General features: G+C 39.7%; 18 protein-coding genes and 1 pseudogene across 27 annotated transcripts in view; 12 read left to right on the top strand and 7 right to left on the bottom strand.

Moving 5' to 3' along the window:
* LOC122025082 (probable methyltransferase PMT26) overlaps positions 1 to 690 on the bottom strand; it is a 3,263-nt gene extending 2,573 nt beyond the window's left edge. The window contains exon 1 of the mRNA XM_042583842.1: positions 1 to 690. This exon is cut by the window's left edge and continues 546 nt beyond it. Coding sequence (XP_042439776.1) covers positions 1 to 690 — 690 coding nt within the window.
* A 3,293-nt stretch (positions 691 to 3,983) lies between these two features.
* On the top strand, positions 3,984 to 9,954 carry LOC122024487 (signal peptidase complex catalytic subunit SEC11A-like). Its single transcript, XM_042583126.1, has 8 exons — positions 3,984 to 4,165; positions 4,350 to 4,462; positions 6,214 to 6,285; positions 6,705 to 6,740; positions 8,108 to 8,153; positions 8,459 to 8,546; positions 8,652 to 8,709; positions 9,720 to 9,954. Exons 1-8 carry the CDS (start codon positions 4,087 to 4,089, stop codon positions 9,768 to 9,770), a joined length of 543 nt encoding a protein of 180 aa, XP_042439060.1. The 5' UTR covers positions 3,984 to 4,086; the 3' UTR covers positions 9,771 to 9,954.
* Positions 9,955 to 10,928: 974 nt separating this feature from the next.
* LOC122024637 (dynein light chain 1, cytoplasmic-like) lies at positions 10,929 to 12,989 on the bottom strand. Of its 3 annotated transcripts, none has more exons than XR_006123485.1 (3): positions 12,861 to 12,989; positions 12,582 to 12,688; positions 10,929 to 11,230 (listed from the first exon to the last, which is right to left on the bottom strand). XR_006123485.1 is itself a non-coding variant. In XM_042583291.1 (2 exons), the coding sequence occupies exons 1-2, from the start codon at positions 12,943 to 12,945 to the stop codon at positions 12,587 to 12,589; spliced, it is 261 nt and encodes an 86-aa protein (XP_042439225.1). In that variant the 5' UTR covers positions 12,946 to 12,980; the 3' UTR covers positions 12,373 to 12,586. The 3 variants fall into 3 exon arrangements, 1 of the variants encoding a protein (XP_042439225.1); XR_006123484.1 differs by having other exon boundaries at positions 12,787 to 12,980; XM_042583291.1 differs by lacking the exon at positions 10,929 to 11,230 and having other exon boundaries at positions 12,373 to 12,688; positions 12,787 to 12,980.
* A 424-nt stretch (positions 12,990 to 13,413) lies between these two features.
* LOC122025345 (caffeoylshikimate esterase-like) lies at positions 13,414 to 17,463 on the top strand. Its single transcript, XM_042584151.1, has 8 exons — positions 13,414 to 13,699; positions 13,804 to 13,897; positions 13,973 to 14,005; positions 14,884 to 15,030; positions 15,579 to 15,709; positions 15,801 to 15,938; positions 16,044 to 16,142; positions 16,941 to 17,463. Exons 1-8 carry the CDS (start codon positions 13,679 to 13,681, stop codon positions 17,286 to 17,288), a joined length of 1,011 nt encoding a protein of 336 aa, XP_042440085.1. The 5' UTR covers positions 13,414 to 13,678; the 3' UTR covers positions 17,289 to 17,463.
* Positions 17,464 to 17,919: 456 nt separating this feature from the next.
* Positions 17,920 to 18,521, top strand: LOC122023971. The gene has a single exon (XM_042582437.1). The coding sequence runs from the start codon at positions 17,979 to 17,981 to the stop codon at positions 18,354 to 18,356; it is 378 nt and encodes a 125-aa protein (XP_042438371.1). The 5' UTR covers positions 17,920 to 17,978; the 3' UTR covers positions 18,357 to 18,521.
* A 191-nt stretch (positions 18,522 to 18,712) lies between these two features.
* LOC122023970 (F-actin-capping protein subunit alpha) lies at positions 18,713 to 23,529 on the bottom strand. Its single transcript, XM_042582436.1, has 10 exons — positions 23,355 to 23,529; positions 23,152 to 23,267; positions 21,902 to 21,991; positions 21,716 to 21,780; positions 20,587 to 20,748; positions 20,215 to 20,293; positions 19,997 to 20,074; positions 19,658 to 19,732; positions 19,546 to 19,581; positions 18,713 to 19,077 (listed from the first exon to the last, which is right to left on the bottom strand). The coding sequence occupies exons 1-10, from the start codon at positions 23,467 to 23,469 to the stop codon at positions 18,970 to 18,972; spliced, it is 924 nt and encodes a 307-aa protein (XP_042438370.1). The 5' UTR covers positions 23,470 to 23,529; the 3' UTR covers positions 18,713 to 18,969.
* Positions 23,530 to 24,439: 910 nt separating this feature from the next.
* LOC122025297 (flowering-promoting factor 1-like protein 1) lies at positions 24,440 to 25,078 on the bottom strand. The gene has a single exon (XM_042584080.1). The coding sequence runs from the start codon at positions 25,021 to 25,023 to the stop codon at positions 24,697 to 24,699; it is 327 nt and encodes a 108-aa protein (XP_042440014.1). The 5' UTR covers positions 25,024 to 25,078; the 3' UTR covers positions 24,440 to 24,696.
* A 4,992-nt stretch (positions 25,079 to 30,070) lies between these two features.
* LOC122025158 (40S ribosomal protein S9-2-like) lies at positions 30,071 to 32,543 on the top strand. The gene is made up of 3 exons (XM_042583926.1): positions 30,071 to 30,210; positions 30,361 to 30,742; positions 32,189 to 32,543. Exons 1-3 carry the CDS (start codon positions 30,183 to 30,185, stop codon positions 32,370 to 32,372), a joined length of 594 nt encoding a protein of 197 aa, XP_042439860.1. The 5' UTR covers positions 30,071 to 30,182; the 3' UTR covers positions 32,373 to 32,543.
* Positions 32,544 to 33,895: 1,352 nt separating this feature from the next.
* On the top strand, positions 33,896 to 36,009 carry LOC122025664 (serine/threonine-protein kinase SAPK7-like). The gene is made up of 9 exons (XM_042584500.1): positions 33,896 to 34,142; positions 34,247 to 34,321; positions 34,397 to 34,498; positions 34,595 to 34,648; positions 34,715 to 34,807; positions 34,893 to 34,985; positions 35,109 to 35,213; positions 35,294 to 35,392; positions 35,504 to 36,009. The coding sequence occupies exons 1-9, from the start codon at positions 34,023 to 34,025 to the stop codon at positions 35,810 to 35,812; spliced, it is 1,050 nt and encodes a 349-aa protein (XP_042440434.1). The 5' UTR covers positions 33,896 to 34,022; the 3' UTR covers positions 35,813 to 36,009.
* Positions 36,010 to 57,074: 21,065 nt separating this feature from the next.
* Positions 57,075 to 69,341, top strand: LOC122025210 (homeobox protein LUMINIDEPENDENS). Its single transcript, XM_042583981.1, has 13 exons — positions 57,075 to 57,467; positions 58,211 to 58,238; positions 59,714 to 59,844; positions 61,127 to 61,575; positions 61,652 to 61,745; positions 61,815 to 61,908; positions 62,533 to 62,659; positions 62,860 to 62,911; positions 62,990 to 63,030; positions 63,154 to 63,239; positions 65,826 to 66,257; positions 67,476 to 68,074; positions 68,176 to 69,341. Exons 1-13 carry the CDS (start codon positions 57,282 to 57,284, stop codon positions 69,136 to 69,138), a joined length of 3,282 nt encoding a protein of 1,093 aa, XP_042439915.1. The 5' UTR covers positions 57,075 to 57,281; the 3' UTR covers positions 69,139 to 69,341.
* A 720-nt stretch (positions 69,342 to 70,061) lies between these two features.
* LOC122025281 (probable acyl-CoA dehydrogenase IBR3) lies at positions 70,062 to 90,620 on the top strand. Of its 2 annotated transcripts, none has more exons than XM_042584060.1 (16): positions 70,062 to 70,448; positions 71,401 to 71,541; positions 71,786 to 71,917; positions 72,849 to 73,037; positions 74,019 to 74,096; positions 75,528 to 75,650; positions 75,759 to 75,857; positions 75,924 to 76,041; positions 86,440 to 86,699; positions 86,856 to 87,047; positions 88,107 to 88,249; positions 88,770 to 88,854; positions 88,948 to 89,157; positions 89,232 to 89,384; positions 89,827 to 89,931; positions 90,206 to 90,620. In XM_042584060.1, exons 1-16 carry the CDS (start codon positions 70,176 to 70,178, stop codon positions 90,395 to 90,397), a joined length of 2,493 nt encoding a protein of 830 aa, XP_042439994.1. In that variant the 5' UTR covers positions 70,062 to 70,175; the 3' UTR covers positions 90,398 to 90,620. The 2 variants fall into 2 exon arrangements, with proteins under 2 accessions (XP_042439994.1, XP_042439995.1); XM_042584061.1 differs by lacking the exon at positions 70,062 to 70,448 and adding an exon at positions 70,653 to 70,922.
* Positions 90,621 to 91,605: 985 nt separating this feature from the next.
* On the top strand, positions 91,606 to 93,902 carry LOC122023657 (fibrous sheath CABYR-binding protein-like). Of its 3 annotated transcripts, XM_042581901.1 has the most exons (3): positions 91,606 to 91,817; positions 92,143 to 92,865; positions 92,965 to 93,902. In XM_042581901.1, exons 2-3 carry the CDS (start codon positions 92,158 to 92,160, stop codon positions 93,565 to 93,567), a joined length of 1,311 nt encoding a protein of 436 aa, XP_042437835.1. In that variant the 5' UTR covers positions 91,606 to 91,817; positions 92,143 to 92,157; the 3' UTR covers positions 93,568 to 93,902. The 3 variants fall into 3 exon arrangements, with proteins under 3 accessions (XP_042437835.1, XP_042437833.1, XP_042437832.1); XM_042581899.1 differs by having other exon boundaries at positions 91,607 to 91,817; positions 92,122 to 93,902; XM_042581898.1 differs by having other exon boundaries at positions 91,608 to 91,817; positions 92,143 to 93,902.
* A 2,435-nt stretch (positions 93,903 to 96,337) lies between these two features.
* On the top strand, positions 96,338 to 97,589 carry LOC122024941 (auxin-responsive protein IAA4-like). Its single transcript, XM_042583681.1, has 4 exons — positions 96,338 to 96,683; positions 96,856 to 97,061; positions 97,145 to 97,241; positions 97,347 to 97,589. The coding sequence occupies exons 1-4, from the start codon at positions 96,520 to 96,522 to the stop codon at positions 97,399 to 97,401; spliced, it is 522 nt and encodes a 173-aa protein (XP_042439615.1). The 5' UTR covers positions 96,338 to 96,519; the 3' UTR covers positions 97,402 to 97,589.
* A 3,356-nt stretch (positions 97,590 to 100,945) lies between these two features.
* On the top strand, positions 100,946 to 105,437 carry LOC122024034 (derlin-2.2-like). Of its 2 annotated transcripts, XR_006123289.1 has the most exons (7): positions 100,946 to 101,236; positions 101,459 to 101,558; positions 102,944 to 103,158; positions 103,256 to 103,339; positions 104,491 to 104,544; positions 104,907 to 105,168; positions 105,250 to 105,437. XR_006123289.1 is itself a non-coding variant. In XM_042582538.1 (6 exons), exons 1-6 carry the CDS (start codon positions 101,138 to 101,140, stop codon positions 105,075 to 105,077), a joined length of 723 nt encoding a protein of 240 aa, XP_042438472.1. In that variant the 5' UTR covers positions 100,946 to 101,137; the 3' UTR covers positions 105,078 to 105,437. The 2 variants fall into 2 exon arrangements, 1 of the variants encoding a protein (XP_042438472.1); XM_042582538.1 differs by having other exon boundaries at positions 104,907 to 105,437.
* Positions 105,438 to 105,943: 506 nt separating this feature from the next.
* On the top strand, positions 105,944 to 107,411 carry LOC122023934 (outer envelope pore protein 16-2, chloroplastic). The gene is made up of 7 exons (XM_042582377.1): positions 105,944 to 106,233; positions 106,298 to 106,349; positions 106,474 to 106,536; positions 106,610 to 106,641; positions 106,747 to 106,780; positions 106,883 to 106,950; positions 107,074 to 107,411. The coding sequence occupies exons 1-7, from the start codon at positions 106,105 to 106,107 to the stop codon at positions 107,215 to 107,217; spliced, it is 522 nt and encodes a 173-aa protein (XP_042438311.1). The 5' UTR covers positions 105,944 to 106,104; the 3' UTR covers positions 107,218 to 107,411.
* A 102-nt stretch (positions 107,412 to 107,513) lies between these two features.
* LOC122023933 lies at positions 107,514 to 111,291 on the top strand (annotated as a pseudogene).
* A 3-nt stretch (positions 111,292 to 111,294) lies between these two features.
* Positions 111,295 to 114,838, bottom strand: LOC122023932 (acyl-CoA-binding domain-containing protein 4-like). Of its 4 annotated transcripts, none has more exons than XM_042582375.1 (9): positions 114,234 to 114,838; positions 113,314 to 113,841; positions 113,145 to 113,192; positions 112,867 to 113,033; positions 112,611 to 112,761; positions 112,443 to 112,530; positions 111,982 to 112,367; positions 111,793 to 111,906; positions 111,295 to 111,722 (listed from the first exon to the last, which is right to left on the bottom strand). In XM_042582375.1, exons 1-9 carry the CDS (start codon positions 114,510 to 114,512, stop codon positions 111,450 to 111,452), a joined length of 2,034 nt encoding a protein of 677 aa, XP_042438309.1. In that variant the 5' UTR covers positions 114,513 to 114,838; the 3' UTR covers positions 111,295 to 111,449. The 4 variants fall into 4 exon arrangements, with proteins under 4 accessions (XP_042438309.1, XP_042438310.1, XP_042438306.1 ...); XM_042582376.1 differs by having other exon boundaries at positions 111,793 to 111,897; XM_042582372.1 differs by having other exon boundaries at positions 113,127 to 113,192; positions 114,234 to 114,837.
* Positions 114,839 to 130,535: 15,697 nt separating this feature from the next.
* On the bottom strand, positions 130,536 to 132,145 carry LOC122025422 (ACT domain-containing protein ACR8-like). Its single transcript, XM_042584227.1, has 4 exons — positions 132,093 to 132,145; positions 131,090 to 131,891; positions 130,884 to 130,988; positions 130,536 to 130,804 (listed from the first exon to the last, which is right to left on the bottom strand). The coding sequence occupies exons 1-4, from the start codon at positions 132,143 to 132,145 to the stop codon at positions 130,556 to 130,558; spliced, it is 1,209 nt and encodes a 402-aa protein (XP_042440161.1). The 3' UTR covers positions 130,536 to 130,555.
* A 2,356-nt stretch (positions 132,146 to 134,501) lies between these two features.
* The window catches only part of LOC122024579 (paired amphipathic helix protein Sin3-like 4), a 6,894-nt gene continuing 3,024 nt past the window's right edge, over positions 134,502 to 138,371 (bottom strand). Inside the window, exons 10-15 of the mRNA XM_042583234.1 lie at positions 137,098 to 137,519; positions 135,712 to 136,329; positions 135,538 to 135,638; positions 135,307 to 135,448; positions 135,078 to 135,227; positions 134,502 to 134,853 (exon numbers count right to left, since the gene is read on the bottom strand). Coding sequence (XP_042439168.1) covers positions 134,755 to 134,853; positions 135,078 to 135,227; positions 135,307 to 135,448; positions 135,538 to 135,638; positions 135,712 to 136,329; positions 137,098 to 137,519 — 1,532 coding nt within the window. The 3' untranslated portion in view covers positions 134,502 to 134,754. The remainder of the gene's footprint in view (positions 134,854 to 135,077; positions 135,228 to 135,306; positions 135,449 to 135,537; positions 135,639 to 135,711; positions 136,330 to 137,097; positions 137,520 to 138,371) is intronic.

Here is a 138,371-nt window from a genome sequence, read left to right as displayed (position 1 = left end):
ATTGCTTGCAAAATCTGAACTATTCTCTGAGTTTCTATCTTGGTCCATGGGATCCTGTTCTGCAATTTTTCCCTGTTCACTCACCGTGGTCGATTGAAAACTCTGTTCCTTGCTCTCGCTTTCTTTAACCATTTCTCCACCCTCCGTTTTTCCATTCTCATCACTGTACGTCTGCTGGGCTGCGTTCTTCTCACGATCACTACCTGTAGCTTCCTGCGCAGCCTCTTCTGCGTTCACGTCTCCTTCTTTAATGGTTTCTCCACCCTCCGATGTCTGGTTTGAATCTCCATCCTTCTTGCCCTCATTATCCTTGTCGAAATCATCATTCTTAGTTGTTTCCTCTGGGTTTTCGTCCGCCTTGTCAATCATATTCTGCTCCTCCGATGACTCAGATTTTGGTTCAACCGTCAAATCCTTCATGTTAGCGTCAGCATCTCTTCTCGCTGCTTCATCAGGAACATCTCCTGAACTGTCTTGGTATGTCTTAGGATCAGTATCGGTAACCAGTTGCTTCATCTCTAATTTGTCTTCCAAGGACTCATCGACGGGGACTATAGTCGTTGAAGACATCATCCAAACACCGATCAAGCAAAGAGCAATGAAAAAGACAGGGGCCATTGTCGACCAATGCGATAACCATGATGACGATGGCCTCCTAGAATCCATTAAGGGGTTCTTCCCGAATGCCATAGTTGCTCGCACACAAATAATGCTCAAGCAACGTATCCGAAAAACTAAAGGGGAAAAATGGATATTGGAAACCAATAAATTACCTAAACATATATCAATGGCCAGAGGATAAATGATGGAGCATGATTCTCGCCTCCAATGTCTTCATGGAAGTATGAAACATTAGATAAACTAGTCTGAGGAGGAAATGGAAGAAGGCGAGGAAAGATTATATACAGAAAAGAGAAAAGGGAGAGGAGTTAGGATGCCAAAAATCACTCCTTTCCTCTCGTGGCCGATCAAATTTGGAATTTTGATGGCGGACGGAAGTGGAAGAGAGAAGGAGAGAGGAGCGAGAAGGGAGTCCGGCCACAGGAAGGCGAGTGGCATCGCCTCGGCGACACATACGACGCCCATCGCCCGCTCCATTTGCAAAGAGGAAAAAACATTTAAACCAAATATTAGAATATTTTTTTATTTGTGTAAGGGAAATAATTTAATGTATTTGATGGTATCCGGGTTATTTACCCAGCACCGGAGTTGAGTAACCGGTGTAACCAGAATAGGAAAGATAGTACAAAGATAAATCAGTATAAATCCTCTTAAATTGAGTATATTAACTTAGAATCTAGTATATTTTTTATCAAATTGAGTACGATTCTAAACCCTAAACCCTAAACCCTAAATCTAAACCCTAAACCCTAAACCCTAACCCTAAACCCTAAACCCTAAACCCTAAAAAATAAGAGGAACAATTTTGATAGAAAATATACTCGATTTTTAATATAAAGTACTGACTTTAAGAAAAATTATACTCATTTTTGGACTTTTTGTACTCAATTTTGAAATTTTTGTACTAAAAAATCTGAGGGACAATTTAGGTATCAATATTTGCATGAGGGAGTTGAAACAAGTAATACTTTGCATACAGGGAGTGGAAATAAAGTTTTTTGGACATGAGGATTGCATGCAAAGTTAATATTATGATTGGAGATTTTTCTCTAATTTACCGATAATTTAATGTATTTGATGGTACCCGGGTTATTTACCCAGCATCGGAGTTGAGTAACCGGTGCAACCAAAGTGGGAAGAATAGTACAAAGATAGGGAAAATAATTGTTGTGTGGTCTGATTAATACATCAATTTCAAAATTTTAAAAAAAATAGCTTTAAAATTTAACTTCTGCTCTTGAAATACAAAGTTTAAATCTTACATCGATTAAAATTTTTTATTCAGTTTTTTATTTTATAAATCTCTTTAAAAATTTTGTATTAGAGATGCGCTCAGTATCAGTGGCTAGATTCCCAGGTTCATTGGGTACCCAACCTAGGTGCTCGATTTCAGGTTACATAGACCACGTAACCTTGGTGCCTAGATTTTCGGTTCCACCGAGCATCTAGTTTTGATGCTCAATTTCAGGATTCACCTAGCATCCCGCATGCTCGGATTATAGGTTTCCTTGAACTTCCATTGTTAATGCTCAAATGTCAGCTTCCCTTGAGTACAAGACTTTGAATTATCTGTCGAGAGGTACGTTGCACATTCTAAATTAGGGATGTTAACGAAGTGTGGAGAGATACGTGGCACATTCTAAATTAGGGATGCTAACAAAGTGTGTTTGAACCGAATTTATCTCAGAACATGTCAAGAAAAAATAGGTCCGAATCTAGATTCGTTAGTCTAATTTTTCAACCTACCCACCCGACCCTCACAAAATCTGATGGGTCCATAACGGATGAGACCCGCAAAACCGTTAAGTTTAAAAAAATACAATTCAATAATAAATTATATATATATACTGGGTGGGTTCAGAATTGATTCATTGAAACTTATAACCTACTCTGAATCTATTTCTAAACTCGGTCAACGAGTTTAGACTCACCCTATAATCCGTTTGATCATGTTTAAATCCGTTCAGAACGGGACGAGTTTAAAATCGGGCCGGATTGAAATCCACCCTATTATCATCCCTAATCTAAATGGAGGGATTAGAGCCGGCCTAGGAGCTGTCAAGGTAGGGTCAGTGCTGGTCCCACCTCTGGCGGTTTTTTTTTTTTTTTTTTTTTTTTTAAATATATATATATATATATATATATATAGTAAAAACTAATAAAATATATTCATTAGGAAAAAAAAAATTAGAGTTGTAATTATAAATTTTGAAATATTATGGATTTTTTTTTTCAAGGTGCCCCTTAAAAATAGAAAAATTCGTACGAGAGTGGATGAATCATTTCCTATTTCTATTTCTCTAAACTAATCTTTTAGAATCCATTTTTATTCATCCTCAGATTCTTCGCCCACATCGATAGTCATCATCTAACGTCACCATTGTCACATTGTCGTGTAGCTGCCCTCGTCCATCGATACTATACAATAATACACATATAAACTAATATTTTTACTTGAATTAAAGAATTTTTTTTATACAGATCTTTTAAAGTCTAGCACCGGTCCTAGGAGGGATATATAAGACATGGCGAATGATGAATGAAGGGATAGCTAATAGTTATCTGCTATGATTCTTTCACTGACTTGTACGAGGAGAACAAAGAAGTATCTGACATTAGCTCTTCTAACAACTATATGTACAAGTATGATGGTTTCCTTCATACATTTTACAACTGTTTTTTTCATTAAACTCTCTTCTCCACCTGTCACTAGTTCCATATCCCTACAAACCTCAACTCTCTTTTATAAGTCAACTAACCTTTATTCTGTGTTACCTTTTACATCGCATCTCACGAGTTTAGAGGACTATCCAACTTTTTGAAGAGGAGGAATTCGAGTAACCAGAAAAAGATTCCATCGCTATTGTTAACATACTTTTTAAGGCCTTGCTATATTTTATTTTACTGGAAAAGTAAAAAAAACAAAAAATAAATAAAACGGTAAAAATAAAAAGGAGTGTACCAAAAATATCAAATGTGAGTTTGTTTTAAAAATAAATAAATAAATAAATTGATATTCTATCAATATTCTGAAAATAATTTTGATCTAGTGATATTGTAGCTATTACGTATATCAAGTAGTTGTTAGTAGCTTGATCCGATAATCTTTATTTGAAATATAATAGATATTATAAAATCTTTTTTATTTATTGAAATATTATTTTAGTTATGCCTCTTTAATAAATAAAATCACAGCAAAATTTTACCATAAAATTTTTATAATTTTTAATGTTACGATGCTCGCCCTGAAAAGAATAGTGGAAGAAGCCAATTGGAGGCCAGATATATAAAAAATGGATCAGGATATGGACGTGGGCCTACTGCAGGCTCCAGCTTTCCACCTATTCGGCAAGGAGAGTTAAATAAATACCGGAAGAGGCGAATTGGGGTTGACGGATTGACGCCGCAGACAAAGGGAGAGAGCGCGCAGGAGCAGCGATCGAACGAGAGAGAGAGAGAGAAGAAATGGGTTGGATTGCAGACAGCGTGGAATCCATCAGATCTTTGCAGATCAGGCAGGTCCTCAACCAGATCGTGAGCCTTGGTACGTTCGCCTTCTCTCTCTCTCCCTACTTCCTTTGTTTTCCTCGAGATGACGCCGTTTACTAGGGTTTCGCACTTTCTTCGATTTTTGCCCTTCGGAATTTGAAGTGTGGAAGTTTTGCGCCGGCTTGAAATTGATTCGCCTCTCGATCGATAATGCGTCGTTATATGGTTGTTTGTTCCAGGTATGATTGTGACGTCGGCCCTCATCATATGGAAAGGACTGATGTGTGTCACCGGAAGTGAATCGCCCGTTGTGGTCGTTCTCTCCGGAAGCATGGAACCTGGATTCAAGAGGGTGAGTCCCTTTGCTTATTCTATCAATTTTATTTTTCAATCGTTTTTTCTTCTTTTCCATGTAACAGTTGTAAGCTCTTGATGCGGAACGGTTATTAGAGGATTTCCAATTAATCTCTTTGTTTATTTGTTTTGTTCCATTTTACATGAGTATTCCATCACCATCAATGCATAGTGGTGACTGTGATACTATAACTAAAATAGTTTATATAGCTCCAGAAATAAAACACAAAAAAGGCTATGAAATCATCTTTGATGTTGAATTAGGCGGCAGAAAGTAGAAAACAGAAGCAACAGATGTAATTCTGTTCTTATTTTGTGAAAGAGAGAACAATAACTATAGATGCATTGCCATAAATTGCTATGAAGTTGGGCTTTTGTATAACTATACAATGTGGATATGGATCTAGGTACTCAACATGTTATTTTCTCAAAATTTTCACATGTTCGACAGGGGTAATAGGTAGGGTTGTAAATGAACCAAGTGTTCATGAACAAGTTTGATGTTCGGCTTGGTAAGAGCTTGTTTATGTTCGTTCAATATACATAAGATTAATTAAACAAACAAGCTTGAACATCTCGTTAAGCTAAACAAACAAGCTTGAACACATATATGTTCAGCTCGTTAACGTTCGTGAACAATGTTCACGAACCATATGCATTAATAAAATTCTTTTCAATATGCTAAATAAACAATAAAATAAAATAAAATAAATAAATAAATTTAAATTATCAAGCTCACTAATCAATCAAACAACTAAAAATTTCAAATAATCAAACAAGCTTGAATTGAGAGCTTGATAACATCTAAATGAACCAAGCTTGAACCAAGCTCAAACCAAGCTTCAAATAAGCTCAAGCTCATAAAAAATAAACCAAGCCAAGCTTGAACACTCATTTCAAAAGCTTGGTTCATTTTAAGCTCGGCTCGGCTTGGTTACCTTATCAAACAAGCTTGAACAACCCAAAGCTCGGTTCGGCTCTGCTCGGCTCGGCTCGGCTCTGCTTGTTTACGACCCTAGTAACAGGGGTGTCCTACACAGAATGTCCAAGGTAGGCCGACTGGTAGATGAAGAGGCCTAGTGCTAGAGATAACTACTTAAGGTCTATAGTTAAATAAGTCATACAATCTTGGCCCTTGATCTTCATCACAACAGTCAGCAATGGTAGTCCCGACTACACAGGCTCAACTACACCGATCTTATTTCTCATTGAACTCCATGCAATTGGATGCTGTAGTATAGAAATCTTTTAAATCAGTATTAATTACACTAATGGATTTTTTTTGTATTTTTATCTACCCCTTGCACCTTCAACACTAATTACGGCTTTGATTTTCACTTGATCCCTATTGGTTTCCACTGTCCAATTTGGTGTCCCACATTCTAGCCATATGACTACTCATAAAAAGAAAATTGCTTAACCCAAGATGCTTTCTTCTGATCCATCTCAGTCAACCATTTTGTTAACCTCACAAAGTAGGCATGTGACTGCTATTAAAAGGAAAAAAGATCCTAATGGAAAAATAAGCTGAGTATGAGATTAAATAAATAAGCCAAAAGTAAATAGTATTAGCTTTGAGATGCTCATGCATTAGCATTTATTGTTTCCTTTATGAGCCGACCAGCTCAATTCAAAAAATCCCGTCTGTGTTGAATTTAATTTATTTCATTTGTTTGCTGGCATCTCTGTGCACATGTATACTTTTTGAACTTTCATAGGTTCATTATGTTATTTCGTTTATTGTGGCAGGGTGACATTCTATTCCTCCACATGAGTAAGGATCCCATTCGAACTGGGGAAATTGTTGTATTCAATGTTGATGTAAGTGCTTCAATTGTGAATGTTGACCGCTATCTTTCTGTGTTCATTCATGCTAATTCTTGATATATGATATGCTGTAAAAGTAGGAACATGCGCATTGACTTAGATATAGGTAATCAAAACAAATCCTTGATAGAATTTCTGTTCTGTTGTGAAGATACAAGTTGGCTTCTTGATATGTAGCATTCTGCATATATATTTGTAACTTTTTTCACTTTTTTTTTAATATCCTAAATTATTGCAACTAACTAAATGTGTTTCAGAAGATTGTTTCTGCCCCATAACATGTTCTAATTCTTAGTTGGCTTAATTTGTCATTAGTTATAGTATTCGTGCCTCTAATTTTCAACCTCCATTTATGTTTGTTAATTTTGCTTACTGGGATTTGTGAATGTATCAATGTTATATATGCTTTTCAGGGTCGGGAAATTCCAATTGTTCATCGTGTAATTAAGGTTAGCTTTGTTTCTATCTATGTTTCATGTTTTTTTTTTGCCTTCTATTTGTCATGTTAATATTGAGTTCTGGAAAATGCATTTGATTCCTCAATTTGGTAAGGATGGAATTGTAGCTATTTATCTTGTCAGCTATGTGTGTGACATTATTTATATTTTGAATATTTCCTTAATTGTTATATTTTCAACATTTTTACTATTTGTTGTTTTTTTATGTTTGATCATGGAATTTATTTGAGTAATATATTGAAGCTGACATGTAGCAACTATTTTTCCAATTCAGCAACTACGATCTTAAGTATAAAGGTATAAATTGGGTTTTGTGAAAATGATGTATCAATAAAATTTAGCATGATGTTGGAATTTGAATCCTGCCAGTAACTGGGAAAATGTTTAATTATGAAGTATCCTACATGTTCCAGATTTTGAGAAATGTTTCATAGCTTTTAAAGTTGAAACATCAATCCTCCCATATTGTATTCTTTAATATATTTATCCTCTTACTTACGCTGAATCCCATATCAATTGCATGACATAACTTTCCAAGTAATATAACTCCATGGCATATGCTATGTCGTCAGAACTTTGGATTCTCCCCCTATTTATCTTATGTCATCCTTTGTTTTTTGTTTTTAAATCTTGATGTTTTAGCATGCAATTATGATTCATATTTCGTTATTTGTGTCGCTATGGCACGTGCATTTTACATCAAAGAAATTGAAAGTTTATATTTGTTATGAATTCAAGTAGCATAGCATACATTTGTTATCAAAATTTCATGTAGTTCCGTTATTTGAAAATATATTGTCATTTTAATAAATAATCGATATCAACATAGCCCGAACAAACTATAAGTTCTTTCACATTTTTGTATATGGGAGGTATATTAATAATAAAATCTATATATGGGTATCAAACCTTTATGTAATAGCTTAAACATTTAATATAAATGGCCATAAAGTTTAATTAATCAATCAGATGAAATATAGGGGGTGGATATAGTTACTGTGAGAAGAAAGGAGAAGAATGGATAGAAAGACACCTGTTGTAGGCTAAGATTTGCCTGTGCTCCATTTTAGTGCTAGTTATTGCTGATCCAATCGCGTTAATGGTGGATCAAATCCAATCTGACCAAACAATTCAGAATCCATTTGTATCTGTTATTGCATTTATTTAACAAATCATGGTCAAGAAATTCGTTGCCTGTCAGCATGGTTGCAAGACAACCTGTCTAGTGAAATATTTAATATCATCCTGAAGTTTTCATGTGCTTAAACCCTTGTTATTACTTTCTTCAGTAGTGGTATGGATCATTCTTGATGTACAAATTACTGAATCTTTTGATCTTTTGTTTTGCCCATATTCAGGTTCATGAGAGACAGGACAGTGAAGAAATTGAGATTCTGACAAAAGGTATCAACTCTTCAAATTTAATAGCAGTGAATAATTTAAATCTACAAGTTGGTAGGACACCCTTGTTCACCTTTTCTTATATTTGAAGTAGGAAAGTGGATTTAGTCTTCCAGTTTCAACTGCCTGTTACTTGAGCTAAACATATTATTTTGCATCCTCTTTTTTTTTTTTAATTTGATTTTTTAAAGACCTGTCGACTCCAAGAAGCAACAATTTAAGATACATGCATAGTATTTGAACTGGACCTTGTTTGTTTTCTTCACTTCTACTTCTCGTAATTCAACAAATCTTGTTCCAACTTTCAGGAGATAATAACTTTGGTGATGATAGACTGCTCTATGCTCATGGACAGCTCTGGCTTCAGAAACATCACATCATGGGTCGAGCTGTAGGGTAAGACTTATTTACTAGGGTTTCTTGTCACAATTGTGATACATCTACCCTTGCAACATTTTACTTGCTGGTAAGTATGCTCATTGATTTTCCCATTCTTGACAGGTTTTTACCTTATGTTGGTTGGGTGACAATCATCATGACTGAAAAACCAATAATTAAGGTACAAATTTTAGTGGATAACTTATTGTTTATTTACAGTATTTTGAAACCCCTGCACTTACGGTGGATCTCAAGATGACCAATGTTATTAGCATGTTGGCTTCATCCTTAGTATACATTTTGCATTTCCAATTAATCATCCTCAAATCGTCTTCATGGATCTTATCCCTCCATTTACTATGTTCAAAGCTATCTCACTAGTAATGTTTAAATGAATTAAATTATTTTTCATTAAGTATTATTATTTTTGGTCTTATTTTGCATCTAACATTTTCTGCTCCAATCAATCCAACTCTTCTATTCTGTTTGAGTTTCATTGCAAAATTCTAGCTCATGTCCTCTCAGGGGATGCTCTAGTAATATTTAAATGAATCAGATTACTTTATTGACTATTATTTCCTTTTTTGTTTTCCCACTTTTTTACTTTTCCACTTTTTGCTCCAATCAATCCAACTCTCTATTCTGTTGGGAGTTTTATTGGAAATTCTAGCTCTTGTGATCTCAGGGGATACTCTAGTAATATTCAAATAAATTAAAGTATTTTTTTTTTATCTTAACTCTTATTTTCTTTGCTTCTTACACCTTTTGCGCCGACCAATCCAACTCTTCTATTCTGTTTGTGAGTATTATTGCAAATTGTAGCTCACTCTCAGGGGGTTCTTGGGGAAGGCCCCTTCACCTATGATCTGATGAAGGATGGCTTCATCATATGACACTTAAGTATCCTTGTAAGTGCATCATTTAGCAAATGTAAGCTCACAAATTTGTAAGCAGACTAGTTTTGTAGGGATAAATACATCAGTTTTACACTGTCCAAGAATGATATAAAAATATGGGTATTTGATTAACTCGTAGGCGCACCGGTTTAGTCTAGTATACTTAGATGTATTAATTTTAATGTGAAAAAAAATTAAAATAATTTACTTTAAAATTGATGCGGGACTAGTGTAAAAGAAAACAAAATGCTGGTTCGTGGTACCTGAATTGTTTTCTTCCTGTGGCTTCATGCAGTACTTGCTGATTGGGGCACTGGGATTGCTGGTTATAACCTCCAAGGAGTAGTAGCAAACAGTTGGAGATACAATCTTTGTTCATTGTCTGCTTCTGAAAATATTTTACATGAGATTCGTAGAAGGCAGGCTATTGACATGTTCCATGTGTCAAAAAAATGTTGGCGATTTACCTTTTGTTATTTTCCAAATGAAATACGACTAGTGTTTAAAACATGAGGAAATTTTACTTGGCCTGTCAAAGCTCATCAGAATTTTCATTTCCTCCTATCTTTGTGAAGTAGCCTTTTCTGCGAATCCCTTTGGTTTTACAGTAGTAGTTAGGCATTGGTGAAATGAAATGCATTAGAGAACTTCTGGAGATGAATGGATATTTTTATTAGAAGAGGTGCAGCGCATAATGACATTTTCTCATATCGTATGATTTTTCTACGTAAATTAGGGTGCTAAATGTTTTTTATGTAAATATTCTATGTCGATCAGAGATAATCTGCTGGTCGACATGAGGCATTTTTGGATTTCACACAATTTGTTCCTTCAGTCACAAAATAGCGTATGCATCATTAGCTAATATAATGAGATTGTTTAGTGTATTCAGTTACGAATCCAACAACTTTAGCAGTCAAAAAGCTCCAACTAACTCTAGCTTTCAGTCCCGATATTTCCTGTTCAACGGCTAATGCATTGGCTTGACGGGTACCCTTCTGTGAGAGAGATCATGAAGGACATCCTCCCTGTTCGAGCACAAAGAACTAACCGAAGATGGTAGCAAAGGTGATTATACTAATGAGAGTCTCTCACGGCCCATTTCTAGATCATGAAGGACATCCTACCTGTTCGAGCACAAAGAACTAACTGAAGATGGTAGCAAAGGTGGATTATACTAATGAGCATCCCTCACAGTTCATTTCTACCTTCCAGCTGATCCAGCCCGTGGGGTGGATGATAGCAAAGGTGATTATACTGATGAGCGTCCCTTGGGATCAAGTTCTTAGATTAAATTACGTGAAATGAGATAAATCATAAATGAGTTTATAGTCAACTGCTAAATTGGTAAGATGGTGAGATTAATTTTTTTTTGGTAAGAGAATGAGATTAATTTTTTTTTCTTGAGAACATATATTCATCAGAAATTGATCTTCTATTCTATTATAATAAATTTATTATTATCTAGTTAATTAGGCTTCTTGCGATGATAAAAACAAACTGAAGATGAAACTTGGCGGCAAGGTTACCAATGATTTTACAAGTGACAATCAGCTGCCTGAAATCAACATCATTGTCAAACAAACAACTCAGCTCATCAGTTCTCTGACAAATCATAAAAGCACCGGACCACGACTCTGCCTATTTCCTTGGTAGCGATTTGACTATTTATGGTTAGGTCAGATTTGAACCAAATCCCAACACAACTCAGCCCATGAACAGTCCTAAATATGATGCATACAAACGGATAGCAGGACCTGATATGCAGAGCAGCTTGCTGAGGCATGCAGGGTCAGCATGTATGTGCTGAGTTGAACAAAAACAAGTGTATGTCAATCAAATAGAACAATCATACATTATTATGTATTAACATGAATCAAACATAAGCTTTTTCTAGTATAGAAAATGGATAATGATTATGTTCTAAAAATCCAGCTTAACCGAAATTTCAAATGATCAATTAGCATTAAGTGAAGAACTACATAGAGAAATAGTCAATAGAAAGATCAAGGGTGAAATACAGCATCAAATTACAGGCACTCACTTTTATCCAGATTTGAATAACAAGACAGCTACCTTATCCACATAGAAATAAATGAAATGGTTGGTCTCGTGTGTGACATAGGATGCTGCACATCCACAAGTAAAGTTAATCTGGCAATGTAACCTCTAATTGGTTGGCAATAGAATATATGAAATAACTAATTATGGGGAAAAAATTATCAGAGTTGATGTCTGAATATATACATATGTTACTGTGGTTTTCTGCAAGCTCTTCTTAGACTTGTGTGATGAAAATTTTCTTGCATTGTTCATTAGGAAAATCTTCATTGATTAAGAAAATCAAGCGATACAACCAAAGAAAAAGATTTTGAATGCTTACATAAATATCATGCTTGCGAGAGTGAAGAGATTCTTCATGTATTTAGCGCAAAAGTCTCAAGCGTATAAGGAATTTTATCATAAAAATTTCAACAAATAAATTGAAATGGACTATGACAAGAAACAATATTAGAAAAGGTCCAATGATTCAGTCTGTCTCTTGAGATGAAAGAGATCATTTCGTAGGTCTTCTCATAACCTGTTTGATCCACATATATGTTACTACAATCTCTTTGTTATACTTTTCTTTGTAAGAACAGGATGTGCAATCTAACGACCAACACTGTTCAACAGCTTCACTTGTTCACGTCATCAATAAGATGTTTGCATTCATATGAGAAGTGAAAAAGAACATATGCCAAACAAAGTAACACACAAGACGTGAAACGAGCATCAATTAGAAGCAAGATATGAATAGAATTAGTGCTCCTTCCCAAGTATGAATCACTCCACTGTTCAATTTGATACAAATCTTAAAAGGTGGGCATTATCTGCTTATTCACAAGCTTTTTCAAGTCCAGATATCATCATAATGCTTCAGCTACCACGACTATAACACATAGAGATAAACTTAACCAGCATTAATTCCTGATTCCTGAAACATTTACAAGCCGAGCTCTAGATCACTTCTTAGCATGAAACCTTATTTAACTCGACCATACAATTAATTCCCAATCCCAATTTCTATGAAGTCATATCTATTCTGGCAAAAGGAGAAAGAAATTCAAAGAGTATAAAAGCCGAATAAACTGATCGAAAAGAAAAAGCCGAGTACCGAAGTCACGACCAACAATGCAGTGTCAAACTTTGCCCGTGCTTCTTATCAAATTCCTTCTTGATGAACTCGGCTACTTCCTTTGCCACTGTGTGCTTCTCAAATCCCTATTTCCACAAACAAAAGAAGAAGCCAAAATCAGGGAAGAGGGAGCGGAAAAGATATCGAGGAAGTCAAAGAAAAAGGAAAATTTTCGAGTAATAACGTCGCCGACTCGAGACCAACGAAAAATAAGGCACGAGATCGGGGGAGGAATGGCGTCGCCGCGCATCTTCTCACCCACGTCGATCCGCTTGACGACGATCCCGGGAGTCGGCGTCGCCTGCGCCGCGCCACCGAAACTGCCCTTGCTCTGCTCTGCCATTTCCTCGATCGCTCCTCCTCTACTTCTCCGACGGACGGCTGGATGACGGTGTAGAATTTAACAGTTGAAAAAAGCGAAAGGTGCTCATTAATTTTATTTTATTTAGAAATTTTAATTAATTATATAGATTTTGATTTATTTTTTTCACATAATATTTAATTTCAATTTTAGTGCGATTTAATTCTTCGATTCGGAATTCCAAATTTCCACCTACCTTCTGACACGCATCATGATGCAATCAATTAAGAAGACGTGAAGAAAAGCCGAGAGCATAAAGTACCTCCAAATAATTAATTAATTCTCTAGTAGCTCAACCTACGGATGCGACCGCCGCTACCTCTGTTAGTTGCCCTCATAAATATATATATTATTATTTATAAATGCCAATAAATATTTAAATATTAATATATTTTGCTAGCCATCAAGTCATCTTGCGATTCAAGAACCAGGCATGGATCAGCCAGCCGTTAGCTAGCGAAGGAAAGAAATTCAAGGACGTGGCGTCTGGATGCACACGGCACGTTCATTTCCGTTTCGACTGACAATCCGCGATATTTATTTCCACCTCCATTTCTGGTCCATCGCGCGCACTCTCTCTCTCTCTCCCCCCATTCCTCATCCGGTTCTGCGTTCTCTCCCCAATCTCTTCCTCCGCCTCCAGCTCTAGGTCTTTCCAGATCGGCATGGCTACGATCTGATACCTGAGACGGAGGTGGAGTGGTCGACAATCGACATGGAGGTGGAATACCAAGAGGTAATCGATCGATCGATCGAGTTATTTCGTATTTATGTGATTTCTGCTTTTGTGATTTCTCTCATGTCATGTCATGTCATACCATGATGATCGATGGTTGACAGGAGTACATCCAGAACTCAAGAGGCTTGCGGCTATTCACATGCAGATGGCTTCCGCTCTCTTCCTCGCCAAAAGCCCTCGTCTTCCTCTGTCATGGTTCTCGTCGGATTAGTCTTCTTTCTCATCGCGATGTATGTGTTTTTTTAATTTCCTCATTTTGATTTGTTGCAGGATATGGCGTGGAATGCAGCGGGTTCATGAAAGGTGCGCTCAATCTCTTTGATCCGAGAAAAGTTTCTTGTGCACTATATTTTTCCCTTTCTCTTGTCCCTATGACTGTTACAGCTGCCTTTTACTGAAGAATGTTGATTTCTATGCCAGCCATAGCTTTATAAATGCTAATGGCATTATTATGATCTTCGGTCTGAAATAATCTTACAGTTTCATGTAAGAATCAGGCGTGTTTTTTAAAATTGTCCTTTCTCGGATAAGATTTGGTGGATTAGGTGAGCTAATTAAGATTGGTCATCGTATGATCAGTATGTCCCTATCTTTAACTCTTGGGTATTTTGTGGTGAACAAAGGAATTGCGGGTACGTCTCGACATCTCCCAACGCATTCAATGTAACCACGCAATAAAATAATAGACACTGAGGTTTATCACATGCTCATGTACGACAACTTCGACTCGTTTCCTCTGTTGTCCCGTTTGCAACCATTGGATTGGTGTTTCGTAGTCATGTTCCGTGCTCGGGCAACTTCAAATGGTTTGGTTTCTTGGGCCCATGGAGTAATGGTGGTAATCATTCTAGCTCTCTAGGTTTTGATACATATATAGGCCCACCTAGGTGACATATTTGGTTGGTTGTTGAATCTATGCATCTATTTCATAAATGAAATAGAAATTCTATGAAGGTTTCTGCAATTCTACACAAAGACTAAATTGGTGGTTCCCTAAGGAGGACCTAAATTTCCATTGGTAAAGACCAAATGTATTGATACAATCCACACTTTGAACAACCAATATTTAATCTTTCTTTATTTCAATGAATATATCATTAGCTTTCATAAAAAGAAATTTTATGGTGTTGAATTATGCATATTAGACTGGCTGTAATGAGTTTGATGCTTTGGTCGCTTAGGGTGCGGAATTAGGCTTGCGACTGCCGGATTTGGCGTGTTTGGCATCGACTATGAGGGACATGGGAAGTCGATGGGTTCAAGAGCCTACATTAAAAAGTTCCAACATATCATTGAAGATTCCTATCAGTTTTTCAAATCCGTCGCAGGTACAATCTGATTTTTTTTTTTCCGCTTCCTTTCCAAGATATTGTGTGGTGCATTTAAACTAAATTTGGCATTGAAGAAGGTAGGTACTTGTATAATAGAACAGAATCCTATGGAGGGGCCCTTTATAAGATTGTGTCGAGAACTCTTTTTAATCTCTGTCAATTAATGGTGGTAAATCTTTGACATTTACGTTGGACGTAATGTAAAAGACTACGAGTTGGGGAAAGGGGTAAATTTGTTTGAATTGTTCTTCTGGAGGGGTAAAAGTAGCTAAACTTTTTATAGAGGTTTGATAAACTTTTATGTTGTTGTAAATGAAGACAAATAATTTAGATGGGATCCCTCCTGTGCCTGTCATTTCCCCCGTAGACTGTTGCTTCCATTGACTATTGAATACTGTCCTTTATTAATCAACCACATTAACAGTCGGGTTTAAATACTATAACCTACTCAAACGAAGATCCTCTACAGGAAATCTATTCCACATTGTGAGGTTCTCCTTCTGCTCAGTTTAATGGATTTTGCTCAAGCAATTGTTTCCTTTCAGGAACAGAGGAATACCGAGACAGGTGCAGATTTTTATACGGGGAGTCAATGGGCGGTGCGGTGGCCCTCCTATTTCACCGAAGGGACCCAACATTTTGGGACGGGGCAGTCCTCGTTGCACCTATGTGTAAGGTGATCGATCGATTTGATGGTAATGTTTTACATTTTCAATAGTCTATCCACAAATATTTGATTTTTTTTTTCATGTTTGATGATGAATTAGATATCTGAGAAGGTGAAGCCGCATCCAGTGGTAGTGAATCTCTTGACTCGTGTGGAGGAGATCATACCTAAATGGAAGATAGTTCCTTCAAAAGATGTCATCGATTCCGCCTTCAAAGATCCCATCAAGCGTGAACAGGTTGTCAATTGGAATTGAGGAATCTACAAATATATGTCAATTTTCAAACTTCGAATTAATAGTTTTTCATGATCTATTTCGAATAATTCGTGTGAATGTGGTCAGATTAGGAGCAATAAATTGATCTACCAGGACAAGCCTCGCTTGAAGACCGCTCTGGAACTTCTTAGGACTAGCATGGAACTTGAGAACAACTTATCCACGGTATTTATTACTGAAATTCATCTATATATATATATATATATGATTACTTTTACATAGAAGAATGCCTTTCGTGAACAATGTTCACGAACCATATTCATTAATAAAATTCTTTTCATTAAATAAATAATAAAATAAATAAATAAATATAAATTATCGAGTTTAATAATCAACAAACAACTAAAAATTTTAAACAATCAAACAAGTTTGAATTGAGAATTTGATAACATCTAAACGAACTAAGTTTAAGTCAAGCTCAAACCATGCTCAAGCCAAGCTTGAATTGAGAGTTTGATAATATCTAAATGAATCAAGTTCAAGACAAACTTCAAACAAGCTCAAACTCATAAAAATTAAACTAAGTCAAGCTTGAATACTTATTTCAAAAGCTTAATTCATTTTAAACTCGACTCGGCTTGGTTACTTTATCAAACAAGTTTAAACACCCAAAGCTCAGCTCAACTCGACTTGTTTACAACTCTACGGAAGAGAATGAGAATAATATAAGTGAGGAATGGGAATGAAAATGGGCTAAGTAATGGCCCATTCTTATGTTTGGGATTGAATTCATATGATTCATCGTCAATTTCCCCAATTAACCACTAACATTCCATTCTTTCCTAGTTTCTGTTATCATTTCATCCAACCAAGCAACCTATGAATTATTAGGAAATTGTCGTTGATCATACTGAAAGGACGAATTAAACTTATTTCAGATGTTGAAAAAATAAAATAATATTTTTATTAGATTTTGTCAGGGTAAAATGGAAACAGAAAATAATAATCTGGTCATTTGGGCAGGTGAAGTTGCCATTCTTCGTGCTCCACGGCGAAGCCGACACGGTGACGGACCCGGAAGTGAGCCGGGCACTGTACGAGCGCTCCGGAAGCGCAGACAAAACCATCAAGCTGTATCCGGGGATGTGGCATGGGCTGACCGCCGGTGAGCCGGACGACAACGTGGAGGCCGTCTTCGCCGACATCATCGAGTGGCTCGACAGGCGGAGTTTCTGCCGGGCTCACGAGTGGGCGGAGAACGTCAAAGTGGTGGGGTCAGACGGCGGCAGCCCGGTTTCTCCGGCGGCGGCAGGGCGGCGGAGGTTCCTGTGCGGGTTGAAGGGGCGGACGCAGCACCACTCGGCGATGTGAGTGTGTCGCGGGATGATGAAACACGAACAGTGGAGCGGAATATTTCGTTGGAGATGTGTGTGGGTTAATTAATTAGAATAATCCTGCAGTTAATGGCAAAGGCGGGTTGTAGCGAAATTCACATTCAAACATAGGTTTCATATATGATCTATTTCAATAATTTACTTTTGATCCATTCAGACGTTGTTGGAAAACGTACGATCCATTCAGACATTTTGTAACGAGATTAATCCTGTACGACCATGCAAAACACGTAGAACCGAAGCTGAAAACTTTAGCGACTCACTAATGGGATGGTGTCTGGTTAATGTGAAGAAGCACTGTGGCTGCGGTATTAACAGCATTATCGGTAAAAGTTGGTGTCTGGTTAATGTGAAGAAGCACTGTGGCTGCGGTATTAACAGCATTATCGCTACATAAACAGGAAGAGACTAATTAGTGGATTGTGAAATTAATCATAGTATTAGCAGTGGCGATATTTTCGTCTTAAATCCAAAAGGAGGGTAACACGCGCCCCGCAACAACCGTCGCATGAATGCCTCGCGAGATCACGTGGGCCTGCGTGGCACTCGTGCGCGGCCCAACCAAACCGCATTGAATCGATTCGAGGGTTTAGTTTCCGTGCAACATAAGTGTCTCCGCTCGCCCTCAGTCCCCTCCCCCTCGGACCCCTTGTTTCATCATCGCATCATGAACCAGAGAGGAGGAGCGCTGGTGGTGGATCAGGAAGCCGCTCCGCCCCACGGGATCCTGCTAGCCGTCGTCGTCGGCCTGGTGGTGGCCGCGCCCTTCCTCGTCGGCGGCGAGGCCATCACGGGCGCCGTCGCCGACCTCCTCAGCCCCGCTGGCCTCCTCCTCCTCCCCGTCCTCCTCATCCTCCTCATCCGCTTCCTTTCCTCCGACCGCGGTGTCATCCTCTCCGAGATCTTCGCCTCCGGCTCCCCCGACTCCATCCACCGCGTCGGCGGATCGCCTGTCGGAGTCGCACTCTTGCTCCTCCTCATCCTCATCCTTCTCTACTACCGCTTCTCCATCTTCGGAGGCGACGCCAGCGGCGACGCCGAGTGAAGAGGCCGATGAGTGATCCGTGATCGATGTTGCCGAAGTTCACTCACCGTGAACTGCAACTGTAAAAGGGAATGCTAGGTTACGTGGGTGCCCCTTCCAGGTGTATGAAATTCTGAGGTCGAATAAAAAGTAAGGGATCCCTAAAAGGTAATATGACATGCCCCACGGTTGTACTTGTACGATGGTTGCTGTTATCTGAGGTTAATTTTCAACGGACTCATAAGTGTGATACACCGTCAGCGACGTCACGAACGTGCCCCGCGGGACCCTGTCACGTGCATTATCGAATGGGCGATCAGCATAAACGGCGGATAGCAAATTTGCCGACTCATCTACAACAATAGAAACTTGCAAAATGAGACGCAAAAACGATTTCCTTTCAAAGATCGCGAATCACACACATCGAGCCAATTCGGTACAAAAAGAGTTGGTAAATGTCTCTAATGAAGTTATTTTTTTTACAATGATGCAACTTACAAAAGAAATATAAAGGGCAAAGCTATGAGATATACGAATACAATTAAAAGAACAGATCGCTCTTTTACGTAAACAAGAGTAAAAGGAAGTTTGAGCGTGAGAACGAAGGTTATCACTTTCCTCAACTTCCTCGTTTTCACTTTCCGATTCCAAGTTCTTTGTTTATGTCCTTGGTGAGGCTGAATTGGATGGTGTTCTGCCATGGGAAAAGAGTTCGAGTGACAGGAAGTTTCCTCCTCAGATCCTGTAAAAGATAGCTTTTAGGGACTCTTTACTTAATGTTGAATCAAAGTAGGCAAGGAAAGCTATCAGAAACATTTAATCTGCAAAAAAAGAATACAAACAAATAGCAATTGTAAATAGCCATGAGAACGGCAGTGTCACAAGAACGAGCATTTTATAGAGGGCATTCTTTCAACTGTCTGATCTGGCCCGGATAATCTAGGCCGACGATGGTCAATAAATAAGGACCACTAATATAAAGCATAAACAAAGGTCAAATTTTATTCGATAAAATTCAGCAATTCATATGATAAGATAGTTTCATTTGATAATCAATTCCTAAATTCATTGGTAAAGAACCAACTGTTCCTAAACCCAAGTCTAAATTATCATATTTTGCACTGGTGTGATAACTGAAATTATCCAAAAACACAACCATCCTGAAAGATCCTGTCAAAAGATAGATAGTTCTCTGAATATTTAATAGTACCTTGAAAGTGGTGTCGGGTAAATTTAAATAAGATGCCTGCATAAACAGGAAGTTATACATTAAGTCCTCAGTTAAATAAATTGTAGAGAAATTGAGATAGGCAATATGAGACCTCAAGATATGCCATGTATTCAGTCTCATGGTTGCGAACAATGTTGGTTATTGAGACTGCACAATCTTCAGGAGACTGAAAATCAACAGATCTAGTGTGAGTATAACTACAACCAAGTTCATCATCATAAATGACATGAATTCTCGCAGAAAAAAATTAATTGACAATAATTTTAAGAAAGATCAGAGTATCATTTCAGTATAAAAGGAGAGAGGATTGTTCCTTTATATTTAGTATAAGCATTAACAGCAACTGCAATTGGTAACTTTCAGATATCTATTTCTTCTAATAGATAATGTTCATCTCAAACCCTAGAGGCTACCATTTGCTCATAATCACCTGGAAAATAGTGGAATCCTTGCATTCATTTTTAGCATCCAACTGGACATTTCCTTCTTCAAAGTAATGAGCTACTACCTGACAGGCATTTAGCATCAAGCTAAAAGCAAATTGATTGGGAAAAAAATAACTTGTAATTATCAAACCGTCAACATCATACAAGATATTTTCAATAGCTTGCTTCTTTAATTATTCTGGTTTCAATACGATCTACTCACCTGTATCTTTCCTTTTATTTCAACAATCTGTGTATCATCCTTGAAATCTACAGTCCAAATTGATCGCCAGCTGCCATTACTGAAATGTGCAACACAATAAACATAAACCAATCAGTTTGTTTCAATGGATTAACCAGACAAGCAAGAAGAAATCTTCAATATTATGTAATATTCTAATATGCATAGTGATGCAACATGAGCCTTCGCTCATAATCTCACAGGACTCAATGTGATCCAATTTAATTTATAGGGCCAGTTTACTTTAATTAGTCTTATAATTGTTTGTATCAACATCTCAACTGAAACATTCCAGAAGTTTTAAAAAAAATGAACTTCAAAAACTTGTTAAGATAAATACTAGATATCGCATACCAGAAGTTCTGTGGGCTATGCTTAGCAGCAGAAATCACCACTGCAAACTCGAAATCAACTCCTGGTCCTTCTGAATCTTTTCCACTAGTGCTGTAAACAGCACAAGTTCCTTTTGGATAAGTTTCTGCAACATATTTGCTAAGTTCAGCATCCAGGGAACCCCTGCATAAAATACCAACAGGCAACAGGATGCATGATGAAAATTGTATTGCACAACAAAAGTGTAATTTTTTGGAGACTTCAACAAAACAATCATAAATTTTTTAGGATAAAAAATTATTATTTTTGTCACTCGACTTTCAGAATCAGTAAAGATGGCATCACGACTGTTCAAGCTGATAATCATTAAGAAGCAAAATTTAAAAAACAAAATGACTCTTAGATAATTATCCTAAAACACAAAAAATCCACCCACTCATTAAAGAGAAATTCAAATCCATCCTATTTCCAACATAATATACTATGGGAAAGACGACATATCTCCTCCAAGGCTCCAACTCTGACCGCAGCTTTTCTCTAGTGTCTTCTTCCTTTTTCAGATGCTGCAGAGGCAACAGCAAGCACATGGGGCCGATTCTTCTTCTTTAAGACACAGTAAAAGGATGGGACACGCTGAAATATTTAAGGAAATCTATGTAACACGAAAATACATAAAGGATGTTAAGATTATCAATCTAGATTGATGTCTTTCATAATGGCTCAAGCTTAGGTGATAAGTGATCAAATAGTCAAATTTAGCAACACAACAAAGAAGTACACATCTAACAGTATTGGTATTAAAGATCTTAAGCTGAGTTAGAACAGTCCACCGTTGGGCTTCAACCAATCCAGTTCAGTTCACTACCAATCAAGTAAATGCTAAATTGTTAACTTTCCAACTAACCTGAACTTTTGTGAAAAGTGGTTAGCTAGGTAAATTTGACAAAACATATAACAAAATAAATTTTGAAAATGACAAATAAAATTCTATTTGTAATTTCATTCCACCCAACCACAAATTTTATTTGTAAATGAACAAGAATCAGGAAATTGATGCAAAAAAAGGAGGAATCATCATGATGCTATAAACAGAAAGATTTAGACACCCACTGAAGACATGAAGCTTATTCCCAGAAAGCTCACAGAATACCTGAATTCTTCAACATACGCAGATGGGAGTTCCTCATCATTGGCAGGTCTTAAACTAGTGCAAACCTAAAAGAGAAGAGGGCATTATATGAAACAGATCAAATTTACTCAAAGGGATCAAATACACAAAGGCGGGCATGAATTATAAACACAGTAATTTGTTTACTACAGGAATAAACTAGATTACTTGCTTGGCATGATCCACTGTGGCAACTTGAGCAGTCCTAGGATCAAGATAGTTGTTCTTGTCAAGTTCTCCATATGTGGTAATAAGCACCTAATGCGATCATCAAAGTTCAAACACATAAATACATCTGTATAAACATGAAAAGACAAAAAAAAAAAACAGTAAGGATAATTAATTGCTTGAAAATTTATTACTTCTTTTACAATACTTCATCATCAGACTAGAAAAACATTGGACTTCAAAAGCATGCTAAGATTAGACCATGTCAACCGAGTATCTAGATAATAATATACAAAAACCAACAATATATGAAATTATTCACATATACAAACAGACTTGGAAACCTGAAAACTAAGATCAATATTTACCTAAGCTCCATGACAGTGCCTAATATAGTTAGTTTGATTTTACAAGATCTAAACAACTGTAAGAGATAACAAGAAAGAAAATTATATTTTAAAACAGTTAATGACAGTTTCATGAATCTTAAAACAAGGATGAGATTAGAAGGATATGTTGGTTTGCTACTTAAGTTAGCAAACATCTAAATTCTTCATCAATTGCGACAAGCATTTAAGGTACTGATGAGATGGACAGTTTCATTTCCTTACTACAAGCACTCTCAGACTGCAATTACTTCTCAAATTTGTATTTTTTGACAACAATAAAAGAAGTATGAATTAATCATACTTTCATTTACCATCATGAGTTGTGTTTCTCTGAAAAAAAAAAGTGAGGATGAATATGGCTGAAAATAGGCAAAATAAGAAAAAAAGGAAACTTTTGAACTAACACCAAGAATAACCTAGTCCTGACTAATGTAGCGACACATATAATGTCCTACTATTTCATTGTCAGTGGTTCAAGGCCGTACATAACATTTATCAGGTGATAAAGATATGTTAGTACGGTAAATATGCATCTGTCTGGTTTGATCACAGACTTAGCAATTGTCAAACCATCAACAACCATGCTGATCAGTAAGCAGATTCAACAACCCAACCATGCCAGATAATCCAACTAATTCAGAATGCTCGAGAATATGTTCAAAGGCTACCAAATGCCTTCCAATGACCGTATCGATAGACTAAATACCCCTTCAGCTTTCATCCTTCAACCCTAAACATCATGAAGCAAGAGCCCTAGTTTAAGCAACCCTTTACCAACTATAGCTGCGAGGGAGTAAGCAAGCACGCAACTTTGACCGGAAATGTTCAAATGCGGGGGGCGAATTAGCCGAGGGGACTCACATCGCCACTTCGATCGGGCATCTGGAGAGCGATAAAATGAGTTTTGTTGTAGACGGGAAAAGCCTCTGCAGCGGCAAGCTCGTAGATTTTGTCGTCCCCTAGTATCGACCTCACGTCTGCAAACCCCAGGCGAATCTAAGCCCTCGCCCAGCGGAATCGAAAGGCAGAAACTGCAAAAATGAAGGGGATAGGAGGAGCAGCACCTTTGGCGACATACTGGATCTCGCCGGCGGGGGCGCTGGTGAGGAACCATCTCGCGATCTCCGCCTTCTGCTTGTCGCTGAGCTCCTCGGGCTCCTCTCCTCCTCCGTCCGCCATCAGAGGGAAGAAAAGATAAAAAAGAGTTAAATTAATTAATTGCCGAAAAGATCAAAAGAGAGAGGTTGTTGATCAGATCTCTCGCGTCAGTTACGAAATAAAACCAGATAACAGGCTTCTCCTTTTTTTCCAATTTCTATTTTTGGGAAAAAAAACACAAAGCAATTAATAAATATTAATTACTTCATATTTTTTTATGTCAGAAAAGTGCCATAGGAAAATTTTGATTTATATGTTAAATATTTTTTAAATTGATAGTCCTAAAATTGTTCGTAACGTAACAAAGTAATTACTTAGCTTTTAAGAGCATCCTGTAGTGGTAAAAATATTCAAAGAAATAAGAGAGTTTGAATCATAATAAAGATGAATATTTTAGATGTTGATTTTTGAGTGAGCATAAATTATACTTTAAATTTATTCGATACAAGAAAAAAAACTTCAAATTATTATCATAATAATAATAATAAATCAAATTTTGAAATACGTGGATAGATTCTTCATTAACATTAGGCCATTAATTGTTTTGAAGAATAAAGCTAATCACCATTATGAACTTATAATGAAAGATAGGAGGTCCTAATCAAATTGGAATCTCCATCTTATCCTTCCCTTCGTAATTAACCAAGAATATTAAAGATTTAATTAATGATCAATTTTTAGTAGCTAATGAAGCATCTACGTCCGACTTATCCTCGTTCAAAACGAGCTCATCTCTATTATTGCTCAATAGTTTAAGCTCTTTAATTTTTAGTGATGTTTTGGAGAAGAAGAAGAATAAATATTGAATCATTTCGAGCTTCATCAAAGTTCCAACATTGTTCCTCCATTTTTACGGAGTACGTTTTGGTAAGTTATTTGATATGATTAAGATTAAATACTTAATTTGACTAGCGATCGAACAGGCCCCTGTGTAGAAAGTTATGCAAAATTAATTAAGAGCTTAATTCCATAGCTTCTTAATTACACTGCATTAACATATATATATTCAATTATAATTAAGCAAGACCATTACTGCAGAGATTACAACGTAACTTGGGATTATTAGATAGATATGCACACGTACGTACGACTAACATGCATATATCGACCAAATTAAAGAGAGGAAAAGGTCCACACACATACATGCGCGCACGAGAATGAACAAGCTTGACAGTACTGTCTATATATGCATGCTCCGTTTCTCAACTTCATCTCGATCGATGGATCATGCATGCATCGATATATCATCTAGATGTCGATGACTTTGAATGTCTCTCGATTCTTGACGACGATATCGTACATGTGCATGGACTTGAAGCAGGTGAAGTCGTTGGGAAGAGAGATGAGGTCGAGGGAGGATCGCTTGTGGAATTGAAGGAGGTTGGGGTCATCGTAGTACCTCTCCCACCCTAAGCTCATTAGTTTGCGTTCCAAGGTTGCATAGCAAGTGATGACTTTGTTGGTCGGGATGTGGAGCAGAACCTTTCGTCGACGACCGCTACTGGATGATTGCTCATTGCTGCCCTTCTCAATTAGTCGAACTACACCATTTTTAAAGACCCAAACGCCTGACATACCTACCTACTAGTACTTGAGAAGAAGAAGAAGAAGAAACTAATGAAACTTAAGTTCGTAATTGACGGCTTGACCTAGGAGACTGACTAATTTACGAGTATAAATAGATGAGAAGAGCTTCTAATTTAATTAGAGGAAATAAGGGGAAAAAAAAACACACAAGTGGGGTAGGTATTGACTACGTGTCCTTTTATGGAGTCTTAATTAGGTACACGATTCTCATCCAGGAGGAGTACTCGTCTCGCCCATAGATTTGTTGTACATGGACGACACCTATAATCATATATGTATGGTTCTAATTTTAAATAATGAAGATCGATCCCAATTGTCAATGCTCGAGACACAGACTAATTATATGACCACAGAGAGTCCTATATATATATAGTACAATCATAAAATTAAACCACCGAATTAGCTTAACTTCAAATGCTTCAAATCAAGTTGTTATCTTTATTTAAAGGTGTGATTTATATATATATATAACATTTCAATTATCTAATGATTAAAGAAGAAACTCAAACTCATCTAATTATATATTGATACAGTGCATAATGATAGGATTGATCGTCAAAAGTCAAGGAAACGTGACAATCAGAAATCAAAGAAACGTGACAGTCAGAAATCAAGGAGACGTGGCAGTCAGAAATCAATAAGATATGACAGTTAACATACGGAGTAGGACCACCTGGGGTCATCCGACGTATAAAGTCAGGGTGGGGTTTACCGGTCAGGAAACCAAGTCTGCGACATGACGTGTGATCAAGGCGAAACCTGACTTGTCTTCACCAGTCGGGTTTCCTCAAGCTAGCCCGCGTAAACGGACTTGTCATTCTCGGTCGGGTCTGAATCATAAAAGCAGGAAGAAAGGGGCTCTGATCCCCCCCCCCCCTCTCCATCCATCCCGTTTGTTCATCATCACTTAGCGGACCGACCCGGGCTGCCTCGATCACACCCGGCCGACATGATAGAAAGTGCTAGGTGACAACAAGTCAGGGAATCATATCAACCTGTCAGAGAATAGCTACTGCATGTCAGGGAATATCCCAACGGTTGGGGGCATATGCAAATAGAACCTTCCTCCAGTCTATAGGAGAAGGTCACATGTCCTCCACCACCTAACAAAGTCCTGATACCCGACACCCTCTGGCAAGGGTAAGTCTCCAGAAGGTACGTACTATCATATAAAAAAGAGCGTCCTCTCCTTGCGCAGGTACGCTCACTCGTACACTTGTCTCCTACTTTTTTTTTTCTTTTGTACACTATTCTTCTAAAAAAAAAGTACCTGACTTGAGCGTCAGAGAGGGTCTGCTCCGGGAACTTTTTCCCTAGTTCTTGGTCTCTAACATTCCGTGTGCTTGTCTGAGTGTTCACAAAGTTCTAGTATTGTCGGCTCAGGCCCAGCAGTCCTTCAGGGTCACGTGGGGGTCCGTTCTATGAAACTCGTATGATCGCTGCATCATAGTCTCCTCTCCGTCAACACCTGCAACATTTTATCCGACCTTCATCCAACTCAGATTCCAAACAGGATTATAAGTGTGTTTATCATATTTGGTATATCAAATCCTGAAGCACTGTATATGTATCACGGCTGTTCAGCATTCAAACTTTTTTTTAATGTTTCTTTCTGAAGGAATCAGCTGCGAGTGTAAATGAAAAAAGCACAAAGCATTCAGAGCGTATAATATACATCTAGACTGTTATGTTTACATACATCTGTTTCTGATGCATTGGCTGCAGAAGACTTTACACAACTTTCGACTTAAGGAATGCATGCATATTGGTCTGGATGATAATAATAACAACAAGAGGTTTAGTTTACTTAATCAGATGAAACTTTGGCTACGACATGCAACTCAGTATACATGATCATATATACGCATCTGATGGAAGTTTGTGAAAAGGAGAAATATTCCTGCTACCTTTTTGAACAAAGAAAGCATATATACTTTGACTTACCTAACTTATCTTGCAAACTTATCCTGCTATTTCTTTCAAATTAAAAGTAGTCTTTGTATTTAACAAAGATTTTAGAAGGAACTTTTTTTTATCATATGGAAAGAGAAAAATATAAAGCAGAGAGAATTACAATCTAGTGAATTAAGATCGTTCCCATTGCATTAGCTAGCCAATAGGGTGCTTGATAATTGATGAGGACAAGAATTCCAAACCATGAAACCATGCTTTATATGTGCACTATATTTGGCAAGCCATTCCGCAACAGCATTTCCTTCACGCAAGGCATGTTGAAATGAAATATCCCAAGCAAAGTTCTTATAGAGTCTAATATGATCATCAATAATTGGTGCATAAAGATGAGTCTCATGAATTCCTTGCTCAAGTAGAGATAACGTACGTCTCATGAGCATTCCCTAAGGGTTTGTAAAATAGTTTCTGAAGTCTCCGCATCTCAAGCACGACGAGTCAACAACTAGATTTAAGGCAGTGTTTGGTTTGATTATTTTCCATTTTCATTGTTTGAGAAAAGGGAAAATATTTTTTTTGTTGATAATTTTCACATTTGTTTTCCAAAAAAGGAGATATCATTTTGTGGGAAAATAGAGAATATCTAAAAGTCATTTACTAATAAAATAGAAATGCACGTTTTCAAAAACCTCGAAATACTATCGGAGGTGGGGCGAATCTGTTTCAAGGAAACTGCGTTAGTCGTAGACCTCGGTCAGTTTTCCCGATCGGCCTCTCCACTCGCCCGACCAGTCTCTGCCTGCCCGGTCTGCATCTCGCTCGGTCGATCTGTCTGCCTGCTTCGCTCGGTCGGCCTGACTGCTTCGCCCAACCTGTATCATCCCGACTTGTCTACCTGTTTTGCCCGATCGGCCAGTCTGCGCTAAGCCTGTCTGCTTTGCCCAATCGGCTAGTCTATGCCTGGCCTGTCTGCTTCACCCGATCGACCTGACTGCTTCGACCGGCTTGACTGACTCCCGGCCTGTCTGCTTAGACCGGTCTATCCGTGTTCGACCTGACTGCTTCGCCCGATCGGCTTGTTTGCCCTATCAACTCGCCGGTCCTGCCTCGCGCTAGGCCTTTCTGCCCGCTCGATCGTACTGTTCAGTCACTCTGGTTAGATTGTTGAGTCCGATCAACCACTCTTCGACATGTAGCAGAAATCAACCCCTGCTGTCAGCCTGAGATTATCCGCTCAGGTCATCTCGATTGTAAGTTGAATTTAGATTTTGTAATTTAAAATTCAACTAAGTCTCCAAAAATCTCCGACAACATATTGTTTTGTCCAAACACATTATACAAACTATATGCCAATAATTTTTGAAAAATAGTAGTTGAAAACCATCCGGACTTGGTGCTTATATGGAGCCATACTAAAGGATATTGGGCTCCTGAGCTACCCGCTGCTTGCGCTTCTCGATTTACCCTGGTGGCCAATGGGAAACTTTCGTGGGGCTGAACCGATCACCCCAGGCTCGACGTTACCCAACCTGATTAATATTTATATATATATATATAACATCCCCGACCTCTTTGAATGAAACCGGACTAAGAAACAAATTATAGAGTTCTTGATTGATTTTAGGAATACAATGAAGAGCAAGTCTGCTAGGATTACATTTATCATTTAATTGGAACAATCTTCTAAAGAAAACCATGGCCTAATTTTTCAAATTCTCTTTGTCATTACACCAAACACCATTAATATTCAAACCAGTAATTTTATTTCTTCTTTTACGAATCACAGTTTGGGTATGGAAGAATTTTTTATTTTTGTTGCCAAATATAACCCAATTCTTGATTTTTGAAACCAAAGGAGTTCCTCTTGAGCCAAAACTTCATTATATTGTTGTTGTAGGTCTCTTTCCAGTTTAACGAGATAAGACGAGAGATAAAGATCTAGTTGATAATGGACTCCTCTAATGCGACCCTCAATACGATGCTTTCTTTTGAAAATATTATTGGTTATTGGGGTTTTAATGGATCAATACGGTTTTGTGAAAAAATTGGAATGCTATCAATAGATAAAAGTCGTAATTGACTTCAAAATTGAAATCTACGTTTTGTGTAGATAAATTTAGACTATTAATTTGCTCAAAATCGATTAAAGGCGAATGAGAAATTAATTGTTTAAAGTCGGCCCAAATAAACATTAATAATATATATAAGGAAATGCATGGGAGAATAGAGATCCAGATTCGATGGCTGATGACAATAGACGAGATCTGAGGGTCACAACTCTTCAGATCTGATGGATGAGATTAAAGTGTGATATGTGAATGGTTATAACTCTTCAAAATGGACGATCCAGATCGATCCAGCCCAAAGAACACATCCTCTCACCCAAAAAGACATTCAACTATTCTACTCTCTCTTGAGCATTCATCTCATCTTATGCATTTAAGAGTCCAAAAAGAGTAATATCGTTTACGGAGATAGTGTTGAACACTAGCCTCAACGATCAGTATCAGTTTACGCACTCCGGGAGATACCGGAACCAACAAATATTTCCCAAAAGTTCTTTATTAACAATAAAGGATTATGATATGAGCTACGATGAGGAAGAATTTCCACCAATGCATGAGGGAATAACAATATTTGTCATTCCACATCCACAACACATCTATCCAATCTATTTCTAACATGATCACCTAGTTGCATGTTTTTGCACCATGTATAGAGGTCGTCAGTAGTGTGGAGGTCTAAAAGATTGAAATTATAGATAATACATTAGCAAACATACAAGCATGAGAAGTGCTAAAGTAATTAACCTCCTAAAACTTCAGTCGATAATAACACTTCATTAAAATCCCCATAAGTAACCATGGTCCACCAATGGAACTTCTGATGCTTCTGAGATGATCTCAAAAAAGATAGTGGTTGGAATAAATAGGAGATGCATAAATATCTGAGCAATGCCAAGTAATATTCTTACGTAGAATATATCGTAGAAGGAACTTCCTGACTAGGGTCCATTTTAAAAATTTATTATATTTTTATATAATTTGTTATTAGTTTATCAATATACTAATTTAAATTCGTTTAGAAATCTTTTTTTTGGATGCAAACTTTCGTTTCCAGTCGGCCCGGCTCAAAAACAATTTTCATGGGCCGGTTAGGGTTTCGGAACTCTCCCAGATATAAGACGCCTCTTTTTCTTTACTTTCCCGCAAGGCGCCGGCGAAGACGACCCAGTCATGGTGCACGTCAGTTTCTACAGGAACTGTGAGTCTCTCCCTTCTTCTTCGATTCTCCAAATCGATCTCTTCGCTTATAGAATTCCTTATTTTGTTTAAATTTGATCGTAGATTATTCCGAAGATCTATGTTTCTTATGTTGATCTCCCGGAGGCCGGCTAATTTTGGGTGTTTGCAGATGGGAAAACCTTCAAGAAGCCACGTCGCCCCTATGAGAAAGAGCGGCTGGATGCCGAGCTGAAGCTGGTGGGCGAGTATGGGCTCCGGTGCAAGCGAGAGCTCTGGAGGGTCCAGTACGCGCTGAGCCGTATCCGTAATGCGGCCAGAGAACTTCTCACGCTCGATGAGAAGAACCCTCGGCGAATTTTTGAGGGGGAAGCCCTTCTCCGCCGGATGAATCGGTATGGGCTCCTCGAGGAAGGGCAGAACAAGCTCGACTATGTGCTGGCTCTCACAGTGGAGAACTTTTTGGAGCGGCGTCTGCAGACTCTGGTCTTCAAGTCTGGAATGGCTAAGTCCATCCACCACGCTAGGGTCCTCATCAGGCAGCGCCACATCAGGTATAACCGTAAAGCTTTGGTCCATGTGCTGTATTGTTTTTCCCCTAATAATGGAAATAAATATATACATATTGTTGCCTTGCTGTTCCGTTGTTCTGCATTTTTCTTGAGTTCTTAGTGTGGATGCAATGTTGAATCATTGAGGTAGCAAACAGCATGTCTAAGGAGATTTTACATATGGGCATTTAAATTTGTTTATTGCCCCTATTAGCTTTTCTAATACCTATTGTTTGATTGTGTACACTTGTCCCATTAATTTATGATGCAATACGTTGCATTATTATTGTTTAATTATTTGATAGTTTCTGTTATAAGATTATTTGATAATGATTTTTTTTTTTGGGTCTTTTACGAGTCATTATCAGAACATGTTCTGGTGTAGTTGTTACTCTTAAACATTCTAAAAGGGTAAAAGAATGTACTGTGTTATGTAGACCAAAGAAACAAATAACAGGAACAAATAATTGTTTTAAAAACTAAAAAAATAGCAGTGTTTCTTGTTTCATTTACTCTTAAGTTGTTTCACACAAATTTTGCTCTTTTATAGTCATGATGGTTTCAAGGTTGGTTTCAATAGCTTTCTTAGTTGTATAATTTGGTTTAATACCTCTAACAATCATGCACGAAACAATTGACAATTATTTGAAATTTTAACCTCCATTTTCATAAACAGTACACATTCATTAATTTAATCATCCATATTTCATATTTAACACTTGATCAAGCACTGAGATCATCAATTACTCTGACTTGGTAGCAAAATGTTGGTTGAAATTATGTGCTTGAAATCTGAAGAGCGGTTAGTGTGATTGTGGTTTTGACCTCTCGGCCCTTTCCTTGCTGTTTCCATCACAATGGCAAACTCCTGTATTGACACTGTTAAATTATGCGCTTGAAAACTGAAGAACAGCTAGTGTGATGGTGGTTTTGGTCTCTGCCCTCGCTCCTTGTCTCCGTGACAAAGGAAAGCTCCACTGCTTGATTCTAACTCACTCAGCTTTTTTGTCATTTCTGTTGTGCTAGCGCCTACTCTCTACCTCAAGGCCCGGAGTTTCATGGTTGGTTCCCTCTCTACCTTCAACAGCAGTTGCGGCTCCTTTGAGCCTTCTACAACTCTGCCCCTTTGTCTTCATCATCTGCATGCATTGCCTTTTGGTCATCACTGATGCCACCTTGTACCTGAACCGGACGACCAACACCATTAATTTGCAGCACAATCCTTTGTTCTATTCACAGATTATTTTTTTCTTAAATAAAATTAAATGTTTCTAAGTAGAGACATTATTCATTTTCATAATGTTGTTGTGCTTTCATATCTGCTGCTGTGTTTTGTTGTTTTCAAATTTCATTTATGAAAAAAAATATTCTATTATGTGGATTTTTGGCACTCTACTTATATTACCTCAACTCATTAACCTCGTTCTCTACCTATCAACCATCTTGCAGAGTAGGAAGGCAAGTAGTAAACATCCCCTCTTTTATGGTGAGGATGGATTCAGCTAAGCATATTGACTTCTCCCTCACAAGTCCTTTCGGCGGTGGGCGTCCAGGACGGGTGAAAAGAAGAAATCAGAAGGCTGCAACGAAGAAGGCCGCCGGAGGTGATGGAGATGAAGATGATGAGGAATGAGCAACAATGTGCTGTGGTAACCTCCACATCTTTGCATTTTAGTATGTTTCTAGTTTGTTACTTTTCTTAAAGTGGCGACTCATAAACTTATTCTCAAAACATGTCTCTGAAGTTTGGGTTTTATGTATTCGACATCTGTGTCTTTAATTTGGCCTCGAGCCTTTCATTCAATTGTCTGTTTTAACGCCAGCATCGCTGCTAGTTTATTTATATTTATGATTTCATAGTCTTCCGGGAGTAGATTCCTTTTACGATACACTTATTATAGCAGATCCTTACTGAAGATTCCTTAGAATGCACTTTTTTTTTTTAACTATGATATTCATCTAGAAAATTCTTAAGAATAGACCCTGAAGTAGATTCCTTTTACTGGTGTGTGTTGTTATTTCTGTCCTTGTTTCCTTGCTAACTGGCTCACTTTCATTTTAATATCTGGCATGCAAGAACGGGTACATGTAAATATCGTTATCATATTCTTTGAAAAGGAAAAAATTGGCTGGTCGTAGTCCGTATTATCAGATTAAACGAGAGGAATAAATAATTAAGTTGTATTGAGTTAATTTATGAGATATCTGACTTTCTTCACGTGCCTTTAAAAAAATGTCTGAATTTGGCTTCACATCAAGCTGCAGAATGCTCAATTTGGACTTTCCTTGTGTATTGTTTGATCGATTTTTGTTTCTTTTACAAACTATTAATATACTAGACGAGAAGCACCATTCTAGACTAATCTAAGTTGAACAAAAAATGATATCAAATTAATTGAAAACTCCGAATTAAACTGCACTTACAGCTACACGAATTAAATGTTCTTGAAAGGCATAGATGTCATTCACCATCCATCACTCTGTTCTGTGTCATCCATCACGTGGCACATGAAGAAAGCTCACTGCTCACCTGTTCGTCTTCAAGTTCAACGTCACTCCGTCGCTGTAAAATACTCAAACAGATGGTCAAACCCCACGTCCCATGCCCGAACGCGCGGCTCTCTCGATTTGCCACCAAAATAGAGAGAAAATATAGAATAATATTTTTGGATGATTCTTATTGCCACCAAAATAGAGAGAAAATATAGAATAATATTTTTGGATGATTCTTATTGCCACCAAAATAGAGAGAAAATATAGAATAATATTTTTGGAGGATTCTTATTACTTCAACATAGGTTTATTTATACAGATTATCCGAATAACAATAAAAAAAAATTAAATATGAGATATAATCATGATAATTATAATATAAATCTAAAAATATTATATTTTGGTATTGATTCGATCTTGTTTATTTATATAAATTATCTTAATAATTCCAAATAATAATGGAAAAAATTAAATATGATATATAATCATAATATTATTGTAATAATAGTAATAAATATGATAAATGTGGAAATATTATATTTTGTTATTGAGTCGTGTGATAATCAATAACAGATATGGTAAAACTCGATTAAATCCTTCTGAGATTATTATCCATTAGTGTCATTATTTCTCTCTACTTCAAAATCTGTCCAATGCCGACATGGTGTTTAGATAATTATTGATTCCTCCTTTTAATCGAGGGGCAATCCAACTTAGCTGCGAAGGAAGCTTTTCGAAGAGTTTGCGAGATCGCTTTTCCGAAGAAAAGGAGGCTGCTTTTACCGGGAGGATGGAGAAGTACGAGGTGGTGAGCGAGTTGGGGTCGGGCAATTTCGGCGTCGCCAGGTTGCTGCGGCACAAGGGGACCAAGGAGCTCGTCGCCATGAAGTACATCCCTAGAGGCCATAAGGTTCGGTTTTCCTCGTAATTCCTGATTGATTCTGAGCAGGTTGTTGCCTTCTATTGGAGCGCGCCGCGGTTGCTGTTTCAACTGTTTTTTTTTATCCTAATTAGATCGACGAGAATGTGGCGAGGGAGATCATCAACCACCGGGTGCTCCGGCATCCCAACATCATCCGATTCAAAGAGGCAAGAACCAATTTGGATCGCCTATTTCTTTGATTCAAAAAAGTTACCAATTTGTCTATCCGCGCCTTGTTCTAGGTCGTTTTAACGCCGACGCATCTCGGCATCGTGATGGAATACGCCGCCGGCGGTGAACTCTTCGACCGCATATGCAATTCCGGAAGATTCAGCGAAGATGAGGTCAGTTCCTCGCGTCACGGCGAAAAGGGGAAGAACTCTCTTTCTTCCCACGTCTGTATTACCACGCTCACGGAATTGAATTGCTGTTTTCGCCAGGCACGATATTTTTTTCAGCAGCTCATCTGCGGCGTCAGCTACTGCCATTTCCTGGTAAGAATGCCGCAGCCAAACCCCTTTAATTTTACTCTCCGATTCTTGACCTTCCGGCGATTTCAGCAAATTTGCCACCGGGACTTGAAGCTGGAGAACACTCTTTTGGACAACAGCCCCGCGCCACGCCTCAAGATCTGCGACTTCGGTTTCTCCAAGGTGGTTTCCTCAACCCATGAATCCCGAGAACGCTTTAAAAACGCAATCCAAATCGAAGGCTAAATCGTAATGCTTTTCGCTGTAGTCGTCTGTGCTTCATTCGAGGCCTAAATCCACGGTGGGTACGCCGGCCTACATTGCTCCCGAAGTGCTCTCCAGCCGGGAGTACGATGGCAAGGTGCCATCTTGAATCTTCCTAATATTATCACAGCGCTGTTTAATAATATAATCTCTTGTGTTTTCCGCGCGTTTGCTCTGATTGCATTAAGGAACACACTTACAAACCAATTTGGATCCACAGACAGCTGATGTATGGTCCTGCGGGGTGACATTGTTTGTGATGCTGGTGGGAGCCTACCCTTTCGAAGATCCGGACGACCCCAACAACTTTAGAAAGACCATCGGAGTAATAATCTAATTCAACTTCTTCTTCTACCTTCGTTCATGTTTGCTATTTCAAAAGGACTAATTGATTTGCTCTTGTAGAGAATAGTATCGGCACAGTACAAGATACCCAGCTATGTTCACCTTTCACAAGATTGCAAGCAGTTTATTTCAAGCATCTTTGTTGCCAACCCTGCCAGGGTAAAATACTAAAATTCGAGCCATGCAATCTAAAATGTTTTACAAATTTTCAGTAAGTTACATCGATTAAGACTGCTTATCTTTCTCGTCTACTTTCCTGTTTGCATGCAGAGGATCACCATCTCAGAGATAAGGAATCACCCTTGGTTCCTGAAGAATTTGCCTAGAGAGCTGGCAGAGGCAGCACAAGCTCAATACTATCAGAGGGAGAATGCAGCTCTCGCATATTCATTGCAGAGTGCGGAGGAGATAATGAGGATTGTGGAGGAAGCACGGACTTCATCGACAAAAGCATTTGTATCTAGTTTCGCAGAGTACGATGAAAGCGAAGGAGAGAATGATGACGTCGAGGATGATGATGAATACGATAAGAGGGTGAAGGAAGTGAGAGCAAGTGGAGAATATTCGTTTTTTGATTGAGCTGGTTGATGGCCGGAAACTCGTGTGAAGCAGAGGGAGGAATAGAGTAGCTAGGATGCATCTTTGATTCCGTTCCTCTGTAGTTGGTCGACTCGTAGGATTAATTTCTGCTTTAGTTCTTCAGTTTAGTTTAGAATTTATTGTCTTATGAATATTATAAAAAAAGGATCATTATATTATGGCATATGAATATTGATATAGTGAATAAAATAGAATTTCCAGAGTTAGAGTTGGAGTTAAGAAAGTTGGTTGACTGTCAAAGTCAAGGAGGATACAACACCAGGGGCCATCACAGTTATATAGCTCGGCCAAGTAGTCAAGCAGATTAGACTTTTGTTTCAATTGGAGCCCAAGTCCTCATGATGTGGGGAAATTCCGAGCTGAATCGTTTTAGTTTGATTCATAAGCATACGATCATATGACTCGACTGAACGATCTAGTAGATCCCGAGTTCCCCCCCCCCCCATATTTGACCGGACACTTAGTCCTCAGTGAGGCTGAGTTGAGTTCTCAAAGAGGTTGAGTCGAGTCCTCAAAAGATCAAGCCGAGTCCTCAAGGTGGTCTACATCCTTTAGCCGAGCTGACCCCCTCTGAGAGCAAGGTCTGATCGAACAATGGAGGGGACTTAGCCGACTTGTCATCACAACACATTAATGACCCACTAGCTCAATATTCCTTTTTGATATTTTGTGTATCAATTGTTAGATAATTATAGGAATATTCCTTGTGCAAATTGTACACCGGAAGCTTCTATACTATAAAGCACGAGAATTGTGGGTCTATTCTAGAAAAGGTGTCGGAATGTCATAATGGTTGACCCTTTTTTAATAATGCATCGAGATTCATGCAGAGAGAAAAAGTAGTACTATATAAGGGGGTTTCCATCTATAGGCACAAGTATGCGAGGTTTCGCTATCATAGTTCATTTTTCATCGTTACTATTTTTTATCTTCTCTACCATCGTTTGCCTGACTTGAGCGTCGAATTACCTGCGTTGGGACCCCTTCTTTACCCCGTTGATTGACATTTTTTGGCTTCTAGTTCTTTTCCTTAATACGTAGGTTCGCTAGCAACACCAGGTCTCGCCTATCTGAAATCTCCTCGCAGTCAATATTGAAACCACCTATCCAACGCACCATCCTCCCCAATTTGAAATAAGATCAAATTTGGCACAATTTGTGGAAACTTCAACTAAATTTTGAACACGAAGATAGAAAAAGTTAGATGATTCACAACCGTTACTTTGTCATAAGAGGACTTGGAGTTACTCATGGCCTCACGAGTGCAGAAGTTGATGCAACAATAACAACAAGTTATTGGACACCCTTTGTCGAGCGACCTAGCATTCTCAGTGACGGAACCTCACACTAAACGGAGGACCAAGGCAAAAGGACTGACAAAGCTTCCCCCGTCCCTTTGTCGGTCGGTTTTAATCAAGTACTCATACACCCAAGTGATTTTCCTCCTGTACCCCCATCTCCGATCGCATACCACTAGACACTATTCCGTACGCCCCTCGAGGGCATGGGTCATTCAGAGAGGCCCTAGGGATCATCCTTGGGAAACGTATCCATTCGAGATCCGCGGAAGGGGAAGGCTCCAGTCCCAGTGGCTTCCTCGAGTGGATAAGCAAGTCGTTTTCCTTGAAAATATTGGAGGATAAACTATCAAGTCATTTTTGACCCTTAGGGATTGAGGAGTATGGAGGAAAAATGACTCAGAGGACTATTTGCTCAAGTTCATGTATGCAGCTATCCTCTATCAATACACAGATGATGTTAATTGTCGAGTGTTCTTGACTACCCTTTCGAGCTCGGCACTAAGATGGTTCAACTAACACCTGACCGACTCCATTTGTTGTTTCAAAGATTTTCACAAGGTCCTACACCACTTCGCTAGCAGGCGTTAATACCACAAGATCACATTAAGTTTATTTTCCCTTAAGCAAGGGCTCAAAGAGGCGTTGCGGGCGTACATCAAAAGGTTCAACCAAGTGGTCATGGGCGTTCCTTTGGCCACTCTAAAGATTCTGGTAAGCGCTTTCTCCCAAGAGCTCACAGATTGTGACTTTTTTTCGGTCCCTGATCAAAAAGTCACCTAGAGACTTCGACTATTTGCTAAGAAGGGCAACCAAGTTCATCAACATGGAGGAGGCACAGTCATCTCGAAAGAAGGAGGTGGTTGCGCCTACTCTTGTCCTTGCCTCAAAGCGCTGAGCCTCTCTCCCTTCGCTTCCACACAAAGGAACCCGATCGGGTCATCCACAGTATCTCGAGCGAACGCGATTCCCTAAGTCCCACTGATGGACACCGTCGTTTTGTACCTACCATCAATCAGGAACTCACAATACTGAAGATTGTTATCATTATAATTAAGATATGCGTCGGACAACCAACGAGGGGTTTCGCCAGCGTTCGTCATCTCCTAACAATCAATGTCATCAATGACCAAACGGACCCCCAAGGAGTGGCCCTAGGAATGTCGATCGAAATTAGCAATGACACAACCAAGCCCTGGTGCAGGCACCTACTGAACCGCCATGCCAACCTACCTGAGAAGAAGAAAAACACAACAATGCCGCTCAGGGAGACATAGACGTGATAGTGTGTGGCCCAACCGACAGAGACTCTAACAGATCCATAAAGTCACACAAGCGTCGGCTGAAGATTCATGCGGTTGGATGTCACCGAGAGCAGGCATAGGGGCTCAAAATCAACTTTGGTCCCAAGGATTTGGAAGGAGTTGAGGTACCACATGATAATGCCTTGATCATCAAGGTTGTTATAGATAATTACAACATCCACTAAACTTTTTTGGATATAGGAAGTTCTGTTAATATCATTATTAAGAAGGCGTTCGAGCAACTACAGATGAAAAAGAGTGATCTCCAACTCAGGATAATGCCCCTGTACAGATTCACCATCAACGAGGTACAATCAATCGAACAAATTCGATTGGCTATCTCTCTGAGGGAGGAGCCTTTGATGAGGACATGTCGATCAACCTCATTGTGATGGATGCTTCCTAGACCTACAACGTGATTTTAGGCCGACCGGCATTGAATGAGTTCTGAATCGTCGTCTCTACCTTCTTCTAGAAGATCAAGTTCCTGGTCTACAACTCGATGGAAAAGGTGAAGGAAGATAAGCTAGTAAATGCAAGTGCTACGTAGATATAATCAACACTGAAGCTTGCGCAACTTGGAAGACTCAGAGAGTGGAAGTCGATGTCATTCATGAAGCACCCCTAACGCTAATTTATGAAGATAAAGAGGAGGTACAGACCCATCTAGTCGAGGTCACCTCCTAAATAGCGTCCGACCTAACCCTAGAGTTTAAGGTTGATTTAGTCATGTACCTAACGCGTAACAATGACATATTTGCTTTGATGCCTCAGGAGATCATCGATATTTTGCCAACTGTTATAGAACACATGTTTCATGTCCTCCTCGATGCTTGGCTATCAAGTAGTGCAAGAGAGACTTTGGGCCGAGTAAAATAAGATCATCAGAGCGGAAGTCGATAAATTGCTCGAGGTCGGACACATTTGGAAAGCAAAGTGCCTGAGATGATGGTCAATATAGTCCTGGTGGCCAAACCTAGGAACAAGTGGTGTGTTTGTATGGACTTTAGGGATCTAAACAAGGCATATCCAAAAAATTATTATACCTTGTCCTACATCGACCAAGTAGTGGACTCAACTTTTGGTTGTGAGTTGATATACATGTTGAACATGTATCAGGGTTACCATTAAGTCTCGTTGGCCAAGGAGGACCAAGAGAAGGCTAGTTTCATAACCGCCGAAAGAATCTACTGTTATAATGTAATATCTTTCGGACTAAAAAATACATGAGCTACTTACCAACGACTTATGAATAAAGTGTTCCGAAAATAGATCGAGAGGAACATAGAGGTGTATGTAGATGACATTTTGATCAAGTTCCTCTAAGTTATTTTTCTATACACCGACATAGATGAGACGTGCTGAACATTAAGGGAGTACGGACTCAAGCTTAACCCCAACAAATATTTGTTTAGAGCCAAGAGCGGTTATTTTCTTGGCTACATAGTGATAGAGAGAGAGAGATTGAAGCTAACCCGAGCAGGGTGCAAACTCTCCGGGACATGACCCCCCATGCAATTTGAATGAGACACAACGACTGACTGGGAAAATCATTACATTGTACCGATTCATTTCAAGATCACTCAATCAGAGCTTGCCATTCTTCAGGATACTTTACCGAGCAATCAAGTTCCAATGGGATGTCGAATGCGATAAAGCGCTGGGAGAACTCAAAGAATTTTTTTTTCTACTTTACTTGTACTCACAAAGCCCATAGTCGATGAATCATTGTGGGTGTATTTGTCTGCCAATAAAAATATCATCAGGTTGGTGTTAGTATGACAAGAGGGTAAAGAACAACAAGTGTATTTTTTAAGCCATTTATTGAAAGACGCTGAATGTTGCTACATCAATCTTGAAAAGTTAACGTATGAGCTAGTCTTAGTCACTCGGAGGTTATGTCTATATTTTCTCTATCATCCAATCATAATATTAGCCAACATCACCCTCACCTAAGTGCTCATCAACTCGGATGTTTCGGGAAGATTTATCAAGTAGACTATAGAGTTGAGCAAGTATGATATACAATATCAACTCCAAACGGTCATTAAAACTCAGGCCTTAACGTATTTTGTGACACAGGTGCAAAGTCCAAAATCAGAAGAAACTTGGAAGTTCTACAAAGATGGGTCTTCCACTAGACAAGGCAGTGGAGTCGGAATTCTTATGATATCACCCCATGAAGGTAAACTACAGTTGTTCGTTCAGATGAATTATCGACCTACTAATAATGAAGCAGATTATGAAACATTGAAACCAATTTACAGGCCACGGAACATGTGGGAACTGCCCGAATCCTAATCTACTCAGATTCCATGTTAATGGCTTAATAGTTGTTAGATAACTTTGAGATTAATAGTGAACAACTAAGGTTATATACATAGACATTTGAGAAGTTGGAAGCAGGGTTTCAAGAAGTGACCTTACAAAAAAAACCCCGAGCAAAAAAATAGAAGGCATATGAGTTAGCTAAGTTGGTTGGCTCTTTAATCCTGTGAACTTTGGATAAATTTGTAGAGCAAACATTGTTGATAACTCACATCAAAAGGTAAACCAAGCTAAATTGTAAAGTGACTGGAGAGCATCATTGATTTCATTCCTCCAATAAGAGAGTTTATCAGCCGACACAGAACAAGCGCATGTAATCAAGAAGAGGTTCGTTTGATTCACCTTGTTGGGAGAGCACTTGTACAAAAGGGCTTACTCTCACCCCTTGCTCAAGTATATCGACTGGGAAGATATTCAATATATATGCAAGAAGTTCACTAAGGATGTTATGGGAGTCACATAGACGGTCGATCACATGCTCAAAATATTTTACTAGCCAGGTATTTTTGGCCCATCTTGTAGGTCGACTCATCTCGGATAGTAGCCACTTGCTTATCATGTCAAAAGTACCAGACTATCTCACACCACTCCATAGAGTTATTGAAGACCTCAATGGTTTCATACCCGTTCGACCAATGAGGGATGAATATTGTATGACTCTTCCCCATGGCCCCTGCTCAAAAAAGATATCTTTTGGTGATCGTTGATTATTTTTCCAAATGGGCGGAAGTCGAAGCTTTGGCATAGATAACAGAGTAAAAGGTCATCAGTTCCTATAGCAGAACATCATATGCTGGTTCGAAATTCCCTACAAGCTTGTCTTAGATAATGGAAGGTAGTTTCAGGGTAGGAAAATCCAAGATTAGTGCTTGAGTTATGACATCTTGTAAGCATTCACCTCTGTAGCCTATCTTCAAAGCAACAGTCAAGCATAAGTCACCTATAAAGAAATCAATAGAGGACTTAAAACGAAGGATCACGTCGAAGGGAGTTGGGTGGATAAAATGCCAAGTGTGTTGTGGACCTATCGTACTACGTCTTGATAAGCCACAAGTATATCTTTTTTAATCTTATTTATGCTGGAGAAGTAGTTGTCTCAGTAGAAGTCGACCTGAAGTCTGATCAGAGGAAATTGTATAATGAAGATAATCCATTCGACGCCTAATCGAGCTTGATTTAGTAGATGAGGTCAGGGACAAAGCAATAGCTTGATTAGTGACTCATTGTTAGCAGATGAAGCAAAATTATAATCGGAGTGTCATCCCAAGATTTTTTCAGATGGACTGCCTAATTTGAAAGTGAATTAAGTTGGTCGGGGATGTTAGAAAATTGGATTTACAGTGGGATAGACTATACAAGGTGGTGTAAAAATTTGTGTCAATCTCCTATTATCTTCAAGACGCTAAAGGGAAATGATCCGGTGGTAAAAGCCCGGGACCCCCTAACGAGGGGTCCACGCTGTTGGTGCAACCTTAGGTCAAGGTTGACCTGGTTGACCCGACTCGAGTTGACTTGACTCGAGTTGTATTTTGATGTTTGACTTGGGAAGATTGTCGGTGCAACCTTAGGTCAAGGTTGACCTAGTTGTGTTGCATGTTGATGTTTGACACTCGTGAGAGAGTTCTATTCTTGATATGGGACAAGAATAGATGTTTGGGAGATTATTGGTGCAACCGTAGGTCAAGGTTGACCTGGTTGACCTGATTCGGGAAAAAGTCCAAGTATGGAGACTTGGCAACGGAAAAGTCGCAGGGAGCTTGGCTGGAAAAGTCCAAGTATGGAGACTTGGCTGGAAAAGTCCAAGCAGGGGCTTGACGCGAAAAGTCCAAGTATGGAGACTTGGCTGGAAAAGTCCAAGCGAGGAGCTTGGCAGGGAAAAGTCCAAGTATGGAGACTTGGCTGGAAAAGTCCAAGCGAGGAGCTTGGCAGGAAAAGTCCAAGTATGGAGACTTGGCAGGAAAAGTCCAAGTATGAAGACTTGGCACGGAGAAGTCCCGTGAGTGAAGCCGGGCATGGAAAGTCCTAACTGGATGTTAGGCGGTTGGAAAGTCCCGTGAGTGAAGCCAAGCGATGGAAAGTCCTGGGATGTTAGGCAGGTGAAAGTCCCGTGAGTGAAGCCGGGCAAGGAAAATCCAGATGGATCGGGGATGATCGGACTTCGGTGTTGGAAAGTCCAAGTAGGTCAAAGGATTGACCGGACACTTGGCGAGGAGTTCTAGAGGTCAAGGGAGTGACCGGATGTTAGGGATGAAGTACCAATAGGTCAAGGTTGACGGATATTGGTTTGAAGTCTTGGGACTTGGTTTGGGCCAAACCCAAGCTCTGGATCGGTCACCAAACCGATCGAGTGATACTTGTTTTCCTCGATCGGTCCGGTGACCGATCGGGCGTGCTAAATTCTGTCTGAATTTCTGAAATATGCCAGCAACAGAGGCAAAGAGGGCTGATCGGTCCGCAGGCCGATCAGATCATCTGATCGGTCGGGGACCGATCGAGACGATGTCGCTGAGGTTGGGATCGGTCTGTGGACCGATCCATGGATCGATCGGAACGTCGGATCGAGCTAGGCCTGGACCTATCAGGCTAAAGCTGATCGATCCGGGACCGATCAGGATCCTGATCGGTCCCCGACCGATCAGTAAGCCCGCAGAACGCCAGATTTCTTCTGTGTTTTCTTCGCTTTCTTCGCAGGTTATAAAAGGAGTGCTACGGCTGCGAGCCAAAGGTTCCTGCTCTTCTTCTGCTGAATCTTTTCTGCTTCCTGCTGAGCTTTGGTTGAGCTCTCATTGTGCTGAGTTCTGTTGAACTCGTCGAAGCTCTGCGTGAGTTTCCTGCTGGTGTTCTAGCTGCTGGATCCGAGAAGCTGCTGCTTCATCAAGGTTCCAGTCGACAACAAGAGGCAAGCAAGTGTATTACAATTTCTATTGTTCTTGTTTGTTTTCTCCATTGTTGTACTCCTTTGTTTGCTGTTGCAAAAGAGTGTGGCGAGGTTTCTCCACCCATAAGGAGGGAGTTTATATTAGCCGGTTCTCCGGGGACTCATCCACCGACGGATTGACCGGACTCGTCCACCTTACGGACACGCCGAGGAGTAGGAGCCCTAATCTCCGAACCTCGTTACATCCATCGAGTTTGAGGTTTGATTTCTTTCTTTGTCGCTTCTATTGTTTTATTTCCGCTGCGCTAACTCGACATTGTAGAAAGAATCGAACGAATTGTGGTCGGCTATTCACACCCCCTCTCTAGCCGAGTACGAAGGATCCTAACAAGTGGTATCAGAGCGAGGTCGCTCTTCATCGGATTCACACCCGTGGGAGCACAAGCGCTAGAGATGGATCAATTCGGAGAAGACATCACCATTCCACCCTTCTACAACGACAACTTCGCATATTGGAAGGTAAGGATGATGTATTTTCTTAGGACTAATATGTGGAATTGGTTTTGTGTACAAGAAGGGTTTACTCCTCCAATGGATAAAGAAGGAGAGCCTCTAGAGAAGAACAAGTGGACAAAGGAACAAGTCCATCAATCAACGATCAACAATGAGGTAACTAAAACAATTGAATTTTCATTACCTACTAATATTTTGCGTAAGATAGGTGAATACAACAATGCCAAGGAGTTGTGGGATAACTTGGCCAAGTACCATGAGGAGAGTTCCACTTCAAGCCATGAAGAGGAGCCTAGTGAGCCAAGTAGCTCACATCATGGAGGGAGCAAATTGGGAGTTGAGGGCTACTCAACATCCAAGGAAGAAGAGGAGGAGAGTTCCTCTTGCTCAAGTTCGGAGCACGAAGAAGAAGCTTCTACCTCCGGGAGGGATGAAGAAGAGAACATCCATTCATCCTCAATCCTAGGTAACTCAAACACTTTAAGTTCAAGTAAATTGCATATAATGTGTTTTGAGTGTAGGGAATTTGGGCACTACAAGAGTAAGTGTCCAAAGAGGGTAAGAAAGACTCCACCGGCGCCAAAGGTCAAGGAAGCCGGAGTCCCGAAACGCAAGGGCAAGGAGCACATCGTGTGCTTCCAATGCAAGCAAAGGGGACACTATAGGAGCCATTGTCCGAGGGGGAGGCAACCTCACAAGGGCAAGAGACCGGGCACAACGATAGGGGGAGCTAAGGCAAACCCTAAGGTAACCTCTAAGGTTCATTATTGCAATTCTAATAAAACTCATGCTAGTAGTTTTGTTGCAATTGTTAATAATGATAAGCATGTTAACTTTAGGAACCAATACATGTGCTTAGGAGCTAAACATGTTAGCCTAGGTAAGGATAACACTAGAAATACCAACCCTAGGATTAACGCTTCTAAAGTTAAGGAAAACCTAGGTAGAAATCCCAAAAAGACTAGACACATGCCTAGGAATATCTCAAGAGAAAATGACAAATTAAAACTTGAGGTATTAGAGAGGGAAAATCAAGTCTTGAGGTCAAGACTTGATAATTTAGAAAAGGCTCTTAAAAACATGGAGAAGTCATCTCTAGGGTTTAAGGGTCAAAAACCAAAGCCCAAGGACAAGAAAGGTTTGGGTCACAAACCTAAGTCCCAAGTGGTCAAGCCCACTTACCACAATGTTCCATTCGATTATGGAATAAAACCTAGGGCTAGGAAGATCACCACCAAGGTCACAAGGGGAGTCACCCCTAGAGTTGATCTTGATGAGACCCAAATGACCAAGGCTTTAAAGCCTAAGAGGGTCATTAGGATGTGTGCTAGTGAAGTCATCCCTAGTTAATTTTTAGTGAACCCAATGAGCTCAAGTAGGTATTGGGTTCCTAGGAGCATTTTCTCTACCCCATAGATGGGTTAGAGAGTGTCAACTCAATAAGAAGGGTAGTTAACCCAACTTTGAGGAAATTGACACTCAGGAGCATTTTCAAGGTTTTTGGGAACCTTTGAAAATGAAAGGGATAATCTTTATCATTCACTCCTTGGAAGAGTAAAGTGTGCCAAAGTGAGAATATTTTAATCTTATTTGGCACAATTTAAGAAAACCTAGAGAAAACCATAATTGGGATTTTGGTTTCTCTTAGGGATATATGGGCAATCTAGGATTAGAATTTAAGTTAACTAAGAGATTAAGGATACTTAGATAGGTAATCTAGGTATTTTATTTGTGTTAACTTACCATGGTTGTTTGCCATATGACATGTCATGACATCATATTTAGTTTTATCATCATTTGAAATGTCATGATAGTGCTAGGCTAGTTTATATGTCATGCTTTATTTAAGTTTTCATACTTTATGCCATGACATCATGACATTGGCACATGTTTTTACTTATGATATCATTATATGCCATGTCATCATCTCTTGCATTATAATCAATGTAATTGATTTAAGGAAAAACACATTTTGATATTGAGATCAAATTGATGTTTAGAAAATGCATGAGAACTTAGCCTAAGTTGACCTTAACCCATATCTCACATCAAATTGACTTGAATGTGGTTTGATACACTTTAGATGTGTGTGAGATATTAGGATCATGAGTTAGGATCAAGGTGCATAATTCTTGTACCTAGATGACCCTAATTCAAGAAATGGAGGATCATAGGGAAAGCTTATGTACAAGTCATGTACATTTAGCCCTAAGATTATGGTCCTAAATTCAAATGGTTTTAAAAGCATTTTAAAATTGATTTGAAAAACCTTGATGAAGCTTTCCTAGTGATAGCATTCATCATTGAACATTGTGATACAAAGTTGAGTTAAAACTTGAACTATTTCAAAGTTTTTGAACTTTGTATCAAGATTTGAAAATGGAAACTATTTTCATAGAAAATTATTTTTCCATGGTAGTGTATGATATGAGGAATGTATCCTCAAAATTTCACAATTTTCGAATTTTCTGGAATTTATTAAGGGTTTCTGAATTTCGGGAGAGGAAATATCAGAAATCAACTATCAGAGTATGGATCGGTCATTGGACCGATCCAGGGAGGGCTGGATCGGTCATTGGGACCGATCCAGTGAAGGCCTGATCGGTCCGGTGACCGATCAGGGCGTGCCAACTTGCTGAAATTCGACTGCATGTCTGAAATTTCGGTAAAGTTGTTTTAGATTTCTAAAGGTTTGAAACTCTCAAGACATTGTTGGTGCAATGGTCAAGGGAGTTGGCCTTTAGGGGAGTTTAACTATTAGTCAAGGGAGTTGACTTTTAGGGGAGTTTTACTCCTTGAGGATTAGTGATATGGGATTATCACTAAGTGGACTGTTGAGCTTAGTATCAAGGGAAAATAAGAGTTTCAATGAAAGGTATGGGACTTTCATTAGGAAGAAACTTTGACCTTGATACCCTCCTTATTCTTTTGATGTGTGTCAAAAGGGAGAGTGTTCATTGGAGAATTATTGGAGAACCCAAGTTGGGTTATCGGTTTAACCTAAGCTAGGGAAGATTGTCAAGGAATGTTCGAGGAAGAACATTGGAATACTTTTGATGTGTGTAAAGGGGGAGAATTATTAGAGAACCCAAGTTAGGTTATCGGGTTAACCTAAGGAGAATGTCTAGAGAATGTTCAAGGAAAGAACATTGGACATTGGAAGATGGTTGGAAAACCTAAGTTAGGTTATCGGGTTAACCTAACTTGATTATGGTTTTGTCAAACATCAAAAGGGGAGATTGTTGGTGCAACCTTAGGTCAAGGTTGACTGGTTGACCCGACTCGAGTTGACTTGACTCGAGTTGTATTTTGATGTTTGACTTGGGAAGATTGTCGGTGCAACCTTAGGTCAAGGTTGACCTAGTTGTGTTGCATGTTGATGTTTGACACTTCGTGAGAGAGTTCTATTCTTGATATGGGACAAGAATAGATGTTTGGGAGATTATTGGTGCAACCGTAGGTCAAGGTTGACTGGTTGACTGATTCGGGAAAAAGTCCAAGTATGGAGACTTGGCGCGGAAAAGTCGCAGGGAGCTTGGCTGGAAAAGTCCAAGTATGGAGACTTGCATGGAAAAGTCAAGCAGGAGCTTGGCACGCGAAAAGTCAAGTATGGAGACTTGGAAAAGTCCAGGGAGCTTGGCACAGGAAAAGTCCAAGTATGGAGACTTGCATGGAAAAGTCCAAGCAGGAGCTTGGCGGGAAAAGTCCAAGTATGGAGACTTGGCACGGGAAAAGTCCAAGTATGAAGACTTGGCACGGAGAAGTCCCAGTGAGTGAAGCCAGGCGTGGGGAAAGTCCTAACTGGGATGTTAGGCGGTTGGAAAGTCCGGTGAGTGAAGGCGGTGGAAAAGTCCTAGTGGGATGTTAGGTGTTGTGAAAGTCCCGTGAGTGAAGCCGGGCAAGGAAAATCCAGATGGATCGGGATGATCGGACTTGGTGTTGGAAAGTCCAAGTAGGTCGAAGGATTGACCGGACACTTGGCGTGGAGTTCTAGGTCAAGGGTGACCGGATGTTAGGGATGAAGTACCAATAGGTCAAGGTTGACCGGATATTGGTTTGGAAGTCTTGGGACTTGGTTTGGGCCAAACCCAAGCTCTGGATCGGTCACCAAACCGATCGAGTGATACTGTTTTCTCGATCGGTCGGTGACCGATCGAATCAAACGAAGCTCTGTTCGATTCTTGTCGATCGGTGACCGATCAAACAGAGGCAAAAGAGGCGGTGATCGGTCCGCGGACCGTCGGGCCATCTGTCGATGCGGGACCGATCGAGACGATGTCGCGAGGTTGGGATCGGTGCGTGGACCGATCCGGTGTCTTTGATCGGTCCACACCGTCGAACCCGCTGAAGGTGGGCACGTGAAGAAAGCTGATCGGTCCGGGACCGATCGAATATCCTGATCGGTCCCCGACCGATCAGTAAGCCCACCGCAACGGCTAGATTTCTTCTGTGTTTTCTTCGCTTTCTTCGCAGGTTATAAAAGGAGTGCTACGGCTGCGAGCCAAAGGTTCCTGCTCTTCTTCTGCTGAATCTTTTCTGCTTCCTGCTGAGCTTTGGTTGAGCTCTCATTGTGCTGAGTTCTGTTGAACTCGTCGAAGCTCTGCGTGAGTTTCCTGCTGGTGTTCTAGCTGCTGGATCCGAGAAGCTGCTGCTTCATCAAGGTTCCAGTCGACAACAAGAGGCAAGCAAGTGTATTACAATTTCTATTGTTCTTGTTTGTTTTCTCCATTGTTGTACTCCTTTGTTTGCTGTTGCAAAAGAGTGTGGCGAGGTTTCTCCACCCATAAGGAGGGAGTTTATATTAGCCGGTTCTCCGGGGACTCATCCACCGACGGATTGACCGGACTCGTCCACCTTACGGACACGCCGAGGAGTAGGAGCCCTAATCTCCGAACCTCGTTACATCCATCGAGTTTGAGGTTTGATTTCTTTCTTTGTCGCTTCTATTGTTTTATTTCCGCTGCGCTAACTCGACATTGTAGAAAGAATCGAACGAATTGTGGTCGGCTATTCACACCCCCTCTCTAGCCGAGTACGAAGGATCCTAACACACGCCACGTGGAAGTCAAAGGGCCAGGTGGTCCGTCGAAGAAGGGTGAGCCGACCGAGCTCATGAGAAAAGGGCAAGCCGATCGGTCTGCCAGTAAACATCTGATGGTAAAAGGTGCTCCGACTGGGATCGGGGTTCCGACGCTCAATGAAACAGTAAATAATGGCCGAGCGGAAGGACTGAGAGAATGCAAGACGTAACAAGTGCGCCGCCCGGCCGGCGCAGGGAATTAGGGTCGTCCGGACGGCGCTCTTCGTCTAGTCGGCCGGACGGACGTCCTGGCCGGCGGTAGGTAAATAGGGACAAGAACATCTACTGACAGCCGTCAAGTCGTATGGCTAGGCCATACTCCTAGTCTGACAACGGGGTGTCCTGTTGTCCCATCGAAGGCGCGATGGGACTATTGCAGTATGGCGTCAGGTAAGCTTTCTGACAAACCCATACCGAGGTATGGGCTGTGGACACATACGCGCTTCGGGGGGCATGTAGAGGCTCTTTCACCGCTCTATATAAAGAGTCGCAGACTTCGCCGGAGGTACGCGTGAAAACATCTCTGGAGCCACTCTTTTCCACTGTTTGCTTGCCTGACTTGAGCGTCGGAGGGTCGCAGCCGGGAACCCCTTCCCGGCCCGACTTCTGTGCAGGTTTGCCGGAGCTTCGGAGGTCTACGTCATCGATTAGGAGCGCGCCACGTGCCCAGCGTCCTTTGGTTCGGCGATTCGGACAGGATCAATTTGGCGCCGTCTGTGGGAACGCTCCTGCATCCGAACGGAAGCAATGGATGAAGCTGGACGACCACACATGGTGATGCTCTCCGTGGGGAAACCCGATGCTCTGATAGAGGCAAGAGTAGCTAGGCTCGTGGAGCAACAGGAGCAGATAGCTCAAGTAAAAGGATAACGCAGCAGGCAGCCTCCACCTCTGGGGGGGCCGAGCGGCCATAGAGGACCGACCGGGAAGTTTCGCGATCCTCTTGGCCTTGATAAATTTCGACGAGTACATTGTATCCACCTCACTCCACGGGTATTCGGGAGTTGAGAAATTGTGTTAAATCTTATGCTGATCGGCAGGTTAATTTTTCAGATATAGTTTCTGTCGGGCATATAATTCATCGTAATTTTCCGAAAGAAGGCCCGTGTCGTTCGGCTGGGCGTATATCATCGGAGCCAAGCGATCGATAACGAAGGCCCCGAGCCGTCCGCCCGGAGGCATAGTTATCCGAGCCAAAGGCTCGACAATGAAGGCCCCGAGCCGTTCGGCCGGAGGTATAGTATACGAGCCAAGCGCTCGATAACGAAGGCCCCGAGCCGTTCGGCCGGAGTTATAGTATACGAGCCAAGCGCTCGATAACGAAGGCCCCGAGCCGTCGGGCCGGAGGCATAGTATCCGAGCCAAAGGCTCGATAATGAAGGCCCTGAGCCGTTCGGCCGGAGCTATAGTATACGAGCCAAGCGCTCGATAATGAAGGCCCCGGGCCGTTCGGCCGGAGGTATAGTATACGAGCCAAGCGCTCGATGCCGAAGGCCCCGAGTCGTTCGGCCGGAGGTATAATATTCGAGCCAAACGCTTGATGAGGAAGACCCCGCGCTGTTCGGCCAGGAGTACAGTATCTGAGCCCAGCGCTCGATAAAGAAGACCCCGAGCCGTTCGGCCGGGAGTATGTTATCCGAGCCAAGCACTCGGCAAAGAAGACCCCGAGCCGTTCGGCCGGGAGTATGTTATCCGAGCCAAGCGCTCGACGAAGAAGACCCCGAGCCGTTCGGCCGGGAGTACGTTATTCGAGCTGGGTGAAAGGTGCGCTAAAGGTAAATTTATATACATTTCGGTCGCCTATGTCCTTGTAATGCAGGAAGCAAAGTTGTAAAGATGGCAAATATCTTCGCCGACCGGCTGTGTTAAAAGTAGCCTTAAAGACGGTCTTCCGCTCGGACGTTTATAAACGCCGGCTCGTCTCTCGATATTTAACGTCGAAGCTCGACGGTCTTCCGCTCGGACGTTTATAAACGTCGGCTCGTCTCTCGATATTTAACGTCGGAGCTCGACGGCCTTCCGCTCGGACGTTTATAGACGGCGGCTCGTCTCTCGATATTTAACGTCGGAGCTCGACGGTCTTTCGCTCGAACGTTTATAGACGTCAGCTCGTCTCTCGATATTTAACGTCGGAGCTTGACGGCCTTCCGCTCGGACGTTTATAGACGCTGGCTCGTCTCTCGATATTTAACGTCGGAGCTCGACGGTCTTCCGCTCGGACGTTTATAGACGCCGACTCGTCTCTCGATATTTAACGTCGGAGCTCGACGGCCTTCCGCTCGGACGTTTATAGACGCAGGCTCGTCTCTCGATATTTAACGTCGGAGCTCGACGATCTTCCGCTCGGACGTTTATAGACGTCGGCCGCTCTCGATATTTAACGTCGGAGCTCGGCGGTCTTCCGCTCGGACGTATAGACGCGGCTCGTCTCTCGATATTTAACGCCGGAGCTCGGCGGTCTTCCGCTTCGGACGTTTATAGACACCGCCTCGTCTCTATATTTAACGTTGGAGCTCGACGGCCTTCCGCTCGGGCGTTTATAGACGCCGCTCGTCTCGGATATTTAACGTCGGAGCTCGACGGTCTTCCGCTCGGACGTTTATAGACGTCGGCTCGTCTCTCGATATTTAACGTCGGAGCTCGACGGCCTTCCGCTCGGACGTTTATAGACGCCGGCTCGTCTCTCGATATTTAACGTCGGAGCTCGACGGTCTTCCGCTCGGACGTTTATAGACGCCGGCTCGTCTCTCGATATTTAACGTCGGAGCTCGACGGCCTTCCGCTTGGACGTTTATAGACGTCGGCTCGTCTCTCGATATTTAACGTCGGAGCTCGACGGTCTTCCGCTCGGACGTTTATATATAGAGCCGTCAATTTGAGTTGGGCCCGTCGGGTTGGCCCGCCCCGCCAAACAATTTAAGCGGGTTGGGTTGGAATTTTATCAACCCAAGTCCGCCGCGGGCCAACCCGCCTAGGCCCGCGACCCGTGTGGGTCGGCCCGCTCGGGCTTGGGTTGGCCCGCGGGTTGAAAAACACATGTAAGATAAGTTTTAGGTCAATTTATTATCTTTATTTGTTATAATTTTGAAATAAAAATAGTACTTTTCATCCAACATAAGTACTTGTTTGTATTCATTTATATTTAAAATACATGTTTATGTATACATTTAATTGTAGAAAACTTTTTCGAAGTAAAATATTGAAGATATGAAATATTTTTTAATTTTTTTAAAAAATTTTTATGGGCCCGCGGGTTGGCCCGCCAAACCTGCAACCCGCCTTAGAATGGGTTGGGTTGGAAATTTCCCAACCCACCAAGTTGGCGGGTTGGCCCGCCCCGTCCCGCCAAATAGTTAGCCCGCCACGGGCCGACCCGCCCTGCCACGGGTTGGCCCGTCTGACAGCTCTATTTATATACGCCGGCTCGTCTCTCGATATTTAACGTCGGAGCTCGACGGTCTTCCGCTCGGACGTTTATAGACGCCGTCTCGTCTCTCGATATTTAACGTCGGAGCTCGACGGTCTTCCGCTCGGACGTTTATAGACGCCGGCTCGTCTCTCGATATTTAACGTCGGAGCTCGACGGTCTTTAAGGCTACTTTTAACACAGCCGGTCGGCGAAGATATTTGCCATCTTTACAACTTTGCTTCCTGCATTACAAGGACATATGCGACCGAAATGTATATAAATTTACCTTTAGTGCACCTTTCACCCAGCTCGAATAACGTACTCCCGGCCGAACGGCTCGGGGTCTTCTTCGTCGAGCGCTTGGCTCGGATAACATACTCCCGGCCGAACGGCTCAGGGTCTTCTTTGCCGAGCGCTTGGCTCGGATAACATACTCCCGGCCGAACGGCTCGGGGTCTTCTTTGTCGAGCGCTGGGCTCAGATACTGTACTCCTGGCCGAACGGCGCGGGGTCTTCCTCGTCAAGCGTTTGGCTCGAATATTATACCTCCGGCCGAACGACTCGGGGCCTTCGGCATCGAGCGCTTGGCTCGTATACTATACCTCTGGCCAAACGGCTCGGGGCCTTCATTATCGAGCGCTTGGCTCGTATACTATAGCTCCGGCCGAACGGCTCAGGGCCTTCATTATCGAGCCTTTGGCTCGGATACTATGCCTCCGGCCCGACGGCTCGGGGCCTTCGTTATCGAGCGCTTGGCTCGTATACTATAACTCCGGCCGAACGGCTCGGGGCCTTCGTTATCGAGCGCTTGGCTCGTATACTATACCTCCGGCCGAACGGCTCGGGGCCTTCATTGTCGAGCCTTTGGCTCGGATAACTATGCCTCCGGGCGGACGGCTCGGGGCCTTCGTTATCGAGCGCTTGGCTCCGATGATATACGCCTAGCCGAACGACACGGGCCTTCTTTCGGGAAATTACGATGAATTCTATGCCCGACAGAAACTATATCTGAAAAACTAACCTGCCGATCAGCATAAGATCTAACACAATTTCTCAACTCCCGAATACCCGTGGAGTGAGGTGGATACAATGTACTCGTCGAAATTTATCAAGGCCAAGAGGATCGTGAAACTTCCCGGTCGGTCCTCTATGGCCGCTCGGCCCCCCCAGAGGTGGAGGCTGTCTGCTGCGTTATCCTTTTACTTGAGCCATCTGCTCCTGTTGCTCCCCGAGCCTAGCTACTCTTGCCTCTATCAGAGCGTCGGGTTTCCCCACGGAGAGCATCACCATGTGTGGTCGTCCAGCTTCATCCATTGCTTCCGTTCAGATGCAGGAGCGTTCCCACAGACGGCGCCAAATTGATCCTGTCCGAATCGCCGAACCAAAGGACGCTGGGCACGTGGCGCGCTCCTAATCGATGACGTAGGCCTCCGAAGCTCCGGCAAACCTGCACAGAAGTCGGGCCGGGAAGGGGTTCCCGGCGGCGACCCTCCGACGCTCAAGTCAGGCAAGCAAACAGTGGAAAAGAGTGGCTCCAGAGATGTTTTCACGCGTACCTCCGGCGAAGTCTGCGGCTCTTTATATAGAGCAGTGAAAGAGCCTCTACATGCCCCCCGAAGCGCGTATGTGTCCACTGGCCATACCTCGGTATGGGTTTGTCAGAAAGCTTACCTGACGCCATACTGCAACAGTCCCATCGCGCCTTCGATGGGACAACAGGACACCCCGTTGTCAGACTAGGAGTATGGCCTAGCCATACGACTTGACGGCTGTCAGCAGATCTTCCTGTCCCTATTTACCTACCGCCGGCCAGGACGTCCGTCCGGCCGACTAGACGAAGAGCGCCGTCCGGACGGCCCTAATTCCCTGCGCCGGCCGGGCGGCGCACCTGTTACGTCTTGCATTCTCTCAGTCCTTCCGCTCGGCCATTATTTACTGTTTCATTGAGCGTCGGAACCCCGATCCCAGTCGGGGCGCCTTTTACCATCAGATGTTTACTGGCAGACCGATCGGCTTGCCCTTTTCTCATGAGTCCGGTCGGCTCACCCTTCTTCGACGGACCACCTGACCCTTTGACTTCCACGTGGCGTGGACCCCTCGTTAGGGGGTCCCGGGCTTTTACCACCGGATCAACAGAGAATAAGGGGTGTAAGGTAAAATGAAAATAGACTAAGAGTTGGTCCTAGGGGAAGGTTAGGGAGATAGTGATTTAAATGTATGACTATGTGGTGGTCGGTGGAAAGCTTGTAGGTGAGGCGAATCTAATCCACCTCTCCTTCGTTGAAGTCTAAAGCTGCGAAAGTGTACCAGAGATCAGAAATGAGTGCAGATGAACTGGAGGCCATTGCGAATGAAAAAGGAGCAGATGAGGTGGGAAAAAGAGACTTATAATGAAGAGAAAGCGGAAACTCTAAGCAATCGCAGGTCACAACAAGAACGGTTGAGGAGGAAGAGGAAATTGTGAAGAAGAATAAAAAGTGACTACGGATTGAAGGGAATGTTCGAAATCCTAAAAAAACACTAGAGAGGCTATTTTAAAACCGTTCGATCTAGAGAGAGGGCTAGGAGAGAAGATCATAACCGTTGAATTTGAACCGCCGGAGGTCACATCGAATCTCCATAGTAGTCTGCCATTCTCGATATTCTATTCGTAGGCGTACGCCATATGGTAAAAAAGTACGCCCCACATTTATTACAGATAGAAGGTAGTAATCATCATTAGAGTCAAAAGATGTGCTGGCCACACCAAGCATTAATGGTGAATGATGTACCATGTTCTCGAAGAGTAAGGATGGTGGTGGGAGAATGGTGTCAGCCTTAATCAGGTAAATGGTCAATGATCGAACGTCCAATCAAGAAATGAGAAACACAAAATGACATAAGTGTCTAGTCAGTCAAATTTACAACCTCTTTCGACTAGACTTTAAAGGGAGGCTTGTGAAACAATGAATAAGATAGAGCTCTCAAAGTTGGGGTCAGAAAACTGACTGATGTAGAGGTCAAAGTCAAAGAGGAGATAACACCTAGGACCAACATGGTTACACGGCTCGGCCAAGTAGTCTAGCAGATTGGACTTTTGGTCCGATCGGAGATCGAGTCCTCATGGCTAGAGGAAATCCCGAGTCGAGTCGTTTTAGTTCGATTTAGAGCACACAGTCGCATGACTTGACCGAACGATTTAGTCAATTAGACCTTTGACCAATCGGATCCTGAGCCCCCCCATTTGACTGAACTTTGAGTCCTTAGAGAGGCCGAGCAGAGCCCTTGAAGAGGCTGAGTCAAGTCCTTGAAGAGGCCGAGTCGAGTCCTCGAAAAGACCGAGTCGAGTTCTCGAAAAGGTCGAGTCCTCATGGTGGTCTATATCCTTTAGTCGAGCCAACTCCCTCCGAAAGCAAGGTCCGATCGGACGATGGAAGAGACTTAGACGACCTATCATCATAGCGCGTTAATGGCTCACTAATTCAACATTCTTTTTTGGTATTTTGTGTAACCGTTGTCAGAGAATCAGAGGAATATTCCCAATACAAGTTGTACACCAAAAGCTTCTACATTGCAAAGTACAAGAATTACGGACCTATTCTAGAAAACGTGTCAGAGTGTCATAATGGTCCGTTCTATTTTAGTAATGTATCAAAATTCGTGTAGAGAAAAAATAACACTATATAAGGGGGTTTCTATCTACATGCATAGGTATGTTAGGCTTCACTATTGTAGTTCATTATTCATCATTACTATTCTTCAATTTCTTTACCATTGCTTGTCTTACTTGAACGTTGGAGTACCTACGTTGGAAGGCCTCTCCATGGTCCGTCATTGATTTTTTTTACCTCTAGTCCTTTTTCCTTGATACACAGGTTTACTAGAAGCTCCAAGTCCCCTCGTCTAAAGTTTCCTTGAGGTCAACATCGAAACGACCTATCCAACGCGCCATCCTTTTTATTTCAAAATCAAATACGATTAAATATTATATTATATCTATCTATTAACTATTTGTATAATTGTTTGCTTTGCGCAATCTATCTACTGAATAATTAATAACGTACAGTGAACTGAATGAAAAAAAAAATATATTTTAAAAATCCTATTTTATCAAAATATAATTCTACAAATTTTAACAGTAACGTATTATTTGCACACATGTATTTTTTATCTTTAGTGAACTGAATGTTCAATATTATCTTTTTTTTTATCTATGTAAAACTAGTTGTTATTATTTTTTTTTAAAATGAGGCATCAATTAATATCAGTATATATTTTAATTTTAATTTTTATCAATTAATAAAAATGTATAAACGCGAGAATGAATATTGTAATGTTACTGGATTCTGATTAATGGTATACTTCGGATCTTGAATTTTCGGATTCGGATCACGAACAGCTCATCAATCCGAATCCATATATGTAGGTTCATCTACCTTTGTTGATCATTATTTCTCTTTTATATCGCCGGCTCCGTCACACTTTCTCCTCCTCCTTCCTTCCCTCCGTCGTTGAAACCCTAACCCTAGATTCAATCGCCTCCACCACAAATTCGATCGAAGGAAACAACCATTTCCGCATCTCTCTGGAGTTCTACATCCTCACACTTTGGATCTCTAATGCGCAGCATCCCGAAAGCCCATAGCGATTGGATCGGATATGGCTCTCGTCGCGGTGGAGCCGGCGGGTGCCCTTGTAGAATCGGATGTGGGAGACTCTATGGAATCGTTTCTACGGCTTTTGGAGTCCCAGAAGGAGCTCTTCCACAGCCAGATCGACCAGCTGCAGAAGCTCGTCGTCACCCAATGCAAGCTCACCGGTGTGAATCCCCTCGCTCAAGAAATGGTATGCGTGGTTCATTGAAATTGAGGCGTTGGTGGATGGTTTTACATGATTTTCTGATTTTTATTTAGTATCAGATTCTTCAAACTGAATAAACCAAAACAAAGTTTGATTTTGTTAATTGGGATTTTCATCACTGGTATTTTAGTGTATGATACAGGTCATGGCTAATTGTTGTAGTAGGCAATTATATAATCTCCTCGTTCTCCCTGTTCCCTCAAAATATTGGTTCTGTAATGTTAATTGGTCTTTGTTAGAAGCCCCGTTATACTCTATAAGAAAAAAGAATGCAAGCAAACCGTTGGTGCACAAAGAATGTTTTTCAAATTTATTTTATTAACTTTTATATTTTATTGGAGCATAATTTGATTATAGGCGAGTTCCTTAGGTGACTTCTGGTTCTTCTTCCAATGTTTTGGCAAGTCACTGTTTAATGATCCTCCAAGATGTGAGTGAAAAATGGAAATTATGTTTTATATTACAGAAGTATTATGATAATTGGATCATAAAGAAAGTGTAGATTACACATTACTTGAATTTATATGCGGATCAACGGTAAAGTTGTTTATTCTTGTGAATTTATATGCGGATCACTGTTTAATTTATATGCGGACAAGTGTAGATATTCTTGTGAAGAACTTATTACAGAAGTATTATGATTTTGTACACTATATGCACAAATATTTGTTTATTCCTGTTCAATCTATATGCGGATCAACTGACAATGCATTTTTATTTACCCGCAGGCTGCTGGTGCTTTATCAATAAGAATTGGCAAGTGTTCTCTCCCATTTTGAATTATTTTTCTTGTTCTGGTCTCATAGTTTTGTTTTATTATGCAATTACATACTAAAAGAGATTTTATTTTCATTATCATTTTGATGAGAGTTAACTCGTTCAGACTCTCATTAACCAAATATTAAAATTGGCATCTAGTGGATTTCTTCTGGGAGTAAATCGAATGAAATGCTGATTTAATTGATAATGTGCTGATGGTAAATACAAGGCACATGCATCAATTCAAGTTTCTATCACTTTCTATTATGTCAACAGAGAAATAAACCTGCTTTTATGCAAAACATAAGACTCAAGTGTATCTCCAACCACAAATAAGGGTCCAACATGCAATATTTTTTACCATTGTTGTTAATATGTAGCAAGATGTGATCTTACAATATTTTAGAATTTTAAATAATTGTCAGATAGGGTGTAGGCATAGTTCTTAGAATTGCACAATTCATGATTTGTATCTTTTGATACATTATGATTTAATGATTCATGTAGTTGATACGCATTACATATGAATTTGAATTTAAATAATCATGACAATCCAATTCGAAGTAAATTGCCACACCCAAGATGGAATTGACCCCCAATGGTGAATAATGACGGAGAAGAAGACCAAGTCATTCCCCATCATGACACAAAGTTGAGAATGGGAGTAAATAAGATATGAAATTTTATATAATATAGGATAGAAAAATGATTAAAATAATGCAAGATTTTTTTAAAAACATTTTATATTGTCTTGTCCAAACCTTACTATTCACGAGCCAGAGGTTCCATAATTCAAAAAGAATTAAAATGATTCACATTATGACTTCAATTAGACAATGTTGAGTTTAAATCATGCCTTCGCTAGTTTGCTTGGGAGGTTAGGTAGATTTTTTAGAATTTCCATATCCCTTTATCTTTGTTTTCTTGTTGACCGAGAAGAGCATTATTAATCATAAATACTAAATAGCAGAGGAATCATCACAATTGTTGATTACAAATACATTGATATTTGTTTATTTTTTTGTTGTGCTGATGATTAGCTTCTTCTGTCATGAGATACTCATAAACTTTCTTATTGAATCATAAAACTTTTATAAAACTTTCTTATCGACACCTTGTCCCTGTGAAGTTTCTATTTCCTTTTTTAATTTACATCAAGTTAACTACTCTTATTTGAAGGGGAGCCTTGGCGCAACGGTAAAGTTGTTGCCATGTGACTAAAAGGTCACGGGTTCGAATCGTGGAAACAACCTCTTGCAAAAAGCAGGTAAGGCTACGTACAAAGGATCCTTCCCCGGGACTCCGCATGGCGGGAGCTTCGTGCACCGGGCTGACCTTTAACTACTCTTATTTACACATGCATGCTTATTTTGTATGCCTTGGGTTTCTACAATATGTTTTTACTGAATATCTGATTTGATATGGACTATCAATTTGATTCTCTAAATTCAAGGTTCAACAATCTGATACAGGAAAACGACCAAGAGATTTGTTGAACCCTAAAGCACTAAAGTATATGCAATCAGTTTTTTCCATTAAAGATACAATTGGGAAAAAAGAAACTCGTGAAATTAGTGCTCTCTGTAAGGTCACTGTTTCACAGGTAAGTCGTTTTAACTATTTTGAATTTGAAATTCTATTGCCTTCTCTTTCTTCTTGACTAAACCCAATTATTTGGATTTAAGTATAACATGCTAGCTCGAAACATTTCTAGTAACAAACAGTTGTGATTCGATTTGCATATAGGACTCAACCTACTGTGAAAATCTCCAAACAAAGACTTACTGTAAGAACAATATATTTTTAAAAAGAATTATGTGCAAAATTCTGGATCTACTGGATTTATGTTGAGTTTGTTTAATGAAGTAACACCCCATACACTCTTTTATAGCTGCTTCATGACCCTTTTTCTTAATCTAAGAGTAGATCATTATATAACACTACCCAAATGCCTAAGTGGATGGGGCAGCACTGTTGACTCTGATTAACTTTGAGGTCTTTGAATTCTAATGCAGGACTCCACTACACAAATGCCTCACAAAATTGAGATGTATTAATTTGCCACGAAAAAATCACTGACACATCCTTGGATATGCATGTCTGATATGATTTATAACCCAGCTAGTGTGTTTGATCGGAACTGCTCTAAACAAATACTCCTATAATGTTAAGCTGTATTAGATAGCCAAAAGATGCATAGAGACATCCTTTGGATAACCAAGCTTGATGTGATGTTTAACATAACTAGGATGATTGATAACTGCATCGTGCAACAGTCACATGAATCCTTTTTAAGAGGCTTATGGTGTATTGCTAGATACTGAAGTTGAAGATGGGCACGGCAGAGAGGTGAAATGCTTTGGGAATTCAAATAATCATAGATTTTGTATCTGTTTATTTTTTCCTAAACATTTGCTGATCAAATCCAAGGATTCTTTTCATTTTTAATATGTTCTTTCACATTTGGACTCTTCTATCCTCTTAGATGCATAATGAAGAGAGCTAGAAACGTTTAGTTTTAAGTCACTTTTACTTTGATTCTTTTCTAACTAGTTAATCTAAACATAACCACTTTTATTATTTAATGGTACTCTATGTTATTTTCCTTCTGCTTGTATTTCTCTTTGGCTTGGTGACCGAGTTGACCCAACATTGGTTATTACCATATGTAGGATGATGTCCTTCATAGCTGCTTCTATGTCCTGATCCATCTTATACATTATCTATAGTTTATACTTTCATTTAAGTTGTTTAATTATTGGGAAGTTTTTTGACATGTTCTTCAGGACTTGTCCTTGCTTTGTATTTTAATCAGCTGCTGAACAACCATGTGATGATTGGAAATTAAAATACACCATGTTATATCTATGAAATTTGTGTTACAGGTCAGAGAATTTTTTGCTGGTCAGCGCTCTAGAGTGAGAAAGCTTGTTCGCTTATCATGTGATCAATCAGCTAAACTAGAGGCATCTAAGGTGTCCAAAGAAGAATGTTCTTCTAGTTTGGACCATTCTTCTTCTGTCAGTGAAGTGCAGTTAGAAAACACTGCAGTTGGTACGACAATCGGGGAGCTTAAACAGGCTCCTGAGAACACTTGCATTCTTGCTACTCTTAAAACTGATCAACAGGTGACAGTGAATCCAAATGAGCCTGTGAAAGTTGAGGCAGGCCATCCATCCGTATTGCCTGAGGAAACTGCTCCTGGCGTTGATTCTGATGATAAGGAGTTTTTAGATAAAATATTCAATATGATGAAGAAGGAACAGACTTTTTCTGGGCAGGTGAAATTAATGGAGTGGATTCTCCGTATTAACAACACTGCAATTTTAAATTGGTAAGATATTTTGAGCTTGCAGTTCTACTGCATGTTATTTATTCACACTGGTCTTATGCCTTCTATATCTAATTAGGTTCTCAAATAATGGCGGGGTTCCCATATTGGCAGCATGGTTGAGTGAAGCAGCTGTTGAAGAGCAAACTACTGTGCTTCATGTCATTTTGAAGGTTCTAATTAATTTATTTGGTCAAACTGCTAAAATTTAAGTTGCTGATTTGAGCAAATTTTTTCTTCAGGTTCTCTATCATCTACCACTACACAAAGCTTTACCATTACACATGTCTGCCATAGTACCTGCTGTTAACAGATTGCGCTTTTATAGGACCTCAGGTGTGTATGTGGTGGATGTATGAGTTTTGACAATTGCTGATTTTTGCTGTTGTTTTGGCTACTATTTTCCTTAGATTTTGGCTTAAATTAAAATTTTCTTTGGCAATATGTATATCCAGCTCAACAGTTGAAAAGAGACAAAATAATAATAGTTTTATCACTTATTGTCATTAGAAATATCACCTCCAGAGCTTTCCATGAAGGCAAATGGGATGAATGCCCTACTAGGAATATAGGAATCATTTTCTTCACTTTCAACAAGCTTATGATTCATGTAATAAAGATTTCCTTTTAATTGTTTTTTTTTCTGGCAGTCAGATCGAGATATAACCCTCTCTCTCACACACGATAGACTCATTCCTTTTATGTTATGCTTCCACTTTTCTTAATCAATGCAAAAGACTGATAGTGAGACTATTTTGTGGCTATATCTCATGGCCATATCCTTCCTTCCTGATCATTTTAAATACCACTTTAAAATATGTCAAAATCAAGTATTCTCGTTTTGGCTTGATTCTATCTGTTTCTGTGCATGGCTAAATTTGGCTTCTGTAGACTTTTATTTATTGCAGTTATGATCCTACTACTATGTATTCCATCTGACTTATCTGATTTGAAGATCAGACATATCAAACAGAGCAAGGTTCCTTCTATCAAGATGGAGTAAAGTGTTCATAAAGAGCCAGGCTTTGAAGATACCTCCTATTAGTTCCTCCAAGTTATCACTGAAAGAGATAGTTCATAAAAAAAGGTACCCTTTCCTTTCTAGTATCGTATCAGTTAATTCCGTTTCATTGTGGTTATTTTTTTTTTTTTCATTTAGTTATCTGAGTTTCATTTAAACTGCATGTATTGCAATGTTGCATGTGGACTAATGGGAGGAGGTCATGCATGGGATGCATTTCTGTCGTTTTGATGTACCTGTTTGTATCTGACTGTTTTTTTTTTCAGGATGGGTGGATGTCTTGAAGATGAGTTCTTGCAGTCCAACCTTGACAATCCTGTGAGTAATTTTATATAAAAGACCATACAAGCTTTGTTTGTGAAAATGCAAACTTGATCATTTGCTTCTCAATGCTAGGTGGATATTCTCGCACTTGCTGGAGATAATGAAATACACAGGTACTTTTGTGTAGTTGATTTTTACATTGTGCATTTGAAGTTCTTATGATTAGCTTAATGCAAACAGTTTATTAGATTAACTTGTAGAGGACTGAATAATACTGCTGTTTTCATCCAATGTAGAACAAGAGAGCATAACAAAATGCTAAAGCTGCTTCCTGCTTCCTCTTCTGACTCAAGCAAGAAACAGGACCGGAGTGTCTCATCCAGTATCCTTAACCTCAAGCTGAAATTCACTTTCCTTCAGATTTTATTTCTTACCAAGTGAAATTCTTTGAACCATTTTTATGGAGCTTACCTTTAATACTTTTGGGTTTTTGAACATGGAATTAAAAATTTTCTCTGATCAGATTCTGCATGCTGCTAAGCAGATTTAGCAGATATATTGGTTATTTTATTCAAAAGATGACTAAATGAAATTTAACCTGTTGCTTGGGACTTGCCATAAAACCATAGTGAAGTTGTGACTTGTGAGTGTTTTCAATCATCTTGTTGGATACCGCAATATTTTGTTTGTTTTAATAAGATTGATTTTTTTATCAATACCGCAACACTCTTCTGAGTTAATATGAGAAGTTATGTAAATACAAGTTTTTTATAGAAAATTGAAAAATTGTGTAGCATCAAAGCTTATCAAATAAATTCTTATTTTTGTTTTCAGATGTTAGCATTTTGTGAAAAAATGTTTTGGATTTAAAGTTGCAAACTGCTAACCAATATTTATGCTTCACATGAACTTTGTTCAAATTGGCTATATATTCTTCATTCTAGCAATACAGTAATACTATCCCACTGGTCATACCTTGCCAACCTATGATTTTTCATAAATTTACAATTTACAATTGGCAAATTTTCTTAATTCTTCAATCAACTATGCTTTTTAAATTTCATAAAATATAATCTACGTTAAGGTTATAATGGTTAGATGCTCTTGTTCACCCTCTCAAATTGTCATCTTTTGAAAATTTATGATGCTTTCCAACCTATCTTGACTTCTTCTCATAAAAGTCTCAAATGAATGGTAACGAAAAACAAATCTTGTTGTTGTTGTATACAGATTATAAATGAATGATAATACTAGCTAAATACACAACATTTCTCATTCTGAAGTTGCAACTTTGAAGCCATCATAATTTGAAATTTAAATATGAGATTATGTTTATATTATTGGTCATAATTCTTGAAATGTAATTATTTTTTAGACAATTAAATAGTCTCTTTCCAAATTAGTTTACTTCAAACTTCGCTACTTCTGTCATGTGTTTATGTTAGGTACTATTATGCTTGTATGTTCTGTATCAAACTTAATATTGATCGTTGCAAGCACCTCATATTGTATTGAGTCTTGCATTGCTCCTATTGTTCCTATATTGGTCGGCACAAGCAAAAAAAGTCATGTAGTTCTTTGCCTTGTGTCTGTCCTGAGATATATTGTATGTTTAATCTTGCCTGGTAACATACAGGATTCAAATCCGTGCTACTTTTTCAGTGCATTGAAGCATTTCAATTAGTTGAAGTTACTAGACTATTGGAAAAGTATTTCTGCCAGGAACCTGTGGAGTGGCATGTTAAACATTTAGAAGCTCCACGGGTTATATAGAATTGGGATTGTCTCCTCTTCTGTAGGATGGTTTAGATGTTTGATATTGTTAACATTCTCAATACCAGTAAACATGGACGAAATTGAGGTTTTTACATGCGACATTTTTTTTCTTTTGCATGAATACAAATGAGCGTGTTATCCAAGAGTTATTTGTACTGTAAATCCGCTCTCCACCTCACAGGATCAAACTCAAAGTAAACATTACAATATCTTACCACCTTAAATTCATTAAGAAAAACAAAGTGATTCAATTTCGTCCAGATAACTCCATCCTCCACATGCTACATTTCTTTGTTTCAATCAGAATTGGAGAATTTCAATATTTGTGCTATGTTGTTGTTCAACATGCTTTAGTACACTTGAAAGCCGGTTGTGATAGACTCAAATGAGATTTAATATTCTGATCTTGTTTCACTCAACTTGTAAACTTCAATTATAAGCTTAGAGCAATCTAAAAGTAAATCGGATCAAAATGTTAAAGCATCAATTTATAAAAATTCAATATCTTGACTAATGATTGCATCTTACTAATGCCAATATAATTGTAGCGCATTGAACGTGTGCATTGATTCTTGTTAGATCAAGTATATGATTTTCTGAGGTCTAAAATAAATTATGAGCTGAAGACATCTTTTATTGGAATTTATTTATTCATATATTATAAAATATATTGTGGTTAATCATGAGAATTGGACTTGGACTGAAGCAATGTAATAGACATAGGTATAGAATATGCATATATTTTGATTTCTTTGACTTTGGTGTTACACATTTTCGTTGCCACTGCTACACCAATTGTATTTTTTCATCTTCCACCTCTCCTGTTTTTTAATAGTATTTCATCTTCCTCATTAATGAGATTTGAGTCACTTAAAGAGTATCTTCTTGTCACGGTTGGCTATAGCCTGTTCCAGCTGAGATAGACCTTACCTTGAAAAGTACTACCTAAACTATGTCAGCACATTGCTATTTACAAATGCTGGCACAATACGGGAATTTATCAGATGTAGGGTTTGACTTTGCTGACTTTGTTGACTGATAATTCGACAAACCATATTGATCATTAATAAATCAGATTATGAATTAGCTCTTCTGACAGCAGTAACTCATACTATTGATTGTTGGTTGTTGTATGTCTTATTTGAATTTTTGTTTGCAATTTGAATATGGTTGTTTCCTTAGCAATTGGCAGAATCCAAACAACGTAGAAAGATTTTACTAGTTGAACAGCTAGATCATAAAGCTTCTGGCAGAATTGCACATACTGTAAGAACTGCATCTACAAACCATAGTCGTCCAATGTCAGCTGATGATATACAAAAAGCAAAGATGCGTGCAATGTTTATGCAACATAAATATGGAAAAACCGATCCATTGAGTTGCGGAAGCCAGTCTCAGAAGATTGACTATACAAAGGAATCTTCTCTGGCCACTGATATAATATCCACACAAAAAACATCTCAAGATGAGCTAGTGAAAAAAGAAGAATCCAGTATACCATCAATTTCCTCAACCAGCCCTCTCAATGAACCTGAAACATCTATTTCACACACTAATTCAACTACAATTGAAGACTGTTTGGGAATATTGAGATGCAAGCTAATTCAATGGAAGATTCCACAAGGTATCTGGGTTACGAATCTAATTTTTTCACATTCCTTTCTGATTACAAATGCTGATGTGGTTGAATTAGTAAAGCCAATTGGGACACAAATCAAACTTTACAATTGAGTCTGTCCAAATCATTATTGAATTCTGATATGGTTGGCTAGTATACTGTGGTTCCATTTTTTTCTTAACATTTTGACAATGGCCATCAAGAACAAATATGATGCTGGTGTTTTTGGTTAATCCTGAGATGGTGACATTTGGTTTTTGGTTAACGCTGAGATGTTGGCATCTTGTTATCGATCTATAATCATGTAAGAATCAAAATGAAGGTGTGATGAATATTTTTCTTTCTCTCTTTCTCTAAGAAAACACCTAGAAACTATTCCAGTTGTTGCTATTTTAACTGGGATGCTACCCTCTATCATGTGGAGCACATATGACGACGATTCAATTACTAAGAGTGTATTATTTTATTGTTGGATCCGAGAGCCAAAATGTTGCATTCTAACAATTGGTAATTGTCCTAACGATATCAACTGTTTTTTTTCTTTTTCCATTGGGCGCTAATCTTTTACGCCTAATAGAATATAAGGAAAGTTCTTTTAATTAATCTTAAGAAAGGAATCAAATTCTTTGCAGATATCTTTTTCCAATAGGTCTGCAAGCATTAAGTTAAAACCCATGCATATTCTACAGTGGTCTAATTCTTGACGGCTTATGTGTAATCATAATCAATCAGAATTTTCTACTATTTGAGAAATATGTTGGACACCCTTCTACATGATTCATTGAGATCTTGAGACGTGCATATATCCACTAGATGCCCCCTATGCCAATGGAGATGCAATTTGTCATTCTCAAAAGTTTTGCCACCGTTTGGTGTTCTTACAATTTAACAAATATGCTGTGTATTCTTGTCTTTTTGCAGTATAAGACATCTTTAGTGATATTTAATGATGTGCCTTAAAGAGTTCAAGCCATGTAGCTATTGGCATTGCGTTGTTGGAGTAAAATGAAAATGATTCTTCAATTTTGGTCCTCTCTGAATCCGTTGATTTTTTCTTAATTGTAAAGTTCAACATTGCATTGCAAAATTCTGTCTTGCCATTTTTGTTCTGATACATATGCTGTAACTTGCCGAGCTTTATTTGATTGATTTAGGTGGCATGTAGTTCAATTGCAAGATTTCCGCTTCTAATATTTTTATTTTCCTGGCATGTCATGTTTCTAGGTGCAGAGACATGCATAAGTTCTTCATGGAGAGTGGGAGTTGGAGAGAGCAGTAAGGAGATTGATGTCCAAACCCAGAGAAATCGGCGAGAGAACGAAACTTTCTATTCATGCTTCCAAGACATCCCACTCAATCCGAAGGAACCTTGGGACGTTGAAATGGATTTTGATGACAGTTTGACACCAGAAATCCCACTGGAACAGCCACCAGATGCTGATGTTGAAGAAGGCTCTTCTTCTCCCTCTCCAAATAATGTACTCGAGGAATTCCCTGGTGGTGGTGGTGGTGCTGTACCTCCTGAAATCTCCTCAGCACCATCAAACAGTGATGGGACTCCAGAGCCTGATCTTGAATTACTTGCCGTGCTACTGAAGAATCCGGACCTTGTCTTTGCTTTAACATCAACTCAAGGAAAGAACTTGACTAGTGAGGAGATGGTGGCACTGCTGGATATGCTTAAACGAAATGGTGTTGGATTGAACGGTATACTTAATGAGTTGGAACGCCAAAAACAGACTAACTCTTATCAAACACAATCCCAGAAGACAGAATTGCCAACGTCCCTTCCTTCTCCAACTCCTCCATCCGAAGCTGAAAGAGTGAGCCTACTGCTCCTGTACTGTTGGAATTGCAATTCATTTGGCTGGATCAGATTTCCTTTTCTTTTGTTATGCCATAATCTTGTTTGGTTCATTTGCAGAGTGGTTGGAGGTCAGACTTTCCAACCTTTACAAGAACACCAGTCTTGCAGCCTCATTTTTCAGTCAACAGGGCTGTGCCAGCTAATGCCATGCAGACAGATGTCGTCCTCCAACATCATCTATTTGTTGCTGCCGCACCAGTGCTCACCCAGTCTCAGGCCTCTAGTTTAGCACAGCCTGCTCAGGCGCCAGCAGCCATCTTGTCGCTGCCAAAAGTTGCTGCGGTGGCAAACAATTTGGCAACTCAAAATGGTCCATCCGCTAGTTTGCTTGCATCCAGGGCTACAGCTCCCAGCCCATCCCAGAGGCAATTTCAATCCATTGCCCATTCATCACAACCTGCTACACTTCTCGACTCCGATATGTCCAGTAACGATTACTCAGTAACCAATACAACATTCATGTCATCACTACCTCGACAGGAGCCATTCAGACACATTCCTTCAACCAATTCAATGAATCCCACATTGCCAATGGTTCCTCTCAATGCGCATAGATCACAATCCACCCCCAATGATCAGCTAATTTTCTCACGCACAACTCCAACATGGCCAGCACCTGGTCCGACAGCAATTGTGAGGCGGGATCTGACACCAAATCATCCGACTGAAAGACGAAATGGTGTTTTTGAAGTTCCTTTGGCAAGCCAACAGTATTATCCCAACCAAAACAGCTACGATGATTATCCCAGCAGATCTTTGCCCTTTTCTGGCGGAAGGGCTGAACAGAATGGGTTCATCAACAATGAGTCAGAGACTTGGAGGTCCCATGACAGTTCTGAGAGACCTCCTGAGTCTTCCTCTAGGTGGAGTTATGGTGAGGAATCAAAAGGTGATAGTAGGTTGAATAAGAGGCCTGAATGGTCTAGGCAGGGGCCAGGTTCCCACCGTGACCGTGATACTGGAGGCAGTAGAAGGTGGCGGGATCGGGATTATAGTTATAGCCATGGTCGGCGGAGATGAATTTTCCACCAATTTGTTAACATTCACCAATTTCCTATGATTTTCGCTCTGCTCTTGCGATGGAGATGCGTGGATAGGTCATGAGCATTGACGCATGACCAACACAATGGAGCTGTGCAAATCTAACATTTTGTTCCGATTCCCTCATTAACGAAAAGAATTGAAAATCATCGCCCATATCCACATGGGCGATATTAATTTAACGGCGCCTTCATTTGGGTAAATCTTCCCTAGCTACTCCCTCCACATTGGATTGCATGATTAGATCCGCTGGGATATTGTTAACTCTAATTATTATATCCCTGGTTGTGTCGGGCATGCATGACCGTTATGCTGGACTGGGGGAACGTACGTGTTCATTCAATTTCACATGACAAACACCAAAAGTCTTTTCACAAAAATGAGCGAGAACTAAAACTAAGGGAGTTTGTTCATTTTTTTTTTTGTGTTTTTGTAGAAGACCATTTGGTTTAAGAGTGTGCTATTCCATGAACCCCGTATCAGTAAATTCAATATGGAACTTGAAGGATAAATGAGTTAGTAGATAGAAGGATTCATATGTTCTGTTGATAAGATAGATAAATCAGAGAATATTAGTAAAAACAAATAATTATGATTCTTTTTTCGTTTTCTAAGAGAAAGAGGATGAAAATATCTATTATTAATTATTACATTAACTTTGTCGTCTTCTAAATAAAAATAATGATCAGTCTGTAAAAGTATTTAGATAAACATACATTATAAAAATTAGAATTATTTTTTAAATTCAGAAAAAATTATAATATTTTTTTGTATTTTCATTTATTTATTTTTTTTAAAAAATATCTGACGGACCATGCTAGGAAAGCGTCTGTTTCCTTCCTCAATCCAGGCCTCCGGATAAACAGAGTATTACTGCCTTGCTCTGTGGGTAGATAGACACTTGCCAGTAAATCCGGCTATAAGGATCCTTGGACTTCTTGCTTGACCCGTCCAGTGCTCCGGTTCCTTGTCAAAACTACTCTCTTTCTCTCTCGACCTCCGATTGCGACACCGCGATGGTGATCTTCACGTCGGAACTCCTCCGGCCGGTTAAGGCTTCCGACCGCCTCGACGAGGATGCGCTGATTCGTTACGCCATCTCCAACGTGGATGGCTTTCCCCAATCTCCGGCTAGGTTTAGCGTCTCTCAGTTTGGCCACGGTCAGTCCAATCCTACTTATTGTTTGGAGGTTGGCTCATTGGACGGGGCCGTCCAGCGCTACGTACTGCGGAAGAAGCCTCCTGGGATACTCCTCGATTCCGCCCACGCCGTCGAGAGGGAATACCAGGTTTGTTATTATAAGAAAAATGTTGTTGTTTTGCCATGTAACATGCCAACAACAGAGACGGACAGAACTTTGCCATAGCGATGAGTTATTTCTCGTAATTCCATCATCGTTCCAGATTGACAAGTTTTGTCAGATGGGATTGCATCCACAAATTGGATTTCTGGACAAACTTATCTAGTTATGGGGTTAGAGAAAGAATTTCCTTTGCAGGGAGTCCGTCCACACTGTCGTGAGTGTATACCATGTCTCATTGTGAGAAAAATGTTGTTTTGCTGGCCTAGTAGTACACCATCAGTTGTGAAGGATAGAACTTTGCCATGGGAACAAGTTATTTCCTGTAGTTCCATCACCGTTCAAGATTGGCAAGCTGCCTCAGCATGGGATTGCATGAGCCAATTGGATTTCTGAACAAACTCATCTTGCTAGGGGGTTCGTTATAAATCTCCTCCGAGGGGAGTTCACACATCTGAATAGGTGTGCATTTGCCGCTGACATCTGTTGGCACATGAACAAGAGCCATTTAACTTATTTTTAACTTGGTGCAATCAATTATAGCATGATTTTTTAATTATACGAAGAAGGTCAAGTTAAAAGCAGTTTTTAGCTGAATGACTTCTAACTCCCATTTTATTTTGGAAATTCACAGTTTCTGTAGTTACTTAGATCATATGGGAATGCCACAAGCCTCTATTTATCTCCAAAACTGTTTTAAAATAACTCTTAGTTTGAGTTGAATGGACCAGGAAACTTTTACAATAGATGCTTGTAATTTGTTGTTTTTTTTCCTTGTCAGTTTTTAGGATTAAACAGATAAATGACGTCTTGATCTGTTTGACTGTTTCCCACAACATAGGGAATTCTATTTTAGCATTATGCAGCCTTCTTAGTTATGCTTCCCTTCAAATATTGCCTAATAATTTTCATCAATTCATCTTTTTTGATTTTTGTACAGATTCTGAAGGCTTTAGGAGTCAACACAGATGTTTCAGTTCCAAAAGTCTTTTGTTTGTGCACTGATGAAAACATAATTGGAACATCTTTCTACATTATGGAGTATCTGGAAGGGCGAATTTTCTTGGATACCAAGTTGCCTGTAAGATTGCAAGATTCTTATTCTATGCTGATGTGGTATTCAGATGATTCAATATAGTACATTTTCTGTTAAATAATGAACTATAGCTTCTTACTTCATCTAATGCATCAACAAATGTAACACTTAGGTGCTGCAAATGATAGGGGACTTTGGTTAGGGGAAACAGTAATTTTTGTCTCTTTTGTGATTTTTTTTTCTTTCTTTTTGAATTAATTTGGAACAAGCTGCAATGTTTTATGGTCAGGGACTGAGTCCAGATAGGAGGAGGCTTATTTATGAAGCAACTGCAAAAACTCTAGCTTCTTTGCACAAAGTTGATGTGGATGCTATTGGCTTGCAAAAGTTTGGAAGGCGAGAAAACTACTGTAGGAGGCAGGTATTATAAGTTAATTTTAATTTTTTTTTAATCTGGAAAACTAGAACTAATCACTAATACTTTCTGTGAGTATATATGCAAACTCACAACAAATTTATGGTCTAAAAATGTACATTATTGTTTGTTTTCTAACTCTTGCTTTGAACAAAATAGAACAGATACTATTTGTTAAGAATACAGAACTGTAAGAAATTTTTTCCTAATAGTTTAAGCTTTGGGGATATAATGGTCACCAACTTAATATATAATTGTAGTATTGTTTCTTTTGTTCAATTCCTGCCAGTTTCATTAGGAAAAATGGCCTCATATAAGTAGATCCATTCATATGTTCAGCATGGAAAATCAATTCTGCCCATCCACATGATTGATAATGTCAAAAACATAAACTATAGATTTACTTTTCTGTTCCTAATAGTACTTCCAGTTATTTTAATAATTACTCTTCTAATCAAACTCAACAAGTTTTTAAAATGTCTAGAGGATTAACTTTTAGAGTCCTATTTGACATGAGTGATGTACAGTACATGGATGGTATCACAATCAGTTGTGCTAATCGTTCACCTTATATAAAAGGCAGTCCGGTGCACGAAACTCCTGTCAACGTGGGGTGTCGGGGAAGAGTCTATTGCACGCAACCTTAACCTGCATTGAAAGAGGCTATTTCCATGACCTGAATCCGTGATTACCACGTCACACGATAACAACTTTACTGTTGTGCCAAGGCTCCTCTTCATATACCATCTTAATATTTTTTTTTCTTGCTTTGAGTAATTTTTTTGCTCCATTGATCCAACTACTATACTGTTTCATCTCTCAATATATTGTTTTTACATTTTCAAATTTTATATTGAAATTTGATGTTAAACTGAGCTACATGAATCAGAAGCAGAGAAAATCTGAAAAAAATGCAAAATCATTTTTTGTCTTTCAGGTAGAAAGATGGGCAAAGCAATATCTGTCTTCTACTGGTCAAGGGAAACCTGAACGGAATCCAAAAATGTTAGATCTGATCGTTTGGCTCAGAAAAAATATCCCAGCTGAAGATTCTTTGGGTCCATCAGGCACTGGGATTGTACATGGGGACTATCGAATCGATAATCTTGTTTTTCATCCTATCAAGGTTCCTACATTTAATGCCACTCAGCTATATTTGGTGTCTTTCAGGTTTTCTGAAATATATTTCGATTATTCAATTAGCTACTTAATTTCAACGATTTAAATTGCAAATCCTATTTGATAAATTTGATTGTGATGTCATTTGATATGTTTGATTAATGTGATGATACTAAAGTAATGAAGAAATCCTAAATTTAAGATTGTTTGCACTTTTTGAAAAAGGATTTTGGAGGGGGCATTGATTGCAAAGTTATAAACTAGTGAATTTTATGTTTACAATGATATAAAACGAGATGCATTGACAACCTATAAACACCTTGCAATTGGCCAATCTATATTGATGGTTAAATGAACCCAGGTGATCACATTTGCTTGCTCAATAATGATTTATCTACTTGTATGTTAGGGCAATTCAGATAGATGATCAAATGAGAGATAATAAGTTGAGACTAGACGAATATTTACAAAGATAACCAATAGATTTATAGCTAGACATGTTGAATTGATTGGAGCTCAAGGTGTAAAGAGTAGTGAGACCAAAGAAGCTCTATTTAGGAGTGATATGAGAGATATGGATATTAGTAGTTAATACTCAGAATTAAATGGAGTACGCCATCATAGCCAGTCCCAAAAAGTTAGAAACTAACAACTTGATGATTTTAATGATGCTAATTTATGGTGCCCAATTTGGTATGCTTTATTATGATGCTAATTTATGGTGCCCAATTTGGTATGCTTTATTATGATGCTAAATGAGTACTCATATCTATGTCGTTATGCATAGAGGGAATTTTTTTTTCATATCTCAACACAACTAGCGATATAATTCCCATAGTTTTTTAATCAGATTGTACATAATTGAGTTTGAACTTTGAATTCATAAAATTTGTACCAAATGAGATACTACCGTGTGGCAACAAATAAATGTTCATTGACCTCTAATGTATGAATTATTTTTTTCCCCTTGCCTTACTTTATATTACAGGATCAAGTAATTGGCATTCTTGACTGGGAACTATCAACTTTAGGGAATCAAATGTGCGATGTTGCACACAGTGCCATGGTAATAATCCTCCACTTGTCTCTACCCTCCTGAACATATTTGAACAAATTGTTTAAACTGTCTGTTAGCTATGTATTCTTCTTTTTTTTTATGTATCGCTAGCTAATTGTTTAACTTTACTGTGTTAAATACTTTATTTTTTTTGGTTTTAGTGAAAATGATTTTTAGCTAGTAGTTTTTGTGATTATGATGTAATTTTTCAAGGCATTTTATATAGGTGAACAAAGATAATAATTGCAAGGAAATCATATCAGTGAAAAAAATTTAGTAGGCTAATATGATACTATTTTAATTGGGACTAGCATGACTTGATGACGTTGATGAATGTGGTACATTAATATGATAGTTCTGATGAAAGTAGTTCATGTAATTGGGAGCACATTTTCCTTTCTTAGTATCTCATGTTAAACATACCATAAGATTCCAAAGTTTTCATGGATTAAGGTTAAGTATGGCAACATAAATGGGTGGATGACGCATGATGAAGATGGTTAAAAAAATGATTAGCAGATTAGCTCCTACTTTGTTATAATAGAGAAAAAAAGGAGATCAAAAAAGGAATGACATTTTGTAGAATCTAAGTCATTTTAAAGGAAGGTAAAGGCATGCCTACTTTTGAGAAAAGGAGCCTAACAAGGGGGAAAGTACGAAGAAATCAATAATCTGTTGCCTACTAAAGTAGAAGAAAAAGGGAAATAAGGGGCAATTTGGATGCCCTTTCCTCACTTTTGGTTCTGGCCAAAATAGGATGAAAGAGGCATGGAAGCATTGAAAAGTGGTGAAAAGACTGTTTAACTTTGTATATCTAACGAAATTAAATGTCTAAACTTGCCATTCTTTTTCATTCGCCTTCTTTCCTCTCTTCTCAAGTAGGCAACATAAAGGAAACTCCTTTCCTCTCCCTTCTCTCCCCTCTTCCCTTCCCTAGCACTGGTCGTTTCTTTTCTCTTTTCCTTTACTCAAGTAGACATGCCTTGGAGGAGGAAATGTCAAACAAAGTGAGAGAAAGGATTCATTAACATCAAAGATTAAAATACAATAGGAAAAAATATACTTGAGAATAAGGAGAGAGAAATTAGGTCTCTATATTTATACAATTAATAGAGAAATAAACTGATGATAGAGGAAATTGTCAATGGAATATGGAGCAACTTTAGTTTGAGGGGGTGGCATAATGTGACCGAAGATCGATGATGCAAGGCACTTTCTGAGGGTTGCAAGGAAGTTCCTGTACTGAGGGAGCATCCATGATTTATTAGAGTTTGTCAGAGATGGTGGAGAAGATGGAGAGTTGCTTGATAACAGTCCCGTTGCATGACTCAGTGCAGGAAAACTACTTGTGACTTGGGAAATATATTGAAAAGCTCATTTACTAGCTTCAAACATGATTGGTTTATTCAAATCGTAGTTAATTCTTTGAATTTTTTTCAGCATTATATTCTTGATTTTGCTGAACTTGGCGAACACAAATCATATGAAGGACTGGAGACTAGCGGTATTCCAGAAGGTATTCCGTCCCTGGTAGAATACCTGGCATTATATTGTTCTGCAGCTGTAAGTAGTACCTTGACTCTCTTTTTTTCCCTATATTTTCCATAATTTCAGTTTCAATTTTATTCATCATGTTTGTTTTATCTCTTGCATAAATTCAATGATCTTCAGGGAAGGCCTTGGCCTGTTCGTGAATGGAAATTCTATATTGCCTTTTCTTTGTTCCGTGGCGCATCAATTTTTGCAGGTGTATACCATAGGTGGATTCAGGTATTAAGATCAGAAAAAATTACTTAGAAATTTGTTTTTAGTTGTGTAATAGTTTCAGATATGCAGGGTAATGCTTCAGGTGGTGAGCGAGCTCAGAATTCTGGAAAGCTAGTCAATGTCTTAATTGATGCTGCATTGGAATTTATTAATCGAGAATCTGTTCTTCCTGATATCTCTTCTTGCGGTAATCTTGTTGTGATGATTTTTTTCCAAGTCTCTCTTTATTTGAAGGAATGCTATATCCTCTTAACCACATTTTATTCTAAAGTGCTAATTCAACATCAAAACTTTATTTGTTTTATGGTTAAGCTTGAATGTGGCACCAACCAATCACACAGGGGGTGGGATGGTGCCATATACCTTTACTAAGGAAGTAAGCCATGTGTTTCGACTTTCAGATTAGGTTTCAAGGAGTTCCTTCAGTATGGGTTGCTTGGAGTTCTACAAATGAGAATTTAGGATAGAGTTTGGTATAGATGATTGAGGGGCAATTGAAGTGGGATTGTGGAAGGTTTGTTTATTGAAGTGTGATGGAGGTACAGCCATGAACATAATTTTGAGAGTGTGCACATGAGGGCCAGTACTGGCTTCTGAGTGCCATGCATCTAATCCCAAGAGTGCATTCAGACTCTTGGAAGGACCACAACAAAGGAGAATTTCTAGTTCATCCTGACTAAAAAATGCACTGTTTAGTTCGCGTGAAGAAGTTTGAAGTCCTATTTATTCCCATAGGCCATTACTGGCAGAACTATGTTATAATGAATTGCTCGGTTGTAGTATGGGAGATGATACGGCGAATAATGTGGGCCCCCAAAGTGTTAGGGTCAAAGTCCAGAAGGCCGGCTGATGTGGCAGTCAAAGTCAAGGAGGGGCCAACACTTGGGGCTAGCATGGTCATATGTCTAGTGGTCTAGCCGATCGGGTCAAGTGGTCTACCCGATTGAACCGACTGAGTGGTCTAGCCGATTGGACCTCTGGTCCGATCGGATCCCGATTTCCCCAGGATCGATGGAACCCCGAGCTGTATTAGTGTTATTCAGAGTCGAATCCTCTTCGTCTGATTGAAATGCTAGGCGAATGGCCCGACCAGACTCTTTGGCTTAGCGGAGGCTAAGTCCTTGAGAGGGTCACCATTCCTTAGCCGACCTGACCCCATCGACGAACGAGGTCCAATCGAACGATAGAGAGGACTCGATCCACCTACCATCAAAGCATATTAATGGCCCACCAACTCAACGACCTAATATTCCTTTTTGACATTTTGTGTAACGGTTATTAGAGAATCAAGGGAATATTCCCTGTACAGTCTTTATGATGGAAACTTCTACCCTGCAAAACGCAGAGGTGGTGGGTCTATTTTTGAAAAGATGTCAGAGTGTCAGAATGGTCTGTCATTTTTTGGAAATACATTGATATTCGTGTACAGAGGAAAATTAACACTATATAAGGGGTCTCTTCTTAAAGGCACAGATACATAACATTTTGCACTCAGAGCCCACTATTCATTACTACTATTCACTTCATTCCTTTTCCTCTCGAGCGCCTATTTGACTTGAGCATCAGAGTGTTTGTACTGGGACCCCTCCGTGGCCCGGTTGCTGATGTTTTAATGCTTCTATGTTTTTTTGATACACAGGATCGCTCGACACCCTCTGCTTCCAGCTCAAAGTCTTCTCATGATTAACATTGAAGCCACTTACCCAGCGCACTATCTTCCCCGCTTTCAGACAGGATCAAATTTAGCGTCGTCTGTGGAAACTTTGCCTGAATTTGAAACGTGAAGATGGAAGAGACTAGACGATTCACCATAGTTACTTTGTCGCAAGAAGATTTGGAATTGCTAGTGATCGCTCGAGCGCAGAAGTTGATGCAACAACAAGAAGCAGCAACCAGGGGTGTCCTTTGCCAAACGACCCAACTGTACCGATGACGGGCCCCCACACCGAGCGAGGGACTCGAGTGGAAGGGCCGACGGAGTTCCAATTGATTCCTCCTCCGGTCGGCTTCATGCAAGCACCTGTACAGCCAATCAGCCTTCCACCCGTGCCTCCATCCCCGCTCGCATATTATCGAGCATTGTTTTACACGCCCTTTGATGATATGGGTTGAGCGGAGAGGCCCCAAGGATTATCTTCTGGAGATGCACTTGCTCAAGATATTTGGAAGGGGAAAGCTCTGATGGTGAGCAGCTCCCCTGAGCGGGCAAGTATGTCGTTCTCTTAGGAAATATTCAAGGACAAATCGTCAGGCCGTTTTCGACCCTTAACAATTGGAGAGTATGGAGGAGCGACTAACTTGGAAGATCATCTACTCATTTAAAAATGTAGCTATCCTCCATCAATACACGGATGACGTCAAATCGGCTCGGCACAAAGATGGTTCAACTGACTTCTGCCAACTCCATTGTTTCTTCAAGGAATTTTGCAAGACATTCCTCCACCACTTCGCCAACAACCGTCGATACCACAAGACCATGCTAAGTTTATTTCCCCTCAAGAAAGGATCTAAGGAGATGCTGAGGGCATACATCAAACGGTTCAACCAAGTGGCCATGAATGTTCTTTCGGTCACTCCAGAGATTCTAGTGAGTGACTGCTCTTAAGGGCTCATAGATAGGGACTTCTTATGGTCCCTGACCACAAAGCCCCTAGAGCTTTCAACCATTTGCTTGGAAAGGCGACCAAGTACATCAATGTGGAGGAGGCTTAGTTCGCTCGGAAGGAGGAGATAGCAGCACCTGCTCTTGTCCCTGCCTCTGAACACCGTGCTCCTCTCCCGCCTCTTCCACAAAAGGACTCTGAGCGGGACCCAGTCGCATCATCACGAGCAGAGGCCTAATGCTGGACAACATGTGGAAGTCGATTGGGTACTGTTCGCCGAGTCCCGGCAATGGGTCCAGCCTTTCTACACTTATCACGAGAACTCATAGCACTCAAGAGTGTTATAGGTACAAGCAAGGGAGGCGTGTTATAGGTACAAGCAAGGGAGGTGCAGAGCGGCCAACCAAGAGTTCTAGTCCTTTTACAGCTCAGGCTAGTTTAATTATTAAGAGAAAGCTAGAGTCATTCTTATCTCTTAGGACAGATGGACGGCTCCCCGAGGCTCAGTCCAAAATATCTTTAAAGAGTAAGATTTGGATATCTGAGTTTTTGGATTTTGGGGTCCACTATGCTTCTTTACGGTGGTGCGTCTCTTACACGTTGCAAGATGTTCTGAGCTTTAATAAAGAGGTCCAATAATTCATCTCTAGCTTTTGTCACTTCCGGGAGGGAATTTTTAAAGTAGAGGCCACCTTTGAGTTGTCCTCGATATTCAAAATCTGCTTTCTTGGCATCATTGATAAGCTTGAGTTCCCATATACTGTTGAGGACGTGGCGTGATGCCGTCCACTCAATGTCTTCAAGATGGGCTCTGAGATCTTTTTCTTGTGGCCCAAAGATCCTTGGGCTTGGGCTTCTGCCTCTGCTGAGTTCCTCATATTGGTCCAGCAGTTGATAAGGTCCTTCAGGTGTTGGGATGCCTTGGTATCGGGCTTCTTCTTCAGCTGTATTAATGCTTCCTCTACTTGAGCTAAGACTGAACAGTCTTTTTCTTGAGGCGTCCATGGTCCTGTAATAGAGCAAACAAGTCGAGATAGGGCGTTAGCGAGGGTATTATCTTTACCTTCAATATGCTGGAATTGAACATCAATCCCTAGCCCAGTGATGAAGTCAGTGAAAGCCACCCATCGGACTCTAGAAGGTTTATTCTGGGCTGATTTATTAAAGAAATTGATAATCGCCTGACAATCAGTTCTTATTAAAACCTCCTCTTTATCAAGATAATATATTTTGAAATTGTTGAGGTTGTTCATTACTGCATGTATCTCGGCATCAATGGTTGATTTTGGAGGAGAGAATTTGCCACTCGCATAAGCACTAATCAGCTCAGATGTTTTGGGGTCAAATTTGTGAGGTTTCCATTTAAGGATTCCTCCCCATCCTTCCATGCACCCATCTGCCTCAATAATAACATAGCATGATACTGGGGGAATGTTGAGCTCTGGAAGGTTTTGGACTACTTTCTTTATTTGCCTAACCAAGGACCAGTCCTGGGAATTCATTCGTCTTTCCCCTGTCGGTGATGTTTTTGAATATAAAGGGCCAAGCATTTTCCCCAGGTTAGGGATATAGGCACGAGCATAATTGAGAAGACCCAACCATGACCTTAATCCCTTTGTTGTCTTTAATTCTTCTTCTTTAAAATCTGCAACCTTTGAAATAATATGAGGTTGGAGCTTTATTTTAGATTGTCCAATTGTTGCTCCCAAGAATTCCACCGTGGGACTTCCAATCTTCATTTTTGTAGGACTGAGTATAAGTCCATTTTTCTTGCAAATATTCAAAAGTACCTTGAGATGATCTTGATGTTCTTCTTCATTTTCTGAGAAAACTAAAATATCATCAATATATACTGCTATAAACTTTCCAGTACCTTTGAAACAAAAGTCCATTTTTCGCTGGAAGACTGCAGGGGCATTTTTCAAGCTAAAAGGCATGACCAACCATTCATATAATCCATCTGGTACCCAGAAAGCTGTCCATGGGATGGATTCCGGACTCATTGCCACTTGATGGAAGTCGCTTTTCAAATCAAATTTGGAATAAATTTTACTTCTTCCAACCCTCTGAATAATTGTATTTATGTCAGGCAGACTATACTGATCTTTATGAGTATTGTCGTTGAGTCTCTTGTAATTGAATACCATGCGTTCTTTACCTTTCTTTTCTTGTCCTGTCTGCGGATCAATAGTGGTGCTAGAGTATACTATAATTGCAGTTGTTCTGTGCTTGCTACTACTGGGCTTTATAACCTTCAGTTTTAATAGTGCACTTACATGCTTTTGAAAAGAGTCTTGCATTTTAGGTGTCACATGCTTGAGGGGTCTGTCTTCAACAACAAGATCAGGATTCTTTAAGTCTAATCTGCAAAGTATCTTGTTAGAAGCCCAATATTTCATAGGATCGTCCCCAATATATCCTATATCAGTTAGTTCTTTGATAAAATTCTTCAAACCTTGACTGGGATTCCATGTGCATACCTGTTCTTGAATTTGGTTATATTCTTCTTCTTCTACCTCTAATTCTTCAATTGAGGGGGCTATAGGAACGGTCTGCTGAGTCTTGATTGTAGTCACATTCTTGTAGAATGTTACTTCATCTCCTTCAATTCTTACTCCCCCGTGCATAGCCCTGATAAAGTTACATCCCAAAATCATTGTTATGTTACCTCCAAGAGTAAGAGGGAATGCATATGTGTACGGTATCCGGAAGCAATGTTCCCCTATTCGCATAGCTCCATACTTCAGCTTTTTATTGGCTGTAGTCTTTGAATTAATTCCGCTGAAATTCACAATAAAAGTGTTATCTTCAATAGCCGAGGGAGGTATGGATACCTGATCAATGCAACAAGTTGTAGCCCCAGTATCTAAAATTGCATTAACTCTGAATTTATCAACTCCTGGGATGTCTAGTTCAACTGTGAGATTAAATAATCCATTACTCTTTATCCTGGGTTGTTGTGCTTCTTCTACTGAAAATACATTTTCTCTTCCAGAGTCAATAAAAACATTTATTTCCTCGTCTTCCTCATGATCTCCGAGTGCCTCTTCATTAATCTTTTGAAGTCTTCTTTTAAGGTCTAAATTTTCCAGTTCTAAGGCATCATTTTTTAAACGAAGTTCTTCATTTTCGGCATCAACTTCCAGCTTATCAGCACTTGCTATTCTGATGATCTTCTCATTTTTTTCATTAAATTCTTGCAGGAGGATATTTTGCTGATGTTCCGCAAGAGACTCAATTCTTGATATTTCTTGCTTCAATCTTTCTATCTCTGTTTTAGCCCATGCTATGTAATTTTGTTGTTCCTGTATCAGATTATTTGGAATAAAGGGTATAGGAACAGACCTTTCAACAGGGATTGTCATATCGAAGTAGTTCTTGGTACACATTCCACAAGATGTGATATGGCATAAGCTGCAGTGCATCCGGTGTTTCTTCATAGTTTCTCTTTTACAACAGGTACACCTTAGGTATGGAGCATTTATTTCTCCATTGATTTCCCAAACATGATTACAATCATGTTGAGCTTTCGGTATTTTTACCATTGGTTGTCATCCCCCAGATTTTCCTATCATATATGAATTGGTGTTTTCTATAAAAACACAAAGGAATTCTGAGTTAAGGATAGAATTAACCTGATGGTCCTCGCCTTCTGAGATACTATATATAGCATCTGATTGATCTTCACTTTCATTAACAGAAAGAATTTCATAGTCATCTGGTAATTCCAGTCCTTCAAATAAAGCTACTCTTTTTACATTTTTGTATTCCTTCGGGCAGTCTCTCGCAAAATGTCCTTCTTCTCCACAAAGGAAGCATTTGCATTTCTTGTTTCTTATTAGATGCTTCTTCTTTTCAATTCGTGCATGGGATTGATGAGGTTTACCTTTATATGTAGTGGATTTTCTGATTCCATACTTCCTTTTTGAATCTTTATAATAGTCAGGAATAGGAATTTGACTGCAGAAGGTTAAATCTTTAAGAGGGCCCCCGGAACCCTTCCAGGCGCCCCGACCAAGGCTATAAATATAGCCTTGGTCCAGAAGCTTAAAACAACTCAGAGAAATTCATTTCCAACGCTTGTACGCTTCAGTTTTAGATTAGCTTCCTTGTTTTGCGCTTTCACTGCTGTAAGAGGATTCTCCGCTTGAAGGAGATACTAGTGCGACATTCCTTGGATTAGCAACCTCCTTGGTTGTAACCAAGTAGGAGTGTAATCGAGCCGAGCCGAACTCTTGGATGCTTGAGTTTGGCTCGTTTATAATCGAGCCGAGCTCGAGCTTTATTTAACGAATATATTCATGGCTCACGAGCTTATTCGAGCTTTTATCGAGTCTAAACGAGCTTAATAAATATAAATTATAAATTTAAATATTCATTAAAAATTAAATTATATATTTTAAAAAAATTATAATATTCTTGTTAAAATTTATAATTTTATTCTAATAAATAAATTTAATATATTTGTCTATGTTTTTCATAAGTAAAGTGTAAAATTTATAAATTCAATATCAAAACTATTATTATTTTTATTTAAAATTTGATTTATGAGCTTAATGAACATGTTCACGAGCTAACAAGCCGAATATTGTGAAGCTTGAGCTTGGTTTATTTATCTTAACGAGCCTCATTAAACGAGCTCAAACGAGCTTTTATCGAATCGAGCTTCGAATAGCTCACGAACGGCTTGGCTCATTTACACTCCTATAACCAAGTAAAAATATCTTGTGCCTCTTTCTTTAGTTTCTGTTCAATTTATTTTATGCAAGTGTTTTGTTGAAAGTTCGAGAAGGGTGTTTTTGTTTTTATCTTTTCAGGGTTATTCAACCCCCCTTCTAGCCGGCCGCAACGGTCCTACAGAAACTTCCGTCGTATGATCCACTGCCTGACCAGGACCATGCCATCTGTTGAAGGCACGGGCTCCCAGAAGGATATCGCAGATCCTCCTTTTGTCCGTTACTGGGCCGAGCGGGTGAGCCATTCGACCAACCATTAGTCGTCCGAACGCTATCGTTCTCGGGTCGAGTGGGATGGCCGGTCGGCCAACCACTCACTGCCCGAGCTCCGCTTTGCATGTAATCTGCTTGGTCGTGGCTCCACTTGGCTCCGCTTGGCTCCGCTCCGCGGTTTGATGTAAGTCCGAGCGGGGCTGGTCGCTCGGCGTGTGCCTCACCGACACACTTCTCTGAGCGTCAGAAGTTCGGTATGTAACCGAGCTATGATGATGTTGGATCGGACCTTCTCTATCCCAGTCGAGCGAGTGGGTCGCCCGACCGGCCAATGGTACAGGGGCGTTGACCGTCCTGACTTTGACTTCCACCGTGGCAATGACCCTCCACTGGGTGTGCCCCTCATCACCGCATCAGATACAATAGTAAAGGGAGGTTGAATTTCTCACCAAAGCTGTTAGACAGTTGGGCTCGGATACGACTAAACCCGAAGATATACATAACACCCTCTGCTAGCGGTTTGTGAATGTTAAACTTCATGCCGGACAACTGACTGGAGACGGTGAGGTAGACCAGCTCCCATCAAAGTACTCCTAGCTTGGGAGTCGGGGGCAACTCCATTTGTCAGTCAGTCGGGAAGGCTACTAGAGGGACCAGTCGGATATAAAAGTAATGGGACTTCTAACCTTTGTTGGAAGTGGACGTCTTAATGAAAAAAATGACGTACGTTTGGGCCTAAAGGATAAAAACATTTGGCTCGAATTTCTTAGGATAATAAAAATAATGAAATATTCGGGGTGTAAGGGGACCTGGTTCAAGAGAAATAGGATGATGACTCAACATAGTAACCTAATGGAATTGGGGGCTAATGGTTGGAGTAGAATGTGGAAGTAGTTACAAATTTCGGTGAAGAAGGGATGTAAGGGAAAACGAAGATCGACCAAAAATTGGTCCTTGAAGAAAGTTAGGTTGCCAGCAAGCGAAAGGTTGAGACAATTGTAGCCAGGTGGAATGATGATGTGGTGGTCTTGGGGGAGATTATAAGTAAGACGCATCTGGTTCACTTCCTCGTAGTTGAAGTCAGAGGTGGTGAAAGTGCACCAGAGATCGTAGATAGCAGTGGGAAGAGTGGTAGCCATGAGGAGGAAAAGTGAACGGAGAAGGGAAGGAAAATGAACTTACGATGGAAAGATAGAACTTGAACCGTCACCGACGACAGTAATGGAAGGTGAGGAAGAAGGCAAAGAAGATGAAACCCTAGTGGTGGCCTCCTACAGCCGTCCGATCATGGGAGCGATGGAGAAAGGATTAATCGGGAGGGATCATTGAATTTGAATTGTTAGAGGTCACATCAAATCACAATAGTAGCCTGTTCAAATATTCTTTTCACAGGCGTGTGCATGTGGCGGAAAGATGCATGTCACATTTATTAGGGATGGAAGGCGGTAAATATGCTTATGATAAAAATATGTGCTCATTATACTAAGCATTAATAGTAAGTGACGTGCCCTGTTTTCAAGGCACTAGTGTGACGTTAGCTCGAGCCAAGTGAGGGAACAGGACCAAGTGTTCGATCGGAGAACAAGAGACACAAGTGTCTAGTCAGTCGGGCTTGCAGCTTCCTTTGACTAGACTTAGAGAGGAGACTTATGATATGCCGAATAATGTGCGGCCCCTGAAGTCGGGGTTAAAGTCAAGAAGGTCGGCTGATGTGGCGATTAAAGTCAATGAGGGGTCAACATTCGGGGCTAGCATAATCATTTGTCTCAACTGAGTGGTCTGGTCGATTGGACCGGCTGAGTGGTCTAGCGGATCGGATCTCGAGTCCCCAGGATCGATGGAACTCCGAGATGTATTAGTGTCATTCAGAGCCGAGTCCTCTTGGTCTGATTGGATATGCTAGGTGAACTGCCCGACTAGACTCTTTGCCCGAGTGGAGGTCGAGTCCTTTAGAGGGTCATCATTCCTTTTTGGCTGGGCAAAGAGGTTGAGTCCTCAAGAGGGTCACCATTCCTTAGTCGACCCGATCCCATAGGCGAATGAGGTCCAATCGAACGATAGAGAGGACTCAACCGACCTACCATCAAAGCAAATTAATGACCCACCAATCCAACGACCTAATGCTACTTTTTGGCGTTTTGTGTAACAGTTGTCACAGAATCAAGGGAATATGTTCCTTTTTGGCATTTTGTATAACGGTTGTCAGAAAATCAAGGGAATATTCCTTGTGCAGTGGAAGCTTCTACTCTACAAAGCGCAGAGGTGGTGGGTCTATTTTTGGAAAGATGTCAGAGTGTCAGAATGGTTGATCCGTTGTTGGAAATATATCGATATTTATGCACAGAGGAAAATTAATACTATATAAGGGGTCTCCTCCTAAAGGTGCAGGTACACAACATTACGCACTTAGAGCTCACTGTTCATTACTACTGTTCACTACATTCCTTTTCCTCTCGAGCATCTATTTGACTTGAGCGTCGGAGTGCTTGCGTCGGGACACTCCTTGACCCGATTGCCCTGTTGTAGACGTTTTTTTGCTTCTACGTTCTTTTTTGACATGCAGGATCGCTCGACGCCCTTTGCTTTCAGTTCAAAGTCTTCTAACAGTCAACATTGAAGTCATCTACCCAGGGCACCATCTTCCCCACTTTCAAAGAGATCCTTGGCATGCACATAGTGTCATGGCAGACACGTTTCTTCTGCGTTAAAAATTTTCCTAGTGTATTTCTTCTTGCCATGTTCTTGTGGCCCTAATTCCCTTCGGCTGTACTTGAAAAAGAACCTTGTTAGTCAAAAATTTTCCACTTGCTACTTGATATTTATCAGAGCATGTGTTTTCCTTTGTATTGATTTGGTGAAAAAAATATATTAAAAGTGGATTAGCCTCCCTATTCAGGAACCAGCTGTAAAATATGTGTTTTCCTTTGTTCCATTAAACTTTTACCATACTTGCATTGTTTAGTATTCTGGATCCATTTAGGTTAGATCTAGTTCTTGCAAAGGCCTACAAGTTTGTCTGTGTACCGTGTTCAGGAATTGTGAATCCCAGCGTAGCTGTGTCATTAGAAGATGAGAATCAACATTCCATGATGGTGCAAGGACTACTTATGCCCACTCAAAAGGTTTTGAACCTCAGGAAGAAGTTATTGAAGTTTTTGCAAGAACAGATATACCCGAGGGAAAGTGAGTTTTACAGTATGGCACAGTCAAGTAGCCGTTGGACGATTCATCCAGAAGAAGAAAAGCTAAAATGGTTAGCCAAACAGGAAGGCCTTTGGAACTTATGGATTCCAGTAAGGTTTTATCTTCTTGTTTTTATTCACAATCTTAATTTGTTTCTTATGGAAAGGGAATGAGCTTGATGGTTTGTGTTCAGTAACTTGATTACCTGCTTTTCCAGTTGGTGTTTGATTTGGTTTTTGTTGCATGCCATATTGATAAATCTGTAGGCTGACAGTGCTGCTAGAGCAAGAAAAATACTTGAAGGAGAAGGGCACGTTTCTGGTGGAGTTTGGACTAACAACTTACTAGGTGCTGGGCTTTCCAACCTTGAGTATGGATATCTGTGTGAGATTATGGGCCGTTCGATTTGGGCACCACAGATTTTCAACTGCGGTGCACCAGACACAGGAAATATGGAGGTAACATAATGTCTATATATGTTGTTACTTTATCTATGTTACAGTCATCAATTTTCTTTTGTTCTTTAATAAACTATCTACTATTCCATATTTACCTTCTTCCTAGTGTCAAGCCACACATGCATACATCTTTTAGATATGCTATTAAGTATAACTCTGCATTGTGTATTTTAGTTCTGTATTAACTAATTAATCATGAAAACATCATTATGTAGGACATGTTATATTCTTTAAGGACACCAATTTTATATATATATTAAATATCTGTTATTTTTAGTTGCATGGTGGTGATCAACTTGAAGTTTAGATGGAGGATCCCAGGCTATAATATTCATGTAAATAGAGGGTGGGTTGCTTAAGCCTGTATAGTTGTATTTACGTTGCATCCACAGGCTTTGAGAATCCAAGATTGATGAAAAAAGGTACAAGGAAAGAAAATAAATTGTATATAAGGTTCAATGTGCTTTAATAGATGGTTATGCTGAGCATGACTAACTGCTGCATTCCATTATTTATTGTGCACAGGGTAATGGATGATGAAGTAAGAAAAAAATATCTTTAAGCCTAGAAGATCAGCAAACATTATTGTACATGTTGATAAGATCATTATTGAGTATCGGAATGGTTTTTCATCTCAGTGAAATTTTGTATTGGACACACTTAGATTTGTGTCTGATTCTGGACTTGTGGAGTGTGGATACCCTAACAGATCTTCAACTTATGGCTTGTTAGGAGATGATGTCAAACCTAGCAAATATGTCATCATTTGAATACAAAACAAATCTTTTGCTCTACCTATTGATTGAAAAGAGATGGACAATTCTACAAAATATAAGTTCTGTAGCTAAGCTGAGTGATTAATAAGTTAGAGGTTAGAAAAGATGTTTTTCATCTGCAATTTTCTGGATTTTCTGTTACAGTTGCGTTAATTTCCTTATAGTCAACAGTGAAATCAGCAATGATAATTTGGTATAATAGCTTGTAGTTATCTGCAATTTATGATTCTTTTTGCTATGTAATATTAAGGGCATGTTCTGCAACATTATTATCTTCATTCAGGTTTTGTTGAGGTATGGCAACAAGGAGCAACTAAAAGAATGGCTGATTCCCTTGCTAGAAGGAAACATTCGATCCGGATTTGCAATGACTGAGCCACAAGTTGCATCTTCTGATGCAACCAACATTGAATGCTCAATAACTAGGTAGGATTCACTCATCTTAGTCACTCCTTGAACATGTATAATCTACTATAGTTTGGTGTTACTGTCGAGCTTTCTCCAATTTACAATTTTTTTTTTTCATAATTTTCTTTCCAGTTTCTGTTGACTGCACATCTTTGTTTTTGTTGTTTATCCAACACATGCCATGTTATTTTTTTACTGGTTTTTAGTATGGTCATCAGTTACCTTGCTACCTAGAAAAATTGGAACTATAAAATTATGATTAGTTCTTTTTAGTAGCTCGGTGGCAAATTAGAAATTAATTTTTCAATAGTACATGTCAGCACTGTGAGAAGCATAGTTGTTGTAACTTCTATAAAGCACCCTGATAATACTATTTTTAGCCTAGAATGCTTGGATGCTACTGAAAATAGTATTGTACTGGCATTTTGTACTATTAAAACCTTTGTTTCATCATAATTGGATCTTATAAGACTCATTCAACCTGATGCTAAATGTGCTTCTTTTACGTCGAGATGATCATTCTACAAATTTGACATAGGGAAGGCGACTTCTACATCATAAATGGAAAGAAGTGGTGGACAAGTGGAGCAATGGATCCTAGATGCAAAGTCCTCATAGTGATGGTATGTTTCAGTAATAAAACCAATTATTTTGTTTATTACTAGAATGAGTAATCTGTTTTCGATAACTAGTGTGAAATTCAACACCACATGTAGGGAAAAACGGATTTTTCTGCTGCTTTGCATAAGCAGCAATCAATGATCTTAGTGGATGTCAATACTCCTGGGGTGTGCATAAAAAGACCCTTGCTCGTTTTTGGTTTTGATGATGCACCTCATGGCCATGCTGAAATAGTTTTTGAAAACGTCCGTGTACCTGTGAAGAATATTCTTCTGGGGGAAGGCCGGGGATTTGAGATTGCCCAAGTATGTCTTATCTTCCATGACTCGGTACATGAGGTGTCATTTTTCATGATATCTCAGCATCACTATATTTTCAGGGTAGACTTGGACCAGGCAGATTACATCATTGCATGAGACTTGTAGGAGCTGCAGAACGTGGTATGCAGATGGCAGTTGAAAGAGCACTCAAGAGGAGAGTCTTTGGAAAGTTAATAGCTGAACAGGGATCATTTTTATCAGACCTTGCCAAGGTTATTTGACTTGATTTTTATTTTTGTCTTAATGCTTAGTATATATCATGTTTCAGTAGTTTTAGTTGGGTTATATTATCAGTATTCAATCTACTATGGTTGATTATTAATGATGCGAATGACTGAACATGACTAAATGATATCTTTCTTTTATGACCATAATCTGTTTGTAGTTGGGGAAACAAACGCGTGTTTGGTTAATGCAATAGAATTGATGAGTAATAGAGGCTATTTTAAGTGGAATAGAAAAGGTTTAAAATTTTTAAAAAGTATCTGGGTTATAGAATGGAACAGATGTCAAATTATTCTTTTTATGTTTAGTTCCTCGAAATGTTACGAAAAATAAATGAGGGATAATTTTCATAATGATAAAATATACCTAAAATATTTATTTTATCAATGCACCCCTCTGATTTTATACGCCTATCCTTGTCTGATGCAGTGTCGCATTGAATTGGAGAAAGCAAGGCTGCTTGTTCTCGGAGCTGCTGATCATCTTGATCGTTTTGGGAACAAGGAAGCTCGAAAAATAATTGCTATGGCCAAGGTAAGATGATGCTTTGCCTTTCTAACAAGCTCGAAATACGGACAGTTAGTTTTGGGGGGGAATAGTTAAGTCACTCGCTTCTGAGCACTTAGCCTTCAGGCAGTTTTTCTAGCAAGCCTGGCCTCATCCCTCCCAGTCACTCATTCAATCCTGACTGAGTGCATATGCGTGAGTGATTTGTCTCAGGCTGTGTAGACTACTGTACTAGTCCGCTGTGGTTCGAGATAAGCACTGTTAGTGATGCTCTAAATATCTTGCTTTTGGAACATGACAGGTATCAACGCCAAATATGGCATTGAAGGTGCTTGACTTTGCGATCCAAGTTCATGGAGCTGCTGGTGTATCGTCAGAAACTGTTCTGGCACATTTATGGGCTGCTGCTCGCACTCTGCGGATTGCTGATGGTCCCGATGAAGTTCATCTAGGAACCATAGGCAAGTTAGAGCTTAAAAGAGCCAAGCTTTAGAGTGTTCGGTACGTGTTAACTCTGGCAAAAACAAGATCAAACAAGAATAAAGCACACCAAACTGATACCAGCTCAGGGATGATCTGGAGTCTAGAGCTTGTATTGCTATTTAACACTTTGCAATTGGTAGTTGGATATCAGTAATTCAAAGTGACTACTTGGAAATAGACATAGTTGGTTAAATTTGTTGGTATGTTGATTAATTCGATTTTCTTTTGTTTTCCATGTTGCAATAGGCGTGAGACGAACTGAATTGAGTAATATTTTTAAAATTAAAGTGGCCTTTGAACCAGTATGCCATCTAATTGATTAGTTTTTTAGATTGAATCGGGGCCAAATCCAGAGATTTTTTCCCCATCAATTCAATTGGTTCAAATTGTGTGGGGTTCCATAAACAAAGCAAGTATCTGCAGCATTACATAACTTTAGATATATTTAAATGCGGCCTAAACTTGAGAACTAAACATAATTGAGTATCCAAATTGGACGCAAAAGTGAAACATAATTGATTGTGTGTAATATCATTTTTAGAGATGATGGTTATCTCACTGTAGATTCCATCCGTCATTATATATATCAAACTTGAAACCAAAGCAACTGTTTACTTGCTGTAATCTAGTTAAAAGGTGTAGTTGCAAAAGGGCTCTTGGAGGAAACATAAACGTAGGGGAGTTACTTTTTTATATCTCTATCATGTTTTATATATAATTGGTCATATCATGAAACTTGGAAGTGAGCGAGGCCAACCACATTAAAGATGGAAGTATTTCCTTGAAGTTAAGCAAAAGGTTAAAAAGTATATCAGAGCTGAAAGCAACCTCCAGCTAGCTACCAATTCCAATTATATCTGCCACACACGCACAAACAAACAAATGAAGCCACCAACAGAGCCATGAGGTTTACAGGCAAGCAACATGGTGATCTCCATCATCCCAAATCAATTAATAATCTCCACTTTCATTATTGAATTCCTTCTTCGTTATCCTTTTGTTTTTCATGGACAAACAATCAAGAAAGCACCATCAGTTTTCAGAATCACATCAGTGGGATATATAGAGAAGAGAGTCAAGAGAGGACGGTGAATGCGAAGGTAGAAGACAAAGTTATTTTGGACAGACCAGTTGTTAAGAGGCAGGCACCCTTTGACATTTCTGAAAATTGGATACCTTTCAGATGATTTTAAAATTTTAAGACACTTTATTAGTTTCTGTCTTTATTTTTCTCGGTGCTGCATGTGGATCGACTCGTGCCAGCTCATGCTTGAAGTGCTTCCTAATTGAGCCACTGGTGTCTACATCACTCAGACCACACATAATCCACTGTCTCTCCTGATCCTCCAATTCTCAGTCTCTGCTACTCCAACCAGAGATTTCTCAAGCCATTTCTGACGCTCCTGTGGAAGATCAATTCAGTTACTGAGGTGAGTTAGAAATAAGCTATTATTCATCCAATAGCCAGTGTGTTCCTATACTTCAATTTTTCTCATGATGAGTTTTAGGTTGTTGAATCTTGCATGTTAGCCTCTGCTTTAGTATGTTTAGTCTGTGGAAGAGTTGTTGTTGCATGATCTATGAGATGCCGTAGATGCATAAGCAATTGGTGGATCAGAGAACGTTGTCTGTATTTGTTGTCTTCTTTTGGGGGATGCTTCCTTGAAATCTACTACACACACACACTCTCTCTCTTTCTCTTTCACACACACACATCTGATATACAAATTCTAGTACTCTTTCTGTTCGTTTCAGGAGAGCAAGTGTCCTATGCTAAGTTTACAGAAGATGGAGAAGATCGTTTCAGATGATACAAATATTACTGATGAGCCGAGTCTTTCAAAGCCTGAGGATGTAGAAGGAAATGAACAAGGGGGGAAAATCATACAGGTGGACGTAGCAAGTGCTGAAGCAAAGGATGAAAAGAAAAAAGAAGATATTGCGATCGAGGAGGCGAAGGAAGACATAGAAAGACCAGCGGAAGACAAGGGCTTACATGATTCAACTGATGTACCTAATACTCAACCAGCCGAGGTTTCAGAAGCATCTTTCTCCGAAGATCCAGTTGAGGCACCGAAAGAAATTGCTCAAGAATCATTTGAAATAAGCAATTCCTCCTTGCTAGAAATCGACAAGCATGTCGAACCGTCCTCCCAGAGCCATGCCAATGGCACAAAAGATCCAGTTGGAGCACCAAAAGAACTCGAGATTTCAGAAACTGCTACCGAAGAAGAAAAAGGTGTTCAAGAATCGACAGCAGATGTTTCTGCAACAGATGACAATCCTGTCGAACAGGTGCCTGAAACGGTTGCTCAGGAGCCTTCTGAAGCAACCTTAGTCACCACCACTGGCGCAGCAGAAAAACCGGCAGATGAGGAGGTTACAGTTGATACAGTTGAATTAGTCAGCCGTCAGCTACCCAAGGAAGAACTTCCTCACAGTGGAGCTACAGAGCCAACTGAATGCCCTGTAAATGAGGTTCCTGAAATTGCTCAATCTGAAAGTTCAGATGTTGTTCCTACTGAGCCTAAGCAAGTTCAAATTGAAATCATTGCTGCCGAACTGTCCGATACACAGGTAGTTTCAGAACCCGAGGACAAAACTGTCGTCGTATCTTCGGATGACACTCCCACTAGTGAAGTTGTTGAAGGTATCGCAGAGCTAGAAACTGAGGCTAAAATGAAGGATCAAGAGAATAATATAGACAACGAAAAAACGACTTTAACTGACACAGCACAATCCATTACTGAAGGTGTTGTAGTTACTGAAGATGCAGAGAACGGAAATTTGCAAGTACAAAATCCAAATTCGGTCGAACTCACTCGAGACATTAAAATGGTTGGAGTTGAAACTGAGGTGCCTTCCAACAATCAGTTAGAGACAGAATCAAAGCCAAATAAGCAAACTCTTCTGGATAAATTTGCAAATGAGAACACAGAAGAGAAGAAGCAAGAGCCTGCACAAGTTGACCCTGGAATTTTAACTGAAACCAACAAAGATGGCGATGCTACAAAAGCAGATGAAGAGACTACTAAAGCAGAACTATCAGGTAAGAAATCTAAAAACATAATGTCAAAAGTGAAGCAGTCGATTGTAAAGGTGAAGAAGGCATTGATTGGGAAGTCACCAAGTTCCAAAACCATGGTAGCTGAAGGAATTGATGACACAAAAGCTAAGTAGGCGAAGGTTTCTTATGAACACGTTGATTGCGTTGGTTACATGGTTTGTTCTATTGGTTGTTTTCCTTTTGCATATGTGTTGCTTAAGCATGTTGTGTAATCTGCCAGCCCTCGACACGACTTCACGTGTTTATGGAAGCTAAATATGCTTGCGAGGTTCTTTGAACGTATGCAAAACAAGGGGGAGGTTGTAATTAAAGCTTGGCCTTTGAACAGGTCATCCATGTAAAGTATGTGTGTATTGTTCTTTACCTTTGTGGTTTCATTTGGCACTGTATTGTGGAATCATGATATTCTTGGAGGTGTTCATATAATTTTCAAAGCATTCTTTTGGTTGATCATTGTATCAAATATGATGTTTATCCATGCTACGTAACCACTCAAATATTGGTGAAAACGAATTAAAGATGAGAATTTCGTTCTTGAATTGTCAATTACTTCCTTTGGTGTACGAATCAAATAGAGTTGAGTGCTGAAAGATGCTTAGTTGTATTGGCCTTTTTATTCGCTGGGACTTCCAAGTGGAAGGGCTGTGAGATAAGATGAAGCCCATGATTGTATGACTCAATATGATGGAAGGAATGTGATGAGTTAGTTGTAGGGCAGTGACCTTTGGTGTCTAGGGCCAGAAACACTCCATTCAAGGCATCCTTGTCAATCCCAATCGATTCTCATTGTATTATTGCAAGCAGCAATCATTTTAAGATTCATAGTACAGAGTTGGCATGGCCTATTGATAGTGGGGAAGTTAACAAGCATCATTTATTACAAACCTGGAGCTGGAAACCATCAGATCCGTGCCACGTCTACGATCAAGAAGAAAAAGATTAGCCCAAATTCTTTTGCTACGGTATCCAAAGAAAGTTTTGAGACAGGCTTTTCTATGTGGCTTCCAAAGGTAGGTATACACTTGGATTAAGTTCATCTCATCTCAATCTACCATTGAGTGTCTCAGGACTAAGCCTGTTTACCTCAGACAACTCCTGAGCACCTTGGCTCGTCCTAGAGCAGTTACCACTTGGGTCAAACCTGAGTTACACATTATATACACCACAATTTACACTTTTAATTGCTACATTTATGAAAGCTCAAAGCAGCCAGCATGAATAGTTTTCATCAAATTAAAAGGAGAAGAGACACAGCCTTGTAGAGATCCAAAGCAATGGGGTTGTCCTAGGGATGCAAAACTCGAGTTGTCCACATGCAAATCTTTCATGTGAACATTGGAATACGTAAAAAAGGTTAACCTAAAGAAAGCACTCTTTACTTGTATTACTGCTACACCTTTCTCTTTGTCATTACTTTAGGAGCAAGATAGGTCAGATGTCTCCTTGAATCGACTGATTCGCCTGCATTGATGTTCTTGCATTTAAAACTCTTATGCCTAGTATTAAATGCTTGGAGCCCTCCGGCCGGCCTTGTTATTCTCCTGCAATCCAATTTAAATGAGCTTTTATATAAATGGTGTCATAATCCTCTTTCAAAGTTTTCCCAACAATCCACGACTTGTCTACTTATGACAGCCTTTAAGTTCCTTTTACTAACATGATAAACTCATGTGACAAGTTTTCTATAAGTTTGAACATTCTGATAAAAAAGGGAATGAGAAAAAGGCATTAATATCATGAAGCAAAATTGACAGCATAACCAACTTGCCTTCTACATATCGATATTTTTTCTCGACTTAGTGTATATGAGCGCAGAAGATTGTTGGTTGGTTTGGTGTGTTGTCAACTCGATCTTTCTTGCTGTAATTGACATGGGATATTGTTCAGGGCATGTCTCCTTCAATTAGCCTTCATGTCTTGCTTTTAGGAGGATCTCATGCATTATTTTAAGCACCATACGACTATAATTAACCTTTTAGCAAATGTGAGACTCAAGGATGACTCTTCATTTTCGCGTACATCTTGTGCAAAAAGGCGGGTTCCGCCGTCCAGCGGCCCCCTAGGCCTGGCCCCACAGGGATCCTAGGAGGAGGTAAATCAGCGGTGAATGCTGGTCCGGGTAAAGCGTGGTGTCTCCGAAATTTAACACAGCCGGCCCAGATTATTCATCCAGTGCGCGTCCGTGGACCTTCGACCCTACGACTCATTGTGCAAGGATGCCACGCCTTAATCGGTTGATCCAGCCCGCGGGGGCATTTTCGCGTACATCTTGATCCTTGAGATACTATCCTCATCCTAAGGTGTCTTTGATGAATATACAAAAGGCACAATGCTATTAAAAATTACAAATATACACAAAAAAAAAAAAAAAAATTCCCCAAAAGCAAATGTAAACTTTTCAAATTGAATGTGACAACAGAACTTTTTTTTTTTAATAAAAAAGGAAAGCAGAAACCAGGTAGGAATTGGTGGACTGTGTGCCTGTCAAATACTTGGAGTTTTGCTTTTTACTGAATCCTTTGCCTGCATTGGTTAGCTTTGGAAACCTGCTGCTATTAGGCCACACAATGCATTACACATGTATATATATATATGATCAATGAAGCCCAAACAAGCAGACATGAGGATTTAATTGCATGTGGTTTAATGAGAAAAGATGAGACCTGAAGGAGAGGGCTGGGGGTGCCTTGTCTCCCTACTGCATGGGAACTTGCTTTTACTGCCCAATCTTGGTCAATAAAAGAGCCAGGAAGATGGTGGCTTGTCTGTTCACTAAAAAGAAAGCTTCTTCAATTGCTTTGACCTTCTGCTATACCTTTTGACAAATTTTCCTGTGTGAGAAAAGAATATAAATATAGCTCTTCATTTTGGCACACCGGGCTGTATTTCCTTTTGGGTATAGCACTTGAGCCAACGCCATTGTTACACCACCAACTCCATAACTGCATTACTGAAGCTTAACGGCGTGGCCATAATTTTGAAGCATTATAAAATTCTAGCCACTTTGCTTTACCATTCTCTATCTTTTGTGATCACTAAGCTAGCAGCAGCTCCAAGCCTCCAACATGGGAGGATACTGTAACTCCCCTTCTTCTTCCATAGACAGCAGCTGTGACCCTGACCTCAGCACATCTTCCATCTTTGAGCAAAGGAGAGACTTGAGCACTGAGCTAAGGCTAGGCCTTAGCCTCTCTTCATCCTCTTTACAACACAACTCTCATAAGGAAAAGTAAGCATCCAAATTAAAGAAGCTGCTCTGTTTCTCCTCCTTGTTGTTCGTGTTTCACTTGCTTCTTAATTTTATTAATGTTAGTTTACAGATCGTGCATGCTTTAGTAAAGTAAACAACACCATTTAATTATATTTCAGATTCGATTTATATTGTTTATTTTCCTGAATAGGGATCCACTTTCTGACTGGCCACCAATCAAACCACTTCTTAGGAGCACACTCGAGGGCAAAGCGCATCAGAGTAACTCTGAGACATTCTTTGTAAAGGTTTACATGGAGGGAGTTCCAATTGGCAGGAAACTCGACTTGTTCGCGCATGATGGCTACGATGATCTGATAAAGTCCCTTCGTCGAATGTTTAGGACGACGATCACATGTAACGACTGATATAATTAATATTGTATTGATGCGCAATGCAATATGATCGGCCTAACTGATTTTGCTGAACATTTTAACCAGGCTCCCATGTTTCCCAAGTGCCACTAGAGAAGAGCCATGTGCTGACTTACGAGGACGAAGAGGGAGATTGGATGATGGTCGGAGATGTGCCATGGGAGTAATAAACCTACCTCGATCTAAGATATACATATACTTCTTTCTTTCTTTCTTTCTATTCATTTTAATTTCTAACATGATCATCTGCTTTATTTTCATTTTACAGGTTGTTCTTGAGCACCGTCAAGAAATTGAAGATCACTAGAGTTGACAAATGCTAGTGTTCCTCTCTCAATTCCATTTTTTGTTTGTTTTCTTTTAAGGTTTGTTCTCATCGTAAAGAGTTATTCTTGGTTACTTGTAAGAGCACACAAATGGTATATTGTATTTAGGCTGTGTTAGTTTATTTCACGGAAAATATTTTTTAATACTTATATTTTTTAATAAAAAAAATTCTATTCTTTATATATATTTCAAACATTACTTACCAAATGCACCGACTGAACATCTTCGTCTAAGTTGAAAAAATATTTACCCAGAACAAAATACATCCACCATGGCTGTATGATAACACATTAGTTATTATTTCATAAACTAAAATAATATAAAATTTAATGATAAAGTTGATATAACTTTTATTTTTTTTAATATATCAGAATTCAGAACATATATATTTTGCATATATCAAACTATAGCTTTTAACAGTTAGATCCTATTCAATCGCTATTTGTAGGCTGATCAAGGTTCAGAACTCATTATTCAACAGTTTGGAATTATCGATTTGACGGTTTCGGATAAGTTGATTCTTAAGCTTGGTTCATAGTTCACCATGATTCATCCAGGTTCAAAATTATTATATTAAAACAAATTATATATATATATATATATATATATATCAAAATTGACTTTTTCATCTGAAAATTATATTTCTTGGATTTTTTTCTCGACTTTGGTCCAACCATCGAGGGCTTCCAATGAGTCATGAGATAAAGTCAATCGATCACCGTTCGTTTAATATGTTATCGTCAACATTAAACGTCTACCATAACAACAGTTGACACTGGACAAGATAAAATTTTTTGATGATCAAGGATAAGATGGGAAAGCTTTGAACCTTATGTGATCACTATTTTAGAATATCGAAATTTTTACTATATGCTTCATTAAAATCAAAAGAATTCATAAAATAATTTTTAAACTTTTGTGTGAAACTTGAAGAATCTCGTTGATGTTTCGTCTATTTTTTTTAATAAAAGTTATATTTTTTGTAAGTTTAGTTTGTATTTCATAATTTATGTAATATTGATTATAAATATCATAAATAAATTCTAATATCATATATAATATTAGCGGGATTAGGAGAAAGAAAATTTTTACATGGAATTAAAATGTCATAATACAAAGGATCTAAAGTAAATAAAATTAGATCTAAAGTAAATGTAATTAAATAAATTTCAGAAATAAAATAAATATTTTTTTTCCATTTAGTTTTAGTAGTTAATATGCGAGAAGATAAAAACTTATTATTAATATGTTTATTTAAAAATAATACTATATTAGAAAAATTATCTAAACTAAACGAGCAATTAGATAATAAACACTGAAAAATTGTTAGATTGTATCTTTAAATATTTTTAAAATTTCACAAATATTGCAATAAATATTTTATTGTTGTGAAAATAAATATATATTAGTGATGACAGCCGAGTTTTTCTTTCTTTTTTCATATATGCAATCAAACTTCATTTAACTTTGCTCTTCAGTTGACTTAAAGGAGGGACATATAATGGTATCCATTTTTTTTTCTTTTCTCATATATACAATTAGCCGAGTTTTGTTTGTATGAGAGAGTTGAAGTAAACAAACCTTTGTATACAGAAAGTTGGAAATAAAGTTTTTTTGAATATGAGAAGTATATGCAAAGTTAAAGTTGTGGTTGGAAGTTTTTCTTCAATTTATTCAAAATAGAAATCTTTTTGATTTTTTTTCTCGAGTAAAAAGATAGAGGGCAAGAAAAAACAGAGAGAATAAGAAAAATGAAATTTTAATTCAAAATTTAAATTTAATTCTAAAATTAAATTTAATTTCAAAAGTAAACTTATTTTCCCTTTTTTCCCTATCTTATATTAATATCCTATCATATTTAGATCAAATCCAAATCCGTATTTACTAACCCAGAATTTATACAATTTGCTTTAAGTTTGGTTTAAAATCAAACCATTTGGTTTAATAACAAAATCGCTTGATTTAATAATTAAATCTTTTTTAATTAAAATCAAACAAATTTACTTCATAATTAAACCAAAGAAGTTCTAACTCATCTTCAAAAGAGATGTCTCATCCGCATTTCTGTTATGCCAAACTTTTTTCATATTTTCCCTTTATCTGGTCAAATTATACTTAATATCTCTCGATTTGAGAATCTAATTCTCAAACTCGTTTTAAGTCCTTCGGATAAACTCGTAATACATGTGACTTTATAAGTTTCCAATTATGTTGGACATCCATAATTAATTATTAATTATAGATCGATCACGAGTGACATCTAGTAGTACATCATGATCCCCAATTGATCGAAAAATCACAATTAATTTCAGAACCAATTCTAAATTCTTCAGCAGCTACAGTTAGTCATGTATTGTTCCTTTCACTCGTCTTATATCCAGTTGGTTCAAGATATAGTCTATGTGTCAATTTTCACTAGGCTGACTACGTTACACCTAGTCCAAGTAATCTTACTCATCCTGTGGATTCAAATTATTCGTGCATGTGTCCAGGAGTACAATACTCTTAACATGTAATGTTTTGGTCCAAGATTTTGAGTAACAATTTTAACAAGTGACCGTAGAGTATACGTCTCCTTATAAGGAGTAGTAAATTCTTTATTGGCTATTTAAAGACCTTCAGACACTTCGATTTATACCCAATCATCCCAGGTCCACACATCTTCGGAGATGCTTGCTTAAGATGTCAAAGTATAAGTTTTCATGACCAAGATGACTTGAATACTCAAGTCAAAGGAAACTTATACTCGAACTGCAATGAGATCTTCATTGACATATTTATATATGTAGACAACCATATGAAGTCTTATAGTAGGTCGAACTAGTTACCATAACTAGATTCATGTTTAACTTTTGACATACCAATGTCTTCAGCTAGTGAAAAATAACTGCTTGGTTAAATTAAAGAGTATAAATGTCCGAATTCATTGATTCAACGACTAAGGATTATTTCAATATATTTATAATTACACACGTAGAGATGCTCACTAGTCATGATTCAATCATAAGTTTTCTCATGCTATGAATCATATTACAGGCATTCAGTAAATAGTTAAGATTCAATCATATGCATAGAAAATGTACACTCAAATAGTGAATTTTATTTATCCAATAAATAATATAATATCTAAGATGATTATCTTAGGATATTTCTTAAATATAACATTCTGTGTCGAGACATTCATCATCATCATGACCACCTTTTCTTTCGCTTCGAAATTCACAGTCGGAGGAAATATAGGACAAATATTTTTGTAACTTTATATAATAAACCTTCCTATTAACCTTCCCTCCCTTCTAAATAAAAAAATATATAAATAATTTCTTTAGCTTTTTTTTTTTTTTCCTTTCACTCCCTTCCCCATCCTTCCCTCCTCCCATCCAAAAAAGAATTACTTATCCTTACTCTAAAAATAAAATAAAATATGTGAATAGAGTAATCAAAGGAAGCGCCATAAGAATTAGACATTACCGGAAGGATGGTTCACCTTGATAACACGTGCCATTCTACAATTGGTGGGAACAGCTCATCGGGCGTCATGAGCTCTTAATGCTCGTGGCTTCCGTCCATTCGGAAAGGGAAGGAACTGCGGCAGACGAATCCAACCATCGTCGCCGAGCTCGAGAGATCCCCCCTTCTTCTCCTCTTCGATTCTCACTAGCAGTGGCAGGATTAGGGTTTCCTCTCCTGGGAGTTCTGTGATTGGGAGGGCGAGAGTCGGTGACCCGGGAAATGGCACAAGCGGTAGAGGATTGGTACAAGCAGATGCCCATCATCACGCGGTCGTACATCACCGCCGCGGTAGTCACCACCATCGGGTGCTCACTCGAGGTGTGAATTTTACATTATCTCCCCCTATTATTCCTTTTGTTTCTTATGCCCGTTCGAATTCGAATATCAATTAGATTTTTTTGAACGCTAATCCTCCTTATAATCTCCAATCAGGGTTCCAAATTCGTTCGGGTGTTATGTTGTCAACTTGTTTTTTTTTTTTAAGTAAATGCTGTCATTACTTATTTGTTTGTGTTCGTAACAAGCTCCTGTCTTTCTCAGATCATATCGCCTCATAATTTGTATCTGAATTCTACCCGCATAGTTGAGCAGTATGAGATATGGCGTCTTGTCACAAATTTTTTCTTCTTCCGGAAAATGGGTAGGCCTAAAGTTTCATCTCCTTTGAATCTTGTATTTTATCATAGTTGAATTTCCTTGCTAAAGTTTGATATTTCTATTGCTCAAACAGTAGAATTGGTATCTGTTGATCGTTCCTGTTTTATTTTTCTTCCCTTTATTTTTTTCCCGGTTCATAAGTTAAGGCAAGTAGTTCCCTTAGATTGGAAACACACACATTCTCTCCTTAATTGATATATGCAGATCGTTACTGAACATATGTTGAAGGTGCCTTTTTCTCTCCATACCCTTCTCCTAGGTGAAGCTAAATAAATAGACTAAATGGCATATATGACACTTGAATGCCATAATCCTAATAGACAAGTCCTACCTTCATCATATTTTGATACTAGAGCAATCCTCTTGTATTGGTAAATGGAGAAATCAATCCCTTATGTCCAAAAAATGTCTGGATCAGGTCCTTCTCATTTTTCTGGACAAAAATGTCCTCCTTTGTGAAAACAACTTGATTGCAAAGATTAAAAAAATAGCCTTAAATCTTTTTGGATAACCAAATTAGATCTTTATATCTTGACCATCTAAAAGAAGAGGAGCCTTGGTGCAATGGTAAAGTTGTTGTCGTGTGACCTTATGGGCACGAGTTTGAGTTGTGGAAATAGCCTCTTGTAATGTAAGGCAGTGTACAATAGACTCAATGTAGTCCGACCTTTACCCACATTGATGAAAGTTTCGTGCACCAAGCTACTCATCTTGACCATCTAAACTCTTTCAAAATTTATAATCATCTTGCATACCTTCATATTCTTCAAAGATTATTTAACATAATTCAATCTAATATTATAAACAAATCTACAGAGCTTGTGGAGATTTATTTGTTTGTTTTTGGTGTTTTTCAAATAACCATAACTTTCATAAGTTGTAAATTATTTGTGTTGCGTTTATGATGAGATTGTGGAGAGTTTGTTGTGGTATATGCACCTTAGCTTTAATTAGTGCAATGTTAGATAAAAAGGTACACAATATGGGTCCTGATTTACCACTTTGAAAAGAGAATAATACTTCTAGTCTAATCGTCATGATGTTGCTTGTAAGGGTTTTGAATATTTTATGACACAATCATGACTCAGGGAGCATAGGGTTCTAGTGAACTGATTCTAGAATAATGATAGCTCATGGTATCTGTATTTTGATTCCAGTGTTCATTCTGATTCTTGATATATCAGACATGTGCTTATGGTGGTAATGATGGGTTAGCCATTTACTTTCTTTTTTTAGTGGGTCTGTTTTCATGTAAATGATACTTGAAATTTCCATTACAAATTGTTTTTTCTTATCTTAAAGTTTCTCTTGTCTGTGATTATAAAGAGTTTTAACCCTTTATCGATGCTAACTAGTTTATTTTGCTAGATTTGGATTTTCTATTTCACATGTTCTTTCTTGCTCGATACTGCAAACTTCTTGAAGAGAACTCTTTCAGAGGCAAGACAGCAGATTTCTTCTACATGCTGCTGTTTGGCGCAACTGTTTTAACTGGGATTGTTCTCATCGGAGGAATGATACCATACTTGTCTCAGACCTTTGGAAATATTTTGTTTCTCAGTAATTCATTAACGTTCATGATGGTTAGTTCTACTACATGTTTTGTCTAGTTCTCAGAGCGATGTTAATTATTTTGTTGTTGTTGTTTCTTGCTTTAAATGCTTAATGGCATGTGTGTAGGTTTATGTTTGGAGCAAGCATAATCCTTTTATTCACATGAGTTTCTTGGGTATCTTCACCTTCACGGCTGCTTATTTACCATGGGTGAGTTGAATATAGGTTCTAATCATGTGTGATTGATGATATTGTCCATGTTTTTTGATTATTTGCATTCTACAATTTCATAATTCATCCATTAGCCTGAAATTTGAATGCATTTCACATTTTTAAATTCATTTAATTTATCTTTTTCTATTGAGAAGCATTATTCAACATTAGTGTCAACAAGTTTCCATGGCTTTCATCTACACAAAATTGAATAGTTTTTCACTGGTGGATTCTGCATTCTGTGGTAAACAATTACTGAAGTACACTACAATAGATAATCTTATCTTTCCTCTTGGACTTGTAATCACTTCATGTTCAAGTTCTGACCTCTTTGCAAAATGAATTGTTTAGTAATGGCTAATGACAAAAGGTAATTGTCAGGCTGACTGGTAGTTTGGAAGAAACGTGTAGAAATTGGGCAGCCTTGAATACAGTAGCACAACTGTTCTTATAACAGAATAGAGAAAGTGAGTATAAAGTGGTTATTTGAATTTTGATTAGTTTCCAGTGGGACTCATTGTCATCATTGATCATGAAACAAGCATTGGAATTTATCATCAAACAATAAGGTGATGTTCTTCATTCCTTTTGAATTATAAAGGGTTGCATTTTAGTTTAGCTAAGAAAAACCTATACAAATAGAGTTATCACAGAACAATTTCGTATGAGCTTGTAGTTTTTGGCAAATCCTTTCTGATAATTGTCACAGAACAATTACTGAAACTAATGAGTTACATTATTTTCTTTGATGGGAAAGGATGAGGAATAGGTTGCTTAATGAGGATTATGTTCCTTAAGAATGTTTTAAAATTGTCAGTTCTCAGAAGTTTATGGAGGTGTTGCATAACTATTACATGTTTTCCTATTGGAAAGGATTATAAGCATAGTTCTTATTTGCACTTTATATTCATTATGAGGTTGGTGTAGGTTATCTTTCTTTGGAATTATGAGGTGTTGCATAACTTTACATGTTTTATTGATACAGTTGACGATATTACCTCACTCTATGTTGCGCTAGGGTTGCATGCCCCACTTGCATACACTTATTAAATATTTTATAGTTTTCTTGATATTAGTTGTATTTATGATGCAAACTATTCATCATATTACTTATTGGTTAATATAACAATTGTCATTTTGTATGATAGGTTTTACTTGGCTTCTCTATTCTCGTTGGCAGCAGTACGTGGGTTGATGTCCTGGTAATGCTAAGCTATTTTCCTTTTAAAATAGAAACAAAGATGGCATTGTTTATATCTTTGTCAATAGCCACATGCAAGAACACATGATTGAGAAAAATATTCACGCTTATGAATGATTGTCTATCGGGTAAACATCATATATATTTAACTTTTTGGGAAATTGATTAGTGAACATTAGCAATAAAATAAAATTTGAGTGCTTGAAATAGACAAGACGAGTACAAATTATTGCACAATTCTGGAAAACATACACTAATCAACTAATCTAAGAGGTGGATGACTCCAATGATGTTTGATTACTCGACATTTGAATTTCTTAAACCTTTCATTGTTTTTAACTAATTGTGTTGCCTCAACTGTAGGGTATGATTGCTGGCCATACCTATTACTTCCTGGAGGATGTTTATCCAAAAATGTCCGGACGCCGCCCCTTAAAAACTCCGTCATTCATCAAAGCATTGTTCGCTGATGACCCAGTCATGGTGGTTCAGCAAGGAAATGCAAGGTTTGCACCACAAGTTCATCAAGATTAACACGGAGGAGTACCACCATAGACGATTGAATGGTACCTCTGTTGCTGATCCAGTGAAAGGCAGTCACCACAAAATAAAATAAAAATTGCGCGTATATCATTCTACCAACTTCCTGCTTAGAAGCATACCCATCAACCACAAATGAATTCATAATTGTGTTATTCAATTTCAGGAGTACTAGACTATGAATCCCGCACCCGTTGCCTGTCGAAGGAGCTTTATGACAGTGTTAGTGTTTTGTCTAATTTGAAGGTTCTTGCTGTTTTTGGAGGAATACAAACCTAGGTTTGTAAATGAAGTGGAATGGAATATGTTGAATGTGTAAAAATTCTTGGCGATGTTGCAATAATTCGTTTTCAATTTTTGAGCAAGATTACCAACTGCATTGTTCCGGAGGAGATTACTTCATGTCATTCTCCTATGTTGTTGAGCACCATATCACCGTGTTCAGTACGTGGAAAATATCAATTCTTGTATTCCTGTAGCTCAAGCTATCCAATACTTAATAAATTGCAGTACGATAGATTCTTGATGACATGCCACGGATAAAAATCGTTCTTCGTGCGCTGACTGCTGAGAAAACAAATTTCTTTTAGCCGTTAAATAAGAGCTCCCTCAATTATCAATATATATATATATAATTAAATCTCTCCCTACCAGCATATCAGTGTCTCAGTTTTTTTTTAAAAAAAAATGATTTAAGGTATTCAGATGATCGATTTGGTATCTCCATTGCATTAATTAAACAATTTTGATCTCCCTATGTAGACCCCAAGTGGCATCTTCTCGCCGCAGCTAGCGAATGAACCAAGCAATGCGGTAAAAATTTCCTAATGCAGTGCCACGGTTTACTTCTGCCCCACCACGTGTCATGCATTCCACACGCGTCATGCCTCGACCCTCGCCCCTTCTCTTCTTCATCCACACCGCCATCGATCGATCGATCGATCCTGTGTATTAATTAACTCGAAGGTAGCAGGAGCTTCGACTATTCATGTCCTCGTAAGAAGAAGCAAAGCAATCGATAATGAGCAGTGGAAAGATGGAGACGCGTTCGGTGTTGGACGAGATCAGGGGCTTGAACGATAGGTGGCTCTTCGACCTTGGCCACCCCTTCCTCAACCGCATAGCTGAGAGCTTCGTCAAGGCCGCAGGGGTACTACTACTCTTACGATCTCCCTGATCTCCCTTCTCTAATGCTTTTTACACTTCACCCTCAGATTGGTGCGATGCAGGCGTTCACTCGCGAAGCCTACACAGCCGGAGTGGAAGGTACGCATGTTGGTGTCTTCTATATATTTATACCTATATAAATTAATACTATTGAATACGTACGAACCTGTTGAGCTGGTTTGATATACTGATTTAAGCATAATGGTAATTCTGTATCTTCGAGGTGCTGGCTCCCATCCAGGTTTTTCTGACATTGCCGATAAGAACAGGATCTCAGGTCTTAAAGGTAGTGTCGAATGGTACTGTACTGTGAGACGGAAACTGACCGAATGATGCTAATCGAGTCGTTGTTTTTTCAGGGGAGAACTGCAAGAAGTCACTCGAAGCAATGGTGATTGCAATTAAATTAAACCACTCGACCGATCGATCGATCGTTATTCTTTGATATATCTTTTGTATTATAATTAATTAATGTGCAATGCATATTATATTTCAGGTAAAAACTACCGGAAGAGAGTCACTTCAATGGGGTAATTAACTATCATGCAACCAATTACCAGCTAGATCAATCGTTCTAGCTAGCTCTGGGTCAATTATTTTAATTTTCTGTAATATAATTAATTTGCGTGCAGGGATGGCTGCTGGTGTGTATTCTGGTTTAACCTACGGTTTTCGAGAAGCCAGAGGAACTCATGATTGGGTACGTCGACCCTGTTTCATTCTGTGTTCTGCTTTTTAATTTCTTTCTGCATCTGTTAGTTTTTGGATGTCTCGTAATTCATGGATTATATTGCACGTACGTGTTATTATGCAATTAATGCAGAAGAACAGCGCGGTGGCCGGTGCAATCGCCGGAGCTGCAGTAGCGCTGACGTCTGATCAGGCATCTCGCGAGCGAATCGTGCAATGCGCCATCACCGGAGCTGCGCTCTCCACCGCAGCCAAACTCCTCGCAGGCGTGCTGTAAACTGAACAAACTCCTCTTATGGATTAATTAAGAATAATGTGGATGTGAGCTGTCGTACGTCTTGGTGTTCTGCTTTTCCTTCCGTTAATTTAATTAGCTAGCTCCTCTAATTACCATGCATGTTAATCATGAACATCCAGTTGGAAGGCTCTTCCAATTGTTGGTTTTTTAATTTGTTGTTGCACTACAGAATAGTATTTTTCAACTGTGATGAAACTTTCAGCGTCTATAAACTTACGGCGATTAATAAAATCTATGATTCGAAACATATTTGTCTGGTAGATCTGCCAAAATCTTGCAGAGATTCCTAAATTAAGTGTACATGTGTATGAATTAGGAAAGATAGAATCAGAATAATAAATCATGAAATGCTTTGGAAAAATTAAAGTTACGGCCCGAGCCCGAAGAGTGTTGTGATCGTCGTGCCCACTCTTTCTGGAAAGATTTCTTGTTTGCCTCTGAAAAAGCTGCCGTATCTTTCTTTCCATTATGTTCTCCAACAAAGTCCATCACTGCCACTGCTTCTCCCCCCCACCTCTCTTTTCCCATTCTCGCTCTCTTCCTCCTCTGCGGGCCCTTAGCACGACCTTCAGATTCCGCCGTATGAAGCATGTACATGAGTCCTCATGTAGGATGTAGCGTTCTCTGCCTGATTGCCTGCCTTGCACAGTTGCACGCTTCGCCCCAACAGGATGAAGGTTAGCAAAAAGCAGTCATTTTTATTTTGTTTTTTTGGCTTTCAGAGCTCAAGGTCGCAAAAAGCAACCATTTTGGGTTTCAGATCTCACAACGTCTATCTTACCTTTATTTTGCTCTCAAGCTCACTGCAGAATAGAAGAATGCTAATTTATATTGTTTGATAAGTTATCATCTGACATGTCACCTAGGTCATTCTATACTGGGATAGGGATCCATTTCTTGGCTGATGATGGCAAGCTTGGACCTGAAAAAGAGGTACATGGCTTTCCTGACGGGGCTAAGATTAATTTTGCTAGTTGGTAAGTTCTCCGGAGGCTCTTTGTGTTCTAGGCAAATTAACTATCTGTTTTTATGATGAATGTAGTGAAAAATGATTATTTCCTTTTTTCTTTGTTTTAGGAATGAAGCATGAGTTATTATTTTTCCTAGTTAATTTTGATTTATATTAGTTCTCAAGAGGCAAGAAAGAATTTTATGCTACAATTGGTTGTACTGTGCACCTTCTAATATATCCATTTTTACCCAACTTATGTTAGGTCACGGGATGATCAGCATTTGTCCTTTTGCATTCGAGTTGATGAGGTAAAATTGCTGATATTTTCAGTCTTCAGCAATGAAATTCATTATTCCACATCCTTGTGTTGATTCTTGGTATTCCAACTAGGAGGACGACAGTAGTAGCAAGCTTAGAGTTTGGATTGCAGATGTATAATCTGGAAAGGCTAGACCACTATTTGCATCACCTGATATCTTTTTAAATGCAGTTTTTGATCAGTAAAGGCTAGTCATTATTTTATTCATTTATATTTTTTTTCATCATGTATTGTTCTTATGCACGGTTGTTGTTTCTATGTAGCTCTGTCTGGGTGAATGATTCTACATTATTGGTCTGTACTATCCCTGTATCTCGTGAAGGCCCTCCAAAAAAGCCATTGGTTCCCTCAGGTCCAAAAATTCAATCAAATGAGCAGAAAAATGTTGTTCAAGTCAGGACCTTCCAGGATCTACTCAAGGATGAATATGATGAAGATTTATTTGATTACTATTCTACCACACAACTAGTTCTTGCCTCCTTGGATGGGACAATGAAATCTATTGGACCTCCTGCTGTATATACATCCATTGATTCTTCACCTGATGAAAAGTATATATTGGCTACTTCTATCCATCGACCGTATTCCTATATTGTACCGTGTGGAAGATTTCCAAAGAAAGTTGAGCTATGGACTACATATGGCAAGTTGATACAACACACCTGATGGGGATGAAGATGATTTTGGTTGCTAAGTGAGCAGGGTGCAAATGAGCAATATTATCTACCGTGATGACGGTTGTAGCAAGGCAGCAATGATTTTTGTGCTGCTGGTATTTGAAACTTCAGTCATGATGCTTACATGGTAGATAGAGGCATTGATAAGAAGAATGACTTGGGTTTGTGGTAGCGGTGCTGTAGGTAGGACCATGGTGGTAACATAGTGGTTTGCTAAAGATACAGAGGCAATGGTCTACGTCCTAGGTGGAAATACTTCAATTCTGATGTTGGTAGTGATTATGCATGCATTGGAGCCATGATCAGGGTTCAAAAATGGTGTTTATCAGTAACAAATTAGGATGGTTGTGAAATTGGAGGTAGCGGCATGGAAATGATGGCAATGAAGAAAGTAGTTGTGCTTGCAGTGGCAAGCATACATACCAAGGCAGAAGCATAGCATCACTGATCAGTAATATTGCCGTTGGTTGTGTGGCCAAAGAATATGATGTCGGTTATAAAATCTAATGAATATTTTTGGACCTCCTTCCTGTTTCCTTAAAATCCAGAGAGTATACATTCTTTTTCATTTCTCATGATCATGATATATCATATATGGTTTTTTTATGCTCATCAAAACATTTCTTAAAAGCCAAATTTCCACATGGGTAAGCAGATTTCTATATTCTAATTAGTTGTGTTTATGGATATGTTTTTTTTATGATAACAAATTACTTTAAAAGTAATGTGTTAAGATCCTAGGGCATGTATGCTTCTTATCTAGCCGATGCTATTCGTTTCCGTCTCTGTTTTTTTTTTTATTTTTTACTTTTCGTGTTAGTGAGGTGCCTTTTGTGATAAGTTCTGAGCCCATGCCATCTTTCCTGTAATTTAGAGGATAAATGAAGATCCTATTGACTATGTTTCTTTATTTTACTTTCATCTAAAACAGTTTATCTAGCAATACAAGATTGTATATGATTACTTTCATGCTCTGGTATTCCATTACGGTATTTAGTCCATGACCCTTTTTCTGCAGAGGTATCTCCTGGTGTGATGATTCCTTTGCTTTGGTGTATGAATCATGGGATAAGACTCGTAGAACAAGAACATGGGTCATTTCTCCAGACATTAAGAATGTTAAGTCGCAAATTTTATTTGATAGATCTTCAGAAGATGTATATTCTGATCGTGGTTCACCAATGATGAGGAGAACTCAAGCTGGTACTTATGTCATTGCAAAAGTAAAGAAGCAGGATCATGAAGGAACATACACTTTGCTCAATGGAAGAGGTGCAACACCATAAGGAAATGTTCTATTTCTTGATTTATTTGATGTGTGAGTTTCTATAAAACAATGCCTTATTTTTTCCTATTTGCATAGGCTTTTTATTCTACTAGCATCAAATGGGAACCCTATATTTATTTACAGAAATGCAGGAGTTAAAGAGAGGATTTGGGAAAGTGACAAGGAAAAATATTATGAAACTGTTGTTGCACTAATGTCAGATTATACTGATGGTGAATTGTTCCTTGATCAATTGAAAATTCTTACATCAAAGGAGTCGAAGACAGAAAATACTCAATATTTTCTACAAATTTGGCCAGGTAAAAAGTATTTCCAAATCACAAAGTTTCCCCATCCTCATCCTCAATTAGCATCCCTACAGAAAGAGAGATCAGATACCAAAGGAAGGATGGTGGCCAACTTACAGCAACCCTTTACTTGCCTCCTGGTTATAATCCATCTAAAGATGGACCTTTACCATTTCTGGTCTTAAATCTTGGAGAGTTTAAAAGCAAAGATGCTGCTAGACAGGTTGATGGCTCTCCGAATGAGTTTGCTGGAATAGGCCCTACATCACCACTGCTTGGGAGCTGTAGCAAATTCTGAGGCTGGTCCTAAAATATAGTTTGGCGGTGAACAATTTATACTTCTAATCTTATATAAATCATTATAATAATAGGATAGTATTTGATTTGAAAATTTTGGAATGACATTTAAACAGACTTATAAAAGTGTTTAGAGAGGTAATCTTTAATGAGTGCAATGTAAAGTCAATTGTGCTTGTTAAGGGTGGGTTGGGGGTGCGGTGCATTTCAAATTTGTAATAAACGTTGAACAGCTGAACGATCAATGAATGTTAATGTAATCATCCCGACCAACATATGTATTGTTTGGTTCATGTCAAAACTTGTAGGCAACTCTTATTTCTCAAATTTACATGCACATCAAAAGCAAAGCTAAGGCTTAAGACAAAGAGATATATAGCGTAAGTGTCCTTCACTGACGGCTTTGGGACACACTGCCGCCTGGTCCTCCCAACGTGAGGACGACGTCTTGCAGATCATTTTTCGTCTTCATCGGTTGAGCATTAACCGCCTTCACTTGCTTCATCGCAAGACTACAATCTGGCAAGCCGCAAGCCATTGCTTGTCTTGGTGGCCTTGCGTGAATGGGAATTGCATGTGGAGCCGAAGGATGCTGGAAAACAGTGGCGGAGCATGCCATACCCTGTGAGTTTATTGCAGGTCTTGGAGCTGCAACAACTGGAACCTGAGAATCCAATGCAGAAGTTGTTAAATTTACCCAAGATATTGATCTTTTATTCTAGTTCATCGTTTACCGGCGCGAATAAGACGCCTCTAAAAAGCTGTCCATTGACGTTCGCCGTCATGAGATACCCAGAATCGAAAGCTCCGTCAACAGTTCCCCGAACTTCAGCTCCAATCTGTAGGTTCTGCATCACCATTAGCAACATGATCTGTTCATAAGCTAGCTTGCATTCAATATAGTTGTCATGTTTGATTCCTACCAAGGGCGCAAAGAGGGGTCTTAGTTGAGATTTCTGCTCTGCTCCTTGGGTCGGACACTCTTGCCTTGGCGGCAGAGCTGATCGGAGGAACTGCTTTGTCTTCAGCTGTCTCAGAGCTTCATTGCTGCCCAAGAAGTGTGTTTCCTGGCCATTTCTGTGGATCATCTTTACTGCCTCCGTCTGATTGTATGGTTGCATGTGAGCGACTAATTGAGCGTGCAAGATGGAGCCAGTAGCAGAAGTGGGTAGCTTCTGAATGTTCTGTTCTTGATCGGATTGCGATGGCGAAGAGTGTTGTGAGAGCGATAGAGAATGTTCTTCCTGCTCTAGATCGATCTCAAGCACTTTAGCACCAGTAGTTTTCCTCCTCTTGGCATCCATATCCTCTACACATCAATGGCAAATGCAATCATATTCTATAATCGAATTAAGAAAACATATAGGAAACATGCAAGACCTACCCAAGTCACAAATCAGTGGATTTATCGAGTCCACATCAGTTGATCTATGACTCAATAGCCCGTTGTTCTTAGTAACCAAATTGCTTTGCTGTTTGTTCAAGTTAGAGTTCAGTATCAATGGTAGTTTAATTTGAAGGATCACTGCTTATAAAGAAAAAGTTGGGATACCACATGGTCAGTTCTTAAAAACTTGCGCTTTTCTTGAATCCAGTGGGTGCCAAAGGTCTTGCACATAGAAACATTGTAACGACCATTTGGATGTTCAAATCCAGATTGCAAAATGATCAACTCATTCAGCGGCCGTTCATCCTCCCCACAACTGTGAAAACCATTATATTATATACACCGTAATCGCTATGATCTGCATGATGCTTCAACCCCATTACAAAAATGCGAATTGAGATTTGAGAAACAACCAACGTACCCTCCGTAAATTGCAATATCAGCATTGATGACTACAGCAGCATGAGAAAACCTCCCTTGAGGCTGCTGGCCAACAATGTCTAGCTGCGACCATGAGCGTGTCATTGTATCGAGGACCCAAACATCGCTATAATATTGCTTGTCGCCGACTCCACCTATGATGTATGCCTACATGAACATAAACCAACTATGAAGTAGCTAGCTGCCTCTCAGCTTCATGTGTAAATAATTGTTTCAAATAATTCACCGGAACTAATTAACCTTGGTCCCAATACTCACAGCAGCGTGACCAGCTCTAACACCAGGAGACGATCCTTTAACTTCCAGCTGCCACAATAAAAGTTCAACTGTTAATTTCTAATGTCATCAAGAAGAGCCTAGCTAGCTAGTCCTACAATATTTGGAAATGATTAAAATTCTAAACGAGCAAATAAAAACTTAAACAGACCCTCGACCAAGCCATCGTATCCATGTTAAGCACATCGACTTCCCCGTGATAATGATCGCCGCAATCCCCACCATATACGAGAATCTTATTCCTAATGGCAGTTGCAGTGTGGCTGTCCCTCGGTGCAGGTGGTTCTCCTTTGACTGCTGGGGAAGACCATCTCATGTTCTTGAGGTCAAGTATGAACACATCATTCAAATAATTTGCTTCTCCTTCGCCGCTGCCGCCGAAGATCAAAAGTTTCTCATCTCCTATGACAGTGGCCGTGTGGCTTTCGCGCGGTGAAGGCTGAGTACCCACACAATTCGGTTTGCTCCATTCTTTGGTCCTCAGATCTAGAATGTGCAGATCATTGACCTTCTTTGTGCCATTGGTACCCCCAAACACAACCATCTTGTGCCCTGCAAGCGCAACGCTGTGACTGTCTCGACTTCCAGGCTTCTGGCCTGTGGTAACAAGGGAACTCCAGGACATGGTTTCCAGATTGAGAGCAAGCACATCGCTGAAATGCATTCCTCCACAGCAACCCTGTCAAAATTACATGGAAGCTCCAGATTATAAATTTGTAGTATCAACAACCAAAACCTCCTCCAATAAAAATCTTGTTAATCATTCCTAAATAGTACTTCAAAAACTGTTATCTTCTTCATAATTCTTTACTTGCATTCGGAAATTTGTTTATTAAGTTTATATATGTGCCTCCGCATTTGCGTTCAACACCGGTTTGTGAGATCGTATGATATATCAAACTTGGATGGACTAATGTCTATACGTATAACCTACCGTAATAGGCGAAGAGATAAATACAATCAAAAGCAGAGTTTTTCCTATTGCGAGCTAGGGAGGGAAGAAAACAGATAGATAGATGGATGAAGAGGTAGAGAAACCAATGTAATTCAATTCACTTGATATATACTTACTCCGAAGACATAGACCGCTCCATCAAAGAAACAAACAGAGTGTCCCCATCTCTCCGGAGGGTTAAACCCAGGCACCTTCGGGTAGAGCCACATCGCCTTCCTTCTCTTCACCGCCTCCACTCCCCGCGATCCCATCTCCCCGCCCTCGCTCTCTTCTTCCCCGGACAGCTGTGTACTGGAGAGACACAAGACCGGCCACTGATAAGCTGGTAAGGAGGAAGTGAGAAAAAAGGGACGGCAGGGGTCAAAATCAGAGATGAAACAAGTCAAGTGAGGCATCAACGTCGAGTGACTGATGGAAAGAAAGAAAGACAGGAAAAGACGGGTGGCCTCCCATCCAAACCAACCGTGCCAACCAATTAACAAGCCGAGCAGATGGGAAGGACTGCTGAATGAGCCACTGTAGGAGGAAAAGGAATGGGCGGTATGGGAATATCATGAGAGGGAGAGCGACGCTGTGAATGGCACAATTTAATACAATGCACAAGGTGCCCAGAGTTTAGGTGAGGTGAGGTGAGGTCAGGAGACGCAGATGAAGGGTTATGAAGAGTGCGTAGGGAAGCGTGGATTGTGCATGGGAATGTGTGAGATGTCATAAACCTTTCAAATGCCCTACTCTTTATCAAATTGTCCGACTGAAGGTGATGGCCAGTGGGGGTCATTGGGTTTGGGAAATGCAGTGACGACCACGGGAACTGTGCTTCTTGGGCCTGCCATTGAGGTTTCCCAAGACATCTCTATCTTCACATTTATTTATTTTTTAATTTAAAAAATATATTGGTAGTAGTATATTCCCCTATTATTTGACTAGTGCCTACTGTTGCTATTTTCTAAGTTGTAGAATTCATCCACTTTATACCAAAATGAAGCTAATTACGAACTACTATATTTACTGCAACAACCGGGTGGTTAACCAGTTAGACTCCTCCGTACAAAATCTGCCCATCTTAAATTTCTTATTTGTGAGAAAAAAATGATTTTATTAGCAAAATGACTGGCATTATTAGTACGTGGCGAGGGGATTGTTCGACTGTCGAGCTCTCCTTAGCTTTGTGATTTGGTTGGATGGGGAGACGTCTAGAATGAAAGATTGATGGTGAGTGGATTGATTGACTGGTGGATGGATTGACAGACGGCCCGACCGAGCAAGCGACGGATGGATGTTGACACGATGCTTGAATGCCACCTTCCCGTACGACACACGTGAATCTGATTAAGATTGACGGACGCGATGTGCTTAGTTTAGATCCGCATGTAGCGAGTGTTGCGAGGCCTCTAAGTTTAACATTGTTTAAATCCGACGCGAGGATAATTAATTCAATAATCTTTTCCACAAATTGGAGTTTGGCGATGTGACAGCATGTGCGGCATGGATTCGTTAATTGACGCAAAATTTAATTGAGGTTAACAGGACCAGCGGGACCTTGCTTCCTATTTAGATCAGGATTGTCACGTGCGATTCACGAGACTGAGCTGAAAATAACCTGTCTCGTCATGACTTTGTTGACTGTTTGTTATCCGAATCTAATTGGAGAGCGAAAGAAAATATTATAATCAGCCTCTCTCTCATTATGGCTTTTGTTTTTAGAAAGGTTACAAGTTTCAGAATTACAGTTTGCCTTTTCTCTCACTCTCCGTAAATTCCTTCGGATCAAAAAGAAATATGAAAAGCGATCAGTGAAAAAGTGAAAAGAGGGGGGAAAATTGGAAAGATTTTGCTTTCTTCCAAATCTAACGAACCAAACACCAAGACACAGAGAAAGAGAGGAATCCAGCGGCCCCATCCACGGCACAAGCAAGCAAGCAAGCGCTGCCCAGGCACAAGAACACCGCGTGCAGTACGTCTCGTGAGACGCACGGAATCTGATACGAGGGACATAGCGGTGGAGAGTACGTCGTCGCAACGCTGCCGCTACCGTAGCTCTGATCGTTTGGAATTGGTCTCCGTGTCAGAGGAGGAGGGAGATCGTGGTCCGTATTGGGAGCTGAGAAAGGAGCGCAAAACAAGGCAGGAATATGGAAATTGAAGCGGTGCGGTCACTGGTAAACAGCGTAAGTCACGGGGATCTCGCCACCTGCATCGGTCTCTGCGATCGGATGTTCCTCGGACTCTGGAATTTGACGATAAAAATCAATAATGGCAGTGCTAGCTCGTCGGCTTATGCAATTATACAAATGGAAACTTTTGCGTTTGCGGTTCGATTTCCACTGCATTGTTCTCGCCTCGGCACTTGCAACTAACCAGCTTTCCTCCCAGCCATCAAAGCACTAATTAATTCCACACACCGCTTCGCTTAGTATTCCATGGCCTGATGGAGATGGTGTGTGCTGCACGTGCACGTGCTAATTGTCATGCCTCTCCGCCACCGATGACAGGTTGTTCCGCCTCAGCCGGCCCTCCACCTTCGAAGGCGGCCCAACCTGCTTTTTCTTCCGGTCGTACGGCAAGCTTCTTCCTAATCGCCGGCTTCAGCCACATGATTGCAGGTTCGACACCCTCCTCTTCCTCTTCTTCCGAACCTCCATCTCCGGCCGGTCCCATCTTGCTCAAAATTAATCTTTGGATTGGGAGCAGACATGTATAAAAAACCATTAGTGGGGCGCCGACGTGCGACATTGATGACAAAGGCTAGGTAGGGATCGTGCATGGCTATTAATGGAAGTAGACTTCACGCGCGTCATAGCTACTGATGAAATTTTTATGAAGTTGTGGAAGCTAGCTGATATAAATAGATAATTTCTAAATATTAAATAGAAAAATATATGGAAACAGATAGGATTGATAAAATATGATATTATTTAGAATCCAAAAAATTTATAATCAATATATATATATATATATATATATATATATAACCATTGATTAATTTGTCTTGTCCTTGATTTATTTTTTGATGATAATTTTCTCATCATTGATTGAATCCAAGTTTGGAGCCTGTATAAAGGCACTGGGTAGTATATATCAATCCTCTCCGCCAAACATTAAATAAACAAATCTCACTTCTTTGGTGAAATTTCGCTCCATGGCGAGGTCTTAAAGAGTTTTTTGTTCGAGTCGTTATTTGTGTTGGCATTCTAGAACAGATTTCACACTCATGGCCCATCCAAAATTATCTATCACCAACTGCACGCTGATGGAATGGCAATATACAATAATAGGCTTTAATTAAGATTAAAGCTTGTGGATGACGTGAAATCACAAGGATGAATTTTTCGAATGTAACAAATTAGCATGCATTAGATCAAACAGAGCTGAGTTATTTATTCTTAACCAAGCAAAAGATGACTTATTATTTCCTTTTTTAGACACAAAAAAAATATTATGAAAGAGGCGATTGGTGGGAAATCCACGTGGATGATCTGACAATGGGCAAAAGAATCGATGAAACATACGGAAATAAATTTGGGTGGAAAACATACCTAGGGATGTCAGAGCATTTAATTGAGATGGATCGAACAAAATGTAAAAGCAGTGCTTGAATCAAATTACTAATTATAGTGAGACCTATGAACTTGTGAAAAATGAAATCTACCTCTAAACATAGGAAATTAATTATAGTGACACTGAGGTGGTGTTTGATTGATGGATTTTAGAATGAGGGAATGGAATGATAGTAAAAGATAGTGTTTGGATTGTGGGTTTTTGTGAATGATATTTAGGAATAATTACTAAATTTATGGAAATCAACCAAACTCATATAACTTGATGGGTTTCATTTCCATTCCTATTCTCATTCCACCCTACTATCAAACTTATACCCATAGTCATTCCCATCATTTAACCAAACGCCCCTGAATTATCATTCGCAACTGATAAATAACACAAAAGATATATATTTAGTCTGGCTTATTTTCTTATCAATTTCAGAGTGATATTAAAGTTGTAACAAACTAATTTAGAAAAGAATAAATCTTGTTGGTCAGAATCTGGTCAGTTAGAATTCTCTATCTTCCAATCACAATGCATGCATGTAATTAATATATACATATGATGTTACTAAAATGCCCTTGTACATGCATGCATGTATGAATTCTAGCGGGCCAGATTCTGGCCATTTAGCATTACCCTTTAGAAAAAAATCATAATGGAATGAAGATTAAAAACAATAAGATAATTGATACGGATTATGACGAACGGATTTAGGGGATGACGTGATAGTCAGAATCAAGATGACGTGACGGTCAAAACTTCGAAAGGAGGGTATTGTTAGGATCGATGATCGCGGCTAGAGAGGGGGGGTGTGAATAGCCGACCCCAAATCCTTTCGTTTCTTCCTACGATTAGGGTTAGTGCAGCGGAAATAAACAATAGAAACGATAAAGGAGAAGCAAACCTCAAACTCGTCGATGTAACGAGGTTCGGAGATGATACTCCTACTCCTCGGCGTGTCCGTAAGGTGGACGAAGCCTATCAATCCGTCGGTGGATGAGTCGCCGGAGAACCGGCTAATAAATACTCCTTATGGGTGGAGAAACCTCGCCACAATGTCTTGCAACAGCAAGATAAACAGGAGTACAAGAATACAGCAAGAAACTAAGTACAATACAAAAATGTAATAACCCTAGCTTGCCTTCTTGTCGACTGGATGAAGCAGCAACTTCACGCGACGCCTACAACAGCAGGAACCCAGCCGAAAGGAAGCTCACGCGAAGCTTAGACGAGAGCTCAGCAAAGCTCTAGAGAAGAAGAAGAGTAAGAAGAGAGACTTCTGTAGAGGCCCTCGATCTCCTTTTATAACCTGCGTAAAGAAGACAGCGAAGAAGACGGAGATAGCCGTTGTCACTCACAACGGCTATACCTGGACCGATCAGGCTCCACCCTGATCGGTCCAGGCCTCCCTGATCGGTCTTGGGGACCGATCAGGCTTTAGGCTGATCGGTCCCCAGACCGATCAGCCAACTCTCACAGAGAGTTGGCCTCGTCTCTGATCGGTCTGTGGACCGATCAGGACTCAGGTGGATCGGTCCACAGACCGATCCCCCCTCTTTCTCTTTGCCTTCTGTTCGCTTTCTGATCGATCTGCAGACCGATCAGATAACATACAGTAGCATACTGTTTGGTTACTGATCGGTCACCAGACCAATCCAGATACCCAGTGTATCACTGGATCGATCCACTGATCGATCCAGAGCTTGGTTATTGCCCAAACCAAGTCCCAAACCTTCCAAACCAACATCCGGTCAACCTTGACCTGTTGGTACATCATGCTTAGCATCTGGTCACTCCCTTGACCTGCTAAGACTCCCCACCAAGTGTCCGGTCAATCCCTTTGACCCACTTGACCTTCTCAACACCAGATGTCTGATCATCCTTGATCCATCTGGATTTTTCCTTGCCCGGCTTCACTCACCAGGACTTTCACCTAGCTTCACTCACTAGGGTTTTCACCTGGCTTCACTCACCAGCATTTCCAATCTGCCCGGCTTCACTCACCACGACTTTCCAACTGCCTGGCTTCACTCACCAGGACTTTCCCACTGCCTGGCTTCACTCACCACGACTTTCCAACTGCCTGGCTTCACTCACCAGGACTTTCCCACTGCCTGGCTTCACTCACCAGGACTTTCACCTAGCTTCACTCACTAGGGTTTTCACAACTGCCTGGCTTCACTCACCAGGACTTTCCCACTGCCTGACTTCACTCACCAGGACTTTCCCTTGCCTGGCTTCACTCACCAGGACTTCCCAACTGCCTAGCTTCACTCACTAGGACTTTTCGACTGCCTGGCTTCACTCACCAGGACTTTTCACATCCGGTCCAGAGAACGAGCTACCGAGCCCTCTCTGACCACAGTTCGGAGAACGAGCTACCGAGCCCTCTCCGACTTCCATCCGGTCCAGAGAACGAGCTACCGAGCCCTCTCTGACCTAGTCCGGAGAACGAGCTACCGAGCCCTCTCCGACTTCCACTTGCGGTCCAGAGAACGAGCTACCGAGCCCTCTCTGACCTAGTCCGGAGAACGAGCTATCGAGCCCTCTCCGACTTCCACTTGTCAAGTTCCCATACTTGGACTTCTCCGTGCCAAGTCTCCATACTTGGACTTTCTCCCGTGCCAAGCTCCCTGCTTGGACTTTTTCCGTGCCAAACTCCCTGCTTGGACTTTTCCGAGTCAGGTCACCTCACCTCGGGTCAACCAGGTCAACCTTGACCAAGGGTTGCACCCACAACCTCCCAAGTTTCTGTTATTGTCAAACATCAAGATACAACTTGAGTCAGGTCAACTCGAGTCAGGTCAACCAGGTCAACCTTGACCTAAGGTTGCACCAACAATCTCCCATCAAAATACAACTCTTTTGTTCTTGTCAAACATCAAAATACAACTCGAGTCAGGTCAACTCGAGTCGGGTCAACCAGGTCAACCTTGACCTGAGGTTGCACCAACAATCTCCCCCTTTTTGATGTTTGACAATACCTTTAAGTTAGGCTAATCCAATAGCCTCAACTTTCCTCATGCCACTAGGTAATGAAACATAAGTTACAACCTTACATTCTCCTTCTAAGAAGGCAACATCCTTCTTAGATAATGAAGGCCTAACTTAAACCCTTCATTCTCCCCCTATTGGCACACATCAAAAACTCTCCCCCTGAAGAGTAAGTTATCGTTGTTCACAACTTCACTCGTCGTGATCAACAAACTCTCCCACTAACTTCAATGTTCTTCCTTGAACATTCTCTAGACATTCTTCCCCTTTTTGACACACATCAAAAGGAGTGAATCAAGGTCAAGAGTTTCTTCCTAATGAAAGTCCCATACCTTTCATTGAAACCCTTAATTTCCCCCTTAACACTAGAGTCAACAATTAACTTAGTGATAATCTCATATCACTTAAGTCTTTAGGAGTAAAAACTCCCCCTAAAAGTCAACTCCCCTTTGACTAATAGGTAAAACTCCCCCTAAAGGTCAACTCCCCCTTGACCATTGCACCAACAATGTCTTGAAGAGTTTCAAACCTTTAGAAACCTAAAACACCACTTCCCGAGCTGAAATTTCAGACAAACAGTCGAAATTCAGCAGGTTGGCACGCCCTGATCGGTCACCGGACCGATCAGGCTTCCTCTGGATCGGTCCAGTGACCGATCCACACAGACCTGGACCGATCAGGGAACCTCCTGATCGGTCCACAACCTCTGATTTCTGATTTCTGAATTTTTCTTCTCCCGAAATTCAGAAACCTCTAGAAAATCACAGAAAATTCTAAAAATTGTAAAATTTTGAGGATACATTCCTCATAACATATACTATCATGGAAAAATAGTTTTCTATGAAAATAACTTCAATTTTTTAATCTTGATACAAAGTTCAAAAGTCTTTGAAATAGCTCAAAGTTAACTTATCTTTGTATCGACTTGTTCAATGATGAATGCTATCACTAGAAAAGCTTCATCAAGGTTTTTCAAATCAATTTTGAAATGATTTTAAACCATTTAATTTAGGACCACAATCTTAGGGCTAAATATACATGACTTGTACATAAGCTTTCCCTATGATCCCCCATTTCGAATTAGGCTCATCTAGGTACAAGAACTATGCACCTTGATCCTAACTCATGATCCTAATATCTCACACACATCTAAGGTGTATAAAACACATCCAAGTCAATTTTGATGTGAGATATGGGTTTAGGTTAGCTTAATCTAAGTTCTCATGCATTTTTCTAAACAACAATTTGATCTCCATATCAAATTGTGTTTTTAACCTTAAATCAATTTCATTGATTATAAATGCAAAAGATGATGACATGACATATAATTGTATCATAAATGGAAACATGTGCCAATGTCATGATGTCATGGCATAAAGTATGAAACTTAAATAAAGCATGACATTTAACTAACCTAAGCATTATCATGACATTTTAAATGATCATAGAATAAATATGATGTCATGACATGGCATATGGCAAACAATATATGGCAAATAGCACATAAAGGTATAGAAAATACCTAATTCTAGCCTTAGTTGCCATTTTTGATAATTTCGATCAATTTGCCATAGGTTCTATATCCCTAAGTGTAATAGACCTAAAATCATATACCAAAGATTTTTAGATCACTATGTGCCAATTAGATTGACTCTAGAAAATTCCTCAAATGTGGTTGGCACATTCTAATCACCTTAGGAATAATTGATAATTTCATTTTCAAGGCTTGATTACCCCTTGAAAATTCCTCAAATGCCACCTTTTGCTATGAATAGATTAACTATCTATCCAAATAAGGTTGGCACACTCTAATCCATCTAGCGTGATGGAATCACGCTCTTAGGAACCCAATACCTATTTGAGCTCATTGGGTTCACTAAATATTCACTAGGGATGACTTCCCTAGTAACCCTCCTAATGACCCTCCTAGGCTTTAAAGCCTTGGTCATTTGGGACTCATCAAGATCCACTCTAGGGGTGACTCTGTTGGTTGCTACTCGGAAAACCTAGAGGTTCCACTGTACAAAAATTTTGTACAAAGGTCTGAACCTTTTCCTAGCTACCATGTGTTCTTTTAAATTAAATTTTGGATCGCCTGCGGAACTTAACACGTTTGATCCAAAACTTAATCTATTTGTTCTTTTAGGTTTAGACTTGGATCTCCTGCGGAACTTAACACGTTCGGCCCAAATCACCTTAAGTTATTTATTCCATTAAATATTAATTTCCATAATTGGTTCCCAGTACTGACGTGGCGAGGCACATGACCTTCTTGGATATGGGAGCAACCACCACCGACTAGACAAAACCTTTTATGGAAAGCTAATATTTAATTTCCTAAAATAACTTTAGGTTAACCAAAAAGAACAATCAAATCACAAGGAAAAGAAAAACAAAAGAACACTATATCGAAAACAAATTCGAAACTCTAGAATCGTATGCCTCTTGTATTTAGTATTATTTCCAAAAATAACTAGTATGATGCGGAAACAAAAATTACTAGTTATACCTTTTAGAAAGACCTCTTGATCTTCTACCGTATTCTTCTTCTAACCTCAGACGTTGTGTGGGCAACGATCTTCCGAGATGAGAACCACCAAGCACCTTCTTCTTCCTTGCAAGTTTCGGCCATCAAAACTTCTTCTAGGATGAAGAGGTTCGGCCACCACCACCATGCTCCAAGGGATACTAGAAACGAGGCTTGCTCTCTCTCCTTCTTCTCCTTCCTTGATCCGGCCACAAACAAAAGCTCCACCAAGAGATGAGTTTCGGCCAACAAGAAGAGAGGAGAGAAATAGGGCCGGCCACCAAAACCAAAGAGGAGAGGAAAGAAAAGAATAGAAGTTCACCTCTTGAAGGCTCCTCTACCTCCTCTTTTATAATCCTTGGTTTTGGCAAATAAGGAAATTTTAATAAAAACTTCCTTAATTCTTTTGCCATGAAAAAAAAATTATTTAATTAAAAATAATTTTTCTTCTCACAATTATAATGGCCGGCCACACCTATTCTCCAAGTAAATAAAAATTTTAAACACAAATTAAAACTTCCTTATTTGCTTCCGGAAATTTTATAAAAAATTTCTCCAATAATTTAATCCCTTCATGATTGGTTTATAAAAAGGAAATTTAATAAATTAAAATCTTTCTTTTAAACATGTGGATAAAAAGAAAGTTATCTCTAAAAATTAAAATCTCTTTTAATCTACAAATAAGGAAAGATATCAAATATTTTCTTAATCTTTTGTAGAAACTAATAAAAGAGAATTATTAATTTTTAAACTTTCTTTTAAATCATGAACATGGTTAAAAAGGAAAGTTTTCTTAAAATTTAATATCCTCCTTTAATCAACAAATAAGGAAAGATTTCAAATTTTAAACTCTCTTTTAAACATGTAGATGATTTATAAATAAGGAAAGTTTTTACCAAAAATTAAAACCATCCTTTTAAACTACAAATAAGGAAAGAGATTAATCTCTTCTCTTAATCTTTTGTAGAAAGCTATAAAAGGAAATTTTAATTTTAAACTCTCTTTAAATCATGATATCCACATAAAAATAATTTTAATAAAAATCCTTTTTAATATTCTAGTGGTCGGCCACCCAAGCTTGGGACCCAAGCTTTGGCCGGCCTCATCCACTTGGTCTTGGCCGGCCCTAGCTTGGGTTCCAAGCTAGCTTGGCCGGCCCCATTGGATGAGTAAGAAGGTGAGTATGTGGTGGGTATAAATCTCTATATACAAGAGGCTACGATAGGGACCGAGAGGAGGAATTGGTTTTGGTCTCCCAATGAAATTAAGCATCCCGTGTTCGCCCCGAACACATAACTTAATTTCATCAATAATAATTCATTCCACTAAAGAACTATTATTGAACTACCGCACCAATCCCAAATTATATTTTGGGCTCCTTCTTATTATGAGTGTGTCAGTCTCCCTGTGTTTAAGATAACAAATGTCCACTAATTAAGTAAGTTACTGACAACTCACTTAATTAATATCTAGCCCCAAGAGTAGTACCACTCAACTTCATCGTCATGTCGGACTAAGTCCACCTGCAAGGTTTAACATGACAATCCTTATGAGCTCCTCTTGGGGACATTCTCAACCTAGATCACTAGGACACAGTTTCCTTCTATAATCAACACACACTATAAGTGATATCATTTCCCAACTTATCGGGCTTATTGATTCATCGAACTAAATCTCACCCATTGATAAATTAAAGAAATAAATATCAAATATATGTGCTTGTTATTATATTAGGATTAAAAGTACACACTTCCATAATAACTGAGGTCTTTGTTTCTTTATAAAGTCAGTATAAAAGAAACGACCTCTAATGGTCCTACTCAATACACTCTAAGTGTACTAGTGTAATTATATAGTTAAGATAAACTAATACCTAATTACACTACGACCTTCCAATGGTTTGTTCCTTTCCATTATGGTCGTGAGCTACTGTTTATAATTTATAAGGTACTGATAACATGATCCTCTGTGTGTGACACCACACACCATGTTATCTACAATATAAATTAATTGAACAACTATATTTATCATAAATGTAGACATTTGACCAATGTGATTCTTATTTCTAGATAAATGTTTATACCAAAAGCTAGGCTTTTAGTATACACTCTAACAGACTCCCCTTGTGACCTTGGTGATGGTCTTCCTAGCCCTAGATTTTGTTCCATAATCGAATGGAACATTATGATAAGTGGGTTTGACCACTTGGGACTTAGGTTTGTGACCCCAAACCTTTCTTGTCCTTGGACATTGGTTTTTGACCCTTAAACCCTAGAGATGACTTCTCCAAGTTCTTAAGAGCCTTTTCCAAAGTATCAAGTCTTGACCTCAAGACTTGATTCTCCTTCTCTAATACCTCAATTTTTAATTTTTCATTTTTCTTTGAGGTATTCCTAGGCATGTGTCTAGTTGTTTTGGGGTTTCTACCTAGATTCTCCTTAACCTTAGATGAATTAATTCTAGGGTTGGCATTTCTAGTGTTATCCTTATCTAGGTTCACATGTTTGGCACCTAAGCATGTGTATCGATTTCTATAATTATCATGCTTATCATTATTAGCAATTGCAACAAAACTACTAGCATGTGTCTTATTGCAAGAGTGAGACTTAAATGTTACCTTAGGGTTTGCCTTCGCTCCCCCTATAGACGTGCTCGGTCTCTTGTCCTTGTGAGATTGCCTCCCCCTCGGACATTGACTCCTATAGTGTCCCCTTTGATTGCATTGAAAGCACACCACGTGCTCTTTGCCTTTGCGTATCGGGACTCCGGCTTTCTTGACCTTTGGCGCCGGTGGAGACTTTCTAATCCTCTTTGGACATTTACTCTTGTAATGTCCAAATTCCCTACACTCAAAGCACATTATGTGTAATTTGCTAGAAACTAAATGGCTTGAGTTACCTAGAGTTGAGGATGGATGAACGCTCTCTCCTTCATCCCTTCCGGAGGTAGAAGCTTCTTCTTCTTGCTCCGAACTTGAAGAAGAACTCTCCTCCTCTTCTTCTTTAGATGTTGAGTGGCCCTCAACTTCTAAATCCATTCCTCCATGAAGTGAGCTACTTGGCTCACTTGACTCCTCTTCATGACTTGAAGTGGAGTTCTCCTCATGGAACTTTGCCAAGTTGTTCCACAACTCCTTGGCATCGTTATATCCACCTATCCTACACAAAACATCATTAGGTAAAGAAAATTCAAAAATTTTCAATACCTCATCGTTGACTAGGGATTGGTGGACTTGTTCCTTGGTCCACTCCTTCTTCTCTAGGGTTCCTCCTTTCTTGTCCATCGGATGCTTGAAACCTAATTGAACACAACTCCAATTTTCAAGGTTAGTCATAAGAAAGTACTTCATTCTTACCTTTCAAAATGCGAAGTCGTCGCGATCGTAGAAGGGTGGAATCGTGACATCTTCTCCGAATAGATCCATTCTCTAGCTTGTGCTCCCTCGGGTGTTAATCCGGCGAAGAGCGACCTCGCTCTGATACCACTTGTTAGGATCGATGATCGCGGCTAGAGAGGGGGAGTGTGAATAGCCGACCCCAAATCCTTTCGTTTCTTCCTATGATTAGGGTTAGTGCAGCGGAAATAAACAATAGAAACGATAAAGGAGAAGCAAACCTCAAACTCGTCGATGTAACGAGGTTCGGAGATGATACTTCTACTCCTCGGCGTGTCCGTAAGGTGGACGAAGCCTATCAATCCGTCGGTGGATGAGTCGCCGGAGAACCGGCTAATAAATACTCCTTATGGGTGGAGAAACCTCGCCACAATGTCTTGCAACAGCAAGATAAACAGGAGTACAAGAATACAGCAAGAAACTAAGTACAATACAAAAATGTAATAACCCTAGCTTGCCTTCTTGTCGACTGGATGAAGCAGCAACTTCACGCGACGCCTACAACAGCAGGAACCCAGCCGAAAGGAAGCTCACGCGAAGCTTAGACGAGAGCTCAGCAAAGCTCTAGAGAAGAAGAAGAGTAAGAAGAGAGACTTTTGTAGAGGCCCTCGATCTCCTTTTATAACCTGCGCAAAGAAGACAGCGAAGAAGACGGAGATAGCCGTTGTCACTCACAACGGCTATACCTGGACCAATCAGGCTCCACCCTGATCGGTCCAGGCCTCCCTGATCGGTCTTGGGGACCGATCAGGCTTTAGGCTGATCGGTCCCCAGACCGATCAGCCAACTCTCACAGAGAGTTGGCCTCGTCTATGATCGGTCTGTGGACCGATCAGGACTCAGGTGGATCGGTCCACAGACCGATCCCCCCCTCTTTCTCTTTGCCTTCTGTTTGCTTTCTGATCGGTCTGCAGACCGATCAGATAACATACAGTAGCATACTGTTTGGTTACTGATCGGTCACCAGACCGATCCAGATACCCAGTGTATCACTGGATCGATCCACTGATCGATCCAGAACTTGGTTTTTGCCCAAACCAAGTCCCAAGCCTTCCAAACCAACATCCGGTCAATCTTGACTTGTTGGTACATCATGCTTAGCATCTGGTCACTCCCTTGACCTGCTAAGACTCCCCACCAAGTGTCCGGTCAATCCCTTTGACCCACTTGACCTTCTCAACACCAGATGTCTGATCATCCTTGATCCATCTGGATTTTTCCTTGCCCGGCTTCACTCACCAGGACTTTCACCTAGCTTCACTCACTAGGGTTTTCACCTGGCTTCACTCACCAGGATTCCAATCTGCCCGGCTTCACTCACCACGACTTTCCAACTGCCTGGCTTCACTCACCAGGACTTTCCCACTGCCTGGCTTCACTCACCAGGACTTTCCAACTGCCTGGCTTCACTCACCAGGACTTTCCCACTGCCTGTCTTCACTCACCAGGACTTTCCCACTGCCTGGCTTCACTCACCAGGACTTTCACCTAGCTTCACTCACTAGGGTTTTCACAACTGCCTGGCTTCACTCATCAGGACTTTCCCACTGCCTGGCTTCACTCACAAGGACTTTCCCTTGCCTGGCTTCACTCACCAGGACTTCCCAACTGCCTAGCTTCACTCACTAGGACTTTTCGACTGTCTGGTTTCACTCACCAGGACTTTTCACATCCGGTCCAGAGAATGAGCTACCGAGCCCTCTCTGACCACAGTTCGGAGAACGAGCTACCGAGCCCTCTCCGACTTCCATCCAGTCCAGAGAACGAGCTACCGAGCCCTCTCTGACCTAGTCCCGAGAACGAGCTACCGAGCCCTCTCCGACTTCCACTTGCGGTCCAGAGAACGAGCTACCGAGCCCTCTTTGACCTAGTCCGGAGAACGAGCTACCGAGCCTCTCCGACTTCCACTTGCCAAGTTCCCATACTTGGACTTCTCCGTGCCAAGTCTCCATACTTGGACTTTCTCCCGTGCCAAGCTCCCTGCTTGGACTTTTTCCGTGCCAAACTCCCTGCTTGGACTTTTCCGAGTCAGGTCACCTCACCTCGGGTCAACCAGGTCAACCTTGACCAAGGGTTGCACCCACATCCTCCCAAGTTTCTGTTCTTGTCAAACATCAAGATACAACTTGAGTCAGGTCAACTCGAGTCAGGTCAACCAGGTCAACCTTGACCTAAGGTTGCACCAACAATCTCCCATCAAAATACAACTCTTTTATTCTTGTCAAACATCAAAATACAACTCGAGTCAGGTTAACTCGAGTCGGGTCAACCAGGTCAACCTTGACCTAAGGTTGCACCAACAGGCATCCCCTCACTTGACTTTGGTTGGTTGTCCAGTGCTAAAGTTCTTAGATCCAACCCAACTGAGTTATAAATTGGCTGGGGAAAGGCGGACAACCATTAAAGTTGATCGAGATAAAGGATGACCGGTCTTACGTGCCAGTCAGAATGACCCACTCACTCCACAATAAATCAATCGTAGGTATGGTCAGGGGAGAGGCTAAACTCCTCATTTTGTGCAAGTCTCCCTGTACACACCCAAGCGACTCTGATTACCTGAAGTCTTAATTGGTTTCCATGCAACAGTATGTTTGTGAATCCATCCAGTTCTAAAGTCGAATAAGTTCATACTCTCCAGGAGTATAGAAAGTCGACCGAGTATAATGCAACCCAACTTAATACATTGACCGAACCACTCAAAACGTAATTTTATTTCTCGGGGCAGCCCATTATAGGCCTGGTCGGCTAAAAAAACGACTAGGCCTACAACACTTTGCCTCATATTACTACTTAGACATATTTCCAACAAAACATAGGTTATCAAATGAATTTTCTGAAAGCATGGGGTGTCGTATTATTTCTCAAATGGACTTATAATGTGACCAAGGCACTATACTATTTTCCAAATGGAAGTCTCAATCTTGCGCAAAATATAACTGAGTGACTTAATGCCGAGACAAATATAAAGGCGGCTGGCCAAGATACATACAATATAATACACAATAGAGTAGATTATATAAAATATAACCAAGCAACTCAGTAGATACGGGTGATCTTAAAGACTGGCCGATATATATACTTAGCAGACAACATCCTAACAACCTATCATAATAACAACTGTGTCAGAGAATATTCTTCTGGAAGCTTCTGTGAGGACCATTGTGTCTCCAATCAGCAGGCCAATTGTAATAACATATTCCTTCAACAGCCTCAGTAATAACATAAGCTATAAATGACAAAAGAGGTATATATGTAGGTAAGGGGAAGATTCCTCGGAGGATTATTGCACATTACCTGGGTTGTACACTTCCCTTTACCTAATAAACTCTGACATACTTTGTCACCTCATGATTGTGAAGGTTATGTGAAATAGTATATAAAGGGAGAGTCCTCTCTGTGGCGAAGGTACACTATCTAACATCTGCAACTCTACTATCAGGCGCACGTTCCATAATGTTCTTCATTCATTTGTCTGGACTTGTACTGACTTAAGCGTCAGAAGGCGTCAGGGACCCCCCTTGATTTTTGGACGCTGACATTTTGTTGACTTGTCTTCGTATGTGCAGGAGAGGAAGGAAGCTTTTTGGTAAAGTAAAAAATCTTCTATCAGTCAACCATCGATCTATCATGTCCAGCACGTCATCCCTATAATTTTCAAACAGGATAAATAATAGTTGAGCCAAATCCATTGGTTTCACGGAATTAGAGCTGTGGTTCTAACCCAAGATACGTTGATCCTAAACATAGCTTCAACTGGTTAATTAATTCATTAATACTTTTTCCTGGGCTGATTAATTAAAAACTTTATGATTATTTACTCTGGGCACATGCGATAGATATGTGTTGACCGTGCTTGTGCCTAAAGAGCAGGATTCAACAGAAGCCGAGCATATATATATATATACGGCACCAGCAGCTAGCAGAGATTCGTACGTACTTCCTCACAAGCTAGCTAATAAGGTTCCCCAGAATGAACGCTAGCTGCGGCTCTGCTCGGTCAATTTGATCAGATGCCCCTCGCCGATCAGGTCGATGACTGCATTGACGGTGCCACTGTCCGGGAGGCGGCCGCTGATGTCAGTGACGCAGAACTCGTCATTGGCCTCCCCGTTCTTCGTCGCGATCTCTACACTCCGTATCATGAGCCCATTCTCGCGGAAGACGCGGGTTACTTCCGCGAGCAATCCCCGCCTGTCCGGCATTCTCAATGCTAGCCTCACCACTCCCTGTTTTATTAATTAATTAATTAATTAATTTACAGTGCAGATGAATGTGTGTATGTGTATATAGAAGATAATTAATAACCTCAGATGCTCTGCGCTCGATGGCAGCTTGCACACAGTGGATCACTCGCTGCCGTTCTGTTTCGGAGCTGAGCATGCTGCCATCCATGCGCCTTATGTAGAATTCCTGCATATAAATATACCAAACGATCCAATTAATGGCTCGGATATATATATAAATAATTATATATATTTGGAAAAAAGACGATTGATATAATGTACCTTTACCTGAAAGGCTCGATCTGCGTCGACTCCGAATTTGCCGTGGAAGACGACGTAATCCATATCGGTGAGCGTGCACACGACGTCGAACAGGAGCTTGGGGCGGTCGGGGCACTGCACATTGACCACTGAGTACCCGTGTTCTGCCAACCTTTGGACAGACACCGACAGCTTCGACTGCGAGGAAGAGGACGACGACGATGCTTCTTCGTCGCAGCGGTCTCGGAACATGAGCTGGTGGAGGCGGCGGTCGGAATGGGCCAGGGTGGGGGATGAAGAGACGACGGTTGCCTTGGCGGCGCTGCCTGATAGCACTTTGCGGAGTCGGGTCAGGATGCAGGGGTGGCGATCCGCTAATGCTGTGGGGATTAATCCAGAATGGTGGTCGTTGACGAAGACGAGGCAAGCAATCCTGGCGTTGTGGGTCCACATCTTGGCCTCCACCACGTTGCACTTGAGGTCCCGGAGCACGCCGCAGACCTCCGAGAGTAGGCCCGGGCGGTCGACGCCGGTGAGTTCCAATGCCATGAGGCCCGTTGCTCCTTCCTCGGTCGATGATATTTCACCGACGACTATGGAGTGTTCGATGTGGGAGAGAAGGACGGGGTCGAGGATCTTGTGCCCGCGCTCGTCGGTGACGTGGAAGACGTCCAGGAACCAGCAGCCATCGAAGCTGATATACCCCTTCTGGATGCTCAGGTTGAGGTCGGTAAGGACTCGCACGGTATCCAGCAGCTTGACGCTATTCCGGGCATTGTTCACACTCACCACTGTCGCCGTCGACGACACCGTATTGTCTATCTCCACCCTAGCTACCATGCACCATCTCATTAATTAATTTAACCGCGTACATATATATATATATACACAAAGATTGCACTATATATATATATATATATACCATGATCGAATTCAACAATATTGAGAGTGTCAGGGTATTGCATTAATTAAAAGAACAAATCTGTATCAGAAACACAATGTATCGAAATTAAGCGTGCATGTTACTCGCCTTGGGCTACTCATCATGGAAACGAGCTTCTGATACTCATCCTGATGTTCCATCTCTCCCCACTCCTACTCCTGATCACTACCTCTTCGATCAGTTGGTATACGATGATCGACTTTGTAATTAAGCTAATGCGTGGTGTTAGCTAGCTAGCTACTCCGATCCCTTCCTCGCCCTCCGGTGACGTCGCTGAGTGCTTATCCGGCATCCGCCAAGAAGTGGGCAGGCGGTTCATTAATTAATTGAATCATGCATGCGGCTTTTATGAACTGAACCAACTCACTGCTCACTCACACGGGCAGTGTGTCCTCTGTTGTCCATGCAGCACAGGCGGATGGGCACCACGCCAGTACTGCCACAAGAATGGTGGTTTGTGGCATTTAATAGGCTGTCCCATGGCATTCACTAGACCCGCATTTTCTGGGATGGTTATTTTGTCACATCCTCGCTAGCTAGCTACCTACCTACCTAGCTCAGTACGTGTTTGCTCGATCGATCGGTGAAAATTTGGAGATGCTAATTAATTAACGAATGTCACTTCATTTTTCTTCTATTCCCTTGAATGAGTGAGTATAGATCGTACGTGTCAGATCTCCTGATCGAATTAACTGACTCATTTGACTGATTAGTTACAATATACGATTGATTTGCTTACTCCAAATTATTCATATTATTCATTAGGCCCACTTGGTTAATTACTAATTAATGATCAATTAACTTACTGAACAAATTAATTAACGACGGGTATTAAGATATGTAGCATTACTGAATTGGCAAATTGAGACTTTTCCAACTTTGGGGAGGAGGAGGTGCATGATGGCCAGACTATGCCAAAGTCATCAGACTCCTCAAAAGTCACATCATCAAATTGTAAGTGGGATGTCTCATTTATGAACATAGCTAGGCTAGCTAGCTTTTTAACTGGCTGTCGTCTTTCTTGGTTTTGCTACTGTGGACTTTGTTTGTCTCTTGTTGCTTCTAGTACCACTACTTCTCTTCCATTCCCTAGATTTGAGTTATGAAGACTGGGTTTGTATAATTATCTTTTATTTGGCTGTGAACTGACTGATCCCCTGTCCTGTCCCTTCTCATTTTTTTTTTATCACAAAAACAAGTAAACGTACTTTATGTTAGAAAAGTATTGTTGGGTATATATGTACACTTTTTTTTTTTTTTTATTCGATGTACGTACAACTCTTTTAGAAACATCTATATGTCTAAAGAAAAAAAGTTAATTTACACACCTGATGCATAGATGACTGAGTGTAATTCTGAATGTCCGGATCACTTATGGACATCCGAAATCACACTCAATCGTCCACGATTATACATAGTCAAATGTGCCGATTAACATTTCTTTATGTATAAATTCTAAAAACTTCATTAACAAAATCTTTTTTAAATTAAAAGACGAGTTAATTTTGACAATTATATTACACCTCAAAATCTATGTATCAATTGTCCTACCTGACACCTTCAATGCTCGGTGTACAATTGCCATGCACAATCTAGAGTCAGTTGATCTTTTGGTCTTGATGCCTCTCTTTTGGGCTCTTTGAATTTGATCGAATATGTAACTCAGATAGCTGAGAAAAAAAATATGAGCTAGATTTTGTATGCCTTTTTAATTTTTGACCACTTTAAATTTCATCATTAATATATTTTGAGTAGATAATAAAAGTGAAGTACAACCCCATGCACTGCTGCCATATACAAGACTAGATTTTGTATGGTAACAGGGATGGAGCCAAGTGTAACACATAAATTATTTTTAAAAATTTATAAATATATTTTAAATTCAATTTGAAAAATATGAACACATATGTCTGTGTGTAAGATACCGTGGATATGAGAACCCATACGTGACGTGGCCTGATAAGGGCGATAAGGGTCTTAGTCAAAAGTCAAGTATAAGTGGAGGATAAAATGATCACCCGACTTCTTCTACTCGGTCGCCAAACTACCTCTTTGGCTCAGGCAACAAACCTCTTCGGCTCAGTTCATCACTCTTTCAATCCGATCGACAGACTACATCTCTGACTTAATCAATAGACCTCTTCGAACGGGAACACCCGACTCCCTCAATTCGATCACCCGACTCCCTCAACACAAGGTTCTTAAACCTTTCCAGCTCGATCGGTCCTCTAGGTTTGATTTCCTAGATTCCTCTGGACTTTATGACTCGGCTGTAATACCTCTTCGGCTTGAAGAACATCAATGTGAAGAACATCTTGAAGAATGTCATAAAAAGATGTGAATATCTCAGAGAAACAAATTCATTAATTTGCCATTCGATAAAAGGTCATCTGCTCTGGCGGGAATAGGTATACGCACACAACCATCTACTCTCTGAACAGCTGTCCTAAATTATTTGATAGATTATATTTGATTTTACAAGTGCAATATCACTAGTCAACTAACTGATCTGCGTTCCAACTCCTGAAATGTTTTACACGAGCGCCAAGAATTGTTATCGTTCGATTCAAGATAAAGCTTTTCCTAAAACCTTTAACACGCGAAGAACTTGTCGAATGGTTGCATGATGCAGAATCACTGGAGGATGATTTCTTCTTCTTTCGTTTGATGAGGAAGTCCTCAATACCCATCTCATAATATTTTACAATTGAAAGGTTTTTTCGTTTCCTTTCTCTCAGGAACACTGTAATTAAGCTGCAAAATTTGATTCTTTAGAACCTGTAGTTGTTTCAAATTCTTTATACGGGTGTTCCATGAACTTTATTGATAACTTGGTGGGATTCGAAGACTGCAAAAAAGAAAAAAATAATAAGAAACTTTTAGATTTCGCATACAATGAACTCCTAGCTAGCTACACTATGAAATAATCTTGATTCCAAATTAAATAAAAGGTGATCATCTGAGGAAATATGAAACTGATCCGCAATGAAAAAACCTAAGAGCAATGTAGTTCCAATCAAGAATCGATCATAATCTCCAACTTTGGCATCAAGGATGGGCATAGGAACGTACACATTCGAAACGGAATATGTCACCGTGATGAATTGAGTAAGCATTTTGGAGATAAATCAGGTCACTTGATCTGCTACTTCTTCTGGAGTTTTCATACGCATAGAGCTGAAGGAACTCGTTCTCTTTCTTATTGGATGCGACTTCTTGTAGCTGAAAGAAAGACGCAACAATCCAAGTCATTTAGAAGAATGCAAAATCTAAGTAAATCTTCGAGTTTTATATATTATACCTGCTTCACGAGTTTAGATAACAAAACATCCAATGTGGACAGCAAATACGCTTGAGGTCCAACAAATGTAAAACAATCATCTTCAAATTTTGATTTGTTTGTGGAACCCCCATTAAGATAACTATAAAGTGCCTTCTTAAATCTGCGGCCATGTTATGAAACAATGTAAATGCATGAGAATTGGGTTTTGAACCAACATATATGATATAACAATCGTTCAAGATCGGTTACTTGGCAAAGTGATTAGGAGGAGCTGCTTTCTTCAGGGCTCTCAATCGAGTTTCAGTCGATGATGCATTTATCTTTGATGACAGTATTCTGTCGTACAAAATCTGCCAGAGAACAAATTAAGAAAAAGATTTTTGCTAACTAAAAATAATAAGAATTTGAAAACATTCATCTGACCTGATGAAGCCTAAAAAGCAAATAGAATGAAGAATTTCCATAAAAGATCCTTGATGGTCTGTTTTCATGCAATCGTTTAGGCCAATGCTGAGCGAGAGGGTTAGACACTGAAAGCTGTTCACTTGTTCCCTCTGCCTCGTGCATGTCAGCATCTGACACTTCTGCAACCCACATTCTTTCACTTTTGAAACCTTGAGGAACACATTTCCTTTCCCCATTGTGTTCACAAGAGGACTCCTCAGCATCATTGGCACCATAATCTTCACTAACTGATGCATCTTCAACTACGCGATACGCCTTTGAGCTGTCACTTGTATCCATGTTTGTACTTTCATTGTTATTATTGGCATTGAGATCATACATTGCAGTCCCACCATCTTTTGCCTCAATATAATTTATCAGCGACTCTGAACTATTTTTTACCACAACAGTCTTTTCAGTTGCAGAATCTTCAAAATCCAAGAATTGACCATCTCCGAGATGGATTTCAGGTGATAGCTCGCCCTCTTCTCTTTCATCTTCGTAGTCTGATAAAGTAGGAACTTCAGTGGATGGATGAGCATTCTTATAAAAATCCATTTGGTTACCACAACCTGTGTGAATAACAGACTCCCATTTCTGGCGTCCCAAGAAACAGAAACAAAGATAGTGACAGAGATTAGACTAAGACTATTTATGGTATACATAATACAAGCTACAAGGGAATTGTTATTTATCAAATGTCCATAAATGACTTGTGACTTGAATGTTATATTTTCACAAAAAGAAACCGATTTATATTGTTCAAAAGATAAAGACATGGACATCGTTCACAGGATAAATTCAGTTGTAACTTACAATTGAATTTATACAAAGTCAATGAGCATATAATAGTGCATTTTGTGGTTGAAATGAGTTGAGGAAAGATAACTAACAGAGGAGAAACTTATGTTGAACTGACGAGAGAATGTGATATCCAAATCTCTCTGAGTGTCAGTGAGGACTATGTTTTTCTATTCATTTTAGTCTAAATTATGTAGGTTGATATGATGTTGTAGCAGAGTGGTACTGCCGTGATCAATCACATTTTAAGGTTTTCCACGTAGTACTATGTTAGAGGCAGAACAAGGATAGCCACAACTCCATGATTGAGCCCACAATACTTGGAAAATGCAAGACGGCAAAGATTGATAGGGAGGGAGGAGCCTTCAGCTCAAGACATATAAAAGTGTTTCCAAAGTTCATTTTATTTAACTTCCATTCTTGCTAGTAGCTTTTAGCATAGGAGCTTAATAAAATTTGTACTTTTCCAGCTCTAAAACTTCAAAGGAGAAGACAAAATCTATATACTAACATGAATAAATGACATGAAAATTAAAACTAATATAATCAAGAGAAAAGTATTACCTTAAAATTGTTGACATTTTCTTTGTCAATGGGAGCAATAGATGCATTTGAAGTATGAGAATAGTCTAGATGTGTTGCAAAGTCTTTAGAACCAAGAGAAGCATCCATATGAGCTGAGGTTGGCACACTAGTAGAATTTTGCTCCTTTTCTTTGATGTTTTCAGTGTCGTGGAGCCATGTTAAAACTCCAAACATTGGCTCCAAAAAGGTTGTCCATATCCTCATGATGTTGTCCATTTCGTCCTTTGAGTTGCAACATTCACTACAATAGTAATCCATAATTTTGTGAAGTACGTCATGGATTTCTCTGTCTGCATATTCAAATACCATGATAGAACTAATTTGTCTATTCCCAGTAACACTCTTGAAAAGCATATTGTCCTCCTCTGGCTCATTTACTTGTCTACATTCATCTAACAAAGCTGCACAAGAAAAGAAAAAGGAAGAAGCATATAAGAACAAAGCTACTATTCAGAAGTGACAAGAAATCCTTGACACGGAAAAAACAAAAGCAACTTGTCCAACATAATTCAATCCATACTAGTATTTCACATGAACAACACATTCACTTTTCCTAGTTAAAATTGGCTTGTATCAAGATACACAGAGAATCAAGATACACAGTGTCAACTGCACATGTGTTTAGCCATTCCAGAAAATGCAACAACATGAAGGACTCATGAAAATTCTACGTTTAATATCCTGAATGAGCTTGCCACTGAATTAGCACATAAAGAAATCTAGGAAAAATCTAAATTACATAAATAAGATAGAACAAATCATTTAATCTTGTGAACCTGTGGGAAAAATAATTACTTGCTAGCTCTTCTAAGCAAGGGTTCTTTCCACAATATTGTCTTCTAAACATAGTTATTTGCATCCAGCTCAACCAAAGTAGTTTTGGTGTAGATATTCTAAGCAAAAATAACCTTGCACAGAATGATTTAATTACAAAAATGAAGTGAACTATGAGAGGATGGACAAAATTCTCATATCATATTGGGCGGTATGGTTGGTACCAGGTGCACTACTTGGTAATGGTATACTGCTCTATTCCAAGTGGTACATTCCCAACAACACGAACTACAACTGTTGGGCACTCAAGTGATCAAAATTTTGACTCCACGATCTATTTTAGTTCATCTGAAATTTTAATCCATGTACAAGAGCTATTGGAAGTTTTGACTCAGCTTGTGATTCCTTGATGAACATTTGGAAGAAAAATGAATTCATTTGTATAGGTCAAAAGAACTAAGCATATGATTTGATAAAGC

This window comes from Zingiber officinale, chromosome 9B, assembly GCF_018446385.1.
Source record: "Zingiber officinale cultivar Zhangliang chromosome 9B, Zo_v1.1, whole genome shotgun sequence".
Classification (NCBI taxonomy): Eukaryota; Viridiplantae; Streptophyta; class Magnoliopsida; order Zingiberales; family Zingiberaceae; genus Zingiber; species Zingiber officinale.
Note: the sequence above shows the minus strand (reverse complement) of the source record. Positions and strands in the feature narration are given on the sequence as shown.

Bases quoted from the DNA above. Each gene is read 5' to 3' on its own strand.
- LOC122025422 (XM_042584227.1), bottom strand. From the start codon at position 132,145: ATGGAACATCAGGATGAGTATCAGAAGCTCGTTTCCATGATGAGTAGC. The intron at 131,892-132,092 runs GCGAGTAACATG...CATGGTAGCTAG, and splicing joins TCCATGATGAGTAGCCCAAG to GGTGGAGATAGACAATACGG. The intron at 130,805-130,883 runs GTTATTAATTAT...TTAATAAAACAG, and splicing joins TCGAGCGCAGAGCATCTGAG to GGAGTGGTGAGGCTAGCATT.
- LOC122025281 (XM_042584060.1), top strand. From the start codon at position 70,176: ATGGTGATCTTCACGTCGGAACTCCTCCGGCCGGTTAAGGCTTCCGAC. The intron at 71,542-71,785 runs GTAAGATTGCAA...TTTTATGGTCAG, and splicing joins TCTTGGATACCAAGTTGCCT to GGACTGAGTCCAGATAGGAG. The intron at 86,700-86,855 runs GTAAGGTTTTAT...ATAAATCTGTAG, and splicing joins TTTGGAACTTATGGATTCCA to GCTGACAGTGCTGCTAGAGC.
- LOC122025297 (XM_042584080.1), bottom strand. From the start codon at position 25,023: ATGTCAGGCGTTTGGGTCTTTAAAAATGGTGTAGTTCGACTAATTGAG.
- LOC122024034 (XM_042582538.1), top strand. From the start codon at position 101,138: ATGGCACAAGCGGTAGAGGATTGGTACAAGCAGATGCCCATCATCACG. The intron at 101,559-102,943 runs GTAGGCCTAAAG...TTATTTTGCTAG, and splicing joins TTTCTTCTTCCGGAAAATGG to ATTTGGATTTTCTATTTCAC. The intron at 103,340-104,490 runs GTGAGTTGAATA...TTTGTATGATAG, and splicing joins CGGCTGCTTATTTACCATGG to GTTTTACTTGGCTTCTCTAT.
- LOC122023934 (XM_042582377.1), top strand. From the start codon at position 106,105: ATGAGCAGTGGAAAGATGGAGACGCGTTCGGTGTTGGACGAGATCAGG. The intron at 106,234-106,297 runs GTACTACTACTC...CTTCACCCTCAG, and splicing joins GCTTCGTCAAGGCCGCAGGG to ATTGGTGCGATGCAGGCGTT. The intron at 106,781-106,882 runs GTAATTAACTAT...ATTTGCGTGCAG, and splicing joins AAGAGAGTCACTTCAATGGG to GGATGGCTGCTGGTGTGTAT.
- LOC122025210 (XM_042583981.1), top strand. From the start codon at position 57,282: ATGGCTCTCGTCGCGGTGGAGCCGGCGGGTGCCCTTGTAGAATCGGAT. The intron at 59,845-61,126 runs GTAAGTCGTTTT...TTTGTGTTACAG, and splicing joins GTAAGGTCACTGTTTCACAG to GTCAGAGAATTTTTTGCTGG. The intron at 62,660-62,859 runs GTACCCTTTCCT...TTTTTTTTTCAG, and splicing joins GAGATAGTTCATAAAAAAAG to GATGGGTGGATGTCTTGAAG.
- LOC122024941 (XM_042583681.1), top strand. From the start codon at position 96,520: ATGGGAGGATACTGTAACTCCCCTTCTTCTTCCATAGACAGCAGCTGT. The intron at 96,684-96,855 runs GTAAGCATCCAA...TTTCCTGAATAG, and splicing joins CACAACTCTCATAAGGAAAA to GGATCCACTTTCTGACTGGC. The intron at 97,062-97,144 runs GTAACGACTGAT...CATTTTAACCAG, and splicing joins GTTTAGGACGACGATCACAT to GCTCCCATGTTTCCCAAGTG.
- LOC122024637 (XM_042583291.1), bottom strand. From the start codon at position 12,945: ATGGCAGAGCAGAGCAAGGGCAGTTTCGGTGGCGCGGCGCAGGCGACG. The intron at 12,689-12,786 runs GTTATTACTCGA...TTGTGGAAATAG, and splicing joins GTTGGTCTCGAGTCGGCGAC to GGATTTGAGAAGCACACAGT.
- LOC122023657 (XM_042581899.1), top strand. From the start codon at position 92,158: ATGCTAAGTTTACAGAAGATGGAGAAGATCGTTTCAGATGATACAAAT.
- LOC122025664 (XM_042584500.1), top strand. From the start codon at position 34,023: ATGGAGAAGTACGAGGTGGTGAGCGAGTTGGGGTCGGGCAATTTCGGC. The intron at 34,649-34,714 runs GTAAGAATGCCG...CGGCGATTTCAG, and splicing joins TCAGCTACTGCCATTTCCTG to CAAATTTGCCACCGGGACTT. The intron at 34,808-34,892 runs GTGGTTTCCTCA...TTTTCGCTGTAG, and splicing joins GCGACTTCGGTTTCTCCAAG to TCGTCTGTGCTTCATTCGAG.
- LOC122024487 (XM_042583126.1), top strand. From the start codon at position 4,087: ATGGGTTGGATTGCAGACAGCGTGGAATCCATCAGATCTTTGCAGATC. The intron at 6,741-8,107 runs GTTAGCTTTGTT...GCCCATATTCAG, and splicing joins TTGTTCATCGTGTAATTAAG to GTTCATGAGAGACAGGACAG. The intron at 8,547-8,651 runs GTAAGACTTATT...CATTCTTGACAG, and splicing joins ATCATGGGTCGAGCTGTAGG to GTTTTTACCTTATGTTGGTT.
- LOC122023932 (XM_042582372.1), bottom strand. From the start codon at position 114,512: ATGCCTCACTTGACTTGTTTCATCTCTGATTTTGACCCCTGCCGTCCC. The intron at 113,842-114,233 runs GTAAGTATATAT...TAATTTTGACAG, and splicing joins GAGCGGTCTATGTCTTCGGA to GGTTGCTGTGGAGGAATGCA. The intron at 111,723-111,792 runs GTAAACGATGAA...TTGGATTCTCAG, and splicing joins GAGGCGTCTTATTCGCGCCG to GTTCCAGTTGTTGCAGCTCC.
- LOC122025345 (XM_042584151.1), top strand. From the start codon at position 13,679: ATGGAGGTGGAATACCAAGAG. The intron at 13,898-13,972 runs GTTCTCGTCGGA...GATTTGTTGCAG, and splicing joins CCTCGTCTTCCTCTGTCATG to GATATGGCGTGGAATGCAGC. The intron at 15,710-15,800 runs GTGATCGATCGA...ATGATGAATTAG, and splicing joins TCGTTGCACCTATGTGTAAG to ATATCTGAGAAGGTGAAGCC.
- LOC122023970 (XM_042582436.1), bottom strand. From the start codon at position 23,469: ATGGCGGACGGAGGAGGAGAGGAGCCCGAGGAGCTCAGCGACAAGCAG. The intron at 20,294-20,586 runs GTATGCGATATC...TGCACATTTCAG, and splicing joins CATAGCCCACAGAACTTCTG to TAATGGCAGCTGGCGATCAA. The intron at 19,733-19,996 runs GTGATTATGAGC...GTTGATTTTCAG, and splicing joins AGGATTCCACTATTTTCCAG to TCTCCTGAAGATTGTGCAGT.
- LOC122023971 (XM_042582437.1), top strand. From the start codon at position 17,979: ATGAACCAGAGAGGAGGAGCGCTGGTGGTGGATCAGGAAGCCGCTCCG.
- LOC122025158 (XM_042583926.1), top strand. From the start codon at position 30,183: ATGGTGCACGTCAGTTTCTACAGGAACT. The intron at 30,211-30,360 runs GTGAGTCTCTCC...GGGTGTTTGCAG, and splicing joins CGTCAGTTTCTACAGGAACT to ATGGGAAAACCTTCAAGAAG. The intron at 30,743-32,188 runs GTATAACCGTAA...ACCATCTTGCAG, and splicing joins ATCAGGCAGCGCCACATCAG to AGTAGGAAGGCAAGTAGTAA.